The following is a 115,931-nucleotide window of genomic DNA, read 5'->3' as shown; positions in this document are numbered from 1 at the left end:
CTTAATTATATGATAACAAAAACAAATACTTATAAAATCAAGCATAAAAAAAATATTAGAACATTTGTTTGAGACTACGATAATATTATAGAATACAAATTGAAATAATTTATGAAGATAAATTCAAAATCAAGTAAATATTGAATGATAAAATTAAAAAAAATAACAAAAATAAAATAAAAAGAAAAAGGTATGCGAAAAAAAAGAATAAGTCATATCATTCACTATCCATATAAACAATGAAGGTGTTGGGTTGAAATTTCAATTCTTTTAGGCCCCATTTGTTTTATGAAAAGTGATTTTTTCAAAATCATTTTCCTAACTTTCATGTGTTTGTTTACCTTTAGAAAAACTGATCAATGAAAAATATTTTTTAGTAAAAAGAAATTTAGCTTGGTTTTCAAGAAAATGTTTTTTTTTTGGGTAGAAAATACTTTTTAGAAATTATGAAAAAATCAGAAATACCTTGTTATTTGTTAATTATATCAAATTTCATCATCAATTTTTTTATTGCTATATATTTTGTTTCAAATCTTTTTTCTTCAATTTCATCCCTTCAAACTTGATTTAATTTGATTTTTATATTAATTTTGGTTCTTATATTTTTTATTGTTATTTATTTTTCTGTTATCATTTTATTTATTGAATATTTTTATCTATTATATTTGTTTCATATTCTTTTAATTGCTATTTATTTTTATTTAAAATAATTTATGAAATTATATATTTTTAAAATTTTATCATCTTTTATTTTTTTTATTTGTTAAATTCAGTCTTCATTATTTTAATTGTTATTTATTTTATTTGAAATAATTTATGAAATTAGATTATTTTTTTGAATTTCATCCTCCAACGTTTTTATCTATAAGATTTCATTCTCATTATTGTAATAAACTTGAAAAAAAATAAAACACTAATAAATTATTTTTCAGCTTATTTTCTATAACATAATCAAATACTGGAAAGTCTTTTCTAACTCATTTTCTATTACACTACCAAACATAAAAAAAAATCTACTTTCTAGAAATTCGCTTTTTTAAAAAATTATTTTACAAAAAAAACCTATTTTCTAGTAAAAAAATAGTCTTATATATATATATATATAAATTGTTCAATATATTTTTTTATATTTAAAATCTATGTACTTATTATTTGTTAAATCTATTTATGTTATGTAATCCAAAACAAATACATCAACTACCTCACTTGTATCATAAAGTGCTTAATACTTGATAAATAGATATTATATAATATTAAGTTACATTCAAATATTATATATTCTCAAGTTATAATAGTTAATTATCATTATTATCATTTGTTATAGTTATACAATAAACTTCAATTATAAAGTTATAAATAATGTAGATTCATTTCTATAGTATTTGCAATGTTTATATTTATTTTAAAGCTAAAAAGGGTTTTTCTGTTATTTATAAATCAAGATTTATTTAAAAATAAGGATTATATATTTAGATTTATTTTATAGGAATTATAATAATTATATGAATTAACAAATAAAAATAAAAAGTTGTTAAAATACCTGGTTGGTTTAGCTGACATGGAGAGTAAACCCTTCACCTACCCTTCCACTCGATACAAGTAAGACTATATCACACTTTGACCTACTTAGTATGTGTATGGTAATGTAATATAGAGTGTTTTTTTTTTAAATAAAAATTAAATTAAAAATAAATTAAAATGATATATTTTTTATTTTTTATACTAACACATTAAAACTATAAAAAAATACCTAAAAAAATTAGTTTAATGCCTTTTTAGGTGAAAAAAATAAAATATCATTTTAAAAATCAAAATTTATTATAATATCAAAGTATCCTTACTTTAATCCATCCAATAAAAACTCAATCCAATCAAATTTGATGATATCAAACATTGAGGTTCATGCAAAATTGTTGTTCCCAAATATTATTAAGGTAATGTTTTGCATTGCGGTCCAACAATGTTTTTTTAAAAAAAATAGCTTGAAATTATTTTTATATTGTTTTGATTTAATGTTAAAAATAATTTTTTAAAAAATATATATATTATTTTAATATATTTCAAAGTAAAAATTATTATAATATCAAAGTATCTCAATCCAATCAAATTTGATGATATCAAACACGGAGATTCATGTAAAATTGTCATTTTAAAATATTATTAAGGTTATATTTGGCATTACGGTCCAACAAAATATATATATATATATATATATATATATATTTAAATTAGCTTGAAATTATTTTTATATATTCTTAAATCGTTTTGATTTATTAATATTAAAAATAATTTTTTAAAAAAATATATATATTATTTTAATTCATTTCAAAAATAAAAAAAAACTTTAAAAATCAACATCTACCCTACTTCTAAATAGGCCATAATATTACTAATCTCGAGAATATAATCAAGTGGATTAATTGTGTTCAAAGTTGCTAATGTAAATTGTGGATTAATTGTGTTCAAAGTTGCTAATGTAAATTGTATTTTATATTGTATTTGAAAGTGTGTTAGAGGTTATATTTTAAAGTAATTTTTGTTTGAAAATATATTAAAATAATATATTTTTTATTTTATTAATTTATTTTTGATATCGACACATTAAAATCATATAAAAATACTAAAAAAAAATAATATAAAATAAAATAAAATTCAACCTTTAATAAAAATCAAGTTGAACCTCGATTCCAGAAACTTTTCGTAGTAATCAGTTAAGCAGCGAGGGCATCAAATCCATAAGCACGAGAGAAATTATTGGGATCTACATGCTGTAATCAATATCATTGAGTGGTTTACAGGCAAACGTAGAGATTGTTTTTAATTCTGCCTGAGCATGGCTTGACTTTCATCCCATTGGCACATGCATGCATGATTGACTAATTTAATTAAGATGGAGATAAGATTGAATCAACGTCTTCTAGGGCAAATGACACCATATATAATATGAACCTTCTGGGAAAATTAATTTATTCTATGCCATTGAAATGGAAGTTGCTGGGGACGCCATATGAACCCTAAACCCTGGAAAAAAGGGTTATTATTATGCCAATGACTTTTCTAGAGAGGCCACAAACATTCAAAATTAATCTATTACTTAGCTTCAGCTGTCGATTTCTTTAATCTAGTTTTTCAATCTCAATATATTCATGTTCTCAAGAAAATTCAATGCCTTACTACCCAAGGGAACCATGTCTGCTTTTTTATTTTTTTATTTTTTTTTCAATTCTTTAATTTTCAATTTGGGAGTGGCTATAGGCGCAATGGCACTGCCTCTCCCTCTACTGACACAGCCTTGTTAACTTCTTCTTCTTCTTTAATGACTAAAGTGTCCGTGTATTTTTTACTGATTTATTAGCATCTCTAATTAATGAAGATTTCATTACTTTATTAAAACTAAAAGAAGAAAAGAGAAACAATCTTAACCCTAAATTTTTAAATTGTAAACGATAAACACCAATCTGGTTACGATTCTTGAGAAGAATTATCTATTAGGGAGGGCGGGAAAGAGAGAGAGAAAAACACAATCTCATTGTCTTTGTGTTCAAGTGAACCAAAAATTTCTGCCATGGGGAGATCAACAAGCATCAATCGGTATCAAGTTTTTTTTCAATGTATTATGGTTTTTTGCTGGTGTTCTTGTAATGATTGATTAGGCTGAACATTTTTAATTTGGTTCAGTTTTCATTTAAAACAACAACCAAACCGTGATTTTTTTAATTGAAAATCGAAACCAGTTTTAATTGGTCAATTCAAGTTTTTTTTTAATGTTTTCCTAAGTTTTCTCAGTTTAATCAAGTTTTTAAGTTTTTTTTTCACTTCTAGATTGATAATAATGATAATCAAAGAAACTGACAATTAAAGTGTGTTGGCATGTTTAGATTATAAACGAATTTAAACATGTATAGATTAAAAGTATAGTTTATGAAACTATGAGGACTAATCAAATAGTTTTGCTGAACTATAGGGACTAAGTTACAATTAACCCCCACCAACTCATTGATCAGTCAGAAGGCAGCTATCTCCGTTAATGGCGTGCCGTTGTCTGTTAAACTACCTTATAATCAGCATTAGTGCATCCTTATTTTTCCATCGACACAAAAATCATTAAAAGAAAAAGAGAAAAGAAGAGGTTCCTTTATAAATAATTTAAATTCTGAAGAGAAAAGTTTCGGAAGGGCATCCCTGTTACAGGGAGCGCAGACTGTGGCTGGCAAAACTCAGAGACTTGTCAGCTTGTCCTTGTCTTTTTTCGACCGAGAGCAACGCCACCTTATCCATCGTACAATTAACTTTCCCAGTGTAAGTTCAAAACTATGAAATTTAAAAGCATGTTTAAAAGATAACGGCTAGTAACGGATTAGGATTGTGTTTGTTTTTAGGTTTAAAAGCTCTCAGCTGTGGAGAGTGAATTATGTTTCGGTCGAACCGGATCAAGTTAAACCAGGTCTGATCTAGTTAAAAAAATTTAATTTTAATTTTAATTTTTAATTATATTTTATTCAAAAAATTAAAAGGAGACCGCTTGATGACATAACATTTGTAGAATTTGATCGCAATCACAATTTTGTTCCTAATGATATTTTACCAGATGTTGTTGTGCGTTTAAGAAACCAAAGAAACCATAGTTCTTGTCGAATGGATTTCGTACGTGTTAAAATTGTAAATAGTTTAATGGAATAATAAAAAATATTTGATATAAGTATTATTTATTTCATGTGTAATAGCAATAGTTAAATCTACAATATTTAAATTTAAAACTATCAATATATATATATATATATATATTATTTTATAATCTCAATTTGAAAAGTATTTTTTAATTAAACATATTAAATTATTTTTTTTCAAACTCAATTTCAACCATAATTAATTTTAATTAAAATTATTTTTTATAAAATATATTTTTTTAAATCACAACAATAAAAGCTGAAAAAAAGGCAAGCCCGACTGTACTCCAAGCTCTGCATTCCTCTGTCACTTGCTCAGTCCATCATTGTTTATATAAAAAAGCATCTTCCACTATTTTTTTATATATAAAAAGGGCTTATTATTTTACTATGTTCTATTAATGAAAATAATAAGGATTTGCACAATATTCTTATTTTTAGTTTATTATTATTTTTTAAAAATTTCATTATTGTTCATTATATTGATTATTAATTGGGTTTAATAATTGATTTTATGCTGGTTTTATAGATTTTTATAATCTTAAATTTTTTTATATTAAATTAATTTTTAATTTTGAGAAAAAAAATTTGATTTAGTTGTTTATGAAAAAATTTAAATGAAAAAAAAAGAGAGGTGTGAACGCCATTTGGGTTTAAGATTGTATTCAATTTCCTTTTTTGATCCTTCTATTTTGAATATTATATAATATAGTCTTAAGTTTTATTTTATTCATATTGTTTGGATTTTCATTTCGTTAAGTAGATGGAAGTTGAGAATTTTTTTTTAATTTGATTTTATGTTTTTAGACTTTAAATTTGCCTTTTTAATTTCTAAACAAAAGACACCACGCATGAGAGCTAGCTAGTTCAATACCAAACAACATTTTAAATCAATAAGACATGCATCATATTGTACTTACCGGGTAAGTTACATTAATAACCTTTCTCATAAAGTCTACTTATAATTATTAAAAAGTGAAGGAATTAATTGACAAAATTAGCAGTGTTTTATGGATACAAATTAATGGCTAATGGGAGGGAGCAGCCGGCCAGCGGCTTGGTTTATTTTATTTTTTTTATTTATAAATTGAACTAATTTGGTTCGGTTCGGGTTAGTCACTTTAGACACATTAAAATTGAAAACTGAACCGAACCGGATATTTTTCTAAATATTTTAACCGGTTTGATCAGTTTTTTTACTATTTTGATTTTTTTGATTTTCTCGGTTAAATTAGTTTTTTGGTTTTTTTTTCACCCCTAGATATAATTGAGTAAATTTGGGTTGATAATTATATTTAACTTAATTTCTAATATTTTATAAATTATAAATCAAACTTATTTAAATTTTTTTGAATTCAAGCAGGTTCAATATATCAAATAAAACTAATTTTTATATGGATATTACATATATTCACGAATGGAAATTATATTACTAATTTTCATAGGTCTAAATTTAAAGATGAATCTTCAATATGAATTATAAGTGTCATGTCACTCTCGACATTAATTTTTATTTTTATATCTTAATTACCATTAAATTCTATCTGCCTCATCCTCTTGAGACAAATATTTTTTTTGTTATATTAAATAAATCTAATAAAATGTATATTAACAAAAAAAAATTAAATTAGGATATTTCTAAATAAAATAAAATATTTAATTTATAAACTATCAAATATAAAAACATATTTAGTATATGAATCTGTATCAAATTTTAAAAATCAAAACCCATTACCTAACCTAAAATATCTAATTTTTAAGTTTTTTGAATCCACAATTATAAATAATATCTACATTATATGAATTTAACAAGTTAGGTCTACTCCTAAAATGCAAATATTACACACCAAACTTTTTTTTTAATAAATGAGCCTAGATGCATCCCTCCCTGTATACAACAGTCTAGAACTTACTTCTCGAGCAGATTTACCCCACTAGTGTTAAGAGAGAGAGAGAGAGAGAGATTTTTATCAGCAAATCACGGCTTGCCAGGAGGTGTTTGTAATTGTGTTACAACTGTATTTTTAAAAAAAAATTAAAATGTTTTTTTAATTTTAAGTATTTTTTATATTTTTAAATCATTAGAAAAATAAATTTTAAGAAATAAAAAAATATATTACTTTAATATATTTTCTACGTCCGAACAGTCACTTGGTCTATAAAATCCCTCCCTTGGAAGCATATCTCCACATCTCTCTTTCTCTCTCACAATCTCTCTCTCTCTCTCGGTTTCTCAGAGAGGTCCAAAAATAGAAAGAGATGGGTTTTGTTATAGCTAAAGCACTTGTGCCATTCCTCCTTTCATTGCTATGCTTCACTGTTTTTAGTGAAAAAGCTGAGTCACTGCCAGCTGAGGCACCCCATCACCGGGGCTCCTACCACCACTACCCAACAGCAGCACCAGTGAGTGCGCCACCGAGTCATGCACCTAGCCAAGCACCAACCCCACACCACCACCACCACCATGGTCACGCACCAGCTCCTGCACCTGTTCACACTCCAGCACATGCACCAGTGCACCCACCAAAGCCTCACATGCCCCCACCAGTACCCACTCACTTCCCAAGAAAGCTCGTAGCAGTTCAAGGTGTTGTTTACTGCAAATCTTGCAACTATTCTGGGGTTGATACCCTCTTGGGAGCAAAACCAGTTCTTGGTAACTTGTTCAAACTTCGTAATCCCTCTGGCTTAAGTTTATCTCTTTTCTAAAAAAACAGTAATGGGTTAATCTAACAATATTCTTAAGAAACAACATTCAAGCAACTATACCGTTTTGCATGTTCAAGCATAACTATAGCTTCCTCCTACAGGCCAAAAAAATAACATGAGCTAGCAAGCTCGTTTATTTTATGGAAATGTTGCTTCTTTTTTGTGTCTTACCTTGAAAGATTATGTCTTGTGCGTGGGCATGCATAAGAGTATATGTTGTCTTCCGTTCGACTATTTTACTTGTACAAAAATAAGAGACAAGTTATTATTGCCGTACATGTTCATACGCATTGTGTCAGCTCTCCTGATCTCTCTGCGACATGGACATATCCGTTATCTATTTTATTCAAAGTTTTGAATTTATGGACAGATAGAGAGACGAGGTCCCTACTCTTTTTATGAGTGCATGTAACATCAATTGGATAATAAAGTTATGGGCTGAAGCAGCTTTATTTATTCCAAGGACTAGCTCTTTACTCTAGGTACAAAAGTAAGCATCAAATGCCTAGTCTAACGTTGTGTATGGGTATCCTACGGGTAGAGACCTAAAAGGGAGGAGGGGAGAGGGAAGAAAAGTAATTGTTATTATTTTTTGTCCAATAAGTGAGTAAGCATTGATTATCATGTGCAGGTGCTACTGTAAAACTACAGTGCAATAATACCATGAAGCCACAAGACCTGAAAACTACAACCGACAAGAATGGTTACTTCCTCATCAAAGCGCCCGGGACCATCACCAACTATGGAGTTCACAAGTGCAAGGTGTGGCTAGTCTCATCACCAAGTACTGCTTGCAGCAAGATAACTAATCTCCATGGTGGACTGACCGGCGCCATGTTGAGGCCTGAGAAGAAGCCTTTTGTTGATGAAAAGAAGCGTGAATTTGCTCTCTTCAGTGTTGGCCCTTTTGCTTTCGAGTCCAAATGCCCTCGTTAATTCCCCAAAGTTTGTATTGGTTGCTGCCTACTGGTTTCTAGCATTGCGTGTCGCCACTTTAATTAGAGTTTCTTTGGGGCTATGTAATGGCAGTTTCTTAATTAATTACTTCAGCGTGCCGTTTGAGAGAATAATTTATAGTATCCATAGATTATAAATAAGCATTTGCCTTTTATTTTGGGTGTCAGACTCTTGGACCATAATTATTACTTGGGCAATAAATACCACCGCTCGTCCAAAAAGCAAGATAATCCAATCCATTCGAGTTATTCAAAAAATATCTTTATGATATGGTAGACAAGTTTCAAGAAGCCCCCTTCTCTTGTGTAAGCCCGGCCGCCGCCCTTGGCTGCGAGGCTGCTACTGAGTTTATCAAGTTGGTTCTGTACAAGGAAAACGAGCAAATTCACGTCAAGTATTTCAAATGATTTTTCTAGTGATTCGACCCTTTTTTCTCCTTTACATGTTGGAGAGAATTCATTCTTATTCTGGCCTGTAATTTGCAGCATGTCATCGAACAAAAGGGTAGCTGGCCTTGTCGCAGGGAACTTAATTTTGAAGAAAAGTGCTGAGAAGGGGGGTGCTTGTTAGCATGAAAGTTTTACATAAAAACAACTATTTCTTTTGAAAAAAATGTGTGTTTTTACCCAAATTATTAAGTAACAAGGTCACCGCAGTATAGTTACTTCAAAATAATCTTTCAAATCGCCGAAAAATTCCCAGTAAGGGTGAGTACAATAATTTCTTTTTCGGCACAACCTCCAAAGAATGCCGATCAACTTGGGATGTGGCTGCCCTTCCATCGGATTCCTTTTGTTTTGTTTTTAGCTTTCTACCTTTTTTTTTACATGACCAATGGGTCTTGTGAATTGTTGTATGCTGTTTGAAGGTCCAATAATCAAAGTGAGTGAGCCTCCCTCGATAAACAATGGTTTAGATTAAATCAGCATGGGTTTTTGCACCAAAATGGCCCACCAAAATTCAATCACGGATAACGAAGATGTAGATCTATATTTATATTTTCAACAAAAATGCAGGTTATTTTATCATTTTAACAAATTTTGTTAAGAGTTTTAAGAAAATAAGACATGTTAGAAAAATATCTAAAAAAATAATATAATTTGGGCATAATTACATTTTTAAATATTAATTTTGTTTGATGTTAATTGAGGTTAAGGTAATTTAAAGTTTGATTAATCTAAATAAAATTATTAATTAATTATCACCTTATTTGATGATTTTTTATAGTGATTATAATTGTTTTATCATATTTTTTTAATAATTTCGAGTATATTAAAAAAGTGCCCTGTAAATTCAGTAACCTTTTTTTTTTATTTTCCTTATGCCCCATCATAATATCTTTTATTATTGAACATTGTATTTTTTTTTTAGTTTAACGTGGATGTTCGGGTCAGGTTGTGCGCACTTCGACTAATCCCACGGGTCCTGAAATTAACGATCATGTAAACCTCCAGTGGTTATCATATGAGCAACCACAAGGCTCGAACTTGAGATCACAGTGAGAGTAAATCTTTTAATTTCAAACTCTTATCACTAAACCACCACTTAAATGATTAGATGATATATCAACTGGACATGCATTTTTGCCTCGTTAAAAAAACGCAGACGATGATTCTAGGATACCCCTTTTCTTTTGTCTCCGCCCCAACACTCGGGTTACAAACTGAATGGCACCAAAGCTCGAAGGTCATGGTTTTTATATTTTGCTTAACGAGAGACCTTTCTCGATCCATAAGCAACAAGAATGCATGATTAGACCACTTGAGCATATTCGATAGGAAAAAAGAAATCGTTTTGAGAAGACATATAGCTTACTTTCAAACCATCAAACCTTGTTCAAACACAAACAGTCCATCGAGTTAAAAGAGAAGCAATTATTGCCATCACATTTCGATCTTCATAATTCATTCAACAAATTGATGCTGGAGAATGTCAAATCACTCGAACGGTAATATCAGCAAATATGAATTCTCCTGTTGCCCGCGGCTGCCCGAGAAGCATTACATGCCCTTTGGTCAAATCACTCAATTGTCGGCATAAAAACCTGTTTCCAAGTAATATAAGCAAATATCAGAGCATGAACTCTGTTGTTGCTCGCGGCGCCCGAGAAGCAACGAGCGCTTAGGGCAATTATTGGTGTCCTCACCTTTTGAAACATATTTACATCCCTTTTCTTTTCTCATTTTTAACAAAACTTTTTACTAAAGCTTTGTTACTAAGTTACGAAGGCTTGGTTAATGCTTGCTTAGATATCTATGAAAACTTCAAGATATTTAATGCCTAAAGGTGGCTTTGCTTTGCATTGGTTGCTTGGCAGGATAATATCAAGCTGGCGGAACAAAGTGCGAGTTCAGATTCGCAAATTGGCATTGAAGAACGAAAGAGAGAATAAGGGATGAGCATGGTTTCAACTGGCGAGTCAAGGAAATTGCAAACAAGTCAGCTCTAATAGCGTCTCTGAACATATATATATATATATATATATATATATATATATATATATATATATATATATATATATATATATATATATATATATATAATAATTGTGATTATGAAAATAACTCGGAACTATAACATCATAACTATAATTATAATTATGACAAATAAATTTGTTAAGTGCCAAAGTGTTTCATTGTTACTCGCAAGCTTTTTTTTTTAAAAAATTTATTAAGGTAAGCTCATCCTTTTATTCCCCTCGTAAGAAAAAACCTTAAAAGCCTCCATGTATCACTACAGACCAAGAGAGAAAGGACTGTAAATTTGCACAATACTTCCTTTTTTTCCCTTAACTTTTTCTTTAATTTAATCATTTTATATTAAATTGATTTAAAATTAAATTTAATTATTTGTTTCAATTAACTTGGTATGAAGTTTTCATGGTGTTAAAAACTATAATGTTGAATCAATACTTGATTTTGAAAAAATAATCCTATTCTACTGGAAATTTTGGGGACAAAACTTGACAATGAAACAAAACGTTAGCCACTTTTTTTTTAATTTACTGTGCATGAGGTGTGTTTTTAAGTGTTTTGGTATGCTAGGTTTTTTTGTTATCTTTTTTTATCCATGGTTTTCAATGATTTTACACTTTAATTCAAAACTTTTATTTATATTTGAAGTAGCTTTCGTGGTTGTGGTTTTAAAAAATAAGTTTTAAAAAAATACAATTAGTAGTGGTTAGTTGAATTTAGATACGTGTTTGGTAAAAATTATAGTTGAAGTTTATGTGTAGAAAAAAAATATGTATAAATATTTGGTTGTGGTTGTTTTTTAAAATGTTTTTTTACTTTGAAATACATTAAAATATTTTTTTATTTGTAAGAAATTATTTTTGATATCAGCGCATCAAAATAATCTAAAAACATAAAAATATTAATATAAAGCAGAGAAAAAAATAAAAAAATTTTAATTTTTTTCAAAAGCGTTTTTGAAATGCAAAAACAAATAGAGTATATAAAATTTAGTTAAAAAACATGTAAAAATTACTGCACAAAAATTGCATCTCAAACTCAATTTTTTAGTGAGCCCCACAATATAAAATATAATTTGTTTTGTTACCAAATATATTGTTGCATTTGTTTCACCGCAAAAGCAAAAACCAGTGGAAAACAAGTGCAACCTTAATCTCTAAGTTTGAGTAGAGAGAGAAAGAGAGTCCATAAAATAAAAAGAAGAAGAGACCGCATTCTAAATAAAACAGTCCTTGTTGTTAATGGGTTACACCTAACAAGAAGAGTTCTATTAAAATATTGTTTACCCTTTATCTTGCCATACAAAGTAAATTAAGGTTAAAAAAATTATTTTTTTAGTTTAACTTTGTATTATTGAACCAAGTTAAGGGTGTTTTAAATTGAAAAATTAATTTATTGATATATTAAAGATCTTTTTAAACAAAAATAAATTGAAAATTAATATTTTGATTCAAAAACACACAAGCTCGATTTTTTATCCATCTCTCTAATGGGCAAGCACACAATGTGTCGTGAGCTATATTCTTTTCAAGAAAGGAAAGAAGGCAAGCCCACGCGTGTTAAATCCTTTTTTTTTTTATTGGGCTTGACCCCATTTTATATTTTTATATTTTTTATTTTCATTTAAATGCATTATAAAAAAAAGGTTAACATGATATTTCAATTATAATTCAAGTGTTAAAACAAGGTTAAAAAAAATTGAAGGACAAAAAATGAATTAAACAAAAAGAAAAAAAATAAACCGAGTGTCATGGCTTAACCCATCAAAATTATAATCTAGATCATGCACTCAACTAAGTCCAATATATTTTTTTTTATGAATATATAGATAATCTAAACATACTAAAAAATAAAAAGGTAAAAGGCAACTTATGAATATATAGTTTTCACTTTGGTTTTTTGTGTTTTGATTTCACCCTTTCTTAAAAAAAAATGATTGGCTATTAATTTGGGCTTAGAATGATTCAATTGTAAAAAAATAAATAAATTGAAAACCAAATTAAAAATGAAGAAAAAATTAACTACAAAATTCACCATGATACATGAGATATAGTGAACAGGACAACTTTAACAGTAAAATTACTACACGGCTTCTTTGTTTAAGTGGTTTTGCATTATTTGAATGGAACCAATCTTTATGGACAGTGCCCGACTAAAAGAACAAAAATGAAGAGGTAGCACAACGACGAGCTGGTTTGGAGTTTCTCAAGCATGATTTTCTGGCCCGTTTAGTGGATTATGTTCTGCGGTCCAAACCATGTTTTCTAGACATATTCATATTTCTACAGGTCCCAAATGGGCTGCCTTTAGTTTTTTTTCAATTTTCTTTTTAACGATGTTGCAAAGGGCTCAAAATTCTTTATGTATCTTCAATTCACCTTTTATATTTCAATCGGAACCGAATTTTCTCTTTCGAATGATCCGAAGAAACACTCTCAAAATCAAAAGAACAATATTTCTAATTACTTGACCGATGAATGAATTAGGAAGTTGAGGATGCTGAACTTAGATAACATGAACACATATAAAACACGTCATTTATTAGGATTAGAGGATTTTTTATGCTTAAGCTAGCACGGTAATGAAGAAAAACGGTCTTAAATATTGGTTTACAAGGTTTAAAAACTTAATTGCTTAGAAATAGATTGCAAAGGAGATAGTAAAGTTGAAGATGCCTTATCTTGGGATTCAAGAAAATTTATACAACCTTGAATCTACATGGTTGTGTCCATGCAATGGTCACTATGCTTGTCATTTATAACCTTGAACTATTTGCAGACACATGCTCGTAATAATAATAATAATAAACCTATGCAAAAGCTGCATAAAATTTGAGTTTTGTGGGATGTCTACTTTTTTTTAGTTTAACGTAGGTGTCCGGGTCAGCTTGCGCGTACCTCGACTAATCCCACGGGCCCTAAAGTTAACGACCATGTAAATCTCCAGTGACTATCATATGAGCAACCATAGGGCTCAAACCTGAAACCACAGAGGGAACAAACCTTTTAGTCTCAAGCTTTTATCATTAGACCACCACTGTGTACTCTTGATGATGATAGTCGTGATTTTATCTAATGGATGCATGTTTTACCCCATAGTTGGTGGCGAGTGGATCAGATTTGACTCGAGAATAATGTGCTTGGAGATGTTCGATTGACATTAGGATTGACTGGCTCGGGATCCCGAAGAGTATTGTATTCGAGGGTGTTGCTTTGTGAGACTTCGAGGACATCTTAGACCCAATCTAAAGACAAGTGCTGTGAGCCTAGTGGGTCAACAAGGTTTCTAGAGGGTTGAACTGATTATCTCGAATCGAGTAGATTAGTATGTCATATAGTATGATGCCCTTGGATGCTCGGATGAGCTTCGTCACCCATTGAAGCTACAGTCTTCTATCTTTTATGTGCTTTGCCTCATGTTCTGTATCATGGAATCGATGTTCAGAAATGTAGATTCTGGGCCATCACTACCTCATCTATTTTGGAAGTGAAGAATTTAAAATTTAGAAACACAAGACAAGCGGCAAAACAAAAATTGGAAGGTATTATGTTCCCCTGTTGACAAAATTGAGTAAAAAAACTAAAAAATTAATTAAATCGAGAAAACTAGAAAAAAAATAACTGAAAAAACCGAATTGTAAAAAAAACCGATTAAAAATTTAAAAAAACTGACCGGTTCGGTTCAGTTTTGGTTTTATAAACTTGAAACTGAAAAAACCGAACCGAACCCAAACCGAAAAACCGAGCCAAAACGGAGCCAAACCGAAAAAATTGAGTCAAACTGGAAAAAACTGAGCCAAACCGGTTTGAACTGATTTTTATCCTAAAAAACCAAACCAAACCGAAATCGGTCGGTTTGAACCGGTTTCGGATTTTTTTTTAAATTTTAATTTAATTATTTTTTTGGATAAAAATCAAATAAAAAATAATTACCCCTACCTACCACAATCTATGCTCGTCTTTTTTTGTGATTTTAATGGTTATTAAATGCTTGGTAGTAATTAACTGCTTTCCATGGTTAACAATATTTAACAATAGCAGTATAGTAGGATTGAACAAGACCTTAGAGGCTTTGGCTTCGGACGTTGAATGGTTTTTTTTAATAGAAAAATTTGAATGTTTATTGAATTAAGATCTCGATAATTAAATCTGAATTTTTTTCAATAAAATTTGACATATAAAATAATCTTTAATTTCACTAAAACAAAATTAGGAACATATAACTAATTTTTCAATATTGAATAATTGAATAATAAAATCTGAATGTTCAACACAGTAAAACTCGTGTCTTTCTTCTGCAAAAGTGCAAATCATAAACAAAGTATTTGACCCTTTTTTAAAATAAAGTTACTTAGTATATATATATGATAAAAGTATAAGTAGTCAAATATCAAAATAAAAAATAATCTGATATCTTTGTTTTGAAGTTTAATTTTGACTTCTGATATTTAGTAAATATCTAAATTGAAAATTCTAGGAAAAAAAATTTAAAAATTAAAATTCAATAGATCACGAGGTATAAAATATTAATATTTTAATATTATGATTTTTTCTTTGTCATTTACAGTTGCATGTCAAGTATTATATATACCATTAAAAAAAACTGGAGTAATATATATTATATAAAACAAATATCACGTGGAATCTTTCTGTTAATTAGAGATAAGTAGCTTGTATTATGTGTTAATATTGGAGCACATATGATGAACAAAAAATATTAAAGGTTTGATATATGGATTAAATTGTTAAGAGCATATTGTTGATCGAGAGTACCATGAGGATTGAAAAAAGAAATCTTCAACTGTTAACAACATTGAAAAAGAAATCTCTGCGAAATTAACTTTCTTGTCACACACGACTAAAACTGTTCTTAGGAATGGATCTCAGTGAAGAGAAGGAACTCTGCCGATAGAATTAAAACCCAGCCTACTACTTTTAATTCCTTCTCTTCTTTTTATGGCAGCCCGAGACCATGTATGCTGAGCAGGAGAAAGAAATCAAATACCTGATCGGGATTGAAAATGAAATGATCAGGTGTCTGTATAGATTAATGATCCCAACTCCATTAACATCTCAAACATGATCAAGGTTCTAAGAGAAAACGAAGAGATGAAAAGAGCAATAGAGCTCTACGAGACCATCTTCGCGGGGTGACTGAAAAGCTCGAAACATACATGACGAGACGTGTTCAAACTTCGAATGGGATCTCTTGCAAGTTGTACGTGGAGTTATTGAGCAGTGCTGCTATGCATTATGTAGATATTAATTTTGCTGGTAAGGAGGACGATTGTGCACAGGTCCAATCATTTATTAGGTTTTTTTGTTTTTCCTATAACCCTAAGCAGTTATATACGCACCTGTTATTAAACCTCGGCAGAGCAATCCTAAATCAAGCTAACCTATCCCGGCCAAAGTTGGGTATGAAAAAAAGTCACCCTAAAACTCTCGAAGTAAAGTAAAACTCTCGAAATAAAATACGTTAAAAAAACATCTCAATTCAATAACTTAAATTATTAGATAAAATTTCAAGATATGATTTATATTATTCTCTAACACAATCCTTCAAATAAAAGTTCTTTGGGTTTGAAACTTGCACAAACTCACATTACCTTGTACTTAATGTTTATCAAATAAATAGGAATTGTGAGATTCAATCTCATGACTGTTTGGTTATCAAGGCTCTGATATTATGTCAAAGAATCATCTTAACCTAGTAATTTAAATTGTTAGGTGAAGTTTTAAAATATAATTTATATTATTTTCTAACAAAGCAGAATTTGGATCAAACAAATCGATCAGCCCTAGTGCATGAACTTATTTTTCATTTATTTTTCTCCCCTCATATCTAGTTTCGAATGGACATTTACACATCTCAAATCTGTAGTATTGCTCAGTCATTCACATCAAGTTGCCCGGAATCGATAGATGGCATCTCATTTTAATGATATTTTTGTTCCAAAAACGAGCAAATCGCATCGCTTGTATAGCATAAAATTCATGCTGAAGCATCTGGTGGAGAGATATTTGTGGTTTATGTTTGTTGCAATGTGGTTAAAACATCCAAGTCAAAAAGTTTCGTTTGAATGAATGTGCAAAGCAATGGTTTAATTTTAGCAGTCAAACCAAACTATTTATCGAGGTATCACAACCACCGAGTTTCTCAGTGTCTATCCATTTCCAGCCAATAGATTAGTTTGGTTTTACCAGTATATTTTTGGTACAGTGATGCATGGTATTTTTTTTAAAATATTTTTTGTTTTGAAAATTTATTAATTTTTTTTTGATAAAGCAAATCAAAACTATAAAGATAATATTAAAAAATATATTAATTTAATATCTTTTAAAGTTTATCAAGTTAAACGCATTCAAATATAAAAAGAACTACCGCCTGGTATGATTATACCTCTGCGAAGACTCCATGGACTGGGTTATGGTAAGAATAAAATATATATTCCCTATTTCCTTCTTGGCGGTAAGATAGAGCTTGAATCAAAACTTACTTATATATATATATATATATATGTATATATATATATATATATGTATATATATATATATATATATATGTATATATATATATATATATATATATGTATAGTTTGCTTTACAAGGAAGGATAACATCTATTAGTGTGTTCGGTAGGAATATTAATTAAGTTGGATTTTTTTATTAAGATAATTCTTGTGCTTTAAGCTACCTAGCAAGGGGTAACCCTTTTTTTATGTAATAATTAATTAAATAGATTGAAATCATTAAGATTCAAACCTAATTCATTAGAAGAAAGTCAAGTCGGATACATAACAAATAATTAATGGGGAAAAAAAATCTATAAATGTCTCAAGTTGGAGGTCGAAACTAACGTTTAACGTTCGGGTCAAAATTTAATTTATAAATTAGCCATACGTTTGAGGGTCTGTTTTAAGCAAAAGTGAACGTTAGTGAATTTAATTCTTGATTCATGTAATCAAGATAGTTAAATGAAATACGTGACATAAATGTTCAATCAATTTGTGTGATGTAATTATATATTTGGAAACAGTATACTATTCAATTTTTTATATAGAACTACAAAGAAAAAGAAGGATATGCTTCATAATTGCTCTGACTTCAGCATTGTGGCTGTCAGCCCGTCACCCCTTATTCTGAAGTACTCTCTACCGAAAGTTGTAGTATGTAAAATACAGGGATGAAATTTGGGTTCTTCTTCGAAAGCTTATTAGAATGGGTTCGGAGTATTTATATAGCTTAATTAGAGGTGACATCGCTAGCCAGCCTAGCCTTTTCATTCAGTCCGGTTTCCGCCAAGTTTCCTTCTCAAGAGAAGCTGGGTCGCCTTTTGCCGGGAATTCCTAAGAAAATGTCCTCGGATATTCCTGGATTTAAATGTTATACTCCTAAATTTAACTATTATACCCGGATGCACTTGAATTCAACCGACACATATGAATGCATAAAAAAAAACCTAAAAGGTTGAGCTTCATCCTGTTTATTGTGATGAAAAACATTGTGGATTGTGGATTCAGACTATATTTTAAGAATCTTATCCTTCATTGCACTTAACAATTATCTTGAAAGTAAGGGTCAAATCATCTTTTTCAGGATATCCAAATATCATTTAAATATTGAATGGAGGCAATTTAGTTATTTACTTTTTAAAATGTACAATAAAAATAATTTTTCATCCTTGAAAGTTTGAAAAAATTGACCTTTGGTGAAGGGGATTTTGTGTATTTTCAAATTAATTTGCATAGTTAATTATCGATTCTACCCTTCAAAGCTCAAAATTATTGACTTTGCAATAAAGCATTTTTTTTTGTCTTTACACAATTTTTGAACAATTAATTTATACGTATAACCTTTGACTAAATAAAATAAGGCTGCTTGAGAGGGCGTTTTAGTCTTTATAAATTCCCTTGGATTTAATTTTTAATTTTTAAATATTAATAAATTAATTAAAAAGGCTAATGCATATTGTTTACATGTCAGCGCGTCAACATCCCGCGTGTCATCCTGGAGGCTCATGGGATGTATTAAGGTGGCCGAAAACTTTCAACCGCTTCTCATTTGATGCATTGGGTGGCGATGCAGCTCTTGGTATGGCACATGTAATTATTATGGAGTTAACTCGGTAACTATAAAGTTTTTTCCTCCTTCCCTTTTTTTTTTCCTGGACCTTGGTATTCATGTAGAGATTTTAAAAATTCAGTTGTGTACTCCAGTTTATATTTGTTTTGAATTTGATCCTTATTCTTTTGATTTCTATTTTTGTAATCTAATGCTTCTTAAAGTTTATTTTGTTTTTGATTTCATCCCTCATCATTTAATTTCATTAAATTTTTGTATTCAATCTGATTCTCATTCTTTTATTTGCTATTTTTTTTATCATTTTCATTAATTTATTTTTTTGATTTTGTCCTAGGAATTTAATATTAATTTATTTGGTTTCCAATTTTGGGTCTTAGTTTTTATAGCGCACTTTTTTTTTAATATCATTTTTATCATTTATTTTATTTTTCAATTTAATCCTTGATTAGTTTTTTTTTTAATTATTTTATGTGCATGGTTTAATCCTCATTATTTTTTTATTAATATTTTTTTATGATTTAGAATTTTGCTTTGTGATTTTTTCATATCTGTCTTTTATAAGGTAATCTCAGTCTCATGACCTGAGCCGCTAGTTTCAATGATGAACCTCGTTTAAGTTTGATTTTTTTTTTAAATCCTTATATTTTTTTTTATTTTCATCATTTGACATTGAGTTATTGTGTCTTGAGCTTCGTGGTTTGTTCTGCTTTTTTTTTGTTGAGTTATCTTTATCTCGTATCTCGGGTCGCAAGTTACTTGAGTTAACTTAAATTGACTCAGTTTTTTTAAAATTTATTTTTAAGAAAAAACTTATTTTTTTTTTCAATTTTATCCTTTGTCATTGGACTTTTGTATTTTTGCTAGGTCCTTCTTTTAAAATTATTGTTTTTTTATCTTTATCTCATGTCACGGGTTATAGATTTGTCAAGTTAGCCCAAGTTGACTCAGGTTTTTTTTTTCTGCATTATAATTTTTGAATTTCTTTTTATTTTTATCTTTGACATTAGGTTATTATCTTGAACTTTATGATTCTTTTTGCTCTTCTTCCTGTGGATTGTTTCAGTCTCATATAACAGATTGTGCTTTAATAAATTTAACTCGATTCGTCTCGGATTATCGTCGCCTAAATATTATTTTTTTACATCGAAAAAATTTAGGCCAGCCCATGGTATAGCGTGGGCCACCTATTTAGTTCAAATCTAATTATTATCATAATTAAATTACCTCCTTCTTAAACTTCTTAAACTTGGTATAGTCTTCATGAACGTTAAGGATAAACCATGCGTATTTTAAATGAAGGCAGGTGTTTTAGTAATGTGTACTCTTAGAATTGGTTTTGTTATCGTTATCAACAATACAGAGCCTTCAAAACCCATAACTAAGGCAACCTTTGTAGTGATCCATTGTCGCTATAAGTTTTTATTTTCAAGTAGTCCAAAACTATAATTAGCATTCACATTAACCATCATACCTTAATTTATATGAACATACCCACTTGAGTTCAAGAATATATAATCATCCTTATACCATAAGGTAAAGAACCATCTCCTGGAGATAAGCAACTCCTCTTCCACCTCTGAAAGCTTATTATGCAAAATAAACAATGCATCCTCCAAGTTTTTTTTCTCCATCACAATGTTAACTTAAATATTGAAGAGTTTTTTTAAATTCGGCAGGAGACTTGTTATGTAGGTGTTTGTGCTATCAAATACAACATTCTCAATCTTCTAATTCATTTACAAGGAAGATAACTTGATTTTTATGAAATTTTATGTGAAACTTATTAGTCAATAAGAGGTTGAATTATAACTTATTAGTCAATAATAATTTATGGAGTAGTGGATGAATTATAGCAAATTACTAAAAAGTTATGGCAACGTACGTTTTGTGGAAATTTATTTCTACAACACAATGCTAGCTGCAGGTCAATTTATGGAGGAACCCATGTTTTGGCAAACGTATAACAGAGGGAACGGCTAGGAAAAGCACGTTTGCACATGCATTTCCAATCATGGATTTGTTTTTCGAAGTTGATTCAATGGTGGATCTTTGTCCCATAATTTTTTTTTTTTCAATTTTCAAATTAACTCATTTTTTTAATCTGTATCCTCCTCGCTCCATCTCCTAGCCTTTTCTATCTTTTTTTCTACCTAAAAATGCATCTCCTTCTACACCACTGATGAAGAAAGTTTTGAATAAAAACCCATCATTGCACAAAAAATTTCATTATTTATTATAAATTAATAAATATAAAAAATACCTCATAATTATGAGATTTCACAAGATGTGCATAAAAACACAACTTTTATCACAACCTAAATCACCCAAAATCACTATCAAATCCAATCCATAATTAAAAAGAGATAATGAAAAATTATTCATTTTTGTATCCAATGCATACTAGAGGTCGCTTGCAATTTGTTTTGATTGCAAATTTAATTGAAGACCTGGGTTTTTATTTTTTAGAAATCAATCTTCATATGAATTTTCGTAAGAATTTACAGGTAAAAAAACACTAAAAAAAGACAAGAAGAACTAGGTTAAATACATAAAAGATAAAAACTAAAAATAGGGTTTTTTCCCTCTCCATTGAATCAACTGAAAAAAGATCCAACGGCTGAAAAGGCACGTCCGCACATGCGAACGGTCCTTTTCTAGCCGTCCCTGTAACATAGTAGCAGCATCTCAGGAACAACAAAGAAAGTCTCCTATTTGCGCGCAAGTGAGCGACTACCAGCTCAGCTGAAAATAATCAAGGGATAAATCTGGCAGGCGCAGGAGCAGGAGCAGGAGCAGGAGCAGGAGCTGATCGTCTAGGATCTGTACAGCGTTCTGAAGAATGCAGCATGCAATGAAACCTCGACACCAATTTATTTATTTTTTTAGATGGATTGAAGCGTATTTCTCTCGAAAATCTAAATTATTGAGCGGTCAAGTGTACATTTTGCCAAAATCAGAATCGATGGAGGAGTGGGGACATGGACTCTAACAAGGGTCTGACTGGCCTGTACTTAAATAATTTGTACATGACAAAACATCACATATGATTTCATCATTTACCTTGTTTGCCATGATCTAATGGGTCCCGCTCACGGGGACAGCTGCCAGAGGCAAAATGGGAATTTGCGACATGCAAATGAAGAAGGTGTTCTTGTTCTGCTAAGTTGGACCTTCTTTTCTTCCTCTTAACTCTTTGGTCAAAGGACATTTATCATTGATCTAAGGTTGGAATAATAGCGCTTTGTTTTTGCGTTATAATTTATTTTTTATTTAAAAATATTAAATTAATGTTTTTTTAATATTTTTCGTATATTAATTTTAAAAATAAAAAACTCAAAAAAATATTTTTTAAAAATAATATCCATGGTAATATTATATTCACGCGAGAGGAAGTGCCTTCTATAACAGCTTAAACGCGTGTACAATGGTCTATATCATTATTAGTTTGTATCTTTTATGTTTTAAGGGTGGAAACAAAATTGAAAAAAACATATATATATATATATATATATATATATATATATATATATATATATATATATATATATATAGAGGCACGTTATACACTTACTATTAAGAGTATGTTTATAATTTGATTTAACTTTTTTTTTAATATTTTATTTATTTATAATTTTAATATATTAATATAAAAATAAATAAAAAATCTAAAAATATATTTTTATATCGGATTACCAAACACATCCTAAAAATTACATTTCACGTGTCTTAATAATTGCTGTATGTCAGCTGTACGATCATGTTTGGATTCTTATTATACTGTTTTTAATGTTTTATTTTAAAGCAGACAAATAAAAGATATTGAATCAGTATTTGATAAATAATTTTATATTGTAAGATATTATGTTGCTATAAAAAACATGGAAGCAAACATTTTTTAAAATGAAAAGTTGCTTTTCTTGCCTTGTAGTTTTAATTTACAAGTGGGAAAATGATGTATAAAGTATAACTATCTCAATATTTATAGTAATATTTCAAGTATTATAATTTCACACTCTCGTTCTTGTTTCGACTTTAAAATGTAAATATTAGAATTTTAATTAATTCAGTCATTGAAAATGTTATAATAAGTTTATATTTTATTATAATTTTTATTTTAAATATAACATCAATACATTTATTCACAACACAATACTATAGTTTATCATGAAACGTTTAATTTAGTTAATTTGAATATGTAATAATTTACCTATTTAGTTAATTTGTTAATGGACATCACAAATTTATCATACATATTTAGTTAATTTGAATATGTAATAATTTACCTAGAAATCCTGAAGATTTAATTAAATCTTGTTAATGGACATCACAAATTTATCATACAAGTAGATAAGGTGGCTTTGATGTGTTGTGTTCAAGAGTGTGTTGGTATTTGAGGTTAAAAATTATTTTTGATTATTTTTGTTTTAATTTGTTTTATATTTTTTATTATTTTAATATACTAATATTAAAAATAAATTTTTTAAAAAATAATCAAATTTATTATAAATGGAGACCTAAAAAGCTTTGTTATTTTTAGGGTCATTAAACACCCAATTCGAAGATGATCACACTTTGGTGTCCTTAATTGGAGCGTGAAGACAGAGTCCCCAAAAAGCGTTGAGAGTAAAACCACTGAGGAAACTTCAAAGTCCCGAGTCCCCACCAAAACATTTCTTACCAAACCAAACAAGGTTACAAAGTCTCCCTTCTCTCTCTCTCACATCTCTACTTTCCCTCAAGTTCAAAAGACTTTTCTTTTCGTCCTCTTCATTTCTGTCTCTTGAAGAGAGCAACAAGAAAGAAAGCAAGAACCACACCACCACAAACATCAATGGAAACCTCACCAAGACATCGAGATAATCAAAACCCCCAGTCTCTGTTTCCTTCACCAACTAGCTACAGCAGCAGCAGCAACAACAGCAACAGCAGCTCCACCACCGCCACCACAAATAATGTTGCACTCAACAACAATATTAACCACCCTCCACCACTTCCATCACCCAAACCCATTTCCAGATCCGAATCCACTAACCCATACCCGACAACTTTTGTCCAAGCTGACAGTTCTTCCTTCAAACAAGTAGTCCAGATGTTGACTGGATCACCCAAACCCAAACCTACATGCACCACCACCACGACCCCCAACACCTCACAAGTCGACCCATTACCTAAAACCCACAACATCCCGCCATTTAAATCCATGCCCAAAAAGAACCAGTCTTCCGGGTTCAAGCTTTATGAACGTAGAAACTCACTCAAGAACCTCAAGATCAACCCTTTAAATCCAATTTTTGCCCAACCCAGTTCAGGTTTTTCTTCAAGGAAACCAGAGATCCTCTCCCCAAGCATTCTCGATTTCCCAGCTCTTGTTTTAAGCCCGGTTACTCCTTTAATACCCGACCCGTTTGACCGATCCGGATCGGCAAAGTATACTAATAGTTTTAGTCCCATTAACACCTCCACCACCAACAACAATAACGTTGTTAATGCTGAGGCAATGGATACTGATGCAGAGGAGAAAGCAATTAAAGAGAAAGGATTTTACTTGCACCCGTCACCCGGATCCTCACCACGAGAAACGGAGCCCCGATTGCTGCCTCTATTTCCTATTACCTCACCAAGAATTTCAGGTTCTGTTAATCCTTCATCCTAAATAAAAAGTGATAGTAATAAATGTCATTTTTAGTCCTTTTTTTGTGTAATATTTTTATATATAATTATATATATTGTTGCTGCCATTGATGTTGATTAGGGTGGTGCTGATTATGAGACTAAACCAAAAAAAAAATAAAAATTGTAATGTTGGATATTTGAAGAGAGTGAGAGGATCTTTGCTTCAATTGTATATTTCGATGCTTGTTTTATTTTTGTTCTCGCCATCTCATTTAGGCCTTTTCTTTTCTTGTTATTGTATTAAAGTGTTTGGTTGATGAGAAAGTTGGGCATGTTGAAAAAGAAAATAAAGTTTATAAAGAAAAGATGAAGGGAAGAGTCAAAATTTGACTCTTGTAACGCTTAACTTTGCAATAAAGGGGTAGTTGTAAACTTGCTAAAAATCAAAGCCAATTATTCGAAATTAGAATTGAACTTACACTTAAATTTGGTTAATTTTCTAACTTCTAGTTTGTTACGTTACAGTATCTAGTGAATTTAAGAGCCATTTGGTGGTTAGCTCTCACTCATTTAATTATGTTATCAAGCAATTCTTAAAGGAAATGCAAGATGACTGCTATAATTTGAATTTTGAAGAGGACACTCGCTGACTGTCCCTTTTTCCATTCTCAAAATAAATGCAACAATGAATGGGACTGATACCCAACTCGGTAGTTCAATAACTCTTTTCAGAGGCTATGTAAGAACAGTTGTTGATTGAATAGCGAGGTGAGAAGGGATTAAGGGGAAGGGTTTTTTTTTTGTGTGTATAGAATGGGCAAAAGCGCCTTGGACTTGCTGTCGAAGAAAGAGTGGATAAATGGGCAAGGAATCTTGACCCCCTATTGTTTTCAGTCTCACGTGAGTGGAGGAAAAGGATGCCCAGGAGGGGCATAGCGTTTCTATGTGCTTGTATTGAAAGCACTGTTATGTGCTGCCCTATTTTTTTTTATTGCCCATGAGAGTTCCTTTTGGACAAGGAACTGACCAATCCCGCTAAAAATTCGCCCTATTTTTTTAAGAAATGGTTGATATTTTATCTTGTTGCTTTGGTCTGGGGGATGTAATTAGGCTCGCAAGGGAGGAAGCCATGCTGTAACTAGTGGTGTTAATGACCAGAGCGGTAGAATTTTCAGCCAGAGGAGAAGGGGATCGTTTTGTTGGGATCCAAGTAAATCTCGGGGCCCACTTGTGGGAAAGGAAGGAATTAATGGCCCGTCCGAGTGAGTTTTCCCAACTTTGGAGGGCTTCTTTGATAATCAAACGCTAGAGTTGCTGGAAAAGCAATCATGCCAAGGCAGTTGGTTTCTCTTTCTTTGAATCTAACACTTGATTTTAAGTTTGCTTTTTGACTCGAAGAAGACCGTAACTGTGGTGAATGGGGACGGGAGAAAGTGAAGGTGGTAGGGATGGTGGGACTTGTGATGATGAAAGGAAAGAAAAAAAAAGGATGGTAATGGGAAAGCCAGAAAACATGGTGTGAACGGTGGGCTCTTGTGTTTTCTCTTGTTTTTATCTTGTACACCATTTGTTTCGTTCCGTGGACAATTTGGTTTTGAGACTCTCTTCATCCTACAGTTGGCGGGTCATTAATTGCTAAATTTGAAACTTTCATGTGCGCCGTCTGGGGTGGAGAGACCCCTCTTGGCTCTTTGGCCCTTTGCTTGCCAGCAATCACAATCGTCTTAATCATCATCGTCATCATCTTCCTTCCCCTGTCAATTTGCTCCTCTGTTTGCATCTTTTCCACAAGGCATGCTCCAATCCAATTCAATCAATCACGTGAGTGGGAGTCGATTTATTCATTCACGGGTCAAATGCTGAGTGTTCGGCGCATTAATTATAATATAAAAGCATGTCAAGTTTTTCAACTTTCATTTGAACGGAGAATAAACTTGTCTAGTTAGTGTGGCTGAAGGGAGGGAGAACCAGACATTATTATGATAAAGCATTTTGGTGGAAAGGGGGAAGTTCCATTCCATTCCATGGACAAATGTCAATGGTCGATGAGAACCGTTCGTGAAGAACAATTCTGAAAAGATTGCGAGCATGCGCTTATTCCCACTACCAAAAGATGGATGAAAGAACAAATGCCTTTCCTTTCTCAACACTTCATTTTTATCATGTCTTATAATAAGTCCATTTGGAGCTCGTAAAAAAAGTTGCTTTTTTCTTCTTTAGATTGTTTAGACAAAAATCAAGTTATTTGTCAGCTAAATTGGACCGGGAAAGGAGCTGCCATGGCAGCTCCTCTTTGTTTTGGACAGTACAAGATTTTTCATCATTCCTCTTGGGCCTTGGAGTTACTTGATAATCATTATCATCATGTACATGTGTCCAAATCTTTTTGCTATTTATGGACACAGATTCTGATATGAATTATGTATGCTTCTCGTGTCGATGATGACATCGACATGGATTGTTGACGAATGCAACTAGAATTAGACAAACGAGATGACTAAATTAGCTGGGATCTGCTAGAACTTGAATGAATAAAGAATGCAGATACACACGGTTGTCTAGCGGCAGAACATCATGACAGTCATTGGTCCTGATTCCTTCCAAGGCCAATCAGGGATATCTTCTAAATTGATAGAGGACTTGCAAATGTTATTGGTTGAGAAATGCAGAGAAAAGCCTAATCAAAACTTTCATTAAATTAAAATTACATAAAATACTAGCCTTTTCATTTCCTCCAAAAGTTACATTTAAAGCTCAGAATCAGAAGAAGAGGAGACAGAGACTTGCAATTACAGAAGCAACGAGAGACCTTTAACATCAAATATGAAAGAAGAACACAGACAACAAATAACAAGACATAATTAAAATACCATATTAAACTGCAGCGTAGCGTTAGAGGAGGAAATGCAGTTAACAAATTGACAACCGAAGAATCCCAGATTGATGCATGCTCAAAGGGCAACGATCCTTTCCCTTTTCTTCTGTAATGGCGCTCTCTCTTCTGTTATCATTCTCTTCATTGATTAATGAGTGTACCGACGGCACCTTGTGATGGTGCTGCATCCACGTCTGTAAGGATTAGCCCTTTGCCGCTTGTTACAGTTGTAGTAAGAACTACCGCGACGATTGCAAGGGACCGAGTTAGCCCTTAGGGCTCCATAGCTAATGTACCTTGTCTTCTGAGCCAGCAACCTGTGATTGATCTCAGAATCCATCATCATCTCAGTGCTGAATTCGAAACCGTTATTGTCATGGCCTAAAGTGGACAGGCCCCAGAGGTCAGCATCATCCATCAAAGTTGTCGACTCAACAACCAAGGCCGTAGCCAACATGAGGAAAACAAGCCAGAACTTAGAATCCATTATGGGCAAGGGAAAAACACAAGAGAGGGTTTTAAAATACGCCGACACCCTGCCCTTCCAAATAGAGGAGGGGAAGAGAAGGATACACAAAAAAGAAAAGATGGGATGATTTTCAGCTTGTTGGGATAAAAGAAGGGAGGGATGGAGCTAGGAGGTGAAGGGTAAGATTTTTGGTTGTGAATTTGGGGGGTGTCCGTTTCATACTCCTTGTTTTCATGCCAAGATCTGTTGATTTTAGGTTGTTCTTTCTATAGTTTAGGATTTGTGTTGTTGTCAACCCTTTTATTAGAAACCAATCTTTGTTGTTTTTGACTGTCCATTATTAGTAATCTGGATCCCCTTTTTCTGTCCTCCAACAATTTGCCTGTTCGTAGTGATGCTGGATGGAGATTGGAGACTTGAGAGAGAGGGTTGAGCTAGTTTTATGTGTCCCATGCATCACCCATCGAAAGTTGCTAAGAATGGAGGGTATGAGTGGCATGGTGTACAAGATTCACATTACACAAAAACTTTGGAAGCATCATGCCTGCTGCTGCTGTACACTTTAGCACCTGTCCCTGCATAGATCGGCTGTTGATGCTGATACCGGTTGGACTGCGCTAAGAACTTAATTCTTGGGCTATATGCATGCTATTGTGTCCACTTTCCGGGAATTAACAAACCAAAATACAGAACTCAGATCATGATCTTCTTAACTCATAACGTGAAGCCAGCATCTTTTAATGATAAGAGCATTTTTCATTTGTTCGATTTGCACAATCAAAATAGATAATAATTTCTTACGAAATATTTAATATTGCTTATCCTATGTTTTTCTTCTGTGTGAACGTATCATTTTGCTTTTGACATTGTTAAAATTAAAATATGTCAAGAAATTCAAGAACAGTGGGCTGTCATAAGTGGGACTTGAACATCACATTGAAGCTATTATTCCACAGGTCACATCCCCGTAGTCTATTTTACAAGAAAAACGTACTAAAAATAAAATAAAATAAATGTGGGAGTTACTTTGTTTGTTATTGTCGTGAAATATGATTTTTTAAAGCAATTTTTTTAAATAAATTAAAATAATATATTTTTTAAAATTTTTAATATTAGTATTAAAATCATTAAAAAAATTTAAAAATATATATATTTTTTAAGACAAATATATTTTAAGAAAACACTCGAAAACTTAATGATACTATGGAGCATAATTATTAAACCTGATTTGGAATAATTTGAAATTTTAATATTTCGTATGAAAAATTAAAAAACAATTCATGTAAATATAAACTATACATGTTATAAATAATGAAGTTTAAAATATTTTTTTTAAAATATTTTTTATCCTATATTAAAAAAATACTATATTAACTTTTTAAATTGAAATATTTAAACAAAAAATATTTTTTTATATCAAATTAAAAAACTAAATCATTCTTTTAGTATTTGTACAGTGAACTTTGAAAAGAATAAATAACCAAATAAAAAATAAAAAAAAAAATTTTAGTTAAAAAAAAAATACATATTTAAAAAACAAAATAGATCTCTACTGGATTTTATTAGGTTACTAGATTTGATCGTTTTTTACTATTGCTGATTTTTTATCTTTATCTAGATTCGTCTAGCTATCAGATCAACGAGATCCCAAATCAATTCAGGTTTAATATCTATACCGTCCGTGGAGCCCAAAACGAATTCCAAAGAGACTAACCATGCAGTTTCACATGGAATTACAACATTCTAAATTCAAAGATCGTAAACTTCACATTACTTGCTCTTGTTACCTTTCCCGTTCGACAGCATTATATCATCATCTTATTATTCGTGGAGTGTTATCTAAGTCGTGGTTTGCAATGACCGAGATATTTTAACATGATCTTCTGAGCGCGTGAGATATTTATATCATCATCTTCAGGAGTGATGGTTATTGACTGGGCATCTGCATCGTTGACTCAGACGGGAGACATCTTCAGCTGCTGTGGCAATGCCATGCGTAGCCTTATCCACAATATTATTATCATCATCTTCATTTCTCATAACTTGCTCGTCACCTTTCCCATTTGATAAGCTCATTACCCACTTGATAGACCCATGCCCACCATGATTTGTTTGACTTTCAGTACACTTCCATTAAAAGAAAATGCTAATTTCCAGATTTAACGGCTGAGATCTTTGTTCAAATCCATGGACTGCTAAAATTATAGCAAAAATGGAGAAGTTTTGGAAAATATTGTTGTTTACCTGAACTGGTTGGAATTTGTTGACAAAGTTCTGATAACCTTCATAAATTGGTCTCGAAGAATTTCTGGAATAGCTCCAAAGCAGGACCGCCAATAGATGAACCAGATTGGAAATTAAATTTTTGTTCCTGGTTTCCAATAAAACACCGAGGAGTGCCTGGAATGTTTGTTTTGAACAAGGAAGGTATTAAAACAGGCTTATTGATGGTCCCTGTAATTGAATGTTGGGTGGTTTTTTGATTCATATTATTTTGCCAGGGAATTCTTGGTGGGAGTTTGGTCCTTCAGGTCATTTCGAAAGAAGAATGATCCTGAGTGTTTGGACTGTTTGAATGGGTTACAAATTAAAATAAGGATCCGGTTTTGATATTCTCATAGTGGGCTTTATTAATATCCCAGGCTTTAAAATGATAGTTAAAGTAAAAATATTTTTGACAATGATCCCTGAATTGTCACGGTAAAACCCATGTTTTATTAGTGAATTCTTTTGAAAATTTTGTTTTGAAAAATATTTGGAAATTACTTAGAGGGATATTTGAAATCACCACCTCTTTCTTTAGAAAAACAGTTTGAAGAGAGGTAACCACCACCTTTTTAGATTTTGAAAGATTTGGATCAATTATTGTTGATTTACGAAGCTCAAGATTACCTAGCTTGATGGAACTTTGTTTTTCCACCTAAGAGGATTTTTTTGTTGTTGTTTAAGTGAATGATGACATTAATTGTTGGAGTAACATTTGGGCTTTCAAATGAATAAATAATTTCAACTTATTTTCTCAACTTTTTTGTTGTTTTTTTTTTAAAATTCCTTTGCCTTTATCTCTCTATTTAGGTGGTCTTAGGTTGTTGTCTTCCTTGTAAAAATTTTCTTGTAAGGAAGTCTGAGAGGAAATTTGAATCTCTTTTAATTAATTCAATATCAAAATAAAAAAAAATTAAAATAACTTGTCATCTGACAATTATTTGTTTTGATGCAATCTTTTGAATGCCTTTTTCGTAAAATATCCTTTGCAAGTTTACAATTATTTCGTCTGATTAAATCACTTTGAGATTTTAAAATAATAACCATAATGGCTAAAATTTCTTTTTCAATAATAGAATAATCTTACGTGCACCATTCCAATGTTTTGAAGTAAAATGAATTAATTATTCATGATTGTAATGCAATTGTTTGAGAATGTCATCATATCCAAATTTAAAGGCATGTGTTTCAATTATTTTGAAAGATTTAGGGTTGGGTATGTAGAGATAAAGGTGTTCATTCACTTGTTTTTTGATTTGTTAAACCATTAAATTATATTGGTTGAACCAAGCCTATCATACAAAGGTTTACAGATGAGGCTAAGATTAGCATCAAAGTCTAGGACATAACATTCCACTCATGTTGACTAAAAGGTATAGTGAAAGTTGTTTTATATTGATCTTCTTTTTTAATTTGAATTTGCCAAAATTCAGATTTTATGTCAAATTTTAATTTTTGTTCTTTGGCAAGGCGTTCAAGTAGATTTTTTTTTATTTGCGATAGGATACCAAATGCATTTCGAAACCTCATTAAGAGATTTATAATTGATAACCAAACATGAAACTCCTTTTTTTTAGCATTTGTACTGACATATAAGCCTATAAGTCTTGAAACCGGTAGAATATCCAACAAAAATTATATTAACACGACCATCATTGTGTTAAGTAATACTACTCGATCAATTCTTGACATTAAATGGTTTTGGCTATAATGGCATTTTCTAGTTCCTACTCTGCTGGAATAGAAACCACATTCCATTTTATGCACCTAGTAGCGACACCTTTTGACCTAGAAATATCTGTTTTCTAAGGAATGATTTCTTCTTTTGAACAATATTTTAAGGTTTTGATGATAAAAAATGATTCCATGACTTTGCAATGGATCCTGTAAACTAACAAAACATGTAAGGATCCACTTTGTATTTTATAATTGTGAGTTTTAATATAAAGGGTCACCACATCCAAAATGTTCATATAAGACAAGGAAATGGTGAAACTTGGATAACAATTAAAATATTTTGGTCCACTCCAAAGACTGGATTCAATGGTTTCTAATAAAGAGTCATTGAATTCTAGGAACCTAAAATCCCTAATAACCATAAAAATTGCAATATTAAATTCTTTTTAGACAAGGGTTTAACACCTAATTGAACAAATCCTATATCGATATAATTATATCTTATTATAGGGGTTTATAGAATTTTTAGACAAAAATCTAATGGTTTTATATTCATTGAAGAAAGAAATATCACATTGCTCAATTTTGATGGTATAATATAACCTCTTTTTTCGAAGAAATTGAACCTCCTGTGATCATAATATTCCTTTTTAATATTTTTTTAAAAGATTTCTCAATTATCAATGGCTTTGCTAAAATTCTCAATAATTATTTCTTTTTGTTTGATAACTCCATCACAGGTAATATAAAGAGAATAATAAAAAAGTAATTCTAGTTGATCAGAAAAGAAAAGAGTCTTTCGTATAAGAAACCTCAAACAAAATTTGATACAAGAAAGATTTCCATACTAATAATATTTAAGGAGTCGACTATTATATGTTTTAATAAAATAATTAATTAATCCTTTTATTTTAATCCAATACCAAATTTATTTTAATATTTATTTATTATTTAATCTTTTCATTAGTTATTATTCATTTGTTTTAATACATGCTCGGAAAACCAAGCACAAATTAAATATTACGATATTTGTTTTAAATTGTAATAATTTCATAGAAAACAAATTGAAACAATTTATGAAGATAAATTTATAATTAAAAAAATCTTAAAAAAATAAATTAAAAAAGTAAAATGAAAAGAAAAGAAGAAAAACTTAAAAAAAAAACCATCCCTTTATTGTTCATATGAACATTAAAGGGGGCAACTAGCACCCCAAATCTTTTAGAGTTGTAAGAGCTATAAGGTAAGTTGTAAGGTAATTTCTTAAAATTTTAGATGGAAAAAAAAGAACATGCACGACCAGATGTTGGAAGTATAAGTCTTCACTTTTCTATGACTAGTTTTAAGATATATTAAGGTTAATTTGACTGAAATCTAAAATATGACAATTTAACTTTAAATTGTGCTAATTACACATCAAATGGATAATTTAACGGGGCGCCACTTCTCTACGCTAAAAGTTTATTTAATGGGCATATATCTTCAAATACTTCTTTATTAATTTAAATGGTTGGCTTGGTGGTTAAAAAAACATATATATATATATATATGTATTTCTTGAGTTAGAACTTTAAAACTAGTATTCATATAAATTTGTTTTCTCTAAATATTGGAAGAGTTAAGTGTTTAGACTAGAGGTAGTAGTTTAGTACTAGAATTTAGGATTCCATAAGAATTTATTTCTCATTTGAGATGTGTATTTTAAATAGTCCATAAAAAATTATTTTCATTTAAAATGTAAGTTAGCTTAAATATTAACAAAAACAACAATAAAAGAGATGGTGTTTTTATTGTGCACCACCTCAAAAAATTATATTTATTATAATAATGTTTTTTATCTTGAACATTTGGTTTATATTAGAAATTAAGTTTTATGATTTATTTTATATATGATCATCTTAGTCTCATAGCTAATGTTGCGAATTTAACAAGTGATTTTAGTATTAATATTATTTAATAAAAAAATATAATAATATATAGACTATCTCTTATAAGTGTCATTTGGTTATAAAAACGAATGATTTACTATGAGAATGAAGGAATTTAAATAAAAAAATAAAAAAATTAAATTTATAGTTTAATTCCAATATTGATTTTAGAATAATATCAAGAAATTAAAATTAATTTTTTTAATATAAACTATTTTTTTAAATAATTAAAAAAATAATTTTATTATGGGTGTTTATCGTAAAATGATAAAGGTGATTGTGAAGGTGATGATATTAAAAAAGGGAGTCCTTATAACGATGATAATGATTTTTTTTTAATATATTATTGTATGAATTCGGTTAGCAATTTTTATGTGGCGAAGGGTCAGACCTCCGGGGGGACATTTAGAAAGAGGAAATGGAGCGGATTAGCTTTCTTGTCTTCCCTTTGCGCTTTGAGCATGAGCGAGCAACTCTCTAAGTATCACCGAGTCATTCTGCTGTTGACTTTAACCTTCCCATAATCTACTTGTTCAGCTGAGATTGTCACTTCCCTTTAGAGTATGTATTATAGTTTTGAAATCTGGTATCACCAAGCGAGTTAATTTAGTATCTGGTCAATTTGAAATTAGAATTGAGCTGGATTAAAAAAAATTAGGGTAAAAAAAACTTGATATGATCTGGTGGGTTGACCCGGTGATCCTGCAAGATCCGGTTAAAACTCGATTGCAACTCATTATTTTTTTTCATTAAAACGATGTTATTTTAATTAAAAAAAATTGATCTGGCCAACCTGATCAAAACTTGAAACCCAAATCTTGAATAGGGTTAGGTCTGAAAACTATGGTACGGAGAATAATATGTTCTGAAATTTACAATAATGATTATGATCCAGATTGGTTTTTTATTTGTGGAAAAAAAATTTAGACAATCACTTTTATTATTATAGGTTCAAAAGTACAATATTACATTTCCATCATTTGAAAATCGAGACTGACCATGTTGAATATGTATCCTAATAATTACTTTATAATTTTATAATTTAAAATAATTACTTTTCATGCAAGAAAAAAACTTACAAGCAAAATCTATATTTTAAGAATATTATCTTTACTTGATTCAATTAAATTCTAGAGTACTATACTACATAAATTTTAAAGGGGTTAGCTTGTGAAATAAAGAATGGTACCTATAATTACCATACTTCTTAATTAGTTTCTAATTATACCTTAATCATCAAAGTCATTACATCATAAAACAACATGAAAATATTAGTAATAATTTATGATTTATAGTATATATTTTTTTCAAAAAATTTAGGATTGTGATTCATTAAATGAATTATTCATAAAATGTACTATCTACCAATTCAAATTTAAGCTTGTAAGAAAAAAAATATTTTAAGTGACCTGTATATTTTTTTAAGAATATTTTAAAATCTTGTTACTTTGATGATTTTAATTAAATATAATAAACATATTAATTAATATTATTTTAATCTTTGAGTGGGAAAAAAAAAACAAAAAGGGTAGGGATTCTAAGGACAACTATTATTCATACAAAAAATCTGCACCAGAATTTGTAACTGCACCCTACACTTGAATTGCTCTTGATCAGCTAGTTCAGGAAATTTGTATAGCTCATACTTTCCTATATATAAATATAAGTTGCTATACGTTAGCATAAGTTTAGGAGTAATTTAAGTTTTTCAGATCTGTATTTATACCTCCTCTTGCAATAGAAATGGGTGGGAATCATTTTCTTCGTTCTTGATATTGTATCAGATTAACGCCTCCAAACTCCAACGAGTATTTCCTGTCTTTCCTGCATCCGTCATGGCCACTTCTGCCTCTAACAGTGTTCTAATAGCCATCAATGCCACCTAGCAAATTACTGCACGACTCACACCAACCAACTTCCCTTCATGGCATGCTCAATTCGAGTCTCTCCTTCTCGGCTATAACCTTTTTGGTTATGTCGACGGCACTCACACCTACCCATCCCTAACGATATCGAATGAAGTAGCTGCCATTTTAGCTCATCACCTTTGGTGTCTTAAGGATAAACTTGTCGTAAATGCTATTCTGACTTCAGTGTCCTCAGTTGTGATACCACTTGTAGCAACCTCTAAAATGTCATATCAAGCAACGTGGAACTCGCAGCATCATAGAGTACCTGCACTCTGTTAAAACCATTGCCGATGAGTTTTCCCTTATTGATGCACCGTTATCTCAAGATGACATCACACTGTATGTCCTTCATGGCTTAGGAACTGGTTTTTAGCAACATTATTGCTCTGATTTGAGCCCGAGAGTATTTTCTCTCATTTAAAGAAATAAAGAATTACATGATCTGTTACTTGATTATGAGGCCTATCTTCGATGGCTAGACTCCTCTGCCCAATCATTGGTCTTTAATGCCAATACCACTCAATGTAGGGACTCAGCTCTTTAAAGAACTGAACTGTCTTCACCCAAATTATCAACCATCCAAGACAGACTCCAAATCAAAGCCTCAACAATCCAGACAATACAAGTACCCTTCAAAGTGTTAATATTGTGATCAACAACATCAAATTGAAAAATATTATCTACTTCGGTTTTTGTTCTAGTCCAGGTTGCTTGTTGTGGGGAATTTCTCTCTCTTTCTCAGTGTCTTTTTTTTTTTGCTAATCACTACTCAACATGATATCAGTTTTGGTTTGCAATCTGTTAACATATTCAACATTTTGATTTTGATTGCCATTATAACTACTTAGAGGTATCTATCATATATTTCCGTAGAGATGATTGTTAGTTGAATTCACCGCCTTTGCACGAGCTTTATCCTTGCTAAATATCATGAGCTTCTATATTTTGTATGTGATGATCAGAATACCATGAAATCGTATCTGGGATATTATCACGTCTTCTTAATTTGTTAAATTGACACAGGACTTGCAAATGTTGTTGGTTGAGAAATGCAGAGGAAAGCCTAATCAAAACTTTCATTAAATTAAAATTACATAAAATACTAGCCTTTCATTTCCTCCAAATGTTACATTTAAAGCTCAGAATCGGAAGAAGAGGAGACAGAGACTTGCAATTACAGAAGCAATGAGAGACCTTTAACATCAAATATGAAAGAAGAACACAGACAACAAATAACAAGACATAATTAAAATACCATATTAAACTGCAGCGTAGCGTTAGAGGAGGAAATGCAGTTAACAAATTGACAACCGAAGAATTCCAGATTGATGCATGCTCAAAGGGCAACGATCCTTCCCTTTTCTTTTGTAATGGCGCTCTCTCTTCTGTTATCATTCTCTTCATTGATTAATGAGTGTACCTACGGCACCTTGTGATGGTGCTGCATCCACGTCTGTAAGGATTAGCCCTTTGCCGCTTGTTACAGTTGTAGTAAGAACTACCGCGACGATTGCAAGGGACCGAGTTAGCCCTTAGGGCTCCATAGCTAATGTACCTTGTCTTCTGAGCCAGCAACCTGTGATTGATCTCAGAATCCATCATCATCTCAGTGCTGAATTCGAATCCGTTATTGTCATGGCCTAAAGTGGACAGGCCCCAGAGATCAGCATCATCCATCAAAGTTGTCGACTCAACAACCAAGGCCGTAGCCAGCATGAGGGAAACAAGCCAGAACTTAGAACCCATTATGGGCAAGGGAACAAACACAAGAGAGGGTTTTAAAATACGCCGACACCCTGCCCTTCCAAATAGAGGAGGGGAAGAGAAGGATACACAAAAAGAAAAGATGGGATGATTTTCAGCTTGTTGGGATAAAAGAAGGGAGGGATGGAGCTAGGAGGTGAAGGGTAAGATTTGTGGTTGTGAGTTTGGGGGGTGTCCGTTTCTTACTCCTTGTTTCCATGCCAAGATCTGTTGATTTTAGGTTGTTCTTTCTATAGTTTAGGATTTGTGTTGTTGTCAACCCTTTTATTAGAAACCAATCTTTGTTGTTTTTGACTGTCCATTATTAGGAATCTGGATCCCCTTTTGCTGTCCTCCAACAATTTGCCTGTTCGTAGTGATGCTGGATGGAGACTCGAGAGAGAGGGTTAAGCTAGTTTTATGTGTCCCTTACATATCGAAAGTTGCTTAAGAATGGAGAGGCATGGTGTACAAGATTCACAATACACAAGAAACTTTGGAAGCGTCATGCCTGCTGCTGCTGCACACTTTAGCATAGTTCGGCTGTTCAAGCTAATACCGGTTGGACTGCGCTAACACCTTAATTCTTGGGCTATATGCATAATAAAAATAAAGATATATGCATGTTATTGTGTCCACTTTCCCGGAATTAACAAACCAAAATACAGAACTCAGATCATGATCTTCTTAACTCATAACGTAAAGCCATCATCTTTTAATGATAAGAGCATTTTTCATTTGTTCGATTTGCTCAATCAAAATAGATAATATTTTTTTAGAAATATTTAATATTGTTAAAAAATAAAGAATAAGTAATAACATGCATATATATTTGGAATAAAATTTAAAAAAGAAATTCATACCCTTTTCTATATATATATTTTTTCAATCCTTAGAATACAAGACAAATAATTTATTTATAGAAGAAGAAGTGAAAATATTAAAGAACACTAAAAAATTCAAGTTTCATGAAAAACCAAGAGACTAAACCCATGAGTCACAAAGTATAAAAGATTCTAATGAGCATTCAATATATATAATTATAGATTTTATAACATTTCCCCTTAAATGATCATGTATTAAAAATATATCTCATTAAAACCTTACAAAGAAAAATCTAATGGGAAAAAACCTAAGCGAAGAAAAAGAGTACAATATTTTTGTGTGATTTCTAAATATTTTAGAAATCCATAAAAGATTTAATATAGATACTTCAAGATCCATATTTGAATACTTTAGGAATCACAAAAATACCAAATTGCCTTATTAAAACCTTGCAAAATAAAACCCAAATGGAAAAATTTAAGCGAATGAAAAAAAATATAATTTGCATTAACTTCACATCAAAAGTACATGTCTTATGATAAATCTTTAAGATAACGCATTTCAATATTATAAATAAGCTTCTTGAAAGTTGAGGTCGGTAAAAACTTTGTATATAAGTTTGCTAAATTATCACTTGACCTGATTTGCTTGATATCAATTTTCCTTTCTATTGAAGCTCATAAGTATAAAAGAACTTTGGTGAGATATGTTTTGTTTTGTCTATTTTAATGTAGCCTCCTCTAAGTTGAGTGATGCAGGCGGCATTATCTTCAAACAATATTGTGAAACTATCTTCAGTGGTTGACAATCCGTATTTTTTGTTTTATATATTGGATAATTAACCTTAGACAGATACATTCTCGACTTGTTGCATGGATTGCAATAATTTCTGAATGATTTGATGAAGCAGCCACTAATTTTTATTTGACAGATCTTTAAGAAATTGCAGTACCTTCATCAGTAAATAGATAACCTGTTTGTGATCTCCTTTTTATTGGGATCAGAGAGATAACTTGCATTTGCATATCCAATCAATTGTGAATTTGATCCACTATAAAATAACTTCATTTTAGTTGTTCCACGGAGATAGTGAAGTATATATTTATCCCCATTACAATGTCTTTTTATGAGAGTGGAACTATATCTTGCCAATAAATTGAGTGCAAAAGCTATAATTGATCTTGTACAATTTACAAGATACATGAGTGCTTCAATAGTACTAAGATATGATACTTCTTGACCAAGAATTTCTTCATTCTCTTCTAACAGTTGAAAATGATTTTTCTTCGCATCAAGTGATCGAACAACCATAAGTGTACTAAAATGATAAGCATTGTCCATGTAAAAATGCTTCAAAACCTTTTCTGTATACGTCGATTGATGAACAAATATTCCATTTGAAAGATATTCAATCTGCAAATCAAGATAAAATTGTCTTTTTGTGATCTTTCATCTCAAATTCATCTTTCAAATAGGTTGCAGTTTTTATGAGCTCTTCAGAAGTGCCAACAAAATTTAAATCACTAATATATACTATAACAATAGCAAATCCAATGTGATTTTCTTAATAAAAATGCATAGGCAAATCTCATTATTCTCAAACATTTTTTCTAGTAGGTATTCATTAAGACGATTATACCATATTCGACCAGATTGCTTTAACCTATATAATTTTTTTGTAATTTAATAGAATAAACACTTGTGGGATTATCATAAAAAGCTTCAGGCATTTTGAATCCTTTAGGGATTTTCATATGAATATCTTTATCTAATGATCCATATAAATATATTATAATTACATCCATTAAACTCATATCTAGAGTTTCTGAAACTACTAAACCAATCAAGAATCTAAAGGTAATTGCATCCATAACTAGATAATAATTTTCCTTATAATCAATGCCAGGTTTTTATGAGAAACCTTATGTAACAACTTGTGCAACAAGTCATGCCTTGTATTGAACAATTTCATGGTTCTCATTTTGTTTTCTAACAAAAACCCACTTATATCCAACGGGCATAACACCTTTAGGTGTATAAACGACATGTCTAAATACTATATATTTTGCAAGTGAGTTTATCTCTGTTTTTTTTTTCACATTGGCCAATCATTTCTATGTCGACATTCTTCGACAGTTTGTGGTTAAATTTCATCATCACTTCTAGTGATGTCAAAAGCAACTTTAAATGCAAATACATCATTTATGACAATTTTATTTCGATCCAAAATCTCTCATATGTGAACATAGTTTATAAAGATCTCATTATTTTCAAGTACATGGATCTTTTTAAGAGATGCCTCTTTAGAAAATCTCTCTTTAAAAGGATCAATATTAGGAGATTATTTTAACACAATATTTATTGCATGTTTTATAGATGAGGGATCTTCAGGAGTACCATAATCTATTTGTTGTAATTTTTATTCTCTATGATTTTTATCTTTAGCACCAATAGGTCCTCCACGCTTCAGGTGTTGTATAGATTTATTTGCTACCATGTTTTTTTTTCTCTTTCTTTTAGGGATTTCAATTCTAGATGGAGCATTTGCAACTAAAATATGGGTTTTAACCATCTTTTTATTGTTGGTGAAAACTTTCAGCAATTGATTTGCAATATTTTATAAATGAATAATCTTTTGAACTTCAAGTTCACATTGATTTGTTCTTGGATCAAAATAAGATAACTTCGGGTTATTCCAATTAATTTATTGTTGTGTTTTAGGCACTAACTTTTCTTTCCCTTCAGGTTATTCCAATTAATTTCTTGTAGATGAAATATATTTGGTGGTATATAAAGAATAAGTTATAAAGGAAAATATTTATGGTAAGCACTTGATCTAATTCTAACCAATGATGTAGCATGTAATATAGCATATCCCCATACAAATATAGGCAATTTTAATTTCATAAATAATGGTTTAGCAATTAATTGAAGGCGTTTTATAAATGATTCTGCTAAACCATTTTGAGTATGTATATAGATATAGGCAACATGATGTTCAATATCAATTCCAATAAAAGTACAAAAATTATCAAATGCTTGAAAAGTAAACTCACCAGTATTATCCAAGTGAATTTTCATAATTGAATAATCAGAAAATTACGCCCATAGCATAATAATCTATGATATTAATCTAGCAAATGCAACATTTCAACTAGAAAGTAAACAAACATGTGACCATTTACTTGATACATCAATCAATACTATAAAATATCTAAAAGATCTACATGGTAGATGAATAGGTTCACATATATCTCCTTGAATTCTTTGAAGAAAAGATGATGATTCTATAATAACCTTTGATGGAGATGATTTGGTAATTAATTTACCTTGAGAACATGCAACGCATGTATTTTCACTTGGTAAAAGAATCTTCAGATTTTTTAAAGGATGCCCATGTAAATTTTCAATAATTCATCGCATCATTATTGATCCTGGATGTCCAAGTCGATCATGTCAAAGTATAAATATTTTTTGGTCGGAACACTTTTGGTGTATTACAACATTTATTTCAATAGATTTCATGATCAAATAATAAATTCTAGAAAAGAAAGCAAATAATTTTCCAATTTCAAGTTTCTGGCCCGAAATACATGAAATAATATAAATATATTCTTTTTTTCTTCATCTATTATTTTAATATGATAACCATTAACACATATATCTTTAAAAGTGAGTAAATTTCTTCTAGACTCGGGTGAATATAATGCATATTTGATGTCAAGTTTTGTGTTATTTGGTAATAAAATATTAACTCTTCTGAAGCCTTTAATCATGTCTGATGGACCTAATATTTTAGTGATAATAACTTTGGTTAATGTCAAATATTCAAAGTATTTCTTTTCCTTGAGAATTGTATGTGTTTTTGCACTGTCTGCTAGGCATAAATCTCTATCATAAAAAGTCATGCCTCTATTCAAAATATAATTAAAGTTTATTATTTAATTGAAATAAAATTGACATTATTTATTAAAAATACAATAAGATAAATATCCTAATACAAATAAAAAAATATTAATCATCCTTAAGGATTCCACCACTAAGCATGCTATTTGTTTTATCTAAGTTTTCAAAGAAATAAAAAAACATCAAGATAAACATTAACATCAAAATCATCTTTATGAATAAAATTAGTTTCAACTGTATTTTGTTTAAGAGAGGCTTGATATAAATCTATAAGATATTTTGGTATGCGACAAGTGTGAGATAATGACTATGAATACAACGCCTATGACACTTATCTTCAAGTTTATGCAAATTCTTGCCCTTTTCTTGTTTGGGTTCATTGTGTCTCAATTTCTGGTGGTATGGTGGGTTGTCTTTTGAAGAATTATCTCTTCTTCTTTTCCATTTATTTTCTTCATATCTATAACTCTTTCTTATCTTTTGGACAAATGTTTCATTCATTTCAGGGAATGGTTTATAACCTATGGGATGAGATTGATGATTTTTCATTAAAAAAAAACTCAGTATTTTGTTCAGCCTCAAAAAGACATGAAATTACATTCTTTATATTGTTGTTGCAAGACAATATTTGAGGCATGAAAAGTAAAGAATGTTTTCTCTAACATTTGGTCTTTTGTGATATTTTTCACCATATAATTTCAGTTGTTGGGTAATTTTAAAAAGAGCTAAATTATATTCACTAACATATTTAAAATCTTGTAACCTTAGGTATAATCAATCATAACGAGCTTGAGAAAGTATGGTAAACTTTTGGTTGTCATATATTTCCTTTAGATTTTGTGATAAAACAAGGGGATCTTTTATTATGAGATATTCAACTTTTAATCATTCATGGAGATGGTAGTGAATAAAAATCATTACTTTTGCGCGATCTTGCAAGGATGCATTATTTTCTTCTTTGATGGTCTTTTCGAGATTCATAGCTTCCAGATGAATCTTAATGTCAAGGATCCATGACAAAAAAATATTCCTAGATATATCAAGAGTGGTAAATTCAAGTTTCTTCATATTTGATATTATCTAAAAAAACTTATTAAATAAAATTATGAATACAAAAGAAAAAATAAGACTTATTTATTTTTTTACAAATACTAGTTCTTCAAGAACTGTATTTGATTTATTTAATTCTTTATGAACTTACAATACTAGCTCTTCAAGAATTTTAAATGTTGATAAATAAACAAAAAAAGAAATTTTGTCAAAATAAGCTACAGAAACAAATATATTTCATAAAGTATGAACAATAATGAAAAGAAAAACAATTAAAATTTATATAAACCACGTAACACAAGAGTTCATGCACACTAAGATTTCAATATAAATTAAGTAGAGTGATCGCATTGATAACATGTTAAAAAAAAATTTAAGAACAAGTAAAAATATATATATTTAGAATAAAGTTTTTTTAAAAAATCATATTTTTTTTGTATATATATGTTTTCAATCTTTAGAATATATAGGAAATAAAATAAGAATATTTAAGAACAATAGAAAATCAATGTCATGGAAAATTAAAAGACTAAACCTAAAAGTTATGAACTCTAAAAGATTTCAATGTACATTCAATATATATAAATAATTATAGATTTTATAACAAATATTGCTTATCCTATGTTTTTTCTTCTTCTATTTCTTCTGTGTGAACGTATCATTTTTCTTCTGACATTGTTAAGATTAAAATCTGTCAAGAAATTCAAGAACAGTGGGCTGTCATAAGTGGACTTTGAACATCACATTGAAGCTATAATTCCACAGGTCACATCCCCGCAGTCTATTTTACAAGAAAAACATGTTAAAAATAAAACAAAATAAATGTTTTAGTTAATGATTTTAAAAGTGTTTTTTTTGTTTTAAAATATATTAAAATATTTTTTTTTAATTTTCACTCTTCAAAACAAATTCCAAAAAATTAACCATGCAGTCTCACATGGAATTACAACATTCTAAATTCAAAAGATGTAAATTTCTCATCATAACTTGCTGTTGTTACCTTTCCCATTCGACAGCATTACGCATCTAACAAATTAATAATAAAAAAATCCACCTGAAGCCATTAATGAGCTTTGAATTTGACAGTTGAAATCACGGAACCAAACATTAATAGGGTAAGTGATAGTGCTGTATGGGTTCTTTTTTAAATAATTTTTTGTGTTGAAATACATGTTAATAATTTTTTTTATTTTTTAAAAATTATTTTTAATATTATTATATTAACATGATTCAAAACATATAAATTATATTAAATTTTAATAAAAAAATTAAATTTTTTAAAAACATGATTTACACCGCGTTTCCAAACATGTTCTTCACCCTGAAGGACCATGTCCACTTGATTTGCTTGACTTTCAATACATTGCCATGGAAAGAAAATGTTGATTCCCAGATTTAACGGTTGAGATTTTCCCATCAGCTGTACATATTCCCAATGGGTCCCAGGAGTCATGTACCAGGTCTATCATGATTCATGCGTACACGACTTGCTTCATGGAAGCTTCCCTTATCCAAAGGTGACCTTGACTGCTGACTCGTCTACTTTCTATTTTTTATCCAATATATATATAGAAGAGAGAGAGAGAGTAATTCTAATTTATCAGAAAAGAAAGGGTCTATCATGCGAGGAGGGGCAAAGATAGAAAATTATTTTAGAGGGGTAAAGGTTAGGAAAATCTTTTCAGGAGGACTAAAACTTAAATTTTATTAATTTTGGCTCTAAAGTTTTAAATTATTCTAAGAGAAGCCAATTTTTTTTTTTTCTAGGGGCAGAGCCCCTCCCAGCAGTGGCGGAGAATTTTTCCCAGCCACTCCTTTATATAAAATAATTAAAATTTTAATTTTTTTAAAATAATTTTTTTAATTTAACCCCCTTAATTATTTTTTCTTACTCCGCCCCTGCCTCCCAGCGTTCCTTTGTCTCCCCCAGCATGCCAATAACATCGAACAAAACTTGATACGAGAACGGTTTTCTTATTAATATGTAAGGAGTAAGCTATAATATGTTTTAATAAAATATTTAATTAATATCTTTAGTTTAATTCAATAATTAGTCTATTTTATTATTTATTTATAACTTAATCTTTTCATTACTATTCAGTTTTTTCCTTAAAATATGATTAAATTTTAATAAGTTTTGAGTTCTCACTAGCAAAGTGAGAGCGCATTTAAATAGAATAATTTGAATATTTATAAAAAAAATAATAATAAAAGTCAACACGCGTAATTAACTTATAATTTTTTAAGCCAAAATCTAACTTAAAAAATATAAAATAATTTAATTATAATTTACTCAATGTAAAGGGGGGAAAATCCCACAAGGGGCCAATTCATCATTTCATAATGACTTTTTAGTAATAGCTGTTTGATTATGGGGTGATGTTGTCTTTTGATACATAAAAAAAATAAAAAGCTACTTGCATATGCACAACACACGTCAACCACTCCATCACTTTCAGGTGGCCCATGTGGATGACTACGATGGTGGAAAAAATATCCCACTATGTCATTGAATGCTTCTCAGCATTTTCTTCCTTCTTGATGGCACATGTATGATGATGATGTCTGGTTTGGTGTCGATTTGATTTTCTTTTCTTCCCTTCATTTCTCTCTCATATGCCTCAGTTTTCGCTCTATCAATGGAAAAAAAAAACACAACATTATTATTGGTTTTTGAGCTGCCTTTAGAAAAAACACGATAGCCCTCAAACTTCTTTTCTTTTTAGATTTAGCCCCTGTTTTATTTGGAAAAATCACTTCAAATTAGAAAGTTTTTTCATTTTTATCATCCTTAAGTTTTTCATCTCTTGAATTTGTTCTCCACTCTTTTGATTTTTTTTTAGATGGCTTATAAATTTTATTTATTTCTTGCAATTTCATCCCCATTCTTTTTTTTTCTTGGATCTTTTGTCAAAGTTTTTATAGTTTTTAATTTTATCCTTCAAATCAAATTTATGATTTTTTTCGACAGTAATAACATTTATTTCAGTTTGGACCTTCTTTTTTTATTTTTGATTTGTTTCTTTTGCTATTTTATCAAAAATTTTATAGTTTTTAATTTTATCCTTCAAATTAAATTTATGATTTTTGATATTTTAATAATAATAATAATGAAAATTATAGTAGTTGTAATAATAATAATTCTTGACATTCAATGGTTTTTGCCATAATGACATTTTCTAGTTCGTGCTTTACTGGAATAAAAACCTCATTCCACTTTATGCACCTAGTGATGACACCATTTGACCTAGAAATATCAGTCTATCAGGGAATAGTTTCTTCTTTTGAACCATATTTTAAGGTTTTGGTGATAAAATCTGATTTTATAGCCTTGTAATGGATCCTGTAAACTAAAAAATATAAAAGGATCCACTCTATATTTTATAATTATGAATTTTAATACGAAAGATCAATACATCCAAAACGTTCCTATAAAACAAAGATACAATGAAATTTGGATAACAATTAAAATATTTTGGTCCACCATAAAGACGGGATTCAATGGTTTCTAATAACTATAAGAATTGCAATATTAAGTCCTTAATTAGACAAGGGTCTTACACCTGCTTGAACTAATCCTATATGGATTTAATTATATCTTTCCATGCGGGTGTATAGAGTTCCGAGAGAAAAAAAAATCTAATGGTTTCATATTCATTGAAGAGAGGAATATCATGTTCTTCAATTTTGATGCTATAATCCATTTTCTCAAAGAAATTGAACCTATTATGGTCATGGTATTCTTTTTAAGTATTAGTTAGGATTTCTCAATTATCGATGGCTTTGCTAAAATTCTCAATATTTATTTCTTTTTGGTTAATCACTCCATTAGAGGTAATATGAGTAATATATAGAGAAGAAAGAAAAAGTAATTGTGTTTTGATATTTATTTATAAATTAATCCTTTCATTAGTTACTATTCATTTTTTTTTATAAATGTCATTTATTTTTATAAATAGAAGTAAAAGTGGATTGATAAAGGGTCAACTTGAACAAATAGTTAACTTATAAATTTTAAAGTCAAAATAACTAACTTAAAAAAAAATTCAAGGATTTAATTATAATTTACTCAATGTATAGGGGAAAAATCCCATATCTTGCGATTGAGTTTCATGACCGAGTTATGAAAATAGATTTTTAAAAACATAAAATTTCTTGGAATTATTGCAATGTTTTAAAGTCATTCTTATAGCTTAATATCACTCAAATATGAGGTTCATCTTTAATCAAATTAGTTTGTACTAGTATAACGACAGTGATACACTGTAGGTTGAACAAAAAAAAAAGAATGTAAATACACTATTCAGACTACAAGGATTTATTTGACTTTGTTATTAAGTCTGTCCCAATTATTCAACCTTGAAGTCTTTCGACTTGACTCATTGCCTAACATGAATTTAACATTAAACTATTTGAAAATTGTCTGACATGATCCAATTTACTTCGAGGGTCAAAAAGTAATCTGAATGACTGATAAAAAATTATGGTTTGACTTTTTGTAATTTAAAGCTAACAACGTATTGGATCGAGCTAGGGCTACTTGGTTTAACCTTCCAAATACTTGATCCGGGTGATGGATTCCATTAGTATAAGAACTTTTTTAAAGCAATATTTTACTTAATTATACGATAATAAAAATTGACGCTTGGAAAACCAAGCACAAACCAAATACTGGGGTGTTTGTTTTAGACTATGATAATCTCATAGAAAACAAATTGAAATAATTTATGAAGATAAATCCAAAATTAAAAAATATTAAAGGATGAAATTAATTAAAAAATGAAAAAAAAAACCGCCTCCTTTAATGTACATATAAACAGTGAAGGGGCTTGCGTGTACCCCAAATCTTTTAGATTTTTACCAGATCATCACTCCTGTTATGTTATGGGTTGGATCTATTTTTTAATGTAAAAAAATATTCAGATGTTGTTAATGTTTTTTATAGCAAAATAATAATTTTAAACTGTATAGGGATTGACATTATATAACCTAGTCGCCTTGATAGATTTAAAGACAACCTGAATGGACGACAACCCGAATGGATGATAAAATGCAATTTAATTTTTTAAAAAATTGGGACGACATCTTTTTTTTAAAAAAAAATATTGAAACGAAAACATATTAAATTGACTTGAATCGACTCGAGCTAACCTGTCAAATCCTCTTCATTTATCATGAGACCATGGTAACCCTATAGGAAAAAAAAATATTAAACTCAATTCTCAATCAATCAAACATTGAAGGATGAAATTTAAAACCAAATTCAACTAAAAAAATAAGTCAAGTCAACTTGGGTTATAAAACCGAGATAACCCTATAAAAAGTAAATCGAAATAAATTATGAAACTCAATTCTCAATCAACTCAATGTTGAAGGATAAAATTAAAAAAATACATAAGAACACCCGAGTAAACTGACCAAACCTGTGATCCGAGTTATGAGACTGAGATAACCTCATAAAATACAAATTGAAAAAAATTATGAAATCTAATTCCTAATTAACCCAATATTAAAGGTTGAAATCTAAAAACATTCAACTAAAAAAAACCTGAGTCAACTGGCCTAACTCATGACCTGAATCATAAGATCATGATAACCACATAGAAAGTAAATAAAAATAAATAAATCTCAATTCCTAATCAACCTTATTTTGAAGGATTAAATTGAAAAAAATGACCCGAGTAAACCTAGGTTAACTTGTCAAATCCGAGTCAAAAGTCTAAGATAACTCCATAGAAAGCGATTCGAAAAAAAATTATAAAGTCTGATTCCTAATCAACCTAATGTTGAAGGATGAAATTGAAAAAATAAGAATTAAAAAATAGACAAAAAAATAACATGAGTCAACATGACTAATCTATAAAACTCGCGAACCGGCTTATGAGATCAAAATAACTTCATAGAAAGTAAATCAAAACTAATTATGAAGATTTATACCTAGTAAACTTAATATTAAATAATAAAATTAAAAAAAACATTTTTAGAGACAAAATAAAAAAGAGTTTGACTTTTCGCTATTAATTGCTACTATGAAAAAGCCTATGACTTTTATTATATGTTAAAGATATGTAAGGTAATCTCTGAATTTTAGTGGGTATGTTTGGGAATGTGGTGGTGTAAACCACCTTCCCTCAAATTTTTAAAAAGTTTTTTTAAAAAATAAATATATTTTATGTTTTCAAATTTTTTTTATTTGCTGATGTCAAAAATAATTTTTTTTTATTTTGATGCATTTCTAAGCGAAAAACACTTTGAACCATCACCTCTAGGGGTGATTATTTTCCGTTCGGTTCGGTTTTTATCAAAAAAAAAGTAATCAAATTGAAATTTTTTTCAAAAAAAACCGAAACCGGTTCAAACCGACCAGTTTTGGTTCGGTTCGGTTCGGTTTTTTAGAGAAAAAACCGGTTCAAACTAGTTTGACTCGGTTTTTTTCAGTTCAGTTTGGTTTTTTTAGTTTTAAGCTTACAAAACCAAAACCGAACCGAACCGGCCAATTTTTTACAAATTTTAATTGATTTAATCAGTTTTTTTCACGGTTCGGTTTTTCGGTTATTTTAGTTTTTTGGTTTTTTTACTCACCCCTAGACACCTCTACCACAATCTCAAATACACCACCCTCACTTTTTCATGGCTGGTTTTAAGATATATTGAAGGTAGTTTGACTAAAATCTAAATATGAGGGATCATATGTGTAATTTAACTTTAAATTGTGCTAATTACACATCATATGGATAATTTAATGGGGGCTCACTTTTCTACGCTTAAAATTTATTTGATGGACATATCTCTTCAAATAGTTTTTTTTGTTAATCTAATGGTTGGCTTGGTGTATTTATTTATTTACTTATTTCTTGAGTTTAAACTTTAAAACTAATATCATATAAATTTGTTTTCTCTAAATATTGAAAGTTTTTTTTTTAAAATCATATAAAAAATGATTTATTTTTAATTAATGCATAAAATACCTCAAATATATCTTTATTGTTGAATAAAAAAGAATATCATAATGTTTAGACATTTTTTTTTAAAGCAAGTGTTTAGACTAGAGGTAGCAGTTTAGTACTAGAATTTAGGATTCCATTAGAATTTATTCCTCATTTGAGGTGTGTATTTAAAAAAGTCCAGGAAAAAGATTTATTTTAATTAATACGTAAGTTAGCTCAAATATACCAATAGTATTGAATAAAAAGAAGATCATAATGTTTAGACAATTAAGAAATCAAGATTATATTTTAATTCTAATATTGTGTTTAGAATAATTACAAGGAATCAAAATTAAATTTAAATTTTTTAATGTAAAGCCTTTTTTTAAAGATGAAAAAAAAATCATCAATAAAATCATTATTTTATTAATTAATGGGTAGCGATCAAGGTGATGATATCAAAAAAATGCTGGTAATAATATTTGTATTATAATAAAAATAATATATATATATATAAATATATATATTTGTAGAATATTTAGATTTGTTTTAATACTATATGACATATACATATCTTAATATTGATATAAAATACACAAACACACACATATATATGAATAATATTTGTTTTATTTTTTATTGATTAATAAATAATAGTAGATAATAGATATAAATAATTTAGAAACATGTAAATTTCTTAGCAAAGAAATAAAATAATAGACAGAATAAAAACATGGGAAAAAATGCGACCCGCATATAAACACGTTGCCATCCCTATTCCTAGCCTACCAGTGGGGTATGCTCAAGTGAGGTTAATAAACAGTGGCTCTGCTCGTGCTCATACGCTACACAACAAAACATAAATAAAATCGAGGGCCTCACAATTCAATATTTTGTCATACATGACTACACGCATATATTGACTCTTGTTAGCATGTAACATGACCCCTCAACCACCCTCCAGCCCCTCGCCACTGCACGTATGGCAGCTAAGCGGACCAAAACACACGCCGCATTTCTTATTATATGCTGGTATTATATCAAGCAAGAAAATTACCCTATGATATATATATATATATATATATATATATATATATATATATATGAACATGGGAAGAATTATTAACTTGTCTTGTTATTCTATTCCATAAAGTTATTTAATTTTCTCTCAAAAGAATGTTCGGGACGTGGTGGAAATCATGTTTTGATGCGCTGATCTTAAAAATAATTTTTTAAAAATATAAAAATATTATTTTGATGTATTTTAGTATGAAAAAATATTTTATAAAAATAATTTTTTTTATAATAAAAGAGAAGAGAGTAAGCATAATCTACCGAGAACAAGGTGGCCCATAAAGCATTTATTACTTTTTCCCCCCTTCTGTTAGTGATATATCTTGACAAGGTTGCAGGACAAAACGGTGGATGTAGCTTGGATTGCAAGGGATCCTTCTCATTTGGTCAAGAGTGACTGATGATTGTGATGATGATCGTTCATGCACTGTTTTTTTTTTATTCCTCCTCTTTACTATTCTCTTATGACTTATAAGCTAGTTTATTTTCTATATATAGATAATGTTAGGTTATTTTTTAAATCTGAAAAGATAAATACTTTTTTTATTAAAAAAATTATCTTAGAAAATATATATTTTTATATTTATGTTTGTATTTCTTCAACTAAATAAATTACTTATTCTTCTTATTTTTATCTTTTTATATTAAAATATCAACCAAATTAACCGGCCTTTAGATAGATTTAATTTCAATACAATAAAGATTATTAACAAAAAAAAAAACTAAAGGAGAATGGTGTTTATTGTAGCCCTCCTTCTATAATACTCTTGAATAATATTTTTTTAATTTTAATTTTATTATTTAATATTAAATTTATTGGAGATTAGGTTACATGATTTTTTTAATTTATTTTTACGAGGTTATTCTAGACTTATGATCTAGACCACGAGTTTGATAAGTTAATTAGTTTATTTGAGTTCTTTTTTTTTCTAATTAATTTTTTTTTTAATTTCATTTTTCAATATTAGATTAATAAAAAAATAGACTTCATGATTTATTTTGGTCTGTTTTATATGAGGTTATCAAATTCTCATGATTCGGGACACGGGTTTAGCAGGTTAATCCTAAGTGGTATGAATTGTTTTTTTATGCCTTTTTTTAATCGATTTTTTTTCAATTTCATCCTTTAACACCGAGTTGATTGTGAATTGAACTTTATAATATGTTTTGATTTTTTATTAGTTTATCTCAGTCTTATAACTCCTGGTTGCAGGGTAGACAGGTTAATCTGGGTTGACCCAAGTCATTTTTTGAGTTATTTTTTTAATTAATTTTTTTTTATTTTATTCTTTAACATTGAGTTTATTAAAAAATAAGTTTCATAATTTATTTTAATTAACTATTTATGAGATTTAATATATGAATTAGCAGACTAATCTAAATTGATCTAAATGGATTTAATATAATGTTGTTTTAATGTTTATTAAAAAAACTCATATTAAATATATGTTTTAATTTAAATTATATTTTTACTTTTTATCTAATTTATTTTTAAACTAACCAAGATAATGGAGACACTTCAAATTAATTTTCACAAGATTTATTTATTTTTATTAAAAAAAATATTAACTACGTTAAGATATTTTTTTTTGACGTTAAGAAAAGTGCAAGTACTAACAAAGACGGTCTTATAAGCAGCCACCTCTTACTTTGCCTGTTTCAGAACTGAACCAGCATAGGTGGCTAAACTCTTCTTGCTTCTTCCTATCCCCGCGCTTCTCTCTCTCTCTCTCAAAGCTGTGTACTTTTGGGTGGTTGTTTGGTCTCAATTTGTGCTTCAAACATTGGCTCCTACATACTAACTTTAATGGAATTTCTCTTTTGTTTGTTTTTGACTCTTTAATTTCCTCAGGTGCTCCTTTTTTCTTTTTCCATTTTCAACTACTGTTCTTTCCCTTCTTTTTATGATCATTAAAGATTATAACTTTTATGCTTGGTTCTATCCAAGTTTCTTGATTTGAAGTGGGTTTCTTTACTGTTTCCGCTGCAGCCTGTTCAAATTTGATTCTTGTGAGCTTGGTCTGTGCCTTGATGGAATTCCCTGATTCTTGTTTTATGAATTTTTTCCTCTTTAATTAATTCCTCTGTAATTATTCGTAAAAAAAAAAAAAATTTCTCTTGTAGTATACTGTTGGCAAATTCTTTGTTTAATTGACTGGTTGCTTAAAGTCTACAACCTGTTGGCATCAATTAATTAAGCAATTCTCACTCTTAGACTTTTATAATGTTTGCTTTCACGCATCAATTTTGAAGATGATGATCGTGTTCTAGGTGGATTATATGCTTAAAAAGGTTTGAGTTTTACTTGTATTCTGCTAACCACTGTCAATAATTTATAATTTTCAGAAGAGTTTACTCGATAGCTAGTCTTTAGGGATGATATGCCTCTTCAAGTTCTTTTAGGGTAGGCTGCATGATGTTTTAACTTTGGATGGTTTCAAAATTTTACTTCAGGAGTTTAATTCGACTTTAAGTACCGTTGATATTAGATCACTTGAGTTCTTTTTTGGAAAGTTTCTTCATATTTTCAATCTAGTTTTGAATGCTTTGGAGAACATAATTCTTGATAAATGTCCACTTAGGTTTTTGTTCAAGTCCAGGTTGCTTGTTATAGGGAATTTCCCTCTCTTTCTCTTTGTGTTTTTTTTTTTTTGCTAATCACTACTCAACATGATATCAGTTTTGGTTTGCAATGTGTTAACATCTTCAACATTTTGATTTTGATTGCCATTATAATTACTTAGGGGTATCTTAGGACATTTCACTTCTATCATATATTTCCGTAGAGAGATTGTTAGCTGAATTCATTGGGGGCCTTTGCACGAGCTCTATCCTTGCTAAATATCATGAGCTTCGATATTTTGTATGTGATGACTAGAATACCATGAAAACGTATCTGGGATATTATCACGTCTTTCAAATTAGAATTTCAGGGTTTATTTTGTTCGCTTACATTTCCCTCTACATTGTCTGATAAATGGCAGGTCAGGAAATTCTTTTTCTGCCAGTCATGGATACTAATTCACATCTTAACGATCAGAAAGAAAAACCAAGTCTTGTCGTTGAGGTAAATTTTGCAGCTTCATGCTTGTGTGTTATTCATCGCCTTTTACAATGAAATTCCTGTTCTTCCATTATTGACTCTTGAAATTGTGGTGGTTTAGGTTGCTAATTTAGAAAAACAGCTGTGGGCATTAATCCATACAAAAGGTCTACTGGACTCCAATGTTCAAGACTTGTACCGAAAAATCTGCTCTGGTTATGAGAAAATAATCCTTAGTGATCACAAACTGGGGGACCTTCAAGATACTGAATATTCTTTGTGGAAGCTTCACTACAGACATATTGATGAATATCGTAAAAGAATGAAGAGAAATTCTGCTAATGGAGACACTACAACATTTGCGACACCACAAAGTGTGGTCGCTGCACAGAGAAGTAGTGACAACCATGTAGTTGGATTTAAGTCATTTCTGTCTAAAGCAACTGAATTTTACCAAAATCTGATCTTCAAAATCAAAAGATATTATGATCTCCCTGAAGATTTTTCCTTCCTTAGAAGTGGTGGCAACTCTGCTTCTGTTGAGCCAAAGAAAATGCAGAAACTACAATTTTTATGCCATCGCTTTTTAGTTTGTCTTGGGGATTTTGCTAGATACAGAGAACAATGTGAAAAATCTGACGCACAGAATCACAATTGGTCAGTTGCAGTCGCTCATTACTTGGAAGCAACAATAATTTGGCCAGACAGTGGAAACCCCCAAAATCAGGTATATTCATGCTACTTCCTTGTTATGATATCAGTGGGGAAACTTAGAAAATGTCCTCAGTCTTGAGAACTCATGGCTTTTAGAACTTTTTATACTTATAAAAGCTACTGTCGTGGTTTGTATATATATGCATATAACCGACTATGTTCATTTTTAGTTGGCAGTGTTGGCAATATATGTTGGTGATGAGTTCCTTGCTTTGTATCACTGCATAAGAAGTTTAGCTGTTAAAGATCCTTTCCCTGATGCATGGAACAACCTTATTTTACTGTTTGAAAGAGTAAGACTCAAGCTCATGTTCCTATTTTCTTTTTCCTTTTTTTCTAAATACTATCACCTACATTGCTATTGCTGCCGATTTTTTTTTCTTGGTGGTTCTCAGTTGGTTCTGTGGTCTTTCAGAACAGGGCGTCCCATTTGCAATACCTTTCCAGTGAGGCCAGCTTTGATTTCTTACAACCATCTGAATGTAGTGTCCAGACTAAAGTACAATCCACTAATGATTTGTTGAATTGCAAGCCTTTGAAAGCTGAAGATGAAGGCTCAAGGGAGACAAATTTATGGTCTCTTATCATTAGAACAATAAGTTTCTTGTTCATAACAGCCAGGTACTCCTTGAAGAACATTTTGCTTCTACTAAACAGGTCTAGGGTTCCTGTCTAGATTTACTTGTGTAATCATCTTTAATGACTCGTTCTTAATCTGTTATGGGTAGCATGTGCTATGATGTCTTCTGGTTCCTACAGTAAATTTTCACCACTCTGTTGGTAAAATGCTTGATATGCTAATTGATATGGAATTATCTATCTGGAGTAGTCTCCTTGATAATTGTTCTGTTATCATCGTTTATAAAATTGAACTTTTGTCTTAGGTGTAAGAATTTTTTATTAGGCATTACCATAAATTCCGAGCCAACAGAATAAATGTTTATGTTTGAAATTTTGGACAGAAACTAAAACTGTATTACGAGGATTATTAGCTGAACAGATCAATGCATCCTTTCTTCTGAAATATGCTGTCACATTTCTAATTAAAGGTTTTTATTATTATATGCATTGCATTCTGCAAGTACCACTTCCACCATATGGCATGCTGATCTGAATTTTTGCTAACTTCTTAATAATATTATCCTCTGATGAACTCCTTACTTTACAAAAGATGGTTGTATACATTACTAATTGCTTATTCAATGTGTGGCAGTTTTGAGGATTTTCCTTGTACTTTTGCATCTACCATTAAAGAGGTCGATGTGTTGATGGCACTAGATGATGCAAAGCTAGAAGCTGCAATGGAGTCATATCAGCATATGAATTCAGCCAGGACTGGTCCTTTTAGAACCCTTCAATGTGTCTCAGTATTCATCTTTGTCATTGAGAATCTAATAAATAGCCCGGACAGAAAAGATTCAAAGGATAGAACTGAAGCACAGCAGCTTTTGTTAACACAAGCTGCATTGACTGCTTCGTTCATCTTCATGGGACGCCTTACTGGTAGATGTTTGAAGGTAGTTTTGTTGGACTCTTGCCCACTTTTACCAGCTTTACTCATTTACGTGGAGTGGTTGGCGAGTATTCTTGATGAACTAGAAACATATGGATCTGATGATAAAAGTACAAGCGCCATGTGTTATTTTTTTGGTGAGTTTCTTAAACTTCTGAAGCGGTTTGATGTTAATAGTAGTGAATTCGAGCCTCCACGCAGCGTTGCCCTTTGGGAAGACTATGAGTTGAGAGGCTTTGCACCATTAGCTCGTTCACAGGTGCCATTGGATTTTGCAAATCATTGGGGACACAGAAACAGTTGCAAAAAAGGAACTCAATACCGTGCTAACCGCATTATTAATGCCGCAATAAAGATTGCAGACAGATCAAACAGTAATCACAAGTGGATCTTCTATGATCAATCTGGAAGAAATTTTTCTGTTGGAGGATCAGATAAATTTCCAGACAGGAAAGAGTCTGAAAAGACGGAGTCTGCTAGTGCTGTTGTTCAAGAGAAAGTGCCAGATCAGCAAATTTTCCATTTTACAGAAAAAAGCGAGAAAGCTATTCTCGAGGAGAAACCAAGTAGCCCTTTTATGAATGGAAAATCTGTTTCCTTGGAAGAGGAAGAAGTAATTCTCTTCAAGCCTCTCACAAGATACAATTCTGCACCGCTTTATAGCTCTATAACCTCTAATGATCAAACACCTTCTGAAGACACTGGGGACAAAATTGTACCTGCCGATGAATGCTTGCGACGTGCTACATCACTACTAATAGCACAATACCAGGGCCAGGGTGACCCTTCGGCATTCCATTCTGACCTCACTAATTTCAGGTGCAACAAACCAATGAAAAAGCAGGAGCCTATTGTAAAGGATACAGTAGAACACCTGCTCTCAGAAGCCTCTATCTCTCATTGGACTCCCTCTCTCAGCACCTCCATTTCTGCTGGGCCTCCCTCACTCAATGCCTGGGTCCTCAATAGAGGTTTGAGCAATGAAAGGGTGAAAGGTAAAAGTGACATGAGTAAACATAGCTTGGCACCTATTCAGGAAATAGCTTCAGCATCCATGAATGATCTCTGTATCAGTGAAACTGACTCTGTAATTAGTTTGGGCCATGAATCTATGACCCCACATCACTCTTTTCGTCCTTATTCAGCTCCAGTGCCTTCTGCCCCATTTCTTCCAGATGATGCTGTGCTGCTCAATGGCAGTCAATCTACTTTCACTGACTTCAATAGCTCAGGAACCATCACCAGAACGAATTCTAATTATTTTGAGACACCTCAAGTGAGTGGCTATTTGAATTGGACTGGTTCTCATCAACCACTTGATTATGGTCCTGGAATTCCAGGATTCATGGATGCATACACACCAGTGCGTAGAATGACTTCTTCTGAATGGCTTCGTCAGTACAGGGAAAGTCAGAATCTCCAGCGAAGCACTAGTCACATATGGCCAGTTCATTCGTATGCTATTGGGAACACTGGAAACTTCCATGACATGTCCAGCTCTGGTCTTTTCGATCAGCGGGGAATTCCTTGGGCTTCTAACCAATTGATTTATGAAGGGAGCCCTCCATTGCATCCAGGTTTTTCTCCTGTTTATGAAACCGTTGATCAAAGGAACAAATTCATTTATGGTTACCAAAGACCGAGCCCTTATGGATGTGGTGTCACGAATGAGCCAGAGCCACTCTTGCAGTATCTCAAGGAGAAAGAATGGCTGCTCCAGCAGGATCCGACATTGAGAGGTCCTACGTATATGGGAAGTTGAAACTGCCATACAAAACAGTCAATATGAGCACTGAACATGGCTGCATACCTTTGTTGGAGCTGCAGTCAGCATGTTAATGATCCGTAGGCCGCAACTCTGATTTGTTAGTTGTTAACATTTATGTGTCTATGTGTATGTATATGCATATATTTAGCCATTCCTCCAAAAGAAGAATAGCTCTTAAGAAAGTGTGCAGATAAATTTCAGCCGTGTAGGAATCGTATATATATAGTTTGTCAAAATTGACATGTTGTATCAGTATCAGATAGTATCTGCCCTGTTATGTATACAGGGCAGTGAAGAGAATGCTCAGAAACTTTTAACTTAAGAATTCATTTCAATTGTTAACCTGCAAAGATTGTATCGATCTGCTTTCGTGCTGTTTTTATCACTGATTTTAGAGAACAGCCCTCGACAAAGCTCAAAATGCATGGCTAAGACATCATATCAGCGACCTCGCAAAAACTCTCGAAAACATGGATAACTTCAAATAGGGACCCCATCTATGATGTGATTTTCAATCACACCCCAACTAGTGATTTAATTACTAGTGTTACCCCAAAGCTGATAGCAAAGCAAAAACCCTGATTAAACCGAGAAAACCAAAAAAAAATTACTAAAAAAACCGAACAGTGAAAAAAACCAATTAAACCGATTAAAATTTTGAAAAAACCAGCCGGTTTGGTTTCAGTTTTATAAGTCTGAAACCGAAAAAACCGAACCGAACCCAAACCAAAAAATACTGGAAAAAACCGAGCCAAACCGGTTTGAATCGGTTTTTGTCCTAAAAAACCGAACCGAATCCGATCGGTTTGAACTGGTTTCGGTTTTTTTTTTAAATAAAAAATTCAGTTTAGTTATTTTATTTTTATAAAAACCAAACCGAATCGAAAATAATCACCCCCTAAAGCAGAGCTAACATATGGAGGGAAAATTGACACATTTTATACATTGCTAGATTAATTTGGGTACAATTGAAAGTTTTAACATCGTACAGAGGCATCTGCTGAGATTTAAGGACCTTATTAATCGACTTTGTAGTTTCTAAATTAAAAGTTTATGATTCATCAAACATTTTTAGAACTAACAATATTTATGCTTCAAGTTTAGATTTATCTATACGTATCACTGTCACTTGTGTCTTTCAAGTAGGGTTGTCAATTTCATTTAATAGCTATTTCGTTTTTTAATTAGAATAAAATATTTTGATTTTAAAGCGTTTTAGCATACAGATTTTATTATTCATATATATATATATATATATATAAACAAATATAATTTAAATTCAAAATTAATTAATTATAAATTATATAACACAAACAAAATGTGAAACAAATATAATTGTAAAATTTAAAATATTTCTAAATAGTCAAGATTAAATAGAAGTTTAACTTAAAGTAATTCAATTTAAACAAAATAACAATTTGATTTAAAGATTTTTCAAACTCGAAATGGAATATTTGAAATAAAACTAGAATATTTTAACTGAAATTTATCCGAAAAATCCAGAACAGACTTAAAAATTATTCTATTTTATTTTATTTTTTAAATTAATATAAAATATTTCAACCATTCCAAATAATACAAAACAGAATTCAAGTACTTCCATTGCCATTCCATAGCCAATCTTTAGAACTTCCAGGACACATTGCTTAAAGTATTGCATAATATTGTGTTAACGTAAAATATTTTTTATTTAAAAATATATTAAAATAATATATATATATATATATATTATTTTTTAAAATTTATTTTTGATATTAATATATTAAAACTATTTAAAAATATAAAAAATTAAATTTTTTAATATGCACAACAGTGGAGAAAAAAAAAACTTACCATATTCAATAATATTATATATTTTAAAACGTTTTTGTTTTAATATATTAATGTTTATATACAGAAGAACACAAAAAACACTTTCTTCCTCTTAACTTAATTTTTTTCTTTGACTTAAAAAGTGAATTCTTTTTCTATTGATCAGTTTTCTATCAAATATGAGAGGAAAACAGGAAAACACTTTCGGGTCTAAGGGAGAACAATATTGAGCCATGATATTGTGCCAAAGAACTGTTTAACACGAATCCAAACAGCCTTAGCTTATTAGCCCAGTTCAAAGTATTCAACTTTCAAGTTCGTGTATCCTCTTCCTCTCCATCCCTCTCTCTCTGTAAAGAATTAAAAATCTCAGATCTCAAAAACCCACGATCGATATGGAGAAAGACAAACAATCAGACATATCTTCAGCACAAGCAGTCTTACTTGGAGCATTAGCACCTGGGGTTAACGTATGCTGTACTATTATTATCGCCGTACCATTGTTGCATTACTATGCAATCATATTGACCTTTTTTTTTGTCGTTGTTCGAATTTCAGGGTCCAACATGGAACACATTGAAATCAGCATTTTTGCTGTTGGGTTTGTGTCTTGCTATGATGCTTGTCTTAGCTTTCTCTTCCAGCGACTCTTCTTTGGTAATTCATGTTGGGTTTCTTGTCACAATCACAGCTACCCTCTTCTTGCTTCTTAGCTGGTAATCTATTTCTTTTCTTAAAAATATCCTAACTTTGTTGAATTGAAACATGGGTTATTGTTTCTTAGATTGATTTGCTTTTGATTTTGGGACTTCTGTTTAGAGTACGCATAAGACCATTGTTTTGTTTTATTTTTTTGTATATGATTCCTTAAAAATGATTATTGCTTAAGCTTTTAATATTTATCTATGTTTGTTTTTTGCATCTTGATCCAATTAGTTTTGCCAGGCCTACAATTCTAACCTTAACTTATCCTCTTTTTTTTCTTTTACCAGTAATAAAATTTGTAGTATATTTTCGCAAGCTTCAGGATAATTTTCCTTAACAATGTTTTATGGTGGTCAGTAAATTCTAGTATCTATCGGTAAGGAATGTAATTGTTGCAAGGTCCCTTATGGGATAAGGCAGTTGATATAGGTTGTTGATAAAACCACCATGGGAATGGAGCCCCTTTGATAGAGCTTAGATGATTGGATTATTAGTTTATATGGTTTGTGACGATTTATTGAGCATGAACATCAGTGTTGGGCTCTGGAAGCATAGTTTTGGTTGTGCAGCTCATTTTCCCACTTGGTCTGTTTGAGGCGTGATTGTTAAGTATTGGATCTTCGATGTATTGTCAAAAAAGTGTCATCAGGGATGAAAAACACATCTTTAAGCTAAAGGGTAGAGAGATCTGCTGCATACATGTCATTTATAAGATTAAAATGCATGAATATATCAACATGGCATATCTGTTGCCCCATTTCTTTCCTGCACAAAGAGGATCTTGCCTAAGAACAATAGTTGGCCTGCAAATCTGAACATCCCAAACATTTCTCTATCTTCTTTAGGGTTTGAGGAAATGGTGCTTGCTATGCCTTTTGGATTCTACGACCTGTGCAGTATTGTGTTTGCATCTAACAACCCATATGGTGTCAAGTCATGGTTATAACACATGATTTTGAATAGAAATTGATTGCTCTTTACTCAAGATTGCTAGTTCCTTGCTTGGAAGTAGATTGATTAAATTCATTCTATATGCACTGTCTTTATGCAGTCTAAACTGCTCACAGCAGTAGTTTTCTAGAAGAGGTTAAAAAAAACTAGAAATATTTGCCAATTTCCCCTGATTGATTTTTTAAACTGGCTCTAGTTGGAAAGCACTCTGGAACTCCAATTGTACTGCCTTAAAACTGTGTTAGAAAATCATGGGTATGGGTTTTCTATCCAATAACTGTTTGCAGCTGGGGCACAGCATCTGTTTGGTGCACGGATTTTTTATGCACCTTATGTGCTAGTGGATCTATCTGAAAATAAAATGATGATCCTTGCATGTTGGAATAAGAGGGCTTTCATCATCTGAGTTTTCTTATGGGCTTTTAGTGATTTCTTGACTCCGTGTAATTTAGCTGCCTAGATCGCCATTTAATTTGACTCTCGAATGATACATGCACGCTCTAAGTAGCAAGCAAGGTTTTCACTTGGGTGAGTTGATGGTGGTGCTTCTAAAGTGTCATTGGGGGCATTTACCCTTTATACATGTGCATGATTTAAATATGCTAAGAAGGAAGACCCTGAAGTTATGCTTGTTTCATTATGACCTTTATGGAATTCATCTTTGGGATGTAGTTGATTAGCCTCTCCTATTTGAAAAACCACCCCAATGAGCAAAATCATTTTTCAAATATAGCTGATAACACATTTTCAAGTTGTAAGCTTTCTAAAGCAGTTACATTCATCTGCAGGTTTCTTTCACAGACGGGTCTGGTTTCAATTGAACATCAAATGCGAGAAATGGATTTGGTGCCCAAAGATCAGGGAGCTAAGCAAAAAGAGACGTGATGTTTTTCTTAATATATATATATATATATATATCACATTAGAATTGAAGGCATAACAAAGAAAGATATTTCAAGACTTCATCACCATCTAAAGGAAAAGATGGTTACAATATTCTCTACATTCATTCAGAGAGAGAAGAGAAGAAAAGAGTGAAGGAACAGCAATCAAAGCATCACAGGTCTCCGCCCATGATTTCATGTGGAAATCTCGTCAGCCATCTTTGCTGCTATCATGTACTTCCTTCTTCCTTCTTCTCCTTATCTTTGTTTTTTTTGGACTTGATGAAGCAGAAACATGAGCAACATGGCAAATGAAACAAGAGCTTCATCTCTTTCAAGTTCCTGTGATTTCAGTTTTTGGAAAACCTGGTATATATATTATCCTAAACAGGAGCTCCTGCCCTGTTTTTTTAACCTTTCTTTTATTCATTTATTATCCCTCTGGATGCCATTCCTATCTTTACAGATGTAAAGATGCTTAACTTCAATTTCATATCGATGGCCATTGGTTTCTTATACTTCTTTATTTGGGTCATGTTGCATCAAGAAAAAGAGAGGGATTCGATTTGCAATTACCTTTCTTCAAAGAAATGCTTTCTAGGTTACAATTTTGATTCGGAATGGGTTTACGGTTTTGATTCCATTTAAGTGTGGAACAATCTAGGGGTCAACTCCTAAACGAATGATGATTATTGGATAAATGTCATCTGATGCTGTCAATGAAGTGTCTGTAATCATGTTTCAGCCGGAGTATTTTTTTAAAAATTAATTTTTTTATATTTTTAAATTGTGTAAATATCAAAAATAAATTTTAAAAAATATAAAAATATATTATTTTAATATATTTCCAATCAAAAAACATTTTAAAAAGTAATCGTTATTATTATTTCAAACACCTTCTACATGCATAAACACCTTCTAAATGCATGAGCGCTATGAGGACTGGGTAACGATAAATATTTTAGGTTAAACTAGGTTAAAAACTTACAAAAGTTTACATGAGACATTAAACTTGGGTCTTTGTTTCTATGTTTTGTTGCGGGATATATGTTATTATTATATATAAAAAATATGAGTTAAAATATTTGAAATGAAGATTAAAAATATGATATCATTATATATGTCGCACGCGTGTAATATTGCAATTATCATCCTTTAAGATTAGGATATCTTTGGTAATGAGAGAAAAAACAAGAAATTATTGTTTCTTATCAATAAAAGAGGGATGAAGTCACCTTCTAGTAGTTTGGTCACTAATAACCTTAATTGTTTTTAGAGTCTAGATAAGGGCATTGCTTGTGTATAGGAAGGATGTATCGCTCCTAATACACTTTACCTAAAGTAATCTATATTGTTTGTTTGTTTGATATAAATTTAGTTATTATTGTGTTTCTAATCATTGGTCTATCTAAGATTTATGAAAAGTTCTTCTCGATAAGGAGGTTTTTATTTTCTTAGGTTAAAACCTAACCGTTTCAATGTAATTTTTTTTTTATTCAATATCGAGAATATGTCTTATGTATAAGTTCATAATTTTGTATATTAAAAGAGAACAAAAAATTTTTGGTGTTTTTGAAATGTAGGTCAAGTTCTAATGGATTTAGTAAATTGGTTTTTAAATCCCAAATGCATGTAAAATAAAAAATAACTATTTTTTTGGTGAATTTTCAACATGATAAAACATGCAAATTTAATTTTTAAGAGACATGGTCATATGCAAATTAAAATAAAATTATATTTTTTTAAAAAAGGTTTTTTGTTGTTGTTTTTGTAGAAGGCAAACGATTTGTTTAATACCGAAAAAACACCTCACGTGTAAGTTACAATTCTAAATATTAAATACATGAGAATAGAAAAGAGTGGGGAATTAAATGCAAAATGATATTTCAAAAATTAAAATTTTATAAAAAAAATGTATGAATACTGTGTTTGGCAAAATAAAAATAAAATGTTTTTATCAAAGTTATTTTAACCATGATATCAATTCATAAACTCAAAACCGAACAACGCTAGACATCTACACAAATCTTATTAGTTTTATGAATTTATATTAAAATTTCATGCTAATTCAAATAAATCAACATCAATCCAAGAACAAAACATGAAAGAAGATTTAATCTTCAAATCAACATAAACTCAAACCTAAAAATAAAATCACAATTCAATACAAATTATCAAATAAAAACACAAGTGAATTCAAGTTAAATAATGTGTCCGAACAATCTAAATTATACATAATAATAAGTAAATTATCTTAAATTTTATAATGTTATAGTAATTTGTCCAAAAATAATATGAGTTTATAGATCTTCTGAGGCGTTTGAAATGTCCATACAGTAAGAAGGAAGACCATGAAGCTATGCTCGTTTCATTATGACCTTCATGGAATTCATCTTTGGGATGTAGTTGATTAACCTCTCCTATTTGAAAAACCACTCCAATGATCAAAATCATTTTTCAATATAGCTGATAAGACATTTTCAAGTTGTAAGCTTTCTAAAGCAGTTGCATTCATCTGCAGGTTTCTTTCACAGACGGGTCTGGTTTCAATTGAACATCAAATGCGAGAAATGGATTTGGTGCCAGAAGATCAGGGAGCTAAGCACAAAGAGACGTGATGTTTTTCGTAATATATATATATATATATATCACATTAGAATTGAAGGCATAACAAAGAAAGATATTTCAAGACTTCACCACCATCTAAAGGAAAAGATGGTTACAATATTCTCTACATTCATTCAGAGAGAGAAGAGAAGAAAAGAGTGAAGGAACAGCAATCAAAGCATCACAGGTCTCCGCCCATGATTTCATGTGGAAATCTCGTCAGCCATCTTTGCTGCTATCATGTACTTCCTTCTTCCTTCTTCTCCTTATCTTTGTTTTTTTTGGACTTGATGAAGCAGAAACATGAGCAACATGGCAAATGAAACAAGAACTTCATCTCTTTCAAGTTCCTGTGATTTCAGTTTTTGGAAAATCTGGTATATATATTATCCTAAACAGGAGCTCCTGCCTTGTTTTTTTAATCTTTCTTTTATTCATTTATTATCCCTCTGGATGCCATTCCTCTCTTTACAGATGTAAAGATGCTTAACTTCAATTTCATATCGATGGCCATTGGTTTCTTATACTTCTTTATTTGGGTCATGTTGCATCAAGAAAAAGAGAGGGATTCGATTTGCAATTGCCTTTCTTCAAAGAAATGCTTTCTAGTTACAATTTTGATTCGGAATGGGTTTCCGGTTTTGATTCCATATGTTAAAATCTCTCGTGTATATTCATGTTGAACCAGTATTCAATATGATTCTTGACCTAATTAATATTTTGTAGATATATGTTGGTAAATTCTCAAACATATCTAACATTAATAAATAATAAAGTATTATTTCAGATATTTGGAGGTACTTTTAAACGCTCTTATAGAATATCCGAAGCCTCGCTAATGCTTCATTAATAAATTCGAGTTCTTTAAATATTAAAAAAAATTACTTTTTTAAATTTTATAATATGAAACCAAATTTATATAATTCACATGGATAGTAATTGATGAATATTATCATCATTGATGCCATTCAAACCAATATGTAGTTGTAGTTTTGTTTAATACTTATTTTAGTATTTATTATCTATCTATTTAAAGATTAATAGTTAATTATGCATAGTTATATTAGAGTTTTTTTTTCTTAATATATTCATCATGTATCATATCCTAAATTCCAATTTTCAGAACGGATATGTCTGTAATATGGTGTATTGTATTATAGTACATCCTAGTGTTAAAAGAAAATTAATTTTAAAGACATATAATCTTTTTATTTTCTGAGTTTAAATTGATAAATTAAAAGAATTTGTTAAATTATTCTAAATATATTGTGCTTTTAAAATCTTTCATCCATCTGGAAATTCCCTTCATCACCGAATGGAAGTGCATGTTCTTATTTAATTAGCAAGCCTACCATATAAATTGAGGCCCTAATTACTTATATTAGAATTATAGTTCTTCATTGAGGTCCAAGTTCTCCATCCCATCTCTTGTTGATGCCCTGTCCTGAGTAATCATACTCGCACATTTGACACACCCTTTTAAGTCCTTCGGGGTACCTTTATGTCCATTCCACTGAACACAACTGGTATCGGCTCAATTCTGTAAATGAAATGGTTGTTAATTTTACGGATTATATCATTAAATTTAATCATTTATTGTTGTTAATTTTTTAATTATATTTTAATCCTTTATTGTTGTTAATTTTTTAATTATATTATTAAATAAATTGAGATTATTATATTATCGATAACCCAAGTTTCAAGTTTTTTTTTTAAAAAAAAAATTTGCTATCATTACTTGGATATTTTTTTTATAGATAAAAAATAATTCAACTCAAAGTATCGATCAAGCCACTATCTGGTTCCTTCTGATTCTAATTTTGGATCATTAGTCATTAATGGGCAAAATACATAGTTATATATATAGACACGCATTTAATGAGTTGAGTTGAGTTTATGAGTTTATAAGTTTTTTTCTTGGGTTTTTAATTAGCCAATCGCCAATGAAAAAAGCTGGAAAAACAGCTAAGATAAGTCTACAAAAACCATATTTTGAAATTGTTGAAGGAACGTCTATTGGACAGATGTGATCTCCTTTATTAGCATCTTATTGTAATTATATTATTATTATTATTAACAAACACTAAGTTGGGTGTCAAAAACAATGTAGCATTTTTACTGTTGATTATTTCATAAATCACTATGAATTAGAATAATAATTTTTTAAAAAATAATTTGGTCCTTGAATTTTTTTTGTTACACAATTGAGCTTTTTTTTTTATCCCAAATTAGCACCTAATTATGTAATTTTTTGGAAGAAGGGGTTGGATTGAAAGTCATAGGACCAAAGTTAAAATGATGGGTTAAAATAGGTGGTGACTTTAAATTTCATTAAAAAAGTTTATTTTAGTCTCTCATCTTTTTTAGTTTATAGATGGTCGGTCCTTTTAGTTTGAAGAAATTCAATTTTGATATCAAAGTTCATTTCTCTTATTTTTCAACCATTTTTTTATAGGAGGAGAGAAAGAGAGAGGACTCCTAGATTTCAATGTAGAGAGAGAAAATCATCGTTTATATTTATTTTGACCACCAAAATAGTTGAAATTGGTGTCAGTGGATTCTATTCAATGAGAAGAGTCTTATATTGTTTTTTTTTTTTTATCCTTGATATTGCCTAAAAATAAATTTAAGTTGAGGATGAGAAAATTTATTTAGTTTGATTTTGTGATTTGAGGTTTTTTTTTTTTTTAGATTTATTGGGTTGCTAAATTGGTTTCTACATATTCTAGGACTGGTTTTTGTCTGGTTTTGGCTCTAAATGGGTTAAAAAATGGGTTTGTTGAGTTAAAAACTCGTAGGTGACTGGAATCTAAGTTGGAAGACGACGCATCGTCTACCTTGGCATTTGACAAGTCATTTATCTATTTTTTCTTAAAAAAAAGGGTAGATGACCCTTTAATTGAGAAAAAAAAACATATGTCCAAGCGTGCGAGCTCAAGCTATTCCATATCAAAGTCAAACGCATTTGGCTCTTTTTTAGATACAAATTTATGAAATAAAAAATTAACTTGGTTGATTTCATGATCCGGATTGCAAGTTCAATGAGTTAAGCCATAATATCCAAGTGATTGTTCTTTTAGTTTAATGTTTTTTTGTCACTCAATTTTTTTAAAAAATCACCCTTAGTTATCGATGATCTATTTTCTATTTAAATTAAAATTAAGAAAAAAAGTAGTTTCACCCTTTATTATCAAGGATTTGCTTTTGCTATCTCAGTCTCACACGTCTTTTATGGTTTTTTTTTTTAAAAAAATATTTCATACAAAACAAATCACATGCGCTTTATTGTCATATAAGTCTATTAAATGAAAAATAATCCATGGAATAAAAAATTTATTGAATCTGATGGCTTGCATGACTTGCATTAAGAGTTTGGTTGGTTGATTAAAGTTCACTTGTTTTTAAAAAAAAAAAATAAGTTTTTTTTTTAATTTTATCCTTCAATATTGAATTAATTCGAGAATCAACTTCCTGTTTTTTTTTTTTAGATTATCCCCGCAACTTTTACATGTTGACCCAGACTAACCTAAGTTGATCTAATGTGTTTCCTTCTTAATGTTAGATAAAAGTGTCATCTCATATACAATTGCTTTTAAATTCATGATTAAAATCTTTTTTTTTTAAGAAAAAGACATGTTAGCAATACCTAGACGTTTTCTTGTTTGAATTATTTTTTTTACTTCAACCAGTAGCATAGCGTAGGCTAATGGGTTAGTAAAAAAACGACGTCTTGATGTGTTTTTCTTATTCAATGTATATTTTGCACTCTTTCACAAAACACCTTGGATTAAAATAGATAGCCTAGGCCAATGGGCTAGTAAAAAAACTAAGTCTTGATGTGCTTTTCTTATTCAACGTATATTTTGCACTCTTTCACAAAACACCTTGGATTATAATAGTCAATTTTTTAAAAAAAATTAATTAAGTCCTCAAACTTTGTTTTTACATAATTAAACTCCTTTTGAGCCCAAATTAGTGTTTAATTGTTTTTTTTTTTGAATAAATGGTTGAATTGAAAGACCAACAATCAAAGTAAAAACAAAACAAGGAAAATAGGTGGTAACTTTGAATTTTATGCAAAAAGTTCATTTTAGTCCCTTTTTCTTTTTTAAATGATATGTAATCAATCATTTTAGTTGTCAAAAACTCAATTTTAGGGCAAAACTTTATTTTTTTTCATTTTTAAATCCCTAATTTGTTTGAGGAGAGAGAAAGAGAGTTGTCAAATTCTAGTATAGACAGAGAGAGTTATCGTTGACACCTATTCTGACAATTAAAATAGTTGAGATTGGTGTCAACGAGTTCTATTTGGTGATGAGAGTCTTATAGTGGTTGTTTTGAATCTCAATATTACCTAAAAACATATCTAAGTCGAGGTTGAGAAATTTTATTCGATTACATTTTGTGATTTGAACCGTTTTTAGGTTGATTAGTTGGTTTGTAGATGTTCTAAGAGTGTTTATAGGCTATTCTTAGGTTAAAAGGGGTTGAAAATGAGTGTTTTTTTTTTGTAAAACACCCCAAACTCTAATTTTCTGGTCATCACAGTAGTGATCGTAATCTGGGCTGGTAGATGATATGTCATTTGTCATATAAGACGATATGTCGTCTACCAATTTCAAAAGAAAAAATAGAGGTGGATAATAAGTCATCTACCCTTTTATATGAGTAAAAAAAGCTCACGCATGCAGGTCTAGGCTCTTCTTTTCAAAGGCCTAAGGGTGTTGGGCCATAAGCCAGCGTGTTTGGGCTCTTTTTTTATCCTTTTTGTTTTTGTTTTAATTTTATATTTAAGTTAAATATAGATTTATGAAAAATAAAATATTGAACTTGATTGAGTCCATAACATGGATTGAAGGTTTGACAGGCTAAGTTACAACATCCAAGTTATTATTATTATTATTATTATTTTGTTTAATGTATTTTTTGTCCCTTGATTTTAAAAAATATAATTTTACCCTTTGTTATTGATGATTTATTTATTTTATTTAACTTTAAACTAAAAAAATATAATTTTACCATTTGTTATCAATGATTCGTATGATTTGCTTTTGTTATCGTAATCATACATATCTATCATGTTTGTTTTCTTCTTTTTAGAACATATTTCATATAAAAAGATTTTTATGCGCTTCATTGTCATATAAATATATTAAATAAAAAAAATTTGAGATAAAAAATTTATTGAATTTGAGTACTTATATCACTTGTATCATGAGTTTAATTAGTTTCTTAAGTTAATAATTAAAATCTAATTTTAAAAAAGATACAGTAGCAATACATAGGTTTTTCTTGCGTTTGAATTTTTTTTTTTTTTTGTCAAGTAGCGCACTCGAAAGTACTAGTTAACTAACTACACCCTATTTGAATACCAAATATTTTTAATATCCAAGACAAGTTTACTTATTCAACAAGTATAGTTTCATTTTTGGGTATTTTTCTGAATTAGCAATATTTTTTTTTTTGAGAAAATAGCACCAAATTTTTTTTAATTTTGGAAATAACATAACCTGAAAAAAAGCACAGTTCTCACCTGCTATATTTAAAAAAACCATATATAGAAAATGCTTGTGCAATTTTTTAAAATCTAATTCATTGTGAGTTTGTCAAATTTATTTTAAAAATATGTTAATTCTAAAATAAAAAAATCTTCATTTTTATGATGCACGATAGAAAGCAAAAAAGAAACAAAAACCGGCCAAATCCCAAAAAATGTCCTCTCAAAACTGATGACATGGCAAGATTCAATTGGATCATTGACAAAATAATCCAACACAATACCCCCATGTTTCCGTACAATAATAGGCTTGTATAAATCTTAGCCACCGTTTTAGGATGTAACCAGCCAGCCTCAGCCATTCCTTCCTGCGCCATTTTCTATAGGATATATCCATCCATTGTTGTTACGGGTCTTTTTCATTTTCTTTATACCTTTTTTGTGTGTATTTTTTAGGATACAAAAAGCCAAAGCAGTTTGTTTGTCTCGTTTTATTTTGATTCTGCTTTGCATGGCACTGTCAGTCCTCCCCTGCTTTGCTAGCTAGCTACCTACCTACCTACTTACCTACCTTTACCTCAGGTATCACCAATTCACCATTTTCTCTCTACATGCTTTTCCTGTCGTAAAATCCATGTTGGTTTTAATCCCCAGATGGGTCTTCTTCTTTTTATCATTCCTAGCTATAAGGTCATACATGAGAAAGAAAGAAAAAAAACCCATTATTTTTTTATGTGTGTGTGTTGTTGTTTTGATTTTTTTTGGTTGTGTTGTTGAAGTGAAGGTGGTCACTGCTGATTGTGGAAGCTGATCAATCAACATGGCTTCTCCTTTTGAAGGCTGGGATGATCAACAGATGTTAGTACTAATTTACGCTACTTATTTTCTTCTTTTTTAGAGTGTAGTGTACTCTTTATTTGATGTTTTGGGTTGTTATAGGCTTGACCAGTACTTGTATGATTACTTCATCAAAAGGAAGTTGCATAAAACTGCTGCAATTTTCAGGGAACAAGCCAATGTTGCTGCAAAACCTGTTGGTATGTGTGTCCTGTTCTTTCTCGCTTACTCACACTTCTTTTACTGTCTTTCTTCCTTCTTCTTTTTCTTTTTGGGCGTTCTTAACTTTTTTGCTTGTTGGGATATTTTAATCTGCTTGTTTGTTGATGAATGTCTTGTTATAACACGTTAAGTGCTAGTAATTGATATGCACTTTTGATTTTGATTATATTTTTTCAACTTTTATTGGTGTTTTATGTTTCTTTAAAAAGGTTAAAGAAAAGGGATGTGTTTATTTATTGATTGTGCCCAGCTTGTAGGATATTGGAATCGATTGCTTTAATTTTTACTTAGTAATTAAGATGAATTAATGTTTTGTTTCTTGTTTTCAGAAATCAACGATTCAGCCCAAGGGTTTCTGTATGATTGGTGGACAATGTTCTACGATGTATATGTCTATAGGCAATGTAGAAAGGGTCAGAATGTCAAAGGAAAAGCCCCTGTTAATGTAATGGTTTGTTGAATGATAACTTTTTCAGACCCTGCCTTTTTCATTTTAAGATGTGTTGTAGTTTGTGGGTAATACGCAGATGCCAGAGTGGAGCGGAGCGGAATGATGATATTTGTTTCTTTGGAATTTATTTTTTGTTTTGTTGCTGGGAACGATTAAAAGGTTGGGGGTGGTGTGCGGGAGCAACATCCTTGCGGTACAATAAAGGAGTATTAATATTTCTTGAACGGTTAGGATTTTTAGGATGGTTTAGAATCTATTATAAATAGATATCATATAATTTTATTTTAATATAATAAAAATGAAAGCTCTTCGTTCCGGTAAATGTAGAGACATTACGATAATTTTATATTCTTTCTAGTTTCTTTTCTATTACAATATTCATCAATAATTGCTGTAGTTTTTTTTACAACAAGATGGTTTAAGACATTCGTTTTGTTTTCTTTTCAGGATGAACAAATGTCACAGAATGAGAAAAGAAATGCGTATCAAATTGCGCCACAGTTAGCTATAAATCAGCTGAGGCATGGACAATTCCCTTCTGGTAGTGACTTTGATATGATGTTGCGGCAACCAGGTGCCTCTTTGATTGCTGCAAGAATGTTTGAGGAACAGTTTCATCCTGTTAGAAATTATGATCCACAATTACAGGCATTTGATGTTAATAAATTGAATCTGTCAAATTCGGCTTCAACGATCTCAAGGTATTTTTTCACGTTAATACTATGCTTCAATTAATTGGTTTCGGCTTCCTTCCATGGTTCCACTTCTTGTGCCTAAGAACAGCTCGACTTTTGGGTGTAAGGGAACAGTTTATAATGAAATTGCTTGACTGTGGAATGGAGTGTTGTGAATCATGCTATCAGATTTATGTTGTCACTCTGTTTCTAATTTCGTAAACCCTTAAGAGAAATGCAAGATAGATCACTATAATTTGAAATTGTATTATAGTAGAGGGTGAATTGCACTTCCTTTTCTTTTTAACTTTCTTTCATGGATTTCAGCTATTTGCCGCTGCAAGCTCAACCACTTCTGAGGGTATGGTCTAACTTGTAAGTTCCTAATATGAATATATAAGGATAAAAGTGTAAATGAAATATAGACACTTCTCTCATGGGCAGGACAATAGAGATGGCGTCAGTATTGGCGGAGCTAGTCCTTTAAGAATTAACCCGTACGGTGCACAAACAGGTAGATTCCCAATAACTAGATTACCTTGTGCAGATATTTTGTTCTCTGGAAAATCCAGGAGCTCTCCTCATGTTTTAGTTTTGATATAGCTAAGAATGGATGAGTTATTACAGTTACCTTCTGTTTGTATAATTTCTTTGACAATGAAGCATTTCATTTTCAACCATAAAGGAGGAAAAATACCTCATAGTTTCTACTATACAAATATTGCTTGTTTGATTATCTTGACATATCTAATGATCTCATGGTTCATTAGTTACAAATGATAAAGGAATAGAGTTCAATTAAATCACCAGAGTAGCACATTTTGGAGTTTTGGTTTCGTATGTAAGGACATGGCTAGAAGAGATATAGTTCTACGAGCTTAAAAATGACAACCATAATATTCACTAGCATGGTAATTTTCTACTTGACATGTAATTCCTAACTTTTTTACATTTGCAGGGATGGGTGATGGATGGCTTTCTCCTAATCATCTGCAGACGTTTCCTTTATTGACGCAGCAATATCAATCAAGTCTACTGGTTCAAGCTTTGTCTCATACATCTAAAAACCTGAAATTTTCTTCTCCTAGTAGCCCTCCTACCAATTCTCAAGGTCAAAGTCTGATCCATCCGAAGAGTGATTTGAATATGAAAGATGCACAGGTTAGTGAAAATAATAGGGTTCATCTGGTTTGTTCCTTTAAATAGCAAAGGGATCATGCCTATAGTGCAACTTTCTTGTGTTATTTATCTTTATATGTGAACTACTTTGGATCTTTCATGTTAAGATTTCGCATTCCATCTAATGCTGGTCTACAAGACTACAACACAAAAGTCATCATGGACTTTATATAATGTCGCAGTGTATAATTTATATAACTAGGGGTAGAAACCATTCGTATGTATAAATGAATAAATACTCATAATGAGATGACAATAAATTATTCACAGCACCTTACAAAGTCATCATGGACAATTTGTACGGAGTAGGATAGAACTACTAGTTGTGGTAAAGCTAGTGAGCTCAATTTGATTGACAAGATGACTCAAAATTGTCTTGTTGACATAGATGGGCAACATAAAGGGCATCAAAAAATCAACTGAGACTAATTATATGTCTCCTTACTAGTGTTCATGAATAAAAAAATTGAAGAAGACAGATAAGATACGCTGAAACTTTCACAATAACAGCTTAGAAGCATATTCTCTACTACATGAATTTCTTTATTTTTTAGACCAAATGTGACCTTTTTTTATACAGGAAGAAATTGTTATGAATAAATTTCCTTTTGTTCGAAATGGATAGCAGAAGCTCTGTATAAATATGTAACAGTGTTGTGTGCAAGGAAAAAAGGTCATGGAATAAACTGGTTGAGGTTTTGATGGAACAAAATGCCCAATTACAGTTCATGTTACTAAAACTTGGTCTCGAATTTTTATTAGAAGTGGTGATTTTGTAGTTGACCACAAACATTAACTAGGACCTTTTGATTGGCCCTGAGTAAATGTTCATGGATAAAAGATTTAGACTGGGAGGATATTTATCGAAGTTTCATACTTTTCTCCCGTTCTGATATTTATCTGCGATTGAGCTAGATGAGGATCCAAATGAAACAAACTCATGAGAAGCAAAACCAACTTGCTCAGTGTTTAGAGCAGCAGTTGACGGAGGTACTAATTCCCATTAAGCCATTCATATTCTTAGGCAACTAGATATTAATTCTACGTTAACTTTTAGTGAAGGCACGGTTCTTTTTATCAATACCTTTTTTTTTTCCCTTTATGTTAAACTTCTAACATTTCCAGCTTTGTATCAGAATGACAGAAAGAGAAAGAGATTGTCATATTCAAGAGCTGAAGACCAAACTTCGGTACGTCATACACCTTAGAAACAGATGCAGTGACCTTTACCATTAAATCTCTTCTATCATGGAAATGATTTCAGGGTTTGATAGAGAGATAATATTATGTTTATTTGTGCCAGCATGAAATCTTTGTTCCGATTATAACTTTCTTTATGGAATGGGTATTCACAGGATTTTGCCAATGCTGAGGAAGATAAACCTGCGAATGAAAATGTAATTGAATCCTTTTTATCCACTGATGATGACCATGTTGATGGTATAGGAACTCCTTTAAGTGCTTTAAAGCGACGTTCTACAGCTTGCAGTGAAAATGATCATAAAGGTATATCTCTTGGCAGATGAACCTCGTAAGTGATGTCCATCAGATTGTACTTCTGCCCCAAGTTAATCTTTTCGTAGAAAACGTAGATAATGTATGGAGAGTAAAATCCTATACATGTAGGCGTAAATTAAACTCTTCAGCGACAAAGATTCGTTGTTCCTTCCCATTAATTTCATAATGCAATTATCTAATGAAAATATTGTTAAAGCTCAAATGTTTTGTAGCTTCATTCATGTTTTAAGTTCCCTGAAGAAAGTAATATGAAGAAAGTTGAATTTAAAATAAATATAGTAAGTGATAAATTAGACCCTGTGTTTTCAGAAATATAATAACTTAGTCCTTCTGGTTTAGAAACCATAACTTATTCCCTTGACTGTCTATGACCATTAATTCTTTAAAAACTTCATTAGTATTTTTTAGAAAATGACCAAACTACTCCTAGGTTTCTTTAATTAATATATAATCAAAAGGGTTTTTTAAGAAGAAAAATAACTGAATTGGTGACAGCTCTGCACTTTATTAATGGACGGAGGGGCTAAGTTATAAATGAAATTAAGAACTTATTGTGATATTGGATTTTTTACCGAAGGGACTAACTAATTGTTGTGCTAAAGGGACTAAACAATAATTTACTCAAAATAAACAAGGTTGAATAGGAAAAGCATCGCTTTGGAGCTTGATTCTATCATTATTTCATTTGTGCCTCCAACTGAATTTCATATGAACCTCTGGCTTTTTTGAAATTTAAATTCCAAGTTCATGAACTTGCACATAATCTCTGGATGTGAAAAGTGGAGCTAACCATGGAATTTGTCATTTCCTTACATATTACTAGTACATAAAGTGGTTACACAGACATTCTCATTCTATTGAAAGTTGAGCTGGCAGTTGTAGAAATGTCCAATATATGGAAGCTGCGACTGTTTCAGTATGATTACTTGGTAAGTAAATGACTATGTTCCAATACATTTGGCTTCAAATTGTAGGCTTCACTTTTGAAGAGATTGGTTGCCTCAGCTCAAGCAAAAGCAAGGTGTTGTGCTGCCATTTTTCATCTGATGGGAAGATGCTAGCTAGTTCTGGACACGAGAAGAAGGTAGTTGGAAGTTATCAATCTTTGAAGTTTGTGTTTAGATTTCTCTTAGCATCGACATCGTTTCAACTTTCAATAAATTTTGAGTTTTCCCATTTTCTATTGGCAGGTTTCCATTTGGAATATGGAAGACTTTCAAGCCAGTAATTCTTCTGAAGAACATTCTCATCTAGTTACAGATGTTCGGTTTAGACCAAGTTCAAGCATATTAGCCACTGCTTCATTTGATAAAACTGTGCGAATATGGGATGCAGCCAACGTATGGAATACTTACCGCCACTTTCCTTGGATACTGTTCGTCTACTTGCTAACTTAAATTAATACCTTTTGGTTTCTCCTTTAGAAAATCAGTACCTTCTCAAATTTTATGAGCAGCAAGATAAACTGTCACTTCTAATCCCACTTTTCTTGTTTATTTTCCTCGTTCCTTTTTTCCTGTCCTAGCAGACATTTTATCTTCCTTTTGGTTTATTGATGCCAACACTCTGAAATTCAATACAAAACACTCGCCATTGCTATTCTTGTCCAGCATACTCCTACCATTGTTGGAAAATTCGTTCCTACAGAGAACATATTTATTGTGTTCACTAATTGATATGTGATCTTGCTTTAGCTTGTTTGTTGTCCAAGAGATTGGCAATTCTATACTGAAGAAAAAGTAGAAAATAGAAATAAGATTCACAACAGGTCTTTTTTTCTGGAAAGGAGGCTTGACGCTAGTTTTGAAGTGATTAGACCTGAAACTATGGAATTTCCCTCGTCATATAATTCTACTAAACTCACTCCATCTTAATTTCTAGAGAAAAAGATCCCAAGTGAAACTTGACTTATTTGTTATGCATTTCTGTTATTAAAAACCAAATCAATAGGTAAAAAGGAAATGGAGATTGAGATATTAGAAAAATTTTTGCTTCACTCCATTCAACAAAATCATTCAGTACTATCTGGCTATATTTCTTTTACTTCTCATGAGTGAAGTTGGTACTCTTACTTGGAACTGGACAAGGTGTCTGGTTGCTCTGTTTCTAAACCCACCATGACCAATCTTCTTAACTGTTTCAGACTCAAGAATATCTTACTTAAATACTTACAGTTTGATTCACTCTTGATATTAATTTGTGACTAATAAAGTGTAACTTGAATAACATGTTGTTTCATGAATACTGACATCCTCTTTCATGTGCAATGCAGCCAAGCATATCACTGTTCAAGCTACTTGGTCACGCTGAACAAGTGATGTCATTAGACTTTCACCCAAGAAAGGTAGATCTTCTTTGCTCATGTGATGGTAATGATGAGATCCGTTTATGGAATGTCAACAAGCGTACATGCATGCGTGTCTCTAAGGTCTGATCTTGATCCTGACACTCAATAGCATTTAGTAGTATCCATCTAGCAGTACAATATACTAGTATTTGAGATGACTTGTTTTTGGGTTTAATATTTATTTTCATTCAAGTGCTCAGAGTAAAATATGAATTTTTTTAAAGACTACTAACTGTTTGCATAAATAACTTTTGTAGTATCGTTGTGTACTGGATGCTGTAACTAAGTATCCTATTGGCAGATGCGTTTTTGGCCTTGTACTCTACATAAAGAATCGTGTGACGTTCAGTGCAGAATTAGATGTCAGGTTTTATGTGATTATATAGCATGCCACTAGATTTGCATATATAATCAGGTTGTCAGTATGAAGTTCCATTACTGAAAAGAGAGCACCAGTGCATACACGATATATGAATTGCACTGTTACAGCTCATTTAGTCAGCAAGCAGGTTTCATGATAATATATCCTGCAAAATTCCTTGATTCAAAACAACTATGTTGTAAAGTGTAATCTTTTGATGGAAAGAATATGTTTGGTTGTCAAGGTTCTGCTGAAATTCTGTCAAGCCTAACCTTCCTCTCTTCCCTATTACCGCAGGGAGCTACAAGACAGGTCAGATTCCAGCCAACTATTGGAAAATTAATGGCTACATCCACAGGAAACAGTATCAATGTAATTGATGTTGAGGTTGGCAACCTCGTGTGGAACTTGAAGGTAATATTTAAACGTTCAAGTACTTAAGTAGGATGCTAATCATATCTGCACCACGTCTGAGAACCAATTCCTGATTGAATTTTTTTGTCTGGAAAGGGACATTCCAAAGAAGTCCTTTCTATTTGCTGGGATACAAGTGGAAAGTATATTGCATCTGTCAGTGAGGACAGTGCGCGAGTGTGGTCACTGGTTGGTGGAAATTGCTTAGGAAAATTGCATTCAAATGGCAACAAGTTCCAATCATGTGCATTTCATCCTGGATATTCAATGCTTCTGATCATTGGTGGATACCAGGTAAGCAACTTTTCCAAGAATACTGCTAGTAATCTGGAGTGAGGTGGCAGTTAGACCTTATCCCTTCTTTATCCGAGAGGTTGCATTTTGCACTTCAGTGGGATAGGCTTGCTGTTGCTGCCTATCTTCCATATATTCAATGCGAAATATATAAATGATTTACATATAGATTTCTTGACTCGACAGCTATGAAATAAACCACATAAAGGAATCATTTTTACTTGGATCTGAATTTGCACTTCATTGAGGGTGTTCTTTCCGTATTTATAGTTTTCTATACAAAAAACTGTCTTCAAAATACTAAAATTGAGGTTTTTCTTTTTTAGGTTTATTTTTACATGCACAGCATTAAGTTTCTCTTTGGAATGTTCACTTGGCAATGAAAATATTTTTCTCGACTATTTCTGGGTCCTACATTATCATCTCCCTGCAAGGCGATCTTTAACCATATATGATGTATTAGATCAGGCACGTCCAATGACGGACCTGAGCCTCTTATTTAGTACAACCTCGCACAGTTCTACACAGTAGATGCTGTTTTTAACAATAATTGAATCTCTCGCGTCTCGGTTTTTTGTTGTGATCTTTTATGTTGCAGGTCCTCTGATGAGATCTAATGGCTTGAGTTTGCTAACAGGTCCTTGAATTTTGGAGTCCAACTGATGGAGGCAAAACATGGTCAATCCCAGCACATGGTGGATTAATTGCGGCTCTTGCAGATTCAGTGGAGAATGAAATGATTGCATCAGCAAGTCATGACCATTGTGTTAAGCTATGGAAATAAGACATTAGCGTCATGAATGCCAGCATGTCTCTGCGTGCCCAACTATCCACCTGTGGAGGTTTCTAAATTAGGTTCATCTTCTAAATAGATAGATTCACAGTGCCTTCAACGGTTTTATACAGAGGCATGCATGCATTGCCAGCAGAGTCCAATTGTCAAGAGCAAGTACCCTGGCTGAACATAATACCTCCTCCTCTTCTTCTTCTTCTTCGGCCCAAATATTTCGTCAAGTATTCAAACGTAGGTGTCATGGAAAAAATTTCAGTAAATTTTGCTTTTGGTATATTGCAGATACCACCTGCATTATCTTTACCAAGGAAGAATTTGAGCTTTCAATCTACTATACTATCAGTCTTCTGCTGGTAGTTCAACCGAACCTTACCTGTAATAAGTTTGATGATTGATAGTCTTACATTTTTTGAGGGTATCAAACTGATCGGAATTCCCAGTTGTGATATTGGGTGCAGTTTTATGTCGTTTTCCTTGAACGGTAATACAGTTGCTGCAGAATTGTCATTTTATAACGTATGAAGGACCGTTTCCTTGATTCTTGGAACAGCACTGCAAAAGCAGAAATACATAATCAATTAATCATGGCAGTCCTAATCTAAACTCACCATCAATCATTTTAGAAGGCATACGTATTCGTTGTAGCCCCTCCTCCACAGTTTCAATGCCCAACGTTTTATCCACAAGTATTTCTTGCATGACAGGATTTTTATATCAATGAGAATCTGATCGTTGCAAAACCTGGAGAAGCCATTGAGGTAGAATGCTAAAACAGCTATTAACCAGTTGTAGAGTTTCCAATTACGATCTGCCAGATAGTCAAGGAAAGACGAACAAAATATCATTCAGGACAATTAAAAAACACACTTTGGCATGAAACATGAAAGACAAATGACTTAATCTTGTTCTTGTTTCTGCTATAACTACAAATACCTTGTACATAATGTACATAGGAGGAACAAAAATAAAGTTTCTTCAGGTGAAAAAAATCTTCAAAGCTCATTCAGAACACATCATTTCCACAGTTCTTCCATTGGGATCCCACGTTCACGAGCAACTTCACTGAACTGCCTCATTTTTTGCACTGCAACAACTGTGGCTCTGGCATTATTGAGGGCGTTCTTACTTCTAAGTTGTTTTCCCAACGCATTCTCAACACCTGCCATTTCAAGAACAATTCTCACGGCACCTCCAGCAATCACTCCAGTACCAGGTGAAGCAGGTCTGAGCATCACCTTCGCTGCCCCAAAATCTCCCTCAGATCTGCCATTCAGTTGTTAAAAATGCTTTTTTACTGAATAAGCTAATATTTGAAATTGTTTGATCCATTAAATCAAAACCCAAATGAGTAAAATGCAAGACATGCTCCAGTGAGCAGGGTAAAACAGGAGTATTCTTGTGAATTATGCATCCATCATGTTCCAATATCTTTATCATTCTCAACTATGCACCAAAATGGCTCTGGACATGCTCCAGTCTCATAGTAAATGAAAATTTATTTTCTTAACAATCATACCCTATAACAAAGTGCATAAATGTCAGCAACTTCTTCTACTGGTGTAAATCATGTATCTTGTAAAGTTCAAAGTGACAGTTGCAGCTCTCAACACACATGCCCACAAAAACAAAAGTTCATTGTAGAAGAGAAAATAGAAAACAATGCAGATGCATATCCAACCTATCTTCAGAGTTATAACTTGAAATATATTAGCCAATTGACTTGAGATGATATACCATATTCTTTTTCACCTCCTAGGCAAATACATCCTATTTCATAGGCGCATAACTTGAAATTATAGAGCCAATCGACTCCAGAAATTAGATTCACGTTTCACCTCCTAGGCAACAGGGTTCTACAGCAAGATTCTGTTCAGAATACTCCCATAAACTGCAGTTTTATTTAAGAAAAACAAGAAGACTTAACTGAATAGCTTCTATCTCAAATTTTGCAAACTAACCATCTCCAAAACACCCTAAAATAGCTTCATATTCTCAACGAAACCAAACAACTTTCCTATACAAAAATTTAGATTTCGCAATCAATCAGACCCTAAAATCCTTAGCACCTACATATCCAAAACTCACTTAAAACCAAATATTCAAGCAAAATTTACCGTGAAGCATAGCCATCACACTTAAACAAAAATGCGAACAGAACCAAATGCAACCATCACCAAATTAGCCCCAGATTACAAAATCGACATTCACACTAATCAATAGAACCACATAAAAATACCAATTTCGACAAAAAAAAATCAAAATTAAAACTTTCAAGAAAAGAGACTTACCTATGAGGAAAAGTCAAGTACTTTGTCATAGGCACAGTAATGATATTTCTTCTAGCATTAAGAGCTGATTTCTGGACAGCAACAATAACTTCCTTAGCTTTTCCAACTCCAACCCCAACTCGACCTTGTTTATCTCCAACAATAACAACAGCTCTAAAATGCAACTGTTTCCCTCCTTTAACAACCTTAGTTACTCTCCGAACTTGAACAACTCTCTCGTCAAACCCATCTTTAATTTTCTCCTTCTTTACTCTTGAGCCCCACCCACTAGTTTTTTTAACCTTAGAATCCATTACATAAATATCCTTGCCTAAAACACTAACTCCACTATATGCAGGACCATAAAGTTCCTCGTAAGCTGCAGCAATTTCTTCTTCAGTTTCGATTGGACCTTCATCAAAGGATGGTGGAGGAATGTAGTCTTCGGGTGGAGTTGGTGGGTCATAAACAAATTCTTCTTCTGGATTAAGATTGTCAAAGAAGGAAGTGTCAATGTCACTCGAATTGGCTTTCGTGATTATCGTTATGATTTTGGGGTGATAAGAAAGGGGGGAGAGAAACGAGGATTTGGGTGAGATGGATAGGGATAAAGGGTGGAGTTTGGAGGTGGGCTTGAGGAACGAAAGGCGGGGTGTGGTGGTGGAGTGAAGGGAGAGGGAGGAGAGAGTTACAGTGGTGATGGCCATTGATGCGTGTACGTGGAGGATCAAGTGAGAAATCAGGGCTTATCCCAAAAGGAGGGGATAAAGGGCAAAAACAAGAGAATTATTTTGAGGACAAAATATAACTCAGTCCCTAATTTATACCTGTAGTTTCAATGAAGTAAATTATTTCTATTTCCTTTTATTTTGTTTTACTTTATTCTATAGATTTTTTCTTTTTTTAAAAAAAAATTAAAAACACACCTGATGTATTCAAAATAATAAATATTTTTAAATATTAGACTTTAAAATTGAAATTTAGAAAGTTAAAAGGAGAGAGTAAATTTTCTTGAGGTCCAAACCAACATTTGGAATTGATGATACCGGGAAAAAAAAAAAATGCAACCTTGGCAGCACCTCCAAAATGGGCAAAGGCTGCTGCCAGGCAGCAGCCCACACCAGAGCTGCCTTGGCCAGCCTGCACCGCGATGCCACCTCGGGCAGTCCAGATTGAGGCTGCCTGTGTGAAGCTGACTCCCGAAATCATTTTTGTATAATTTTTCAGCTCATCCATGAATTATTTATTTTAAGCTCATTAATTTACTGTTTCAGTGAATAGTATAAGTCCAGTTTATCCATGAATAGTGCCATGGCATAAGGCTGATGACAGCCCACCCTTGTGGCTGCTTTGGACAGCCCACCCTTGTGGCTGCTTTGGACAGCCCACGTCGAGTCTGCTTTGGCAGGCCGCTAGCTCTTTCATGATTATTTTTCGTATGATTTTTAAAACATTCTTTTTACACGGTGCGTCATTTTTTATCACTCTCCTATTTCACCATCCAGACATAAAACACCACCCTGACGGTCGAAAGGGTAGCCGGGCTGCGCCACCCAGTCGAAAGAGTAAGCTACACTACTCTACCAGCCACTCTCATGGAACAATTCTTTAGAAGGGATATAACACTCACAATTCTTTAAAAGGGATATAACACTCCTTTCTTCTTCTGTTTTTTTTTTTTTTTTTTGGAAAAGGTTAAGTTATATAGATACAAGAAATTACAAGATACAAGAGGTATGTTACAAGCATTACAAATAACTTATAAGATTAAAAAAAAAATAATGTAACTAGACAATACCACTCAAGTTTTCACGTACAAATAGAATCTCCATTACATCATTAATATCTAACACTAGCATCTAAAAAAAAACACCAAAAAACGTATTTATAACCACCTAACATTTTTCAATTTCATGACCACACCTTTCACAACAACACGTGATGGGGTGCTGGCTGCTATTAAAAAAAAAATCCCCGCAATATCAACCTCAAATGAAAAGTGATTCAAATACAAGAAATTCCGAACAAGTTATGTTTCTTTCATCATAATCATGAACATGACACAAAAGAGTATCATGCACTTATAAAAAAGATAGAAAAATTGATCTCAAAAAGATACCTTCAAGATTTTATACTGGATGAGATACAATATGATCAAACAAGAAAAATTCTTTATAATACACTACCTCGGATAAAATAAATCTTAGAAATTATATATTTATCTTCTTTTGAATTATTTTAAAAAAAAATAGTGCATATTCATGTCTCCAAACATAAGATATCTCCATGAAATTACCATGGCAAGATCTCCATTAAATCTCCATTATGTCTTCAGGTCTTTGTAAATATTTGTCTCCAAGTACTTTGACAAACTATCTCCAAAAGATCATGGATTTTTCTTTATAAAATGTTGCTAAAAATCTCTCATAAATTCAAAAAATAATAAATATTTAAAGACATGCCTATAAAGGCAATATTTTCATGCAAGTATGGACATAGATAAATTTTTACACTACGAATATTTGATAGTGTCATGACCTAAGGTTGATGGCAGTCTATCCTAAGGCTGTCATGAAAGCAGATTGACTCTCTTAAGATTATTCTTTTTTATTTTTTTTTATCATTTTCTTGTTTTACCATTTATAGACAAATCACCATCCTACCAGCCGAAAAGGTAGCAGTAGGCTACGTTACTCTACTAGCCACCCACATCTAAACTTCATCATAATAAGTCATGGAACAATTCTTTAAAAAGGAATAGAACACTCATCTCTACACATAACTAAACACCATTTTTTTTTCATCTTTTTTATTTTTTACTTGCTTAAAATTTAAAAATTGACTGAAGTATTGAAGTGTACCTCGTTCCACGAGAGACTTGTTACTACTCAGCCCTATGTTTTGTGTAAAAATTTTCTCCAATTTTATTAAGTATTTTTTTAAAAGGAATAAAATAAAAATAACAAAGAAATTAGCACTCAACATAATGATATATTTTTTAACCCGCTTGTTTGTTATACAATGTTAATTTCTAAAAGTATCCTATTAATATCTCTAATTTGTATCTTTAACCAATTGACCTCTATTTTGAAGGTTTTTTATAAATATTTTAAAGATAATTGATTTATTCATAAAATTAAAAAGAATCACTTATTATTAATATTTTTAGAGACAAAAAATATTTTGAGAATAATATAGCCAAAAAAGTTTAAAAGGGCCCAATTAAAAATTCAAAAAGAAAATTTTTATAACCTTATAATTTTGTTACTGTAAAAAAAAAACACCCTGTTTTTTGGAAAAAAGAAACTGACCCAGCTAACACTCAACCCCGTACACCCACGCGAAGTCATATTTTCAACAAGATTACGAATGGAGTCCATCGAGTTCGATTATTTAAGAAAAGAGAAAAAAAAAACTTCATTAAACAATGCTGCATGCAAGTTATGCCAACAAGTTGTTAAGAAAATAAAAGGAAATACTTTTTTTTAATAACTCAGGATGTCCGGGTCAACTTACGCACATCACGACTAATCTCATGGCTCACTGAACACCCTGCAAGCCTAGTGGGCAGGTAAGGCACCGCGGGGGTGACATGCATACATAAAGAGAATCGAACCCGGGTGCAGGAAAAAAAAAAAAAAACAAGTCCCTTCTCCCCACTAGGCCACCACGTCAAGTGCAATAAAAGAAAATTCTTGTGTTAACAAAGATACTCACCTTTGCTAGCAAATGATTGTTTATTGATATGGAAAATAATTCCATTGAAAAGGATTATTTACATTAGAAATGCAATTACAAACCACCTCCCCAGTTACAAATGTCTTCTCTTTAAATTTTCTTGTTCTTCCTTTTCCATGTTAAAAAAGAAAAAAGAAAACAAGAAAGGAACTTCTAATATCCAATACCCTTGTTAAAAAAGAATGTCTCTTCTCTATGTCCTCCTAAACATCAGGGAAAATATATTGCTAGCGGTTTACAATCAACAACTGATTACTCAACCTTTTAGTTGCATCAACCATGCTTTGACAATGTTGTCACCCCACCTTCTTTCATGTTATGAATCTTGATATTTATTGTTAATGCTATCCAATTCATGATCATAGCAAAAAATTAAATCGGTAGACATCAGGGAGCACACCGAGACCAGTATAGCAGTCATCGACATGAGAATCATCTACCGCCTTCATTTTACCATTTGGTGAAGGTTGCATAGCTGAAGATGCTGGTTGGGAATAGGTACTTGAGTTGTTGAAAGGATTGTTGGTTAGTTCGTTGTTTGTGTAAGCAGATTCCGGAGGCACAGCCACGAGGCTGTTAGCTTCTTCTTGCTCCTTTTGGTCAAGTTGTTCTATAAGTAGTGCTAAAGATGATTTTTCTTCATCCCTAGCTTGGCACATATGCGAGGTGTATAGGCAGTTAGAGTTGTGGTTAATAGGCTGTGGTGTTTGAGATGGCACCGATGCTGGTTTTCCCACTTTTGTGATAGAGAAATACTGCTTCCTCGCATGAAAAAGACATCAACAAGTTATTCATGATTTTGCAATAACATTTGTTTGAAAACTAATCAGGCAAAGACATACACTTCACTTTATCAAACTCAACCTAGAGACGACTTGGGGCAGATGCGTCTTGACTGCCCCATCTAGGTTATCCATGGCTCACATGCATGCACAGGCTGTTAGGTTCTACTAGTACATGTAGTGGGCTATGGACGGCCAAATGGACCAGTCCTCGACAGGTAAGCTCAATCTAAATTCGACTGAAATTTTTGCACTCAAAATTTGTGTTTCAGATAATTTTATCTTTGATTATATGATGCACTACTTATGTGTTTTTCTTTCAGTTGTTGGTAAAAATGCAATCTTAGTAACTCAATGTCATGCCCTATGTGTTCAGCCAATTAGGCATCACCGTACTGGTAGGACCCTCTCCTCAGCCCCACAGAGACAGCACTCGTGCCACCCAAGTGAGTTTCCAAGTTGTATATGGTAAGGCAGTTTAATTACCAACGCATCATCTGCTAAAATTGTCGTTTTTAGCGCAGTTTGTCTGTCTTCATCCCTTCATATCCTTCCAAAGGATGTGTCCATCATAGAAAAGGTCAAGGGAAGCATTGTCACATAGCAAAACAAACTCGTGCCTTTTACAAAATTCAAATCCCACTTTGAAGTAATTTTTGGTCATAATCTAAATTACCAAAATCATTGCAGTAAGTAACAAGGAAGATAAACTCACGAGATTCTTGCTCTCATCCTCGTAAAGAGTAAGGAAATCTCCAGTCTCCAGCCCATTTTGCTTTACGAATTCTCCTGTGGAATGTAAAAGAGATACGTGTATTAGAGATTTAGAATGAAATAGATCCAAAATAAAGAGATTTAGCTGTGAGTTTACCTGTATTTTCAAGAACATACATCCTACTTTTGTTGTTAGACCAAAACCTAAGTCACCAACAGAGAAAAAACCTGTCTTTAATAGGCAACAGAACATCTCGGAGTAGTAGTTTAAAGGAAAAAGAAGAAGAAAAACGTAGCATCCAAAGGCTCACTTGAACTTTAAGGCCCACTCTTGGTTAGAGTATACATCTCTGAAAAAAAGTAGGATTCCTTCTTTATCATTTAGGACAGGAAGATTTTCCTCTACTTCTCTCTGGATTGACATGCAAGAAAAAACTTGAATATTAGAGGTTACCATCTCTGTAAGAAACACGGGAAAATGGAAAAGGAAAAGAATCTTTAGCATTTTTCGTTTTTGTGCACAAACCGAGGAGTCAGAAGAGATTAGTTATTGGGCAGTCTAAATCACATTCATGTTGCAGTGTTCACTAAGAGCAAGTCAAACATGGGTATTGGTCGGCTATTTTGCCTCGTTTTCTGTCTTTTTAGAAGAAAGGATATGATGAAAGAAAGGAACAGAACCTGAAACAAGCAAAATATCTGCATACGATCACAGGACACTAAAAAGTAAAATAGCCTCATTCATCAAGGAAATCATACCTTTGGAAGAACAATTCTGCCAAGAGACCCAACATCACTATTCTTCAAGTCCTTCCTAAGCACCGCTCTGAGTCTCTGCACTCAAACAAGAAAAATTCTTAAACGACATAGAAAAAGATCCAAACTTCAAAAGATAACAGATAAAACAAAAAACATGAGTGACCAAAATTCATGATTTGACAAGAACCTACCTTGTTATCAGGTGTTAAGAACTCGTAAAGATCTTTGCTGGTATTGCTCCTGCTTCTTTGGCCACAAGTACTAGCACCATGCAAAGCCAATCTCCTTGCATCCATTATTTGAGTTGAACTAGCCCCAATAGAAGTTTTACTAAGGCTTCTTTGGCGTGCAAGTTTTCTCTTACACCTTGCCACCTTGGTCTTGTATGCATCAAGAGCTCTCCTTTCTTGCTCTAATTGTAACGCATTAGGCTGCAAAATGCATGATCTTTGCATTTCAAAAGCATTTTGGCCAGCCATGGCAAGACGGAAAGGATCTGCAGATGGTGTATGATGGCTAGGCTTCTCTAGAGAATGCGTGTATGGATTTTGTCGACTTTCACAAGGCGCTGGCATATAGTACTGTGGCGGAACGCAGCTTGACTGAGTTACGGAATTTGAAGGTACTGTTGAATGGTAGCTCAATGGTCCATACATAGAAGAGAACTGGGAATTCTGAGGACAACCCATTATTGCGTTGCTAGCATTGGTGGTATTGGTGGTGTTGCCTGTGCTGGTGAATAAAGTTGAAAAAAGGTTCTCCATATCAAAATGGACACAAAGAGAGTTGTGAATGATGAGTCTTTGGGGCTGTGTTACCGATCAGAGAGAATCCTCTGTGTGTGTGTGTGTGTGTGTGTGTGTTTAAGTAGGTGTTTTGATTTCTAGTGAGCATACAATCTGGTAAGAAAGGGTCATGGGCGGTGCGAGGTGCTGCCTGTTGAAACAACCCAGGTGTTAAAAGGCAAGATAAACTCGTCAAGAAATGCAGTGGGTTGAGTTGTAAGGGAGAGATTAAAGGCCATGAAGAAAGAAAAGAAGGGAGAGAAGACTAGAGTTAACAAATACGGGTTTGAATAGAGAGTGCAATAGCGTGAAGAGAGTGACAAGTGGCCGGAGGGTGGTGGTTTTGGGATACCCAACTGACCAGTGAGGAACCTCAGACAGAGAGGCATAGGGGTTTGAAACTTGGCGCCAGCTTTGATTTAAATGTGGCAGCCCTTGGGCCAACCTTGCACAGAAAACCATTCTATAATGGCAAAACAATGCATTGATGACCAAATGCCAACAGTCTCACTCCCACTCTATATACCATCTTTGCCAGTCTCTTTCTCTCTTCAGCACACACTAAGGCCAGTGTACCTAGCGTTGGTGAGAATGTTGAGTAGCAGGAAAAGTTAAAGCGTAAAGCCTGTGGACTGTGCTAGCTCCATGATTGTCTATTCTCATGCACAGGGATTCTACTGCCTCGAATTATTAGAAAGAAACTCAATGGAAATACTAGTTGCTTATTTTAAATGAAAGGTTTAGGGTTTATGATGAAATTCAACTTGCAGCACCTTGCACCGCCCATAACCCTTTCTTACCAGATTGTATGCTCACTTGAAATCAAAACACCTACTTAAACACACATCACTCACACATCCATACACAAGATTCTCTCTGTTCGCTAACACAGCCCCAAAGACTCATCATTCAATACTCTGTGTCCATTTTGATATGGAGAACCTTTTTTCAACTGGCCCTTCAGTCAGTTTCCAATTTTCGGCAGCACCAACGCTGAATCTTCTGCTCATATTGCATTTTCATTCTGTTAGCTTTGTTTTATTAACTAGAAAATTTGCTACTAAGTACTACTCTTGTCAGTTTTAGTAAATATTATATTTAAATTTTATAACTACATAAGGGGTTATGTAATGTTAGGAATGTGAGTAAATGAGGGTAATAATGTTTGGAATGTGAGTAAAATTGAGGGGCTAAAACTGAAGTTGCAAATTGTTTGTCATGGTTTTCAGCCACTCCCTGGTATTTCCATTTTGATGCCTTATTTGGCTTGGTAGACATCAGGTTGGTCATGGCCTGAGGACCAAAGCCATCATCAAGTCCATCCTGCATCAAGTGAATGTGTATTTATGAGCTTAGATTTGGAAAATCAGAAAACATACAGTCAATACAAGGATTGAGTGACTAAAGTGAACATCACACTCACTAAAATGGCGACTAGTCAATGACACTTGAGAGATTAAAGGAAAGTTTGATCAGTCACACTGAAACTGCAAATCACTCAATCAAGACTCACTCGATCACAGGAATTATTAGTAAAATTCTTTTAAGCAAATTCTGAAGTCCTCTAAAATGCCAGGCAAGGCATCCCCAAGCAGCAATCATTATTATATTCAGACCAAGAGAAAGAAAGTAGCAAGATATAATACACACGCGTGCACAGACAAAAAGAAACAAAGACACGCAAGGATCTATTTGATTTGTCTCTTTGGACATCTACAAGACATGTAACATATGGAGATCGTAAAACAGACTATTCTTTAGAATCGGTCGTCAAATACACCAAAGAGTTGATATGAGGTGCCAATGCAATGGAACAAACACAAATAAATTGGGGGCTACATGCCAATGTGAATGTGTTGGAAGTTAAAATGTGCTGATCAGTAAGGGCATCAAAGTGCAAGATTCGGATTATATTTGTCAAAATAAAATTTTCTTGATTAGATCTCTTTAGAGTTCATTGAGCATTAAGTTTACTAGATTAAGCTATGCCCTCAGATAGAAAAGAGTCACCTTGGATGAGTTTGTTGTCAGCTCCCTCATGCTTTTCAACAGCTGAGATTGTCCACAGCTTAAAGCTGCTTCTAGCTGCTGACTGCATTAGATAAAACACGAGATAATCAGTCCTCTTATCAAGACCAATTGACATAACGTCTGAGTTTATGCTATTATGAAAAAGAAATGAGTGCTCCCATGTGTCTTGAAGATCACCTTTCATGCCATTTTTGTGGAGCTAAAGTTGATGCAAATGTATTGATCTCTCATGCGCCAACAAAAGATTTAAAATTGAAAGATCTATTACCACATGAAAACCTCAGCCATTTCGGCTAACCTCTTGTTTGGGCATTAAATGCATGCATCGCTTCAATTCCAACAGATAATTCTACCATTATAAATGGAACATTATTGTAGAGTTTCAACACATTGAAGCAGAAGGAACCACCAATTTTAAACAGAAGGTTTGTTTCCTAAGTTTTGTATGCATGCAGTGGTAGATCAAAGCCTTCCTTTTAACGGTAGAGACAGAAAATCTTCAACTTTAAGCCAAAATGATACATGAACACATGTAAAAGATGCATTTTTTCTTAACTTTCTTTGACAACTGTAAATCACAATCACAATTTTTCGAACTTCAATGGTTGCTTTAAGCAATGATATTGAAATTAAAATGACTATCATTATTTCCAATTTTGTCAATAGGCAATGGCAATGATATTGAAATTAAATATTTAGACCTCCTATGATCTTCATCCATACTGTTAATTTCACAACAAGATTTCCTATCAGATTCTTCACCTTGCATAACCACACTTGAATGACATGTTGTAAGAAATAAAAAGAAGCAGAATTTTGACAAGGATGCCTAAGAAGTAATATCGGCATCTGAACTTGCCAGAGAAACTTATTGTCTTAGGTAAAATCAGGAATATGATCTAGATATTAAATTATTCTAACTATACAAAGCAATCTAACACAAAAAAACATGAGATGATTAGAAGAATCAAATAATAGACATGAAAATAGAACAAAGTTTCTGCATGAAATCTACTTAATAGAGATATAAAGAGCACATTATATCCCAGATGGACATAATGACAGCATCTTGATTTGCATTATAATAATGATAAAGCAATATAGATGGAATGATATTTGCATGTCAGAAGCATGTAGAACTAGTGCACTTGACTTACAGAGCAACTAAGGCAAGACTCTGGAAGCTATGGTATGGAAAATTTCCCATGTCAGCAAATGAAAATAACATTCATCGCCATTATGAATCCAATGGTTTCTTGAATTGAAAACTACAAGGATTTTGTAAGCATAAAAGGAAGCTTAGCAATAACAAAAGTAAAGAAACTAAAGATGGATGGTTGGACTTGCAAAGAGACTTTCAGCAACCCGTGTTTAAATAGAGTGGAGAAGAGTGCCTGCATGCAACTGCAAAAGCGTCGATCCAACACCTGCCTACTGCCGTGTCAGTTGCTGCGACAGTCGAGAAGTTACTGCTAAACACGTTGAATAATGCCCAAAATGTTACGCTCTAAACGACAATTTAAGTGAGAAGCAATGAATTTGGCATTCACAGCCATTTTGTTTGTATTTTATATTCAAATCACTAAAGCACTTTAATTATCAAAAAAATTAAAAAAATCAGTAAAACAGCTTCAAAAACAAGCAGATTGGCAACATCCAGAAATCATATATCCTACAAAGCCCATTCACGCAGTTCGTATTCATCACTGAGGTTGGATAAACCTTTAGGAAGATAAAGCATGAGAAATAGGGAGACATCAAAGGTCAAAAGGTGATTTAACAAATTTAATTTCATATAAGAGTTCTGTATATTCTAAGAGTGCAATGGGTCACGTATGACATCACTAAATGCAACTGTGTAAGTGTTCTAGATATGTTAAGAGTTGAAAGGAGCATTAATGAACTTAACAAATTGTGAGAGATCTGGATATGCTAAGAGGAAGCATTATAAGCATAATTGGATGGACAGAAAATGAATTCATGTGTGCAGATCAGCATATCCACCTCCTCAGAGCAAATTTCTCAACATTGAGTAGCATAGCATTCGGAGGCTGTAATATTATTGATCTTTTTACAGCCAAGTCAAATTCCAATAACATTCAAGCCCAGCATTATTAGAATGTTAATTGACAATGTATCATCGAACTTCGGTTTTCAGAGGTCGATCAACAGAATTTCTAGATTAGATTTAGAAAGCTCTTTTTAAAGGTTCCATTAGTTTTCAGAACTTTGGCTTTTAAAGTTTCATTTGAATCATTAATAATTTAATAGGCTAGTTGGACTAAAAGGGCCTCGTTCTCCATTGCAAAGACACAATCTTGGTTACAAGATTCTTATATTATCACATAAACAAACTCAAACAGAAACTTACGATGGCTCAAAACAAACAATCAGGTTGGAGAAACTTCCACATATCCCATAAACTGATAATACAATATGAATTAATGCATTCCATTCGAAAAGGATCTTCATTTCAACACCTTTCTTCATTGTTGTTTGTTAGGATGGCATTTATGATGGCGTCAAGCACCTCCATTTAAATTCAAGAAGTTTTCTCCTTATGACCAGATAACAAATCAGGCAGCCTAGATGCAATGGTTTCTGTTTTAACAACACTCTTGCTACAACTGAACTTGTTGCTTCAATTCGCTAGAGGAAAATCTCAAAACTACCAAGTCATGTCAAAGTATGGATACTCTTTTAAGTTCTGCTCCACTTAAACATTTCATTGTCAGCCATCAGTAGAAATTCTGGAAATTCAATAACAATAAAAAGTGGTTTGTAATGAAATTCTCCAGGGCATTTAGCAAACTAATTACCAAGGCATTAAAGAGTGATGGAAGAACTGGAAATTAAAGGCAAAACACATGAACTCCTCCCCTCTTTCTACAACAAAAGTTCCAACGTAATAATGCATATCAACTGCTTGTAAATTTTCCTGAAAGAAGAATAGTTTGGTGGACCATAACTACAGGTTAAATAAGAGTTTGTCGATGAAGTCCCGTGCAATAAGTTTATAGGAAGCAGCTACCTAGACTATCAGTCGCCTCTATACACATGGACATCTTTTCTCAATCTGATCTATGAATGAATTATGTGACTCCACTCCCTCGTATATAACCCTTTGAAGTACGTCTAAAAAACTTAATAAAGACTTTTTGTTTGATCACACGATGATAGACAAAAAGAACACCAAGTCAATGAGGCTGTAGTTCAACTGACACCCATGCTCTGATATCCCCTAGTGGTCTCGGATTTGAACCTTTCTCTCCTTTGCACCCAAAGAAAAAAGAAAACAGAGATAAAAGTGAAAGAGACAGCGGAGGAGAAGTTGTAATTGTGATCGTTACCTGAAAACTGGTGGTAAAATAAAGGAGTTGTGGGGGGGCAAGGCATGTATGTGCCTGTCTGTCTCCCTTTGAAAATTGTTGTGATGGGTCGTGGAATTGAGAGCGTTGAAATAGTTGAAATCAAGAGTGACCGAATTGGCAAAGCCTCGTTCCGTCGAGCAGTAGAAACCGGGTGCCTGACAGTTTCAAGTCTAGGATGCCTTTTTTTTATTAGTTTTTATTTGAAATAATATTAAAATATTTTTTATTTTAAATATTACAATATAAATTTCTTTAATTTAATATTTTTTTAATTTAAAAATATTTCTAAAAAACCTCAAAATATATATATATATAAACATAATCATTTCCAAACAAGATTTTTATAATTTTTTTTTATTAATATGGATATTCAGACTAACTTTTATATATCTCAACTAATTTTATAAATTTTAAAATTAATAATTATATAATACTTGTATTGTTGTAGTTTGAAAATAACCTCAAGTTACAAGTGTAATTATTATAGACAACCAAGAAACTCAAGCATTTGAAGAAAATTTTCACATGATTTATAAATTAAATATGTTATCAAAATCATGTGAAATTGAAATTTATTATATATTTTTATATTTTTATATTTATTGATGTAGTTTATAATAGATCTAATATCCTAAATATGATTAACAATTTCTTTATTTTGAGAGATCATTATCAAGTGAATAAATGTTATACCTTAAAACATGGTTACAACCTTAAATGAGTATCATTTTTTAATCAACACGTGAATAAATGTCATATGAATGAGAAAAATTAACAAAATTTATGGTACTTAAACACTCTTAAGGCTTAGATTCTAGAACTTATGGCTTAGAAAGGTAGAGTGAAAAGAAAATTTTGAAATTAAGTGGAAGTTAGTTAATAGAAGAAAAAAATAGTAAGGAAGGAAGCTAAAAGTGTAGCCGAATATAGAGAAGTTGTTTCCAAGTTGCTAATAAATAAGCATGATAGCTTTAAACTGTAGAAGAAAACAATATGAGATCAATATAAATAAAAAGTTGCATCGTTTAATTATGAGCGTAAAAATTTCATAAATAAAATAGAGCAAAAATACTTTAAATAGATCATTATGATTTAGAAGGAACATGTAGATTTACCTATATGGATGAATGATTATAAGATAACTACAATCAATCAATTCGATAATCCACTTATTTATTTTGATTTATTCTCATATTGTAATCTTGTTATATTTGATGATGCCGTAAAAAAAACAAAGTGGAAAAAGATATGAATAATGAAATTAATGTCATTGAAAAAAATTTGAAGTTGGAGAACCTTTTTGAAAGAACCAAAAATCATTAATGTGAAATGAATGTTTAGAACAAGGTTAAATAAGAGTTCATCATTATTAAAATGGGTGTTTAAAAATATTTGTTTAAGGGAGAGATTATTAAATATTCTTAGAATCCTAATCGAAGTAGGAATCTTATTTAAAAAAAATTATGTTAGACTAATTAATTAGAATTATTATTGAAATGGTTAGTTAGAATCATAATTAGATTATGATAGTTAAAGGTTGTAATTTTTCATTAAATATAAAAGCCAATGTATTCAATGTTTTGAAGGGTGTATTAATAGTGTGAATTAATCAATAAACAGTCAAAATATTTAAATATTTGTGTCTTTATTTCCCAACAATTAATATAAGAGCTTTCAATAATTGCATCCTAGGATTCTATTTGATATTTATTGCAAGTTTAATTTAATTATATAAATTGCATGTTATATATAACTAAACATTTATGATCACTTATCTACTCTGTATATCTAGAATAAATAAGAAACATAAATAACCTCTAAACCAAAGCCAAACATACACATTAGTGTATTTTACCTGGACCAATCAAGTTTGAACTGTTCAATTTGTAGACCAGCAATCCAACCAAGACTCCAAACCGACGATTTATCCAGTGGATTTTCCAATTTACTTTGGATTTGATAACTATGAAAAACATATCTGCGATCATTTTCATTAAAAAAAAAAACAAAAAACCTCTCAAGGGAACATGTGTTGCCTGGTAAACCATCCATGATCTACCGACGAGGTTAAATAACATATTTAACATATCCTAGACGTGGCATGAACTGCCCCCATCGTGTACTTCAAACAAACCCAGCCACCTTCTCTTCTTGGCACCATATAACCTGCACAGAGGCAACCAAAAGGATCATCACAAGCCAAAAAAACACACAAAACAACAAAGGCAGCCATTAGCATTACCAGAAATTAACGCTATGCTCAATCTCGCAAAAGCCTTCTTCCCCCAGCCCCCTTCTCTCTTCCCCATTTCCTCGTCTAAAGTCTCACGGGTCTGCTTCACTACCTCTGCCTCCAAATATAACGAGGTAAAAAATTCTTTCAATAAATTAATTAAACAAAATTTATATGGGCATCTATCGAATCTTTAGAGCTTAATGTTTCTTGTTGAAATTTTAATTGTCTTTCAGGGACGGCATGCAGCGGAAGATGATAGAGACCGAGCGGCAGATTACGCTAAGAGAGCGAAAGAAACTGCAAGTGAAACCTTTGACAAAACCAAAGAGCGAACGGAGAAGGCGAAAGAAAGCACCAATGAAATGAAAGAGAAGGCAAAAGGGAGTGCAGAGGAGATGAAAGAGATGGCGAAAGGGCATGCACATGAGACAAATGAAAGTGCCAGAGACATGGCACAGTCTGCTGCTGAAAAGTTTAAAGAAGGTAACTACAAGGCAGCGGCGACAGCGGAGAGAACGGAAGAAAAAGTGAAAGATTATGCATATGAAGCGAAGGAGAAGACTAAAGAAGGGACGGAGAGAGCGGCGGGTACTGCGGGAGAGGCAGGGGATATGGCAAAGGAGGGGGCTGTTAAGGTGGTTGAGACGGTGGAGATTGTGGGAGAGATGGCGAAAGAGACGGTGAAAGGAGCATGGGGTGCTGCGGACGAAACTACACAGAAGATAAAAGAGACTGTGGTGGGCAAAGATGATGATGATGATGATGATGATTATAAGAGGGAGAAGAGTTTGGAGTACAGGAGGCGTGCTGCTTCCGGAGAGTGATGATGATGTGAAGAAGAAGAAACATTGAGAGAGGGTGGTGGGTTGGAACATCTTGTTGCGTGTTTTCGACAGTCGTAAAAAATAAGTTAGTTTAATTACCAAATGGAAATGGAGTTTTATGTTCTCCTTAATTTAGTTAACTTTTTCTATCTGCTATGAATTTCAGATTATTGCAGTGATAGAAAATCTATATATATATAAAAAGGTTTTGTACTACAGCAAAAAGAAAAGGAAAATGCAATTTGGTGGATACAAATTTCCGAGAATTAATGGAATCCCGTCGAACCTAATAATCAACGCTAAGTGTTATAGAGAGGATTAATTATTTTCCTTAATCCTAGCTTCTAGCTCCTAATTACGGCTTAGCTGGGCGATGTCACGCTATGGCTGAAGGTCTTTCTACTAACCGAAGGGACAGCCGATGCCGTTCTCTATAATTTGGATCATCATGGTTGGGTCTGTGTGGGTGCAAATATCTCTACACATGAGAGGATTGATCACTTAAATATTGAAGTTATGTTAATCTCCATCAATGGAGTTTAATTACACACCCCACCGTTGCCTTTGGCTTTATTCTTCTTTTGATCATGAATGGTGGCCTTTTGCAAGCTATTAGGCTCTGCTACGAGGTAGGCTGCCAGTTTTGGCTTACCAATCTTTTTATAAGGTAAGCTCAAAAACACAATGAGAGAGAGAGAGAGAGAGAGATTCTTATCAAGCTATTAAAAAGAAAAGAAAAGAAAAAAAACTATTAGAGCTAAGTGCGAATATTTTGACAGTGTGGTAGAGCAAATGATTTTTTTTTATTTTTTAAAAATTATTTTTAATATTAACATATCAAAACGATTTAAAATATATAAATTATATTAAATTTTAATAAAAAAATAAAAATTTCACGTATTTCTAAACAGTTTCTAACTTTTTCACAGGAGACTATTACATTTAACATGGTAGAGTAGAGGCTTGTTTGGAAACGCAGTTGCGTTTCTAAAAATTTGAATTTTTTTTTGTTAAAATTTAATATAGTTTATATGTTTTGGATCGTTTTGATGTGTTGATGTCAAAAATAATTTTTTAAAAATAAAAAAATATCATTGACATGTATTTTAACACAAAAAGTTATTTGAAAAGCATCCACAACCACACCAAACCGACAAACACGCTTTAAATGGCAATATCATCAAAATTGACACTGTTGGAGGAGGCAGGCAGTGGAGAAATGATCAATAATAGAAGGAAAAAACAAAACAGTTCCACTCGAGCCACGACATGCTTAACGCAGGATTCTACAATAGTCAAAAGTCAACCATACAAAATGAGCACTTTTTCCCCCCTCGTGGTTGACACGATAAATAGCATGACCCAGTTTTAGATGGGCATAGCCTTCGGCCTCACGGCTTTTATTTTCTCCAACAGCGTATAAATGGACTCATGTATAAAAAGGCTAGCAGTAGTGAAGCCCCATCTTCGCCGGCCTACACAAGCGCCAGAAAAAAGATCTCTCATGGCTATTATACGCCGAACGTGCGTGTTATCATGGGCTATTTGTTCTTAAAAAAACAAACACGTTAAACCTTAACAGCAATCATGATCGTGATCGTGACCCATGGAGGCATGGACCCTTTTTTTTTTATTTTTTTTAATGAAAGGAAAAGAAAAGCTATTGGTAGGTTAGGGACACGTCACATAAAGGGATGGACCATAGCACACACGGTAGCATTATGCCCACTACGACAACACTAACTCCTTAACAAGACCAAGAAGAAATGCTAACTAGTTAGTGTTTGTTTTGTCCTGAAAGTGTACAGGGAGTAGTTGTAACACCTAACGGATCTGGGCGTCACCACTCTTTCCGTTGCGTGCTAGTGGCACCTGCCACTCCCCCACTTGGGAATTAATTAACCCGGACTCACCCATTCCGGTTCGGACTCTAGTCAGATACCAATGACGAGAGTGAAGCCGGAGATCAATGGTTCCGTGCCCCCACATTTTTAAGAGTAATAGTCAAAACTACCCTCCTAGTAATTACTTGTCATGACAGGGGAAGAAGGCCTCCCTCCTCCCACCCTCGTAAACCAACAGGGACCACTACACCTTCGGCTCGCGATAATGGCCTTTTGGTACCTATGAAGAGGTGAGGGTTTCATTTCTTAGGAATTAAATATAGCTATTAAATTCAACACCCTTGGATGAATTCATATCAAGATTCAACAATTAAAAAAAAGATTATAAGAGCACTGTAATTTTTTTATTTTGTCTCTTATTTGATTTGATTTTTGAGTTTTTTATTTGTTTTCTTACTTTTTTTTATTGTGTATTTGTTGGGATTTTGAGTTCATAATTTATTTTAATTTGTTTTTTATATGGTTATTGCAATATCAAAAAATTATCCTGGCATTAGATTGATGCTTTATTTTAAAAAAAAATTTAACTTTGTTGTTTTAATGAAATTTAAAATCAGGGACCAAGATTTAAAAAATATATATATAGGAGAGAAACCCTTTTGTTATTTTAACAAAAAGTGCTTTTAAGTCTTACTTATTGAATTTTTTTATTTTTTATTTTTTTAATTTTATTTTGTGTTAATTAGGATGTTTTACTGATAATTTATTTTGATATGTTTTTATATGCTCATCTTTGTATCAAGTAATTGTTCCAGTACTGAGTTGTTGATTGATTTTGCGAGATATTGTCTGGATTCTTTATTTTTCTAAAAATTAAAAGTAAAAAAAGATAGTAATTGACTAATAGAAAAACATTGAAGTTTTTTAGGGAAGAATAACATAAGTCAGTTACAAAAACTGTGGCAATGAGAGAGAAAAATAAAAGGAAGATAAAGAAAAAAAGAATAGGTTACTAGAGTCATACCATACCTTCTCATACAACACACAACACCTTTTAAGGAATTGAATGGCACAACAATTCCAATAATATCAAACACGATATCTAACAAAGCTTGGAGAACATCTCATGTATTGCCTAAAAGCTATAGACCTTCCTCACACATTAGCTCATATTTTGTATGTGTTTGTCTCTTTTCTTTTCCTTTTATTTTAATTTAGTCCTTTGATTTTAAAAACCTTATCAATTCAATCTTAGATTTTTTTTAAATGATTTTGATTTTTACATTTTATCTTTTAATATTAGGTTGATTGAAAATTATATTTTATTATTTGTTTTGTTTTGCTTTCTATAAGTTTATCACGATATCAAATAAATACCAAGATATTGGGTTGATGTTTGCTTTTATAATCGTCTATTTTTTTTCCAATATATAGATAGATAAAAAAAATGGTTTTACAAAAACAAAAAACAAGTTATTAAATTGTAAGGAGTCCATGACCTAATTTGCGAGTTTGGATGGGTAACTCGTGTTGTCTTGGTTCACAAGTTTAGTATGTTAACTTTTTTATTTATTTATTGAACTCGATTTTATGATCATTTATTTTTTTTATCACATAGTTAAAAAAAATAGTTTGAGATCAAATGCATGTTATTAAACTTTATGGAATCCATTAATCAGTTTGCGAGTTTGGCAGGTTAAACTTGGTTGACCCGGTTTATAGGTTTGGCTTGTTAAACTTTTCCTTTTTTTACTTAATTTTTTTTATTTTATCCTTCAACATTGGATTGATTGGAAATTATGCTTCATATTGTTTTTTGTTTTATTTATAGGATTATCACGATCTCATAAAAATATCTCTATATTAGATTGGTGCTTGATTTTACTATCATCTATTTTTGTTATCATATAGTTAAATAAATAATAGTTTTAGAAATAAACTAAGTTATTGATTTGATTAATACCTATGTCTAGGTTTATGGGTTTAACAGGCTACTATGGTTAATGGATTTGACAGACTACTCCAGTTCATGGGTTTGGAAGTTTTACCTACCAAACTTGATGTGCCTTTTTTATCCTTTAATTTTCTAATTGATTTTTTTATTTCATCATTCAATATTAAGTTCATTGGAAAATATGCTTTATAATTTATTTTGATCCACTTTGTTTATCACGATCTCAAATAAACATCTTTGACATTGGATCAACATTTGATTTTACATGCATCTATTTTTCTATTATATAATTAAATAAAAATATTTTAAAAGAACAATGCTATTAAACCCAGTAGAGTCCCTGACCCAAGTCGTGAGTTGATTGAAGTCAATTTAATATGTCATCGTCTCAATATTTTTAAAAATGTATCATCCTGAAATTCTTGTAAAAGTAAACCTATGTTTTCACTAAACATCCAAGTTGTTATTGGACTTATGAAGTCAATCGATCCTAGCTAAGCCAAGCAACTTTCACATGGTTTAATTTAAAATATAAGCAATGCGAGTTGAATCAAGAGGTTTCAATATTAACCTGATTAGCCTAGTTTAATAACACTACCAAATAATTCCCATGACTTTGATATTATTTTTTTATGTTTAATTTATTTTTGGTCCAACAGAGCGTTAGCCAATAGACTAGTTTATACTCTAAATTGAATGAGATTTGTAATTAAATCCATCAAATTATTCACTCGATTGATTTCAATCAACATGATTAATACAATTGATTTGACCTGATAAAATTTTTAAAAAAGGTGTGGAATGCATAACAAAATCATTCATGGACCATATAGACTTAAAAAGGCCCAAACATATCAAACGACCAGCCTAACAAAAATATCCATAACTTTATATACAACCGGTGTGTAACAACCCACCTCACTAGCAAGATATTGTCCGCTTTGGGTCTCTCAGTCCATCTATGTCCAGGGCTTCCACCCAGGTCCCCCTCACGGGTTTGTTCTTGGTAGCCACGCATGACCCCAAAACGCGTCTTACTAGTTAAGGTGAGCATGCACTTATAAGGCCCTGGCTCTGGACGCTCGCTTCCGATGTGGGATCTTACAATCCCCCCACCTTAAGATGAGCCGTCCTCGGCTCTGATACCAAATATAATACCCCACCTCACTAGCAAGATATTGTCCGCTTTGGGCCTCCCAGTCCACCTATATCCAGGGCTTCCACCCAGGTTCCCCTCACGGGTTTGTTCTTGGTAGCCAAGCATGGCCCCAAAACACGTCTTACTAGTCAAGGTGAGCATGCACTTATAAGGCCCTGGCTCTGGACGCTCGCTTCCGATGTGGGATCTTACACGGTGGATCAAATTCAAATTTGGTCAAGCAATTCTACAAGCCCGGTTCTATAGTGAATCAGTTAGCTATAACCAGTTAATGTTAAGAAGGCCCTCATATTAAACCTAAAGTATTTTTTTAAACAAAAAATAAATTATATTTAGTGGTATTTTTTATTTTAATTATTTTCCTTGTTAATTAATGTTTTATTCTTGTATACTCTCAATAAGTTTTGATACTTTATAAACAATTGGTATGTAATTTTTCAAGTCAATTTTTTAATTTATTTAATCTTAAAACAATTAAACATATTTCATCGAGAGTATATAGTTGTAACATATAGCTTGAGAACCACTAATTTTCAATCTTTCACTATACACTATATTAATTTGTATCATAGTTGGTTGGTATTTTTTATGGACATAGACAATAGAAACTTCATCCCATCCTATAGGGAAAAAAAAACCTTATAGGAAAAATAACCCTATAGCAAAGACTAGATCAATTGGAGCTATCAGGAACATAAATTGCACGTCGCTTGAACCATCCAATGGTACTAAAAGGACTATAAAATAACCATAAAGTGGAGAGAGATGTGTTTGAAGACTTATCTCTTTGTAGAATTAATCTTAAACCCATTTTTATAGTCATTTGTTATTTATGCTTATAGAGAAAAAAGATAGGGAAATGAAGGTTACCGTGTTGTTAAAAAAAAGCTAGCAATGGTGATAAAATTGATCATTTTATGAGGCCAGATAATAAGATAAGTAAACTTAATACTATTGATAAGCAAAAAACAGTTCAAATATCATCGTAACCCCTCACTAAACAAGATAATATTAAGGCTGGCAAAGCTCTATAAAGGTAAATAAAAGTAAACAAGCCAAAAAACTCTTATACCAAACCAATTATAGGTAAGAGCTTTAAATATAAGGAGGTAGAATATCATCTTAGTGATTGTATGAGGTAAAAATTAGTCAATATGATTGAGGGCCAGTATAAACAAAGATATCTTAAAGGTGAAGTGAGCTATGCAAGCCTAACAAAGATGATGATGAAGATTTGTATAATTGTGATGATGAAAGTCAAGACTGTATTGTTAGGATGATGTTGTTAATGACAAAGATTGGGGATGATTCAATGAAATAATCTATTTCATACATGATATATTATAAACAATAACTTGTTTGATTTAATTATTGATAATGATAGTTGTGTAGGTATTATTGGCAAACATATCATTGATAAATTGAAATTTTCATTAGAACCACATCTCAGACCCTACAAAATTAAATGGTTTAAGATATTAGATGAAACAAGGGTAACACAATGTCACAAGGTGTTTTTTTCTATAAAAAAGTATAAGAATAAGATATATTATGATGTAGATATAGATATATGTAACTTGATATTTGGTGACCTGGATAGTATGTATAGATGTTAGACACCTAGGTAAGGATGATATGAATAAGATTAATATAGGTGATATGAATAAGATTAATATAGGTGGTATGAACTATATTTTTATACCTTTAAAGGGAAATCCAAACTTAAAGCTTTTAAAGTATAATGGAAGGCTTTACTTATCATAACCAATTTAGAATATGAAATACAAACAAACATGTAAGAGACTAGACATGTTTATATATTGATTATGAAGAAGTTTATGGATGAAAAAGAAGATAAGAAAATGAGAAAAAAAAATCTTGATATGGTTAAATCTTTGTTTGTTGAATTTAAGAAGATTATGCTAGATAAGTTTTTGGATGGATTGTGACCAATAAGATACATTCAATATCATATTGATTTGATGCAAGAAGTTGGGCTTTTAAATCTACCAAACTATTTAATAAGCCTTAAAGAGGGTGAGATATTGAAAGAAAAGATAAAGGAGTTCTTAAAAAAAGGCAAATTTAAGAAAGTATTAATCCTTGTGTAGTCCTAGATTTATTAATCCTAAAAAACATGGGAATTAGCCTATATGCATGGACAACCACACCATTAATAAAATAATTATAAATTACAAGTTTTCTATTTCTAAGTTATACGATATACTTAATTAGTTAGATGGAGCAACGGTCCTTATAAAGATTAACATAGAGCATATATATCATCAGATTTAGATTTGACTTGAGAATCAGAGGATGACAACTTTCAAAATGAATGAAGAGTTATACAAGTGACTGGTTATACCATTCAAGTTGTCTAACACACCACCCACTTTCATACAATTGATAAATTAAGTTATATCTCTTTATAAATAAATTCTTGGTTATCTATTTTGTTAATATTTTGATTTATAGCAAATTCAAAATTGACCACATAAGATATTTAAGAAAATGTTGGAGGTTCTATTAAAAAACAAATTGTATATGAACTTTAAAAAATATCGTTTTATGACTAATAAGCAATTATCTTTAAGCTTTATTGTTATAGATGACATATATGTTAATGGGAAAAATGTTAGGGTCCTTGGAGATTGTTCAGCCTCTAAAATAGTTAGTAAGGTGTGTAGTTTTTATGGATTGACTACTTTTTATAAGTGATTCATATAAGAATTTAGTAACATAGTTACATCAATTATTGAATGCATGAAGAAAATGATGTTTGATTATACTTGTTACTGAAGATATAGAAAATAGGTTTTATTTGATAAAGAAAAATTAATCACCATTTCAGTTTTGATACTTTTGAATTTTAACAAATTATTTGAGGTGAAATATAATGCTTATGATGTAGGAATTAAGGTTGTATTCACCTAAGATAAGAACCCTAAGGCATTTTTTATTAAAAAGTTAAATGCGATAAATTGAAATGGTCAATGTAACGGATCTTATGTTATTTTTTAGACTTTTAAAAAATGAGAGCATTACTTGGTAGGCAAGAAATTTGTGTTATATTATGATCATAATGAGTTGAAATTTCTACATAGCTAGGAGCAAATTAGTAATGATATTCACGCAAGATGGATGACTTTCTTGTAGAAGTTTCCAATCAAAATTGCATTTAAGATTGGAGTTTAGAATAGAGTTGTTGATGTTTTGCGTAGAAGAGTAATCTTCCTAGTCATTTTAAGAGGATATATCATAGGTTTGATTATTTAAAACAATTATATGGGTATGATGATAATTTATGTGAGTTATGAGATAAATGTTTAAATTTTTCATTGAAGAGTTTCACATTCATAAAGGGTTCTAGATGAAAGGTAATCAACTTTTCATTCCTTGTTCTTCGTTGTGAATGAAAATGATTTAGGATTTTCAAAGAGGAGATTTTGCTGGTCACTAGAGGCAACAAAACATTATTACTACTCATTAAAGCGTATTATTGGCTTTACTTGAAATTGAATATTGTTAAGTTTATGTAAAATTGCTATATTTATTAAAATGTCAAAGGGTAACCACATGATACATGTTTATATATGTCTTTACCTAATGCTGAAAACATATGAAAAGACTTATTTATAGATAATACACTTGGATCATCCCATACATAAAGAGGAATAAAATCTGTGTTTTTTCATAATTGATAATATAAGAAATTATGGTATTTTATCCATTAAAATAAGATAAATTATGCTTCTATAATTGCTTAACTTTTCTTCCGGGGGGTGGTTTGTTTATATAGGGTGCTGAAGACCATTACTTTTGATTGGGGCATGAAGTTTCTCTATCACTTTTAGAGAATATGTATAAAAAATGTATGGTTTATCTTTACATTTCAGAAGTACAACACATCTATAAATAAATAGGCAAAGAGAGTCATTGAATCATATACTATATTGACAAGACAAAGTATTAAGATTGTGTGCTTATACATGCAAAATCCACATATAACAATGCAAAACATGATGCAACATATAAATCATCTTTCGAGATTATGTATGTATAATGTTCTATGCATGTACTTTATCTTATACTAGTTTAAAAAGGTGTTGGTTATATCATTGTTTCTAAGAAGATGGCTATTGCACAAGCTATACAAGTTGATATAAGAAAGAAGTTACAACAAACCAACACCAATTACACAAAAGCTATCAATAAAAACCATATGCTAAAGTATTTAAGAAATGAGATACGATAATGGTGTTTTTACGTAAAAAGGGATGTATAAAAAGTTACAACATAAGAAGTATGATCATTATAGCATAATAAATAAGATGGTTTGCAATTCTTATGTTATTAATCTACTAGAAAAAATATCTCAATGTTTCTTATATTTATCTTTATTATAATGATAAGTTGACATATTTAGATTTAGGTGCTAACGTGATATGAGATCGAGTCTTTTATAAATAAAAAGGATTGACATGCAACTCTTGTAGATGGTTAGATATTTTTATGAACCATATAAACATGGCAAAGCCTAATAAAAAGTTTGGGCATGCTGAATTACTACTGGTTTAACAAAAATAATAATAAATTTATACTTGATCATTAGATAAAGTTTAAATTTGATTAAACATTATATAGACTCAATTCTATAATGGGTCGATCAGCTATAACCAGTCAAGATTTAAAAAGCTATCAAGCTTTAAAAAAGTATTTTATGAATTTTTAATTATTTCAATATTATTTTTTTGTGGTTAGTTTCATTTTTTTTCTCTTTATATAGACTATATCATTTTTGTTATTATATAAACAATCGGTATGTTAGTTTTCAAATTAATTTTATGAATGATAGAGTTTCAGAATAGATTAAACATCTTTTCTCTATATTTCATTACTATAACCAAGGGTTTGAGAAACCCGTGATTTTTTTTTATCTCACTTTACATTATATTATTAAAAAAAATTACAAGATCATGGCTCGTTGTTTAACATATTATGGCATAATTAAGTCAAATTTTTGTGTTAGTTTATCTATCCATTCCTTTCAATGTTAACATTTAAATAATAATAATAATAAAAAAAACAACGATAAATCAGCATGCAATAACAATGATTTTTTAGAATTGAACAAGAATGGGTGTGGACCAAGTGGCACTGTTAATAATGTGACGTCAGAATAGAAAAGAAGAACAAGAAATTGCAATAAACAATATAGAATAGAAAGATTGTTAGTTGTAAAGTGGAATGAGTGAGATAGCAAGAGATTTGTCAAAAAAAAAAGTAAAAAAAGGGAGAGGGAGAGCCTTGCCGCTTGCTGAGAAACTCTGCCACAGCCATTGCCGTAATATTCACGACCAGGCAAAGCTCCCGCGCCCGCCGCCTCTCCTCTTACCACTGGTCCATCCCCTATCATACACTACAGAAAATCTCCCTACACCTGATATAGCTAGATCTCTCTTTCAACAGAATCCATCCCCTATTATAGCCTTGGCCTGCCTTGGTCATAGATTTAGTGCGTGTGTGACTTGAGGTTATTATTTTGATAGATTAATGTTTTATGTCTTAGGTTACTGGTCTGATCAAGGCAATAAAACCGGGGGTTTATTTTGATGCCATGTAAAAAATTCTCTCTTCTCTGGGTTTGTGAGAGATGGGACTAAACCTGAACAGATACTACTATACAATCTGGTGTTTCTTTCTTGTTGGTCATTACTGGATATACTTTTAACAGAATCCTTTTCTTGAAATCTCTCAATAGTCTCAGTTCCGGATTGAGACTTCTCCTTTGCGGGCTTTGTCTTTTCTTGACACCCGTACACATGTTTCTGTTTCTTACATAAAAAGAAGGTGATCTTTCTATTAACCTTATTTAGAGAAGGAGGGGGGTTACAAATCTTGGAGGATTTGGGTAGGGTTTGGTGGGATATTGAGCTCCTGATTTCGAATCTAGTGTGACTTGTTCAATATTTATGACTATGGTTGTTTTTGGATAGCAGATACGCATGCACAAGTAAGTACAATCGCCGTGGTTTTACACTGTGGACATTAGATTCTCAGAAGGCAAAAGCAGACACGTTTGGTTTGCTTTACTCACTTCTCTATATCTGAAGAAACTGCCATCCCTCTCTACAGTCTAGTCTCAAAACCTGCATGCACCAACAAAGCCAAAATAACCCAATTCATCTCTCAGCAAATATTTTTCAGGCGCAAAATCAAGAAGAAACAGAAAAGATTAGGTTTTTAGAGCGATGCAAACAAAGATGCAGGGAGGGAGTGAGGATGTGAAGCCAAATCAAGAAAGAAGATTGAAATCGACTCAAGGAGATGATCAGCAGCAGCCGCCGCAAAAATGCCCTCGCTGTGAGTCTCTGAATACCAAGTTTTGTTATTACAACAATTACAGTCTATCTCAGCCTCGATACTTTTGCAAGACTTGTAGAAGGTATTGGACTCTTGGTGGTACCATGAGGAATGTTCCTGTAGGAGGTGGTTGCCGAAAAGGAAAGCGCGCAAAAACATCATCTTCTAGTTCCGGCGAGAACTCGCGGTTGCAGCAACAGCTACAGCAACAATCACAACTCTTGGCAACCCCACAAAATATCCTTGCTACCACTAATTCAGGTAATTCTGTAAGTCCTGCTTTGAGGACCAAAGAATCAGGGAATTTGGTTTCACCTCCTCCTGGGATGTCTTCAATGGGGTCTTATTTTCCTGGTGATGGATTCTTGACTTCTTTAGAAGCAATTCAGTCCTTGAATAATAACCAACCACCAATACAGTCTTTCTCTTTTCAGCCTCTAAATCAACCTGTCAATCTTGGTGGTGATTTAGGAGATACTTCAAATTTGGGTCTTTTGCATGGTTTCAGTGCAGTTCCTGCTTACGGGTCACAAAATCAACAGCAAAGGCAATTCTACCATGTGGATAATAGAGGTAATAAGAGTGTTGAACATTCTTTTTATCCACATGATCAAGAGAGCTTGATTCAATCAAGCAGGCCAGCTGCCACATCCTCTCATCAACAGCAAAATTGGCATCAGGGTTTTATAAGCAATAGTAACCCTACTGTCTCTGATACTGTTTTGTGGAGCATAAGCACCAGCACCACCATAGGGCACCCTAACAGTAACATCAACACCGGTACTGATGGCTCCGCATCCTTGAACCCAGATCAATGGCATCATGATCTGCCGGGAAATGGACCTCCATCATGATGTCTATATAGCTTGTTTAGCTATTCTTGTAGCTCTCCGTCAAGAACTCCAAAGAAACAGGCGGCATGACTCCTAGGCATTAATTCTTTGCTTTTTGTAAGCATGAAAACCAAAGGGTCTCTTTTTCTTTTTTCCCTTTACCTCTGCAAAATGATAGTGGTATGTGCATCATGGTTCATTACGGGACATAAATATCTAGACAGAATATAATTGTGATGTGGTGTAAATGGAAGAGCAGGGGCAGTAGCCTTTTATGCTTATATTACAGTGAATTTCTGCATTGCTGTGTAGGAACCTTGATTAAAGATATAATATGCTTGTAAAAGCTTTTGTTTTCTCCTTTTTTTTCTCGTGTGCACTAGCATCATTTTCCAACTTCCATTCAAAAGTGTGAGCTTACTTTGTACTGCCTATTTAACTACGGTTATTGCGAGACTTCACAACATCAACAAGAGATGGGAGACTAAAGGTGAAGAGTGCATGATGAGGTAGTGAGAGGCTGGGAGCTGAGGTCTCTGTGGAAGTTGCTAGACAAGACAGTTTGTTCTTGTGCATGTGGGGACTGACGATGTAAGATGCTTTAATCGATCATTCATGTTACTGTTCCAATTCCGAATGCCTTTAATTGAGTCGCCCTTTACCTGTAGTGCTGTCTCTCTCTGACCAGCCCACCATTGTCAATTTATCGTAAGACCAAGCTGTGCGTAGTTATCTCTTCTTGCAAAATAAATAAAATAAAGCAAGAATCTACTGAGTTAATTTGATTATTGATCTTTAAGCACAAATCTCGTCATTATACCTTATGTGAATTGATTTATAAATAATTGGTTCCCTTCGAATTTAGCTTCTTACATGTTAGCCACTGTTTTTTTGTGGGTGTTTTGCCCCATAAGCAACCTTGTAGTAAATGATGAGAACTATAAAGGCTTTTAAACAAGACGGAAAGCAAGGCTTTACCTTAAAGGGACAGTTAAAATAATTTAGACAGTAGGTACGTATTTGGGATGGTATTTCTTCAGCTGATTATTATTATTTTTTTGGCTTTTTTTACATGAGGGCAAGGTCTTCTGAGAAACGGGGTCAACCCAATTATTGTTCGAGGTATGATGACTTGGATAGATCTCCAGGATTAAGGACTTTAAACACAAAGGATCACAAAAACTATAGACCTTGACAATAATTAACCAAATTCATTTCAAGGGATGATGGATTGATCATCTTGGCTACTAAATTTAAGCCACTAAATTCAAATAGAAAGTTAAAATTGAATGCTCAAGGCTTTGTGACAATATTTAATTCAACTTTCTGAAAGAAAATGTTTAATTCAAACTAGAGATCAGATTGGTGGTTATTTTATTTACTGATAGAAACTAAAAGAGTGCATGGTATGAATTGCAATAATTTTTTCTTCTTTTTTTTTGTTTTTTAATTTTTTTACTCTTATTTTTTATTTTTTCCTTTCATATCTTGTTGATTGTAATAGAGTTTGATAATTTATTTTGTTTTGTTTTTTATAAAATTAATACAATGTCAAAAAAAAATTACTACAACAAAAAATAATAATTTTATTACTTATGAAAAAATGAAAATAAAGGAACTAAACATATTTCCATCCACTTTTCATGAGGCACATCTTTTAAAATTTGCATGCATTTGCTTTCATTTTCCTTTTTAGTCTGCTTTTAATTTTTTATCTTAATTTGTTTTTTTTGTATTTTAATTTTTAAGATTGAAAAAGAAGTGCAAGAATCACTGAAAAATAATGAATAAGGAAAAAAAATAATCAGTTAGCTAAATTTTATGAATGAAAAAAACATTTGATATCAATATGTTTCTTTTGATGAGATTATTGTTATTTAGGTATTTTTTAGCATTTATTTTTCTAAAAAAAATAGATTGAAGATGAGGAAGATATTTTTTCTATTTAATTTTATATGTTTTAAGTTGAGAAATTAAATTATTGAAATTATAAGTGTTTATTAGTTTTTTGAGGTGAAAAATGGTTTTTTTTAAACCCTGGTTTAATCCATACAAAATATTTAGATATTACTTTAATATTAAAAAAAAAACTTGCATTTGAAATAAAAAGAGGTTTTTATTTTCAAAAGTATGCCGACAATAAAAACATATATTTTCGTTAAGACAATAAAAAGATGTATTAATAATAAAAAAAAAAAGCATGCAGTGACTTTTCAGCAGTCAAATTAAGCAGTGCTACAGGCAAAAAATATTCAATCTTTAGTTGGCTCCCTTCTTCGATACTCTTAGAACTCACCAAGGATGGGAAGTTCAGAAATGAGAACCATCAAATTCGAATTCCACATTGTAAATCGATCCAAGAAAAAAAAAACAGACTTTTGCTTCTCGAGACTTAATTTGTTGGCGAAACAAAAAAGAAAAAAAAGAAAAAGAGAAGAGATTGGAGAGGTAGCGAGGCAAGCACTCCTCGGCACTTGACATGCATATCTCTCGAAACAAACAAACAAGAATGCTTAACAAGTATTTTAAACTCGGTTATGGTTAAAGAATGTTTGGTGGGAGGTGGGGGCGTGGAGGTTGGGGCTGTGGTTTCCGAGTAAAGCAAATCTTTGGTCTGCCATGGAGAGATCTGAGTCCAGAGAAATGACACCTCCCTCTCGGATATCTCCATCACTACTTTTCCCGTACACCACACTCATTTTACTTTGCAGAGCTCATGCCATGGCGCAGGAATGCCGTCTTAAAGAACATGCAGGCATCTGCTCGCTCCTTCAAATCTTGGAGGAAAGGCTATTTTCAGAGGCTGCTTCTTTTTTTTTTTTAATTATTTTGATGGGTTAGTATTAAAAATAAATTTTAAAAAATAAAAAATATATTGATTAGTAAGTTCAACGAAGAGCGAGAATTGTTCCTTTCAAGGCTGGTTCTTCGGTAAAGATTTCAAGACCTCCTTTTATGGGATTAATACACTCCATTAGATTCATATTTGAATGACATGATTAAACATGCAATAATCAAGTTTATATTTGCAAAGAGTCTGTAACTCAACTGAGGACATGTTTGTAATTGTAATCTAACTGAGTTTTTATTTTTTTTAGTTTTAAATTAATTTTTTTTATATTTTTAAATTATTTTAATGCGATAACGTGAAAAATAAATTTTAAAAAATAAAATATATTTTTGTAGTTATCATACCCTTATATTTATGTTATTTTATTTTCTAAAAAGTTAGGGCTGGAGCATCTTAATTTGTAACAAAAATAGATAAAAAAGTAATTTAAAAATTTTTTATGCTTAAATTGAAACTGTGATAGAATAATATAAAGCTATTTACAAAAGAATCTCCCAATTGCTTGACTTTTTGAACTGAGATAAAAGTTTTAATATGATATTTATGCAAAGTTAAAGTTAATATGATATTATAGGAAAAAAACAAAGTTATCCAATGAAGAAAACACTACCTAGAGGCCTCGAGCCTTGATGCCCTTTAGTATATGACGTATTAATTAGCTACTCACATTCATAAACTCCTCTAATTTTCCTTGGTAAAAAAATTTACTCTAATCCAATTTCCATGAAATTCTATTTTTTATGAACAAAATAACTAAACTAACTGGATTCGGTTTCACTATTTTTATAAACAGCGAACCCCCGGTTGGTAGTTTTTTCATTTTTTTCATTTCCTTTTTTTTCCTCTCTTTTTTTGTTTTATCATTTAATAATTATTTAATTTTGAATTTTTTTTTAATTTTTTTTAATTTATTTTTTATAAAATTATCATAATCTCAAAACAAATATCCTAATATTTAATTTATGCTCAATTTTTTTAGTATTTATTTTGGTTTATTTTTACTATTGTATAATCATGTAAAACAAAAGTTTAAAAAGAATAAAGTTACTAAATCTAATGGATTTCATACTTGGATCAAAGATTTTATATATTATACCATAAAGTCTAGGTAGATCTAATATAGTGTTTAGCTTGAATTCAAACATATTAAATTGACCTTATAATGTTTAGAGATAAATTTTATATAATTTAATTTTAAATTTAGCCCGTATAAAAAGTTAAATAAAAAGATTTAAATATTAACATGTTGGGACATGTTTAATAATAATATAAACTAGATTTTTTTTTTTGTCTGAAAACTTCTTTTTATGTTAATAAAATTTTGATTTCGTCTGCAATATAGAGGGATGCTGAAACCATATTTTTTAAACCTAACCCGGTTCAAGGTTTTGTTCCGGGTTTTGATCGGGTCGGCTAGGTTAATTTTTATTTTTTAAAAAATCAAAACGACATTGTTTTAGTAAAAAAAATAAAAATTAATAAGTTATAACCAGATTTTGACAGGTCAACCTGCCAAGTTAATCGTGTCACACCAAATCATGACTTTTTTTATTTTTTTATCAACTTGATTTGATTTCAATCCTGAAACAGTCAAATTCTAGATTGACCTGCCGGGTGAGACCGGTTTCAAAACTATTAGGTAAACTAGTCCTGTTCAGAGAAGAAACACTTACAATTCCCATGCGGTAAAATATAGATCTTCATCCTGCAAAGGGAAACAAAACTGGCCTTTCAAAGATCAATGTCTGGTTTGTTTACCGATGTTTAATTTTCATAAACAATTTACAATAAGAATAACTAAAGTTAAAGACACTTTTGAGTCAAAAGCTGAAAAAGCAATTCAACTCAATTTAAGTCGACCGACCAGACAAAATGGATTTTTTAATGAGTAGCTATTGATCTACCACCATGCATGGCATTAAGGTCTCTGCTTGGAATTATGATTAAACCGTGCTTTAGAAATTTTTTAATTTTATTTCAGTTATAAATTATTATTTTGATAGGTTAATATTAAAAATAAATTTTAAGAAATAAAATAAAAATTATTTTAAATATATTTTTTTAAAAAATATTTAAAATATAATCACAGCCTCGCTTTCACACACTCCTCCACGTAATGATAATAATGAAGTGCATAGACGATAAGAATTTGGATGCCTTGTATCAATCTGATTTGACATGACTTGATTTGCGTCTTGGCTACTGCAGTCTCATGTGCAAACAATGCGAGTTTGGCAATCACGGCGACATTCACGTCCATTATTTTTTAAAATATTTTTTATTTTTTAAAAATTATTTTTAATATTATTAATTAAAATAATTTGAAAATACTAAAAAATATTAATTTTAAAAAATTTAAATTTTTTAAAATTATTTTTATAACACAAAAACAAATAATAGTTTTATCTGCCGTTACTTTTTTTTTTTTTTTTGTGGTTTGATGAGATTGTTGCTTTCCATGATCAACTAAGATTACCTTCCAAGATTAATGGGGTGTTGTTTGAAAGCACGGTTAAATTATATTTTTTAAATATTTTAATTATTTATATTTTTTATGTTTTTAAATGATTTTAATGTATTAATATTAAAAATAAATTTTAATAAAAAAATATTATTTTAATATATTTTTCAAACGAAAAAAACTTTAAAAAGTAATTTATATTAAAAAACCATCTCAACTTAATAACTTAAGTGGTTATGTGAAGTCTCAAGATATGATTTATATTATTCTTTAACACACCCCTTTAAGTGAAAGCCCTTTGAATTTGAAATTTGTATAAGCTCATATTATTTTATGTTTAATTTTTATCAAAAAAATACAAATGAAAAAATTTGAATTCGTGATTGCTTGTTCATCAAAGTATACCATATCAAAATATTAATTTAACCTAAAAACTTAATTTATTAAATAAAATTTTAAAATATTATTTATATTATTCTTTTAAAAATCGCTTTCGTTATCCAGAACACCCATTGAAACGTATGAGACATTTGAGAGTGGGGATTGGAGAATTTAGAATTACACTGCTGTATTATTATTTTTTTTTTTATCAAATGTAAGAACACTGCTGTATTTTTAATTGTAAAGATAATGTGATTGGATGGGGTTGGAATTGTGTTTTGTTTTGTTTGAAATTTTAAAAACATGTAGTTAATCAATATATTATAATTTTATATGGCTTTAACAATTTTCTCCATTATTTTTTTAGATGCACAATCAAAGATACTTTTAAGTGATTTTATTTCAAATTCCTTTTATATACTATTTATTTTTATTGAAATGATAGTTCTATATATATTATCATCCTAATCAACTCTTCTTTTTTTTTAATTTAAAAATTATTCTCATTAAAAACATATACACGTATCATATTTATTTAGAGAGTCATAAATCACTTAATATAAATAAAGTATATTTTTTAGAATTTTTTATTTATACGTTGTAACACCTATTAGAGCTAGTTTGGAAACGTGAATCGACCTGTATTTTTTATATTTTAGAATATTTTAATATGCTGATTTTAAAAATAAAAAAAATATCATTTTAATATATTTTAACATGAAAAACACTTTAAAAAACAGCATCAACTATACTCCCAAACAGTTAATCATTTTATATCTCAAAGCACAGTAATAAACAAAACCAAATATCACTGATCTTCTTTAAACATTCATAAGCAAAAT

General features: G+C 31.5%; 11 protein-coding genes across 16 annotated transcripts; 7 read left to right on the top strand and 4 right to left on the bottom strand.

Moving 5' to 3' along the window:
* The first annotated feature begins 6,850 nt into the window (after positions 1-6,850).
* On the top strand, positions 6,851-8,487 carry LOC133699943 (non-classical arabinogalactan protein 30-like). The gene is made up of 2 exons (XM_062123470.1): positions 6,851-7,323; positions 8,008-8,487. The coding sequence occupies exons 1-2, from the start codon at positions 6,927-6,929 to the stop codon at positions 8,310-8,312; spliced, it is 702 nt and encodes a 233-aa protein (XP_061979454.1). The 5' UTR covers positions 6,851-6,926; the 3' UTR covers positions 8,313-8,487.
* A 15,057-nt stretch (positions 8,488-23,544) lies between these two features.
* Positions 23,545-24,755, top strand: LOC133698463 (VQ motif-containing protein 4-like). Its single transcript, XM_062121383.1, has one exon. It carries the CDS (start codon positions 23,723-23,725, stop codon positions 24,542-24,544), a length of 822 nt encoding a protein of 273 aa, XP_061977367.1. The 5' UTR covers positions 23,545-23,722; the 3' UTR covers positions 24,545-24,755.
* A 2,772-nt stretch (positions 24,756-27,527) lies between these two features.
* On the bottom strand, positions 27,528-27,866 carry LOC133700145 (protein RALF-like 19). Its single transcript, XM_062123694.1, has one exon. The coding sequence runs from the start codon at positions 27,864-27,866 to the stop codon at positions 27,528-27,530; it is 339 nt and encodes a 112-aa protein (XP_061979678.1).
* Positions 27,867-36,767: 8,901 nt separating this feature from the next.
* Positions 36,768-37,374, bottom strand: LOC133700144 (protein RALF-like 19). Its single transcript, XM_062123693.1, has 2 exons — positions 37,049-37,374; positions 36,768-36,822 (listed from the first exon to the last, which is right to left on the bottom strand). Exons 1-2 carry the CDS (start codon positions 37,372-37,374, stop codon positions 36,768-36,770), a joined length of 381 nt encoding a protein of 126 aa, XP_061979677.1.
* A 15,427-nt stretch (positions 37,375-52,801) lies between these two features.
* On the top strand, positions 52,802-58,540 carry LOC133699748 (nonsense-mediated mRNA decay factor SMG7-like). 4 transcript variants are annotated; one of them, XM_062123174.1, is made up of 6 exons: positions 52,802-53,004; positions 54,137-54,219; positions 54,317-54,922; positions 55,080-55,202; positions 55,325-55,530; positions 56,123-58,540. In XM_062123174.1, the coding sequence occupies exons 2-6, from the start codon at positions 54,163-54,165 to the stop codon at positions 58,182-58,184; spliced, it is 3,054 nt and encodes a 1,017-aa protein (XP_061979158.1). In that variant the 5' UTR covers positions 52,802-53,004; positions 54,137-54,162; the 3' UTR covers positions 58,185-58,540. The 4 variants fall into 4 exon arrangements, with proteins under 4 accessions (XP_061979158.1, XP_061979160.1, XP_061979159.1 ...); XM_062123176.1 differs by having other exon boundaries at positions 52,813-52,831; XM_062123175.1 differs by lacking the exon at positions 52,802-53,004 and adding an exon at positions 53,014-53,444.
* Positions 58,541-60,130: 1,590 nt separating this feature from the next.
* Positions 60,131-62,956, top strand: LOC133698814 (uncharacterized). Its single transcript, XM_062121892.1, has 3 exons — positions 60,131-60,472; positions 60,561-60,718; positions 62,447-62,956. Exons 1-3 carry the CDS (start codon positions 60,398-60,400, stop codon positions 62,541-62,543), a joined length of 330 nt encoding a protein of 109 aa, XP_061977876.1. The 5' UTR covers positions 60,131-60,397; the 3' UTR covers positions 62,544-62,956.
* An 8,056-nt stretch (positions 62,957-71,012) lies between these two features.
* LOC133699420 (transcriptional corepressor LEUNIG-like) lies at positions 71,013-80,182 on the top strand. Of its 2 annotated transcripts, none has more exons than XM_062122661.1 (17): positions 71,013-71,228; positions 71,431-71,504; positions 71,586-71,683; positions 72,035-72,150; positions 72,604-72,857; positions 73,158-73,191; positions 73,275-73,344; positions 73,789-73,991; positions 74,925-74,999; positions 75,146-75,199; positions 75,365-75,515; positions 76,502-76,611; positions 76,718-76,867; positions 77,800-77,955; positions 78,533-78,649; positions 78,746-78,943; positions 79,581-80,182. In XM_062122661.1, the coding sequence occupies exons 2-17, from the start codon at positions 71,467-71,469 to the stop codon at positions 79,725-79,727; spliced, it is 1,971 nt and encodes a 656-aa protein (XP_061978645.1). In that variant the 5' UTR covers positions 71,013-71,228; positions 71,431-71,466; the 3' UTR covers positions 79,728-80,182. The 2 variants fall into 2 exon arrangements, with proteins under 2 accessions (XP_061978645.1, XP_061978644.1); XM_062122660.1 differs by having other exon boundaries at positions 71,426-71,504.
* Positions 80,183-80,512: 330 nt separating this feature from the next.
* LOC133699421 (small ribosomal subunit protein uS5c-like) lies at positions 80,513-82,772 on the bottom strand. Its single transcript, XM_062122662.1, has 2 exons — positions 82,025-82,772; positions 80,513-80,999 (listed from the first exon to the last, which is right to left on the bottom strand). Exons 1-2 carry the CDS (start codon positions 82,708-82,710, stop codon positions 80,750-80,752), a joined length of 936 nt encoding a protein of 311 aa, XP_061978646.1. The 5' UTR covers positions 82,711-82,772; the 3' UTR covers positions 80,513-80,749.
* A 2,949-nt stretch (positions 82,773-85,721) lies between these two features.
* LOC133698821 (B3 domain-containing transcription factor LEC2) lies at positions 85,722-96,228 on the bottom strand. The gene is made up of 11 exons (XM_062121904.1): positions 96,039-96,228; positions 94,163-94,353; positions 92,178-92,284; positions 91,970-92,080; positions 90,792-90,873; positions 88,188-90,104; positions 87,997-88,071; positions 87,549-87,649; positions 87,395-87,441; positions 87,239-87,312; positions 85,722-86,496 (listed from the first exon to the last, which is right to left on the bottom strand). The coding sequence occupies exons 6-11, from the start codon at positions 88,758-88,760 to the stop codon at positions 86,101-86,103; spliced, it is 1,266 nt and encodes a 421-aa protein (XP_061977888.1). The 5' UTR covers positions 88,761-90,104; positions 90,792-90,873; positions 91,970-92,080; positions 92,178-92,284; positions 94,163-94,353; positions 96,039-96,228; the 3' UTR covers positions 85,722-86,100.
* A 104-nt stretch (positions 96,229-96,332) lies between these two features.
* On the top strand, positions 96,333-97,392 carry LOC133698822 (uncharacterized protein ECU03_1610). Its single transcript, XM_062121905.1, has 2 exons — positions 96,333-96,550; positions 96,653-97,392. Exons 1-2 carry the CDS (start codon positions 96,440-96,442, stop codon positions 97,241-97,243), a joined length of 702 nt encoding a protein of 233 aa, XP_061977889.1. The 5' UTR covers positions 96,333-96,439; the 3' UTR covers positions 97,244-97,392.
* A 10,017-nt stretch (positions 97,393-107,409) lies between these two features.
* LOC133698880 (dof zinc finger protein DOF5.7-like) lies at positions 107,410-109,756 on the top strand. Of its 2 annotated transcripts, none has more exons than XM_062121981.1 (2): positions 107,410-108,050; positions 108,200-109,756. In XM_062121981.1, the coding sequence occupies exon 2, from the start codon at positions 108,452-108,454 to the stop codon at positions 109,415-109,417; it is 966 nt and encodes a 321-aa protein (XP_061977965.1). In that variant the 5' UTR covers positions 107,410-108,050; positions 108,200-108,451; the 3' UTR covers positions 109,418-109,756. The 2 variants fall into 2 exon arrangements, with proteins under 2 accessions (XP_061977965.1, XP_061977966.1); XM_062121982.1 differs by having other exon boundaries at positions 107,410-108,563; positions 108,643-109,756.
* Positions 109,757-115,931: the final 6,175 nt, after the last annotated feature.

Source organism: Populus nigra, chromosome 7 (genome assembly GCF_951802175.1).
Source record: "Populus nigra chromosome 7, ddPopNigr1.1, whole genome shotgun sequence".
Classification (NCBI taxonomy): Eukaryota; Viridiplantae; Streptophyta; class Magnoliopsida; order Malpighiales; family Salicaceae; genus Populus; species Populus nigra.
This window is presented reverse-complemented; position numbering and strand designations above follow the sequence as displayed.

Bases quoted from the DNA above. Each gene is read 5' to 3' on its own strand.
- LOC133698822 (XM_062121905.1), top strand. From the start codon at position 96,440: ATGCTCAATCTCGCAAAAGCCTTCTTCCCCCAGCCCCCTTCTCTCTTC. The intron at 96,551-96,652 runs GTAAAAAATTCT...ATTGTCTTTCAG, and splicing joins CTGCCTCCAAATATAACGAG to GGACGGCATGCAGCGGAAGA.
- LOC133700145 (XM_062123694.1), bottom strand. From the start codon at position 27,866: ATGGATTCTAAGTTCTGGCTTGTTTTCCTCATGTTGGCTACGGCCTTG.
- LOC133698814 (XM_062121892.1), top strand. From the start codon at position 60,398: ATGGAGAAAGACAAACAATCAGACATATCTTCAGCACAAGCAGTCTTA. The intron at 60,473-60,560 runs GTATGCTGTACT...TTCGAATTTCAG, and splicing joins CATTAGCACCTGGGGTTAAC to GGTCCAACATGGAACACATT. The intron at 60,719-62,446 runs GTAATCTATTTC...ATTCATCTGCAG, and splicing joins CTCTTCTTGCTTCTTAGCTG to GTTTCTTTCACAGACGGGTC.
- LOC133700144 (XM_062123693.1), bottom strand. From the start codon at position 37,374: ATGGGTTCTAAGTTCTGGCTTGTTTCCCTCATGCTGGCTACGGCCTTG. The intron at 36,823-37,048 runs GTACACTCATTA...TTGATGTTAAAG, and splicing joins ACCATCACAAGGTGCCGTAG to GTCTCTCATTGCTTCTGTAA.
- LOC133698880 (XM_062121981.1), top strand. From the start codon at position 108,452: ATGCAAACAAAGATGCAGGGAGGGAGTGAGGATGTGAAGCCAAATCAA.
- LOC133699748 (XM_062123173.1), top strand. From the start codon at position 54,130: ATGGCAGGTCAGGAAATTCTTTTTCTGCCAGTCATGGATACTAATTCA. The intron at 54,923-55,079 runs GTATATTCATGC...GTTCATTTTTAG, and splicing joins GTGGAAACCCCCAAAATCAG to TTGGCAGTGTTGGCAATATA. The intron at 55,531-56,122 runs GTACTCCTTGAA...AATGTGTGGCAG, and splicing joins TTCTTGTTCATAACAGCCAG to TTTTGAGGATTTTCCTTGTA.
- LOC133699420 (XM_062122661.1), top strand. From the start codon at position 71,467: ATGGCTTCTCCTTTTGAAGGCTGGGATGATCAACAGAT. The intron at 72,151-72,603 runs GTAATGGTTTGT...TTTTCTTTTCAG, and splicing joins AAGGAAAAGCCCCTGTTAAT to GATGAACAAATGTCACAGAA. The intron at 73,192-73,274 runs GTATGGTCTAAC...TCTCATGGGCAG, and splicing joins AAGCTCAACCACTTCTGAGG to GACAATAGAGATGGCGTCAG.
- LOC133698463 (XM_062121383.1), top strand. From the start codon at position 23,723: ATGGAAACCTCACCAAGACATCGAGATAATCAAAACCCCCAGTCTCTG.
- LOC133699421 (XM_062122662.1), bottom strand. From the start codon at position 82,710: ATGGCCATCACCACTGTAACTCTCTCCTCCCTCTCCCTTCACTCCACC. The intron at 81,000-82,024 runs GTAAGTCTCTTT...ACTGAATGGCAG, and splicing joins TACTTGACTTTTCCTCATAG to ATCTGAGGGAGATTTTGGGG.
- LOC133698821 (XM_062121904.1), bottom strand. From the start codon at position 88,760: ATGGAGAACCTTTTTTCAACTTTATTCACCAGCACAGGCAACACCACC. The intron at 87,650-87,996 runs GTATGATTTCCT...ATGTCAATCCAG, and splicing joins GCAGAATTGTTCTTCCAAAG to AGAGAAGTAGAGGAAAATCT. The intron at 86,497-87,238 runs GTGAGTTTATCT...GCGAGGAAGCAG, and splicing joins AGGATGAGAGCAAGAATCTC to TATTTCTCTATCACAAAAGT.
- LOC133699943 (XM_062123470.1), top strand. From the start codon at position 6,927: ATGGGTTTTGTTATAGCTAAAGCACTTGTGCCATTCCTCCTTTCATTG. The intron at 7,324-8,007 runs GTAACTTGTTCA...TATCATGTGCAG, and splicing joins GGGAGCAAAACCAGTTCTTG to GTGCTACTGTAAAACTACAG.